Below are 144179 nucleotides of genomic sequence, written 5' to 3' on the forward strand. Positions count from 1 at the left end.
GTGTGTTATATCATATATTGTTTAAGCCGCCAAGAGTTGCTTCGAAGTAGAGGAACAACCAAATGAAGGTGTTAAAATTGTCTGATCAGAGTAATTAAGGGAAGAAGCAGATATCAAAGAAGATGTAAAGGGAAAGAAACAGGAAGAGCAACCGGAATGAGAAAGTTCAAAATTTTCATCTCAGAATGAAGATGAAGGAGTTCCACAGTAGTCCTGTATCAGGAAATTTTGTGTTAGTGCAGAGCAGGGGGAAATGCTTTAAAAGGGAATATGCTGCCAAGGCAGGTGGATCAACTGGCTGCAGAAACAGGGGCCTTCCCAGGTATCAAGCCATGCATTGGTCCTTTCTCCCTCCCACAGGGGACAAAAGAACAACTTCCAAAGGGCACAAGTAACCACGGGATTTCTCAGGGGCTTGAAAGAAAAAGAGTTTGTGAGGCGTGTGCATCCTGAGGCTGAAGAATCGCAGGGCATCACTCAGTGAGTGGACACTCCTCAGCGCACCCTTAGCAGGTCCAGGTGGTGGCTGTCAGGGCTTTGTTTCCAGCCCATGCTCTCTCTCAGGAAACAGCCCTGGACTGAAAAGCAGCCAGGTGAAGAGGTGAGTGGGATGAAACTATTTTATGTATAGACATGCAAAATGAATGGCTTCTGTAGTCATGTACTGGACAGAAAATTCAGTGATACGTCCTGAATACACTGTTTAGAAGTTCTCTCAGAAAATCCTTCATCTCTTCAATAAACCTCTTTTCTATGCCCAGATACACAGAGGAAAAAGATGGACAGACTTCCTCAATTTGAGCAGAGGATGATTTTCAAATCCAGGAGTGGCCATGGAGATTGGAAAAGGCAGTTTAGTGTGAGAATGAGGAAGAAGGCAGGGAAGGTGAACGTGGGAAAAGCGAGAACTTTTAGGAAGTTTAAGACATTTATTTCATTTTTTGGACCAAAAGAGTAAGTTTTAGTGCATGTGTGTTTGTGGATTATGCGCGTTATATTTGCTATATAGTATCCCCCTGGGAGGGGGGAAGGAGACAAATGCACGGCCTTTCCTACCTGCTGTGGAGCACCTGTCGTGTCCCTTTTGACACAGGTTATTTATATAGTAGGGACAAGGGTGTGATCAGATTCACTGGAGCTGCTGGCCATTGACTTGTGTGGACTCTTAAGATATTTAAGAGGTTTGCCTTCCCTGACAAGTGCTTGTTGTGTTGCTTATACCCGTGTTAAGTCTGGATTGCTTTTGTGTTGATGAGCCTTGCAGTGTGGTTCGTCTTAGTGCTGCGTGGTTTGATAAATGTGACCCAGAGGATTGTCTGCTGTCTGTGATGAGCTGTTACAATCAGCATCGTGATACTCAGCAGCTGAGCCTGTGGCTGGGGGCTACACCACATGGCATCTGAATGCTGCACTTAATTCAACTCCTGTTGGCTTGAATTTCCAAAGTTGGCAGGAGGGAAGATGTTTTCTATCCCTGTTTTCCCCTGGTGTGTCCTCTCTAGCAGAAAGCTCGAGGAGTGAATGATGAAGCTGAGCTATCAGTAACTGGTCCTGGCACAGCTGTAAGTTCCTTTTTTTTTTCTCCTTTCTTTGCATTTATGTGCTAGGGACATCTTACCAATTTTTACTTCCAGAAAGCTGCTTTTTACCTTATTTTTACTATAATTACCATTACTTCTCTGAATGGGACTTTTGATCCTCAGCTTTAATAACCCAAAGCTAATTTCTGCTACTGATGATGAATAGTGATAGAAGGAGTTTTAACTTCATTACAGACAATACTTTGTTTTGGTCCTTGTTATCAGTCAAGACAGGAACTGTAATCTGTATCCTGGCATGTAGCCTGAAGCTAATAGATATCTTCTTAATATGTAAAATATTTTGGGACTTGGTACAGGTTTTTTTTCTAAAAGTGATTGTGATGGCACTCACAATTTATGATAAAAATTGTCAGGCTTTAATGCTGAGACAAAATGTGAACATAATATTCGGATTTTTCTAAAAATTGTCCACCTTGGGTGTTAAATCTCTTGGCTTTTAGTGATAACAGTCCTGCAGGATAGGGCAATTCATAATTCTGAGCTGTCATTTTGGGCTTCTGCTTCCTGTGGACTCCAAAAGGGTTGATTAAAATTCATATTTTTTTTTAAGATTTCCCTAAGAAAAATGGGGAGCATGCTTAGTTTAAGTAAAATGTTCAATGCTCAAGCAAAAATCTGATGCAAGAGAAGTTCTGGGTGTGTGCTGCAGACGTTTATCTTCTGCCATAAGTCCATAATTATAATTTAATTCAGCCTTGCATGTTTTGAAAATACAGAGTAAAACCTTTTGTTTCTTGTAGCAGTGTCACAGATGAAAGTATTGACAGGGTAATGGTTTAGTGAAAAATCTAGGTTTATTAATAGCTAACAGCAATTTATTATTACAAAATAATTCAGAAATACTGAAAGAAAGAAAAGCAACTTATTCACAGATTCTAAAATGACAAGATTCACACTAACTTACTTAAGGGTACCTTAATTTATATATATATGTGTGTGCATACACAAAGGGGACAAACACACGGCAACAGAGGTGTTTGGATTCAGTAGAATAAACACACAAGAGTTTCAATTGCAAAAGGAATTTTATGCTGTCTCAGGGAAACAATGTTGACAAAGACTGAATATTAAAGAACTCGAGCTACTTGTGGTGGGGCAATTCTTACCCCCCCGCCCCTCCTTGTTGTGCTGCTGGGTGCTCCGTGTGATTCCACCCACAGCCCCGAGCTCCACCCCAGTCTGTGGAGATAAGGACTGATAACGGTAAGGAGCCGGCTCCTGCCCTCCCTTGTTCCAGCCTTATCTCTCTGTGCTCTGAATTGATGCCTTTCTGTAGCATTGAAAATAAAAATGTCAGCCCCCCTGTTCCAGCCCCGCACAAAGCCACCAGTGGTGTGATTGCTCCTGTGGCACTTTGCTGGAGGCACCAATGGCATGTAGCATTGTGGGGGAGAGGTGACTGCACTCTGCGACAGGCCGGAGGAGCGGAGGGAGCTGTAACCCAGCGGGGACAGGGCTGGTGTTCAGAAGCTGTCTGGGCACAGTCCTGGGCAGGAGCTCGAGGGAGCCCTTCTTGAGCAGGGGGTTGGCCAAGATGATTTCCTGAGGTCCCTTCCAACCTCGACCATTCTGTGTTTCTGTGGCGTGCCAGAATCTTCCATGTGTACGGGGGCCTCTGAAAACAGAGGAGAGGGAGAGCTCAGGGAGCATTTCAGGAGAAAGTACCAGCTTCTCAGGATTTCTCTTGCAGACCAGGAATGCCTGTGCTGCAAAGTGACAGTGATGTGGCCGTGCAGCCCTCGCACCAGCTCATCCAAGCAGGCCGTCCGTGGCTCCATTCTTTGGTGCGAGCTGTTCCCAGGACTGCGCAGGCTTGGAGAAGTTCTGAAGCACCAACTGCTCGGGCATCTGCCATGGGGCACAGGTAGGACCAGGCTGGCGTTGAGCTCTGCCTCATAGGAAGGCTTTGCAGTTAAGAATGCACAACAAGAGTGAGACCCTTTGCACTCAGATCTGTGGGGTGGTTCCTGTTGCACTGTGGTGTCTCCCGAGCCCCAAGGACTCTGTAACACAATGGAACTGCAGCGATTTGGTGGTTTCTGTTACCACCTCCTTTTGCATTCCAGCGCACAGAGTACATGACCTGCTTTACTTTGTGCAGCAAAGTTTAAACAGTAATAGTGTGTGGTACATCTTCACTAATCAGCGGGACTGATGTTTGAGAGAGAGTCTGGCTCCTGTGATGACAGCGGAGAACCTGCTGTGCTGAGGTTCCCTGAGGTGATTCCCCTGTGAGATCCGTACGGGAGCAGGATGCATTGTGTGTTGTATGTGTGTGTGTCTGTATCTGTGTGTGTATTTGCAGGCTCTAGCTGTGGACAGCCCTTAACGCTACCAAGATTTTTCTGGTAGGAAGATGTTATGTTCACTGAAATCAACAGGAAAATGTTCTTGAACATCACTGAGATTTTAAAATTAACACTCGCAGCTTAAGATCTTATGCAGGTTTTCTAAGTTCTGTGGCATCAGTGAACAGGAAAAGGCTTCTTAGCTGTGTGTTTAGATGCCCACGGAGAGGTGAATGAGGAGATGAAATTAGCAAATATCCTTTTAGTCTTCATTAATTGTTATCCTGATTCTTCATGTTGTGTACAAGCTGATCCTGGTTTTAAGATGTGGCAGAGATAATGTAGCCCCTGTGGTACCATGAGGCACAGTTTTCTTAGTTGTAAAATTTGTGCATGGAGGAAAAAACCATGGCACAGCTAGCACCCAGGGCACAAATGGGGCCAACCTAGTGTGGTGCACGGCACTGCCTGCAGAGCATGGCTGGCTTGCTGCCTTTGGGGAGTTGAAGGATGGCACTGACTTTTTTTCCCAGTGTGCTTTTTCTTCAGCTACTTCAAGTGCAGTAATGATTATGTAGCATGTTTTTAATGCCCTTGTGGAGAAAAGCAGACATAATTGCATGGCCCAAAAGAGCTTAGCATGTACGTACTGATGAGTAATAATATCTCTTGGCTCAGAACTGATTTTTTGGGGGGGGGCATTGTCAAGAGGAAGAGGGCAATATGTGCTTCATGCCACACTCGAACACAGTGGCTTCTGAAATATGACATAGAAGGATCTGGTCCCTAGTTACCTCCCCTCTTTCTTGGGATAAAATTATGTACTTTAAATCCTTTTCTCTTGTACTCCAAAACTGGCCTAAATGAAGGAACTGAGGCAGAGGTCTTCCTATTCCTTCCTCATGCTTGGAGTCCCATGGAAGTGACTCTAACCAGATGGAGAAATAGCGGTTCCCCCTACACCTCTGCTGCCACACGTAGACAAATGTTCATGCCTGGACCTGTATAAAGAATTCTGACAACTTTGCAAAACAGGCTTGGGATGGTGATGGACTTTTCCCTCTGAGCAGTGAAGTATCACATGGATTCACTATAGATTCCTGGTGCTGTTCAGTCTTTCTTGTAGTGCAGGCGATAGTGTCTTCACAATTGCAGAATTTAAGAACTGTACTTTCTTCCTTTGCTTAGCTGATTAGAAAAATTGAAAAGCGGCCGATGGCTGCAGAAGGCAGACAGCCTGTCAGCCACCAGACGCTTACTCTATTATCGAGCTGTGGCTATGTAGCAAGGGATGAAGCATTCGAATGTACAGACAATGTTTTCTCACTAACAAGGTGCAGAAGAGATCTTAATTCTGTTTAGGCATTTGATTTTCTGTCTTGTCTTCCTGATGCAGTCTCCCAGAAAATGGATCCTGAGAAGAGATGCAAATGGCTCTGAACTCAGGTGTTGAGGCTGAGATGACGAATCTCATTTACTGATGTTATTTCAAGTCCAGTCCTGATGCATTTGGCTATTTCAGTTCATGTTTTCATACTAGTGGAGCTGTGGGATTCTGAGTGCCCTGAAAGGGCTTTTCACTTACAAGAATGTCCGGGAACTTGCATGTCACTTTGAAGGCCAGCTTGCTTGATGTCAGTGAGCATTGCCATTTGCAATTGCCTGCTGAGCCAAGGATACATCTTTATTACTTACTCTAGTAGAGGCACTAGGAGAAGCCCTGATTGCTTTCCAACGGCTTTTACTTGGATTTCTCTAAATGATTTCTTTTGAGCCTGCTTTTGGTATAGCTGTGTTAAAAGGGCTGAGACCCATCCCACCTCCCTGAGGCATTTCAGTTGGGACTAGAGCTGCCCCAGATACAGTGCGCTCCTGTGTTAATGCCAGAGGGCTGAACTGAGAAATGGAGACTCTGTTACACTGGGCAATGTCAGAGGAATGGTTTCACTAGGAGAAGGAACTTGTTACCTAGGTAAATGCAGCAATATTATTTAGCTGCTTAAGCTTTCCTGATCTTGGACAGCTTGCATGCATTTAGCACAGCTCCGCTGCCTCTGCCTGCTTGTCAGAACAGCTTGGAAAGCTGCCCTAGCAACATTTTGTACCTATGGCAGACATGTAATCCACTTGTACAGACTGGGTGAACGCTGAGTATATTGTTCTTCAATCAAAGAAAGCTTAACAGAATTTTGGATGAAGCTACGGCAGTGGTGGGGTATATGCACGTATCAGCTGATCTAATTAGTGCTAATATTTTGTCAGACATGTCAAAGTCACTTTCCTTCTCAAAGCATTACTAAAAAATAGAAATCCACTTCTGTTGCATTCATTTCGTTTGCTGGATTTGCATCATCTGTAAGCTAAATCTGATGCCTCAGCTGTGCCATTTTAATCTTTGAGGAAAAGCACTGTTCAGCCGTGTGCACACCAAAGCAAGAGGGACATCCATTTGGAACTGATACAGCTGAGGCACTGCTGAAGAATTCTGTATTAATGCTTAGCCTGTCTTAGCCACAGCGTGTCTGGAGGCTGTAAAGCAATGGCCTAGTCGGTCAAGCAGTGGTCTGTTTGAAAATAATGTCCTAAAAGCAGGTACTGCTAAAAAGCAGTTCTGTAACGTTCCAGAATCAGACAGTTGAAGGAGGGACACAAGCTGAATAGGGAGCTCTTCTCCCTCGACCCCTGCTGATGTGATTGTTCAGACTGATCTGTGAGTGAGAGAGACTGTATTGAGAACAAGGTGGAGCTGCTGTTAGACAAAATTCAACTTCCATTGCAGCAAAAATAGCACAGTTGGAATTGAACTTTCCTACCAGCAAAAACCATATTGATCATTGTCTTGAATATAATTGTAAATACCTTGAAGCAGCTGTGAAGGCTCAGTGAAGCAATGGGTACTTGTTTTGCTCTAATGGGAAAATGCAGAAAGTGATATTTGATGTCCCTTGAGACTTAAAATGCAACATGAAACTGCAAATAAAGTAATTCCCTCGGAATAGTTACAGTACAGGATTGTCTTTAATTTACAATTAGCAAAAGTGTTCTTTAGTAAAGGCAGTTTTCTGGAGCAGTCTGGTATTCAGTTGAGTTTGCCAGTGTATCCCTACCGTGTGGTGTTACCAAGGTAAAAGCCAGCACTGCAGTGCTGTGCTAGGGCCCCTGGACAAGGCACAGTCACTTGTTTGAACGCTGCTAAAATGAACACAGCTTAGGGAGGCGTGTAAAGCGATGGCCACGCTGGGGCCACAACTGCATCGGTTGTAAATGCCTGGAGCTGGGCTGCCTTGTGATTGTGTTTTGATGACTGTCGTGTGAGTAAGTGATGAAAAGAGTGGTGGACCAGATAGGTTAAGTTTTCAGTCAGTACTTTCACATGAAGGGGCGTTCCCAAAGCTTTCTTCCTGCAGGAGGAGTTGGGTTGGAATGACCTACTCCTCTCTGAATTTCCTGTCCTTTGTATTTATCATACTCAAATATAATTTGCCAAACAGTAACCCGAGGTCTCGGTATCGGTGTGATACTGTGCTCCAGACTGTTTAAACTTCACTTTTCCATTTTTAGCTGCCCATCTCTTCTCTCTACGGTTCTTTACAACTGATGCCAAGTGACGCCCTATGAGCCATTAGGCAATTTTGAAATAGAAATTTATTGTTGGGATTGATAAGGGACTGTTCTTGCTGCTTTGAATTTTTTTCGACTTCTGATAATGTCAAGAATCAATTCAGCTTGGAACCTGGAAATAGCTTGTATGACTGTGGGTAACCTGTTTTAGCTGGCTTTTTGCTTCTGCTTTCTATCTTGTCCCTTTGGGGCAGCTGATGATGGGAACCACAACTGGAAACTGGGAATCACAGTAATATCCATCATCCAGTGACATTCATCTTGCAGAAAGTACCAGGAAGAGTAATGTCAGAAATAAATTCCGTTCCATTTCACCTTAAGGACAGCTGGAAGCTTCATTATGATTTAAAATGACATCTTTTTTTACTGGAATCTTTTTGCACTCTGTTCTTTTGTAGTCAGTGGTGGTTTCTTTTGATACAGTCAGTAGTGGTTTCTTCTGATAGTATCGTACCTTATTCTCTGGGATGGGAATGCATTAGGGGATGTGGTATCCCATGGCCGTCAGCTCCAGGTAATAGGCACACTAACTTCGGAAGTCCTTGTTAATTAACAGAGTCTTGCTGCGGAAGCTGAGGAAAGCTGTTCCTGTGGATTGTACTGCAGTGCACAGCAGGCCTCTTGCTGGCCCTTACTGCAGTGTGCTGGTGACAGCTGCTGCTGGAGTTGCTTTTCCAAGTTTAGCTTCATGTTCGGGAATGTCATGCATGTGCGTGACATTAAAGCAGCCTGTAGGAGTGACTGCTGAAGGCTACATGCATCACACCGTTATTCACACTAGAGGTGAGACCTCATGTGAAAGCTGTTTCGGTCAGAGTTAGCCAGGTGAGAGCTGGTGGACTTTTTAACCCTTGCTGGCAGTTTTTGGGCAGAACTGGGAGTTAACAGTTCATGGGACATGGAAAAATTATAAACCAAGTCTCTCCTATGAACTTGGTAATATCAGTTGTGCTGGTGTTGTAGGAGTTACTAGGAGACTATGAAAACACTCAAATGCCTGCACTACGCTGTCGTTCCTTTGCTTGCAGCATCAGCTTGTCTTGCTCAGCTGCCGTTCACCAACTTCAGCTGCTGAATTCCACTACACCTCGAGCTAAGTGCTTGGCTGCCTGTTTTATTTTTCTTGTGTTTGGGTCAACTATAGAAGAGATGTCTGAAGACATGACATATGCAGGAAAGAGCGGCACAGATGAATGATGTAAGTTGCATATAAAATCTGAGAGCTGAACCTTTAGCAGGTCACATCATCACAGGGTGCTCGAGGTCCGCTGCAGCCATTTGTATGGCCGTTAGGAAATACCATGGAGTGGGTCTAGAACGTTGGAGACTTGGTGTGATTTGCCTCAAGGTTGCATTTTCTAGTATCTTTTCCTTTCCTGCACCTTCCTGACATAATGCATTGTGCCAGGGCTGCAGTGTCTGCTTTGTAGTGCTGCTCTTAGGAGTGCACTGAATTGCTTTTAATTTGTGTCCTGATGAAAGGTGCCAGACAGGTAGTTCTGGAAGGAGAAGTTACTTTTTAAGTAGGGGAAATTCCCTGTCTATCCCAAAGGCACCCTAGACAGAGAGCTACCCCCAAGTTGTTCTACACGTGTCCTCATTTTCTTGCTTTCTTTCCTGCCTTTCCTTTGTCTGCAGTTGCTTGGGTCTTGTACACTGAACTGACACTCATGAGGTTCTGGGTTTTGTGTGTATAAATTTTTCTTAATACCTGTTCCTCTTTTCCACAATAGTCGTTGTCTCTCTGTCTGCCTCTTTACGGTGGAGTTTCATGTTGCCAAGGCACGTGGCCTATTTGACTACTCTGCACTGGAGACTTCATCCAGCCTCACAGTGTGCTGGACACTGGAGACCAGCGGTGGATTTATATGCCTGACGGTGTGACCTCTCTGCTCCTGCCAGGCTGATGCTCAGCTCTGTCTGGTGAGAGGTAGGTGCCATCTGCTGCAGCTGCTTAAGTGGGGTTTGGAAGTGATGGGGAAGACTTCTGACACGTACTGGATTGTCTCCAGTTAATGCTAGTGTCTTTGGGAATACTTGTCTTCTGGGATCTGGCCTAGGATTCCAAAGCTCACTCTGCACAGCATGCTAGAGAGACAGCAGATGGTGATGCCTTCTGTGCCATTCTAATCTGCTGTGAGCTTGGGCCAGTGACCTAGAAGGGATGGGCTCTGGGATGGTTTGCCTGGTGTCTGTGGCAATCTACCCACAGTTGCCCTTCTATTGCTGTGGAGAAAGTCTCATTGAAGAGATTACATGGATTTCACAATGGGTGCTACCTGATACAGTGTTACTGGCCTAAGAGGGAGAGGGTTTAGACTGCTTTGAAACGAGCAGGCTTTGAAGGCAAACCATCTGTGTGTCTGCATAGCTCTAACCTTCCCAACTGCAGCTTAGTTTCTAGTATATACACGAGCTTTCAAAAGCATCTTTGATTAATACATTAAACATCCTGGGGACCTGTCCAAATTCAAACTATTTAATGGCAACTGTCATCACAGGGCTTCTTCCTCCTTTTTTTCCTTCCAGTTTACCCCTCAACTTTCCCCTGGGGCATAAAGCAGAGCTGGCAAGCTTTGGAGAGGCTGGAACAGTGGCAGGTTCTCCTTGCAGCACAACCTGCTGCTGTTGGCATGAAACCTGGAAGTAGACGTCGCTCTGATATGGCTGCAGGATCACGTTACTGCTTGGGTTCATTTGTAGTGTATCAGCCCTTGGCTGCTTATCAGCTTCATGCTTTAAAATGTTGGAGACACAGAGGGAAGGAAGAACAAATACTGCAAAGTGTGTTGCAATAACTGTGTAAAGAACAGCTGGTCACACACAGGAAATAAAACAAGTTGTCTGATCCAGTTAAGCCTCTGGTTGGTTGCCACATCTGCAGTGACTTATAGTGCTAAGGGACATGATTAGGTGTTTAGAAATACTCACTTGAAAGTCACTAGAGCAGAAGATAAAAGGATTTTGCTAGAATTGCACAGATTCGTGCACCTTGTCCCTCTAGATTCTTTTTAGCTGCCCAGGCTCAGGAGTAATGCCTTGTAAGGATGCAAAGCAGCATTGCCCAGAGGCCGCCTCTGTGACTACCCGGAGGTTTAGTTCTGCTTGCTGCAATTGTGCGGGCAGGTTGGGGAGTTGCTGCGTGATGCCTCGGTCTGCGTTATCCCCACAGGGGGTGGTGCAGGCTGGTTTGTGCCAAAGAACAGCCATGAGTCCAGGCCTAGGAACAGGGTTCCACTTAGCAGTGAAGCCAAGTGGGTACATTTGAATGTCTGTCTGAAACAAGCAGGCTTACAGGTTTGTATGCACATATTAGTGGGTTTCCTCCTTCCATTGAACTCTTTGAACGATTGGGTGGCGGAAAGGAAAAGTGGAGAAGGCACTGCACCTTGGATGGGAGGGGAAAAAAAATCCAAGGCATCCTTGTTTTCTGATGCTCAATCAGTATAAATCATGATCTGCCAATGCTCTGGCCTATGTACATTAGTTTCGATCTCAACTCACCTCCAAGGTTAAGCACGAAGATGAACACACGGAAAAGATAGATAGCATGCTGAGTAACAAACATGCTTCTGGTAGGGGTATTCAGATCATGCTATCGGACAAAATGTTATTGTCAGTGTTTCTCAGCATATGAATGCTGCTCAGTATAAAGAGCAGCTCGTACTGTTACTGGTGTTGTGATACGGGAACGACTGGTGCAAGTTCTGGTAAACAGCAGCAGAATTGGTGTTAAAGACTAAGGCAAGGAACGAGACTTTGGTTAGGCGTGCAAGATACAGATACTGTAAAACTACATGCTTTTTGTGATTGCCTGTGTCTTCTGACTCAGAAATAGGAAGCTGGATAGTAGCAGTGAAAGAGTTCTGCAGTGGATCTCTCTTGTGGGGTCAATAGGCTGTAAGGTCTGTGTTCCACTGCTTGGCAAGGCAGCGACACGGAATGCTGAGAAAGCAGGAGGGAGCTGAGCACTGCAGAGCTGAGCTTCAGGGACTTCTCTGCTGGCATACAAGGCGTAGGGCTGGCAGGTTTGTCTGGGTGGTAACAGGAAGGTTGGGATCCGAGAGCAGCAGTGGCTGTGCTGGCTGTTAGATGGCATTTGCCTCTGTTACAGCAGTATCCCAGGTTTGAAGGGATGGATGCCTTCCTGACAGACCTTGTTCTCCCTGCTTTAACAGGGCTGCATCAAAAGCGAGTTGCCTGCATCTTTCTGGCTATAAAAGATATTGGGGCTGCTGTTTGTACCTACTCAAAGTTTATCTTGTGCTTTTAGTCTCATCACATTAGTAAGTTGTTAGAGCAAGGCACAGAAGAAAAGAGGGGGAGGGGGAGGACTGTGGAAAGAGAAGTAAGTAGGAAACAGCCAGACTTCCATTTCAGCTCTTTAGCTAAAAGTTTTGTGGGCCTGGTAGTTTGGAATGAGCTTCTGATCCATGTGGAGCAGTAGCTGTGTGAGTCGTAGTGCCAGAGGGCTGAGCAGTGCTTCCTGCTGCTGAGGCCTGGACAAACAGACCGGTGGAACTCCTGCCAGCCAGTGGCTTGGAGCGCTTTGTGCTTGCTGCAGGACCTCAGCCAGGTCAGAGCTCACCTGTGCTTTAAGTGGGGACACTGGGAAACTGAATACTATCATGTTGTTTTTCTGTGTTGGGATGTCTAAAACAAATTCAGATCTGGGGGGAAAAAAGTCTCCATGGGCTACTTGAAACATCATCCTCTCTTTTTGGATAAAGCATTTTCACCTGAAAGCATTCACCTTTTCAGTGAAACCCTGTCCCACCAGCCATGGGAACATGACATTTCTGCAGTGACTTAGCTCTCACCGCTGTGCTGATCTCTTGCCAAGCAAATCACCTGCAATTGGAATTGCCTGGGGTTGGCATCTACCAGGTACAGAGAGAAGGTTTTTCTGTGCTGGCTTTTTTTCTGTTTGACTTTGGGCAAGTGTTAATACTTACTTTTGTGCTTTTTGTAGAGCATACAAACTTATCCCTAGCATTAAAGTATTTCTTGAAGGTCCATATTCAATAATACTTAAGTTTGTATGTTCTACACAAAGCACAAAAGTATCCCTAGAATTTAAAGCATTTCTTGAAGGTCCGTACTCAGTGTTTATGGTGAAATAATCTTTTGGCTACCCTGTTTGACAGGGAAAAGTATAAACATTCTTTAGGATGCCTGCTGTCATCAAACACTCAGCACGCTTCTAACAAGTTATTCAAGTACATCTTTTCCTAAGAAGTTTTAAGAACAGAAGATGCATTAAGAAAATAAAGGAGGTGAAGAGGTAAGGGATTAGTTTATCAAGGAGACTTGGGAGAGAGGTGTTGCTATTAATTGTCATTATTGCTTGTATTGCTGAAGCAAACTCAGAAATCGAATGAGTCCTGTGTGTTAAACTCTTTTTGATGATGAGGCTTGTTTTACTTGCTGTGTTCAAAAAGAAGTTCTGAAGGAATTAAAGCCTAGGAAAATGCTGATGTCTGTCAGTTGTAAATCCTGTTCTTAGGGCTGTTTGCTTGCTGTGTAAGAGTTGTGTGGTTTGAGTCATGCTGCAGGCAAGCATGCTAGAAAGCTAGGTATTTATAGATAATTTGCCAACATGCAAAGTGTCTCCTGTTCAGTCTGTTGTGTGACCATGAAGATCAGGATGAGAGGGCCTGTGGAGTTTCCTAGTGCAAGGATGGGAAGAAGAGAAATCTGCACATGACAGTGGTGCAGGAAGTGCTAATGGAGAACTCAGTTCAGCAAAGTCCTCCCCAAAGTAGGCAGGACATGTGCCAAGAAGGGAGGGAATAGGGGTAGAAAGTGACTCTACCTAGAAGGTCATTACAGGAGCAGGTGAAGATAATAGTTGTGTACTGAAGAGTTTTGAAGAGAGGAATCTAAGAAGATTTACTTCACTTTCAGCAGTGAAACGAGTTCTTCATGCACTATAAAACTGGAAAGGCTGTAACCTAGTCTGTAGAGTGTGTGGGCCAAAAGATACCTGGAAATTAATTTGTTTTTACAGTAGCATTTTTAGTTTAGAAAGCCCTCTAATCTTCGTCATATCTTTTGCCTGTGATGGGAGTTCACGTTATTTGACTTGTTTGCAAGTTTATCATACCTTAGTCCTATGCTTCCTTGGGATTTTTTGGTGTTTGGAAACTGTAGGCCCAGACCTGATTTCTGTGGAACCCCTGCTACGGAATTAAATGCATCTAGTGATTCTTTACTGTTTGTAATTGTGTTCTGAGAACGCTCTCTTAGCTAGTGTTTAAGACACTGCGTGGGATGCAGGTTGTAGCTTAAGGCACGTAAACTTAGGTGTTCATGTGTAGGCATGTAAGCTACAGCCCAGCATTTTGGCTCTGTTTATAGTCAGTGGAGATCTGTAACGGACAATGAAGCTTATTCCTAAGTATAGAAGCGGAGACAAGGTAGCCTGGAAGCTGAATCCCACCCTTACTGCACATTTTATGTTCTAATTTAATCAAACATCTTGTCATACCAAATCATATGCCTTCCTGGGGTAGGAAGGGCTGTTGAAGAAAGGAGGGAACAGTAAAAATGTGGAAAGTCGTAGCTTTATAAGAAGTGGGAAAAGGTGTGTCAGAAGGGAGAAGGAACATTCCTCTATGTATGACTGAAATTAAGGGGAAAGTGCTGAGATGTATAGAAGAGAAGTCAGGGTTAGAAAAAGGGACTTGAGGGATACACACAGGAGAAACAAACCATAAGAGCCTCAGGGTTGAAGGTGAAGGTACCTTTTGGGGGCAGGTAAGTACTACAATAGCTCTTGATAGCTGTCTTGCAAGTAATCAATTACATTGGGGGTAGAAGCATGGGAGAGCAGAGCAAGAGAAGAGAGGAGACTGCTGGTTATGGGTCTAGGGCTGGTTTAGGGTTTGGAATAGTAATGAGGAAGCTCTGAAGGAGGGGGAATGAACTGCAGCAAGTCATCTGTCATCACACGGTGTGGTTGTGATGAGGGTGGCTTTGTGGTGGGAACACGGAAGTGACAGTCAAGAAGATAACCTGAATTCAATTGCCATCACTGCTTTACATTTACACGGTGACTTAGCTCTCAGCACTGTCCTGCTGCTGTCTCCATGGATAAAAGCAAGCTGACAGGATATTATTTGCTTCTTTGGCAAGAGTGTGATAACTTAGGCCAAGTTGCTTGGACTGCTGTTTCTAGTTGTTACCTATCATTTTGAAGCAGTGATAGAGAATTTGTTAAGTTGCTCAGAACTCCCAAATTAAATTTTAGTCTCAAAACCAAGCCTTGATGGACCTTCACAGCCTCACTGGTTTAACTGGCTTCTTGACTCTTTTCAATGGGCTTGGAAGCTTTCACACAGAGTTCTGGCACTGACAACTGACACTGGCTTTGAAACTGCTAATTCAGTTGAGGCAACTTGAGAGTGTGGCCTTGGAAACGCAAGATGGCTGTGTGCAGGAAGGCAGTGAGAAGGGTGGCAGTGTCTTACGCATATACGCTTTCTTGAAGTCACACTTCCAGATACACAATGCTATCAGGCCAATCAAATCGAACATAGCCTTTTGTCTTCCCACCTTCATGCCTGTAAAAGCAGTATCCTTCCATCCCTTCATGACCTGCAGGGTTTGCATTGTTAGTCTGGGCAGTGTTCTTACAGAGCAAACATGAGGATTCAAGTTCAGGCCTAAATATGTTATTAGCCCTTTATTATAATACACCACTGTTCTACCCCAGCCTGGAAACCCAGGTTTTAGTCTCTTACTAATGGGCACCTGGTGGTCTGTTGGCTTCTCGGTGGTTTGTTAAAATGAGCAAGCAAATGCTGCCCATCCCACCTGAATGACACTGTTCACAGGTTTCTTGACTCTCCAAAAGATTTTAAAGGGCGCCCAGAAGTTTAAAAGAGGTTGAAGAAAACCACTTGGTTAAAAAGAGGAGAGGAAGTTTTGGTTCCGTGTTGTGGTCAAGTATCAGAGACACTCAGAGGGCTTGCTTATTTGACACAGCTTGCCCTGTTCTGAAAAGAGTAGGGCTTCATCCTGGGCAGACAGAGTCCCTAAGGAATGTCTGTGTCGCACTGAACTCATAGGCAGCTGCTATCCAGAAATGTCCGTGCTTGCTTGATCCCGAGTGGGTAACTAAAATTCCAAATGTCAGGTCAGAGAAAGAGCATCAGGAGTCAACCTGGTCACAGCACTGCTTATGTTCATTAGAAAATGGTTTCCTTTGGGGCATTGCTTGCAGATGTGGTTTCTTTACACACTTACCCAGAGAGGTGTTTTTCAACAGCTTTTCAGTACAAAGGGTAGAATGCAGCTCCTTCCCAGCTGTGCAATACTCCTCTGTAATACTCACTGCATATGCACCCTTCAGACAAGCTGCAGTGCTGTGCATGGTTTGAAATACCATTTATATGCTCGACTGTCTAGGAGGGAAGGGAAGAAGCGTGGTCCCTTTCAGTCTATAATCCTACTTGCAAATAAGAGGGTTAAATCTCACCAGGTCTTTGGCTCCACCTGTGGCTTTCTCTCCTTCTCCATCAGTCTCACAGCAAGCAGCACTGAAATCCCAGTCACAGATTGCTTTTCCTCAACCGCGGGGCCAAGGGCACTGTCCAGATTAGATACAGACAATAACAGTGAATGGGCCTCAGGGCAAGTTTCAGTTCTTTCAATTTTGCCTATGACTTTTCAGTGTGTTCTCAACTTTACCTCTTGTGATTGTATGGCTTGCAAAGGGTGTTGAGCAGACATTCTCATTGTAGCAATTTCATGTCAAGCATTTGTCTCTTGAGCTGAGAATGTCAGGTTCAGGAATTGCTTTGGTAACATTTTCCTGAGTGATTTTATAGCGAGATATATTTGGATGGTTTTATCTCTCTATTTTTGTTTCTAGTAGACAGCAAGAGACACTCTCTCAATTTTCAGCTTTATGCCAGAGCAAGATCAGTTATGGGCACTGAGTCAGTCGTAGCTCAAAAAAACCTCTCAGGCTGTATAGATAACTAGAATGAAACCCAGAAATAGTTTTCTAGGAAAAAACTGTCACAGCTGCTTCTGTGAAACTTAATACATAGAAATGAAGACTGAGGATTCAATGTTTTGATTACTTGATTGCAGCACTATCAAATGGATGAGACAGAGCAAACCAGATATAAGAAATTAAGAATGCAGGCAAAAGTTATATTACCTTCAGCTAAATGTTGTGTGCATTGAAATGACAGCCTGCCTCTTGATTAATTTTTTTTAACTATCCTTAGGTCATATAACCTTTAAAGAAAGTAAGTTTTAAAAGCTCTTTCAGTGAGCACTCTTCATTCTCTTCTAGATGAACGAAAGCTTCCAATCTAGTTTAGTAATTCTCAGAAATAGAAAAATGGGAAAAAATCGTAGGATGCTTTGGCTCAGCTTCTTGTGAAGGTCAGGAGAAGCTTGAGTAGGGTTCATATTCCTGTCATAAGCCCTGGTAGAGGTGGAGCTGGTGCTTGCCCATGGTGCAGCCATGACAGTGGATGTGTCCCTCGGGTGAGGGTGGGAGCTCCCCTCTGTCCTTACAGGTGTCACTGTGTGGAGTAGTTCCTGCCGGTGTCTGTTCTGGCTGGAGGACTCCTTTGGAAAAATACACTCAACCCACTTCCCACTGCCTCAGCATTTGGCTCTGGGGAGCCAGGCTGAGCAGCCCGCAGCCAGCAGCCACATCTGGCCCTTTGGTGCATTCAAAAGTCAGTCTTTGGATGTAGGTTTGCAGGTGCCTCGGGCTTTGCCATGTGGTTACGTTGCTAATGGCTTTCTCGCGTCTGTGGTTGTGATTGCAGGGAATTAATGCAGTTCTCCACTTGGGAACAATTGATTTGTAGATGAAAATGCATCATGCCGATCTTAAGTGTCCTCTTTCAGAGATGAAAGAGGACCCTTTTGTAAATGGTCATTTCTGTAGCGCTTCAGGATCCTGCTTGGGTTGTGCTTGGCAGCAAAGCTGGTTTTGTGTTGGAGGCAAAGGAGTGACAGCCATGTCTGCTGTGGTGGTCATTGCTAAATGGTCCTGCTATTTAATTTCCTGTTGCAGGGACCTTTATTTAAAGCTAATTACAGGTCTACCTGTAATTTCAGCTCTCAAACTAGTCCTGACGGTTTCAAAGCAGAAAGGCTGTTTGTCTGGAGCTGGTGAATTATCATCGCACAAGCTCACATGACATGCAAGCTTAAGAAATTAAGTGAAAAAATGGAGCTTGGAGGAGAGGAGCTTGCCTGATTCTAAGACATGTCTCTCTGACTGGAGGGTGGGATGTGTGTTATCTGGTCACGTGGACAAGAGATGGAAAGTCTGACCAAAAGGCATGATGAAACTACAGTCACAAAGACCTTAGCATGAGACACAAGACCCTATTCCTACCTTGCAGAAGATCAGCCTAAAGGTGTTAGGAGATAAAGCGATCTTTTCCCTGGATGGCCATCAGTTCAGGACAGATCAGAGCATACCATGAGCATGCATATGCCAGGAGCTTCAATAATTTACATCACAAGATCATCAAAATACTTGTAGATGAATGAGAATATTTTCTTTGTACTTCATACTCAATGTGTTCTCCAGGCTCGTAAGAATTAGCTGTTACGGTGTCACCTTGGTGTGTTCCCAGAGTGTTGGCAGTGATGTCCTTTCTATGGCTTGAGAGCAAACGTTCTTGATGATGGGTGGGACTTGTTCTTCTGTGCAGAAGGCGGAGGTTGAACTGCACAAGTACAGACAACATGAAACGTTCCATCGGTGAGACCCTGTTCCAGCATCTCTAGTCACAGTGGTATTCTGTGGTTATAGGTGTGTGTGCAGAGCACTACAGGAAACAACAAACATTCAGTTCTTCACTGTTAGAAATCATTAAAGTAATGGTGGGCAGCCCTCAGCTGATTCTCGTTCAAGCTAATTTTCTTGAGTTTTAAGTTGTGCTGCTGAAAACCCAGTGAAATCTAGACCCAGGGCATTTGTATGTCTTAGTTCCAAAGTCCATCAAGGAAATTCATGGTGACAAAACTTGGGCACAGGTAGATTGGGCAAAATTAGATGGATCTTTGGTCTCCTGGCCAAAGGTATGAGACTTTGAGCACTTGGACCTACGAACAGAAGCAAATGTAGTTCTGTTCTTACTGACGGCTTTGTTGTTATTGCTGTGTTTGTGATAAACCAGTGGCTTCTTTTGCCAGAAGGGTGGTGGTGATGTGATTTCTGTGGTGGGCAACTGATGTTGCAGGGCTGCACAGGGAAATATGTTCAGTGTTTGTGTGCAGTTTGCCTCTAGGCAATGGTGTGGGGTTTTCTTCTTGAACTGCTTTAAGAACTGTGAACATCTGTTATACTGTGAAAATGCATATAGGAAGTAAACCTGAAATCCTTGTGACCTTCACTTTTTTCCTTGTGTCTGGAAAATTTGTTGCTCATATGGACGTGGTGGTTAAATACCACTTACATCCTACCGTGACAGTAACATAAGTATCATGGCAACAAAATGTGCTCTGGGCATATTAAGGGAACGGTATAAAGGTGGCAAACTTTAAAAAATAACGGATCTCCTGTGCACTATTTCTGCTTGCTATTGAACTGTTGCAAGGCAATCCATAGCTTTGGAGTCATCGCTTTGGTCGATAGTCGAGAGCCATGCGAGGGCCTGGTGGTAAAAAAAACCCAAAAAAACAGAAAAAAAACAACCCAACAAAACAATTCTGTTGGCTCAGCCAGCTCCTCATGAGCACTTTGTGCCCTGCTTTCCACTCGCTCTTCGTGACTGTATTGCTACTGGGGAGAAGGGGTATGTGAAAGATGTCTTTGAAAAACAACCCACAAACTTAGTGAAGCTGCAGCTTCTTCCCAGCAGTGAAGTGGGGCAGGTTGTTGGGAGCAGAAGAGGGTTCACTTTGGTTCTCTGCTCTTTTTTTGTTCTTTCAGCAGTCTGGTTTCAATGCATCACTTAGATTATTTCACTCCTGTTGTGACCAGGAACTGGTGCTTCAGTGGCAATCACAAATACTGGATCTTTTCGATCTGTTTGCAGAATAAATTGTGCCTGGTTGAATAAGCAGTGTTAGAATTGGTGCTTGGGAGAATCAACTTGAAAATTAAGTTGATTGCATGTGTGAGTATCTGAACAGTCAATTCTTGCTCAGTTTGGACAAAAGCGTATTTTGTTTTCTACTTGGAAGTTCAAAGCATGGAGCCTTGAAGTTCAGCACTAGAGTCACTGAAGCTGCTTCCCCTGCCCCAAGCCCCTGTATGTGTTTTTACCTGGATCTTTTATCCCTGCTTGGAAGCTTGTGGGCTTACAAGTGAGAAATCTAGCCTTATGCTCTGACAGCCCTCTGGGTTTTGAACGGAGCTGAACAAGTCCAGATGCAGAGCATTTTCTTACAGCAGAGGGAGTAGATTGCCAATTAATGCCAAACTTGCCTGGTGTGGTCAGTAGTCTCTATTATGCAAAACATAGTTCTGCTTGGGGGCATCCCTTTGTTTTAATGAATGTTGTTTGAGTAACCCAAGAGGTAAGGGATGGTATATGCTAAAGGGGATTTATGAGATTGCAAGACTCAGGAATGAGTTCAGGTGCTGAATTTGGACAGCCATACATTGGGAGGTAGCCAGGGTGCAGTTTTACTTGCCCTCTCTTAGGTGAGATGGTGGTGCTGCACCCTTAAACCCACTGTAGTGTTGTGCTATGGAGTGTGTTTTGTAGATAAGATTTTCCTGATGGAACCAGTTAGGAAAGGTGGAAGGAAAAAAGCTTCTGCATGATTCTTTTCTGTTCCATCTGCTTTTTCACTGTGTATATGGCCAAAATGGTTTGTATTGATGTTAGAGACTTGTCTCGTGAGCCATTGGTGATAGAGGATGGGTCAGCGAACCAAGCTAACAGCTGGTCCTGCAGCTGGTACTGCAGCATCACTATTACTGGCTTTATAATTCTTATTACTATTTTTTATTTGGTAATATAATGGGCATGTATGAACCCTGACTGAGATCAGGCATGTTCTCCAAACGGACGGTGGAGAATTAGCCCTCAGTTTAGATAAGACAACAGCTTTCAGCAGAGGCTGGCTTTAGTTGCTTTTGAACTTGGCAAATTGGAAGGCTGAAATTTTTCTTGCTAAATGTCCAGATTATCTTCATATTTATATTTTCTAACTCTGGGAGTTTAACTTTGTGTCTTTGTTCTTATTTATTGTAGCTTCTAAGTATCGTTTCTGTGTAGTGCTTGAGTGGTATCTGAGGGCCTGTGTCAGGTACTGTCATATTCTATGCAGTGCTGTAGGTCAAGGCTCACAGGTGCTTCTTTGGAGAAGTAGTGGCGGAATGAACAGTGATTTATAAAAATAAGGGAGATGAAATTGTTCACTAAGTTGGGTGATCTGAACAGCTCGCAAATGTTAAACTCTTTTGCGGCAGTTTAAAAATCAGTACGTTAATTAACACAATGCTGTTTGTCTAATTTTTAAGAATCTCTAGATTCATTCTGAATGCCCAGAGATGATTTCCTATGCAGCCACTTGGAGCTTTCCATTTTGTAACTGCTGTTCAAAGGGAAACTAATTGAAGAGGTGACTGAAATTGCTCCCATTCCTCTTTACACAAATGAGATTTATAAAGTATGTGCTACTTATTAAATTGTCTCAGCATGAAGACATTAGAGAGACATTTCCTCCCTGGATAAGAAGGTCCGTTATATAAACCTCACTCACTACCTGAAATGTAGAAGGGTTTACGTTTTTAATAGAAAAGTTATTGAACCTTTGTCCCAAATGACAAGACAGACTCTGCTTGGTTACTTATTTGTTTACAGCAGGTGTTGCAGAGTGTTCCCAGAAGTCATCTGTTGAAAAATCGCTGCCATACCGCAGGGAAATCTGGCCTGATTTCTGTGCTCTTGGCTGCTCTCCTCGGACTTCTGTGTCCTTCCTGCCAAAGCACTTACCCCAGGGTACAGTGAATTAGATTTGGATATTGCTTATTTTTACTTTTGGGACGTCCTGGATTGTGACCGGCTTTTGCGTTGAACCATCGGTGTGCAGTCTGCTTCCGAGATGAGCACACAGCACACGCTTGATTGCATTGTGAGGTGCCTGTTGTCTTAAAAGTGCTTGTTTTCAAGTGCTCCGTGAAAATACTGATAGAAAGGTCTGATGCCTCTGAAGAACCCAACTGCAAATACTGCTGGTTCCAGTGTATTGGGAGCACCCACGGAGGGAGTTGCTGCTCTGGTTAAGGTGAGGTGCAGCAGCCTGACTGAGAAGGGCTGGGGCAGGCAAGTAGTCAGGTGCTAATGAAGGTCCATTTCTTCCTTTGATTCAACCCTTTATGCCATCTCTCCCTTCTCCTGAGCAATGCTGTTGAACCACAGATAAGCAGGAACGGGGCAGGTACTTTGTTTTGTAAGCAGCTTGTATGGTTTTGTCCTCTGCTCCTGGTTGTCCCGTGTGTTTGGTTTTTCCTCAGTTGTGATTTATCTCTCTGACACTCCCCCACCTCCCTGCCTTCCCCCCGAGTGGCAAATAGCAGTGTCACTGGTTGGATCACCTAGGCAGCATTTCAGGGAGCAGAACTCATGTACCTGAATACTCCATTCAGGTAAGCACCAAGGGCTGATCCCAGGTACAGTTTATGAGGCATCTAAAGGAGGAGCCTGCTCAGGCTCCTTGTTAAAAGGAGACTGTGATTCAGCTCAGAGCTACAGCCTCTCTCTGACCTCCGGGTGTGTCATCTTGTTACAGTTCAACATATAACTGAGTTTCTGAAACAACACTTGTGAATGCTGGGAAGTGAGTTCTCTCTTTAGTCTTCTGAGCTTTCTGTTACAGGGCTGCATCCTGGTTTTAGTGCTGAGGAGCGCTCTGGCTCATGGGACAGGCTGTTTCCCTACACGTGTGCATTTCTGACTTCATACATTCTTCAGTGGTTGACACTGATTCTTACCAGTGGTCTCTCGGACAGCTTTTTGATGCCAGCAGTAAATGATGGAAAAGCCCAAGTATTTTTGCTCCCATGTGATATTCCTTTAAAAGACCACTTACAGCGGGAGTCCTCTTCACCCCATTCTTGGCTAAAGCCCTGCTTTTATTTTTGCTCATCAGGGCATTGAAAGCAGGGCAGGAGTTGCTGTCTTGAGCAGTGTTTCTCACTGAAGAGGTTAACCTGAGCAGCTTTTTTTTTTTGAAAAGGAGCTTAAAGCTGAGGGGTCCTACATACAACAGCAGCCTCCTGAATGGTGTTGACAAAATCGGGCTATTAAGTATGGTTCTGAAAACTTCAGCTTCTCCTGTGATTATTGCTTGGAATAATCCTGAAATAATAATCTCGCTTGGAAATCCTGCAGGTTCAACAGTGAAAAGAGAATGGGACAGGGATCCTGTACTTGTACACATATTCCAAATCCATACAGTTCTAAAGATCACTGTACAAATTTTGTGGAGGCAGTAACTTGTTAGGATGAGTGAGATCAGGTTTGGAAATACTGTTTTATTTGTCAGAGCCTTTTTAGTATGCCCTGTAGATCCACAGAGGTTTCTCTGATGTAAATGGACAGGGTAAGGGGCTGGTGGCATACAGTGCTAGGAAAGAGCACTGAAGTTCATGGGCTAATGCTTCTCTAAAAAACCATTAGAAAGCATTTATAGTTGGCTTGATGTAGGTTGTGGACGAGTTGCTGATGCTGGCACTAGGGCATTAGTTTCCTGCTTTTTTTCTTTAAGGAAGTGGGGCTGCTCTCTGGGTGTTAGAATATCATATAAACACAAGGAGAGAAGATGTGAAATGGCACAAGATGTGGGAAAACCCTGGACAAGTAATAAACTTTGCAATTTCCTGGGCAAGCCTGTATCTGCTTTTTGGCTCCAATTCAGAAGGAAGGGATCTGGAGTCTGGGAGCTTCGTAATATTATATAATGCTCAAGAGTAAAATGCTGAGGCTCAGATTTCTGTCTCTCTTGTGGTTAAAATGGTTTAGGAGGCTTTGGCCCTGATTCAGCAAAGCACTTAAGTCTGTATGCTGCCTTATCTTATTACTCTCAGTGGAACTATTCATGTGAATCGGACTCAGCCAGAGCTTGCTGACCTCTCTGGACCAGAGGCTTTATGGTAGGTGTGGAGATGAAATGGTCAATCCTAAAACAGCTGTTGATGTAATAGTTGTACAGAAATTGAAGTATAAGCAGCGCTGAAAGCCTGGAGAGAGGATATGGTTTGATCTGTCTTGTGTGTCACCCTAGGCTAGCTTTAGAAACTTCTGACAAATGTATTTCTTGAGTTCTTAATGCTCTCTATAGAGGGAAGACAGCATAGACTCCTCCTCCAAAGTGGTGAGAAGTCAGTGCTCTAGCACTGAATCTGTCTCTAAGCACATGAAGTGACACTGTGTAGAGGAAGATCAAGTTCTCAGCTGGAGATACCGTGTGGGCTGCTGCATCTCTGGCAATGGTGTTGCCAACTTTGCTACCAGGAGTTGCCCAGTGTTAGACAACTGAATGCACTGTTGGTACCTGACCAAGAGTTTGGCTGTACTGGGTGGTCGCGTGTCTGCAGACAGCACTATTTCATACTGAGGAACTGAATGTGCATCTCCTGGTTGTCCTGGACAGTCTGCATTGAGGCTAGTGTGTTACTCAGGAGCTCCACCAAGCTCAGGGTGAATAAACTCCTGTGCTAGGTGCTAAGGGCAGCAAAACCAGCCCGCATTGTCTCCTTGAGGAAATGGGTAACTGAATTCAATAATTTGGTAACTGCTTGTCATCTTTTACATGTATTTCTGCTGATGGACTCTCTGGGAAAATCATAAAAAGACCTATTTAAAATGGCAAGTCACAAAACTCATGCTTTTTTCCTAATTTGTGCTACTGATGGTATCAGAGCAATGAATGAAGAGCATCTTAGCAGTTCATGAAATGAGTGCTTTCACCTACAGAAAGAGTATGGTTTCTCAAAGCAGTTACTTAACTATCAGCTTGCAGCCTGACAACAGAAGTATCTTGGTTGAGCTTTCCAACCTGTCACATGGAAACTTTCAACTGCTGTTGCTTTCCAGCTCGCTTCCCGGGGTGCTCTGGGCAAGCATTTTCTGCCGCAGGTTCCGCATGGTCAGTGTCTGCCCTCATGGATAGCAACGTGTCTGAGGGCAGAAATGCTGCCTGCCTTCAACCCTTTCACTCAAAATCCTGTGCCTTGGATTCCTCCCTTTGAAGGTGCAGCCCTGCTTAATCTGTTTATTTAAGAGGTAGGGCATTTAGCTCTGAATTCAGATTCAGAATGGGAAAAGATGTGCTGTTCTGCCTTTTCCAGATGTATCAGGAAACTAAGGAAAGGAGAAGAGGTGCAACTCTGTATTCTTGTGTATTCCAGCATCCTTTTCTTGTGTTTATAGCTGATGAGTAACAATTACTGCCCTCTTTCTCAAACTACCACATCTGTCTCCAAATGCTGTTCTTTATTTCAAGGTGTCTGACAGCACTGGCAATGCAGTTGAAAACTTCATTATGCAGAAGAGCAAAGCAGGTGTTAGACTTGACTTGCCCAAAGAAGTGTTTTGAACCAAAGAGAGTCAAATATTCCCAGTGAACAATTAGTCTTATTTATTGTGTATTCAAGAATAGGGCAAAAATTACTTCACTGATGTCTGCCAGCAAGTAAATGGCTGGTATGGAATTGACTGTATAAAAGGGGATAACCATTTTGGAGAGGGAAGTAGCAGCATATGATACTACAGCAGTTACTTGTTTTGTTGTCATTCTGCTGATGTCTGGCTTGGACTGGCAGCTTTACAGCAGCCTAGCTCATTGCCGGATGCCATTATACTGCTGTGATAGTGAGGTGCAGCAGTGGTGAGGTAAGACTTCCGTGTTTCTTTAATGGCCATGGCAAGGGTGTTTTAGTGCATTGGAGTTGGAAAATGACCCATTTTGAAACTGTCTTGTCTTATCATCCCTTCTTTCCTTCTGAGATCCTTATTTATGGCTTGCTTTGACACATGCTCATTGTAGACATAATCTGATTTTTATAAATAAATTTTAAATCGGAAGTCCTGATTGGATTGTCTCTGCTTGGAAACCCTGTGGGATTAAGCATTCACCTACCTGAACTGCTTCTTAGGTTCTTGGTTGTGTGGCACAGCTCCAAAGTTAGGTTTGGGAAACGTGTCTCTGATTGTAGCACATGTCATCAGAGCTTTACCTACCTCACGGTAACGCTGAGGCCTAGAGCACAGTAACAATTTACAGGTTCTGTCTGGATTCTCCTTGTGTCCTGGGGTTACTCACCTGTTCCAAGACCTGGACTAGTTCACATGTTCCCCTGGACAAGGAAGAAAGGGAAAGAGGAAGGAGTCTGCCCATGCTGTTTGAGTGCCAGAAGTGTGGTGTCAAGTGTGTCACTAATCCTGATCTGGGAACATGAAAGAAGTAGGTTGTACTCTTCTTCCAAGATCAGATTGAATTTGCAGTCCTTGAGTACTGAACTGCCATTAGACTGAGGAACCGTGTCAAGCTGATGTGAAAACTGAAGAGATTAATAAGGAACTCCAGGAGACGTGTGTTCCATTTCTCTGGATGGGAAGGCACTATGCTTTCTGAGTGCCAAAGGCGATATAAATCAGACCCAGTGGGCTTTTAAATGGTGGAGGCATGGTACAGCAGAAGAACATAACAAGTTAAACCAGCTTCCTCTTCCCTCCACCCATTAATGCTGTTCCTTGTATCTACATACGATGCCATCTACAGCACTCAGCTTTGTTTCTGTAAATCAGCATAACTTCTGTGCATTTTATAAATGGATTGAAAAGGTGTGCCTCTTGACAGGGTGTTTATATATCCAAAGTGAAGGACCAGTGTTACCCCTGTCCTTTTTTTGAGTAAGGTACTGTAGCTTTCCTGGTAACTTGGCTTGTGTACTGCCCTCTGCATCTGGAAGGCCTGAAAGGAACGTGCACTAAAAGCGTAGCTGGGCTTACAGCTGTTTGAGAGCTAGGAAGACCATATTGACTGATTTAGATCTATAGAGTGATATGAAGTACATGTGTTAGGTACTGGACTCTAAGGAAGTAGTCAATACAGCAAAATCTTCTGTGTAAAATAATAAAGTAAACCTTTACTCAGACATATCTTCCCAGTGTTATTCATAATTTATCAGGTCTTAAGTCATAGAATCATAGAATGGTTTGGGCTGGGACCTTAAAGACCATCCAGTTCCAACCCCCCTGCCCCAGGCAGGGACACCTTCCACTAGCCCAGGTTGCCCAAAGCCCCGTCCAACCTGGCCTTGAACCCTTCCAGGGAGGGGGCAGCCACAGCTTCTCTGGGCAACCTGTGCCAGGGCCTCACCGCCCTCACAGGGAAGGATTTCTTCCTTAGATCTAATCTAAATCTGCCCTCTTTCAGTTTAAATATGATACCCCTCATCCTATCACTTACACTCCCTGACAAAGTCCTTCCCCATCTTTCCTGTAGCCCCTTTAAGTACTGGAAGGCCACTATCAGGTGTCCCTGAGCCTTCTCTTCTCCAGCTGAACCCCCCCAAGTCTCTCAGCCTGTCCTCATATGGGAGGTGCTCCAGCTCTCTGATCATCTTCATGGCCTCCTCTGGCCCCACTCGAGCAGGTCCGTGTCCTTCTGATGTGGAGGCCCCAGAGCTGGACCCAGCACTGCAGGGGTGGGGTCTCACAAGAGTGCATCACCTCGCCTGACCTGATGGTCATGCTTCTTTTCATGCAGCCCAGGATACAGTTGGCTTTCTGGACTGCAAGCACATTTAGAATGCACTTTGATTTCAGACGTCTCATGTAAGATTTTTTTGACCGTCTCTGCTGCTTGAAAGTAACTTTTCTTTATGCTTGTTTCTTGGGCTTTAACAGGCCTTAACAGCTACCACTGCTTATCCCAGGATTTAGTAATAGTATGTGGGAAATGAGGGTAACCCTGTCAAACAGAGATACTGTTGTCACGTCCGGGGTGAGGTGGGAGGGTGTTTATTCTTTAGAATGGTGTTCAGTCAGGTACCTTCCTGTGAATGTCACTTCTGAAAACACCACCACACCAGTTTCATAAAGATCCTCCTTGGGCTGAGCTTTTCTTCAGTTTTAACCATTAAGATAATCCTCTAAAGCCCATTCCCTTCTAAATTACTGTCTTCCTGGCTAACAAGAAATGCAGAAAGCTGCTACAGTCTAGGGGAAGCTGATGCCATTCTTTCTGCACGGTCTGTGGGGTCTGTGTACATGGCACTGATACCACAAAACTGAAGAACTCAAATTACCTTTTTTTGTACTAGTTTATGCTGAGGCTTGGTAACTACCATTTTTAAATGATGTATTTTAGAGAATGGTTATTGGGTGAGTAATAAGGAAAAACAAGACCACAGGGTTCTGACTGCTCACCTTAAGAAAGTAATGGGAAAGCCTTGCTCTGAAAACGCTGCTGCAATTTTGCTTCTAGGTTATACTCTGCAGTACTGCGTGTTACCTACGGGAATTACCTGAGATCCCTAGTTTAGGTTTGACAAGGTCAGTGTCACCCACACAAAAGACAGGATTTGAGCTTTCCTTCAATGTAAGATAAGCAGAGAACAGTACTAAAGCTACAAAAGTAATAAAGCTACTCGAAAATAAACCACTAATTTTTCTTGATTAGTCTGGCATGTTCTTGAGTAAAGGTCGTTGCCTGCTCTTTTTTTTTAACCAGAGAAGACAGTTCTGAGTAGTTATTGGCTTCTTGCCTATAAGCAGTGCCTTTTGCATGTCTGGTTTGTCTTCCCACATGTCACAGATTTCCTGTTTATCTTGTGTTCTGCTGTTGCAGTGGGAAGGAAATCCAAATTCTAAAGATTTTTTTCTTTGACATGAGCTATCAAAGTTAGGACTAGAAGTCAAAACAATGAACAGCTCTTCATCTGCTAGTGTATTGCTAAACAGAAGAGGTCAACTGCAAAGGGGCAGAATTTGCAAGTGACATGCCATTATATGTTAGCAAAAACTAGAAAAGAGTTTGCAGTGCATTGGCAGGACCTTGTGGAGCTGCAAAGATTTGAAGAATCAGAGCAGATGAGATTAAATTCAAACCAGTATCAGACAGCACATGTTGGAAGTAAGAATTATAGCACTGGTGTGGTTGACTTTATTGTGAGCAGCCAGGAAGAAGAGCAAGGTTTTAATGTTAACAGCTCAATGAAAACAGATGTTCATTGCATAGCAGGAGTTAGAAAATTGCATATTTATACAGTTCAAAAGATGGTCCCCAGTTCCAAAGCATGAGGTACTCTAGGAATGTGTAAAGGAGTTGTGCACTTAGGTTTCTGGCAGTAGAGATCCTTCTAGGGACCCAGTTGTGCTTTCTTAACTTGGGCAGATTATTCCTCTGACACACGACAAGAGTACAAGGTCATCAGACTGGGAGCATCACCATCTGACCCAGAGTTGGCAAATCCTGTGTCTTCGTCTGAAATCGTACGAGGTGCTACCTGCAGTGGTTAGGACAGAATCGTGGCAAGAAAAGATTTGGTTTCTGAATAGAGGAGCAAAGAGTTTAGTGTTAACATCTTCCTTGAAGTTTAGAGCAGCAACATGCAAACAAGCTGAGGTCTGGACATGGCTGAGGTGAAAGGAAGAGAGGAGGGAATCCTAAACTTTGCAGTTGACCTGGTTGGTTTGTTTTAAACTCTTTCTCCTAGTATTGACAGTATAGCGCCACCTATGTATCAGGCACTTGGGTCACTGGACTAAATTGTGCAATGCTTGCTTTCTCTTTTGGTGCACAGTACTGTGTGTGCAGGATGAGATAGTGGCTAAGGCCTATTTCTGGAGGATCAGCGTGTATAATTTCTGTAGTGGATGATGTTGTTATCCTTCTGCTGGCAAACCAGTAGAAAAGCATTATGTAGGCAATAAATACCTGTTTGACTTGATGTCTTGCTTCACTGATTGGTGATTTCCAGCTAATTCTTAAGTATAAGATCAGTTTTCATCCTCCTGCTTCCTTGGATTCATAATAACTCTTCTAAAACTTCTGCATCTTGTCTTGGAAGTTTTCTGTGTTAGGTGAGATTGTTGTTGAACTTGCTGAGAGGAGGGGGCCTTGGAATGTAGGACTGAGCTTCAGAGAACTGAGTTTGTAGTGTTTTGTAGCATGAGCTACTGTTTTTGTAAACAGTGAAACTGCTCCTTGCTCCCAAAGAGTAACTACCCATCCTCTGCCATGTGTGTGGTTCAGCAGCATGTGTTTAAAGGCATAAAATCCCAGTTTTTCCGTTCAGCCTATTAACAAGGGAGATGGGGAAGAGGGGAGAGGTCTGATGGAGCTCTGAGCGTTGTTTGTGTTCAAAGTATATCAGACTAGGACACGGGGGGAGAAGGGGAGACAGGAAGAGAGGCAGCTGAATTAGAACAGAAAGGGAGAATGTACAGGAGCAGCATATAAGGAATGTGAAATGCAAAATAATTAGAAATGTGGCAAATACTTGACATGAGTTTATATTCTTACTAGAGAGTATTTATTGCTGTGACCCTCTTCAGGTCACCTCTCTTCAGGAGAGACACAAAGGTCATTCCCACCTGCAGGGAGGGCTGGTGGGAGGTAGGACCTGTCCAGCCAAGACAGTAGCTCCTTGTCCAGTCACATTCCTTACCCTGAACCCCCTTGCTTCCACCGCTGCCTTCCTCTGCCCTGCTCTCGCAGTAGCCCAGCTCCAGGCTATGGGCACGTAGGAGGTGGTGACTAGTACAATCCAAGACAAGGCACGTTAATGATGGCTGAGCGAGACAGGAGATGCATTCATTACATGAAAAAGAAGAATCCCCTCAGTACAGCTCTTAGGTTGCCCTTACTAAGCATCACACTTTCAGTTAAACTTTCGTGGTGTCCTGAGCTGCCATTCATCTCCGGGTTTTATTAACTGGCAGATTCCCAAAGAGCCAGACAACCCTGGTGACTGAAACAGGCTTTCTGACCTCCCACACTGACGTGGCAGGTGTTTGCTGATTTATCTTGCTGTTCTGATATATATTCCCCACCCAGAGGGCAGGTTGTTTGAAGAAAAGTCCCAGCTTGCTTGGGAATCCTCTTTTTTGCTGTGTTACCAGTGCCGTGTGTGTTTAGAATGGTGTTCAGTCAGGTACCTTCCTGTGAATGTCACTTCTGAAAACACCACCACACCAGTTTCATAAAGATCCTCCTTGGGCTGAGCTTTTCTTCAGTTTTAACCATTAAGATAATCCTCTAAAGCCCATTCCCTTCTAAATTACTGTCTTCCTGGCTAACAAGAAATGCAGAAAGCTGCTACAGTCTAGGGGAAGCTGATGCCATTCTTTCTGCACTGCTGGGCTTCTCTTGAACAGCTGCAGATTGCTGTGGCACAGCTCTGCTTGGCCTCCGACTGCCCCAGAGCTCGGGCAGCTTCTGCGAGGGTGAAGGGCTAAGGGGCTGTTGAGGGGAAATTTGATTGTTTGGGGTTTTTTTGGCCCCTCCTCCAACTCTTTTCAAACATGGACTTTCAAGCCCAAGTCCAGGCCAGGTTTCCACACTCTCTGGCAGATTTAGCGGAGCTCTTAGAAACCATTGTCTGCTTCTGAGGAGTTGGCAGTTCTGTGCACGTAGCATAAAGCTCTGAAGTCATGATTATTTTTTTTATTGTAAAAAAAATCTGGTGTTTCAATTGAAAAGAGATATACCTAGTAATGGAAACTGGCAAAACATTAGTACAGTAGCCCAGGGTCCAGGTCCACTCATTTAACCCAAAATGCTGCACACTTCCACTTCAGCTGCTTTTTATCACATACCATAGTTTTATGCCTAGAGCTCTTACTGTAATTGATATTTATTCCTGCTAAGTTAATTTCAGCTGATACATTGATTAATGCTAGAATTGGTTTTCAACTGTTAAGTTTCAAAGGAAAATATTCAGGTTTTACATTCAGTTTTATAGGGGTACAGTACAGGTTTCTAGTTTCACCCTTCGCATTCTGAGTAAACATATGAGCTCCCTCCTGGCAGGTGGCCTGGATCAGCTGGAGCTGCAGAAGCTGTTGGTCTGATTGCCACCTTAGATGTTATCTCTGTAGCAGTTGGAGTGCCTAGGCAGAGGGAGGGAATATAGCTTAAACATTCAGCTCATAACCTTTTGTGGCAGTACTGAGGCTACAATTCTTCTTTTGTAACATCCGATTGACTTTGTAGATCCATGTGAACACCGCTGATGGGTAAAGGTAGGGTTTGAGTGTGGTGGCTCCTCATATTCAATGTCCTTCACGCTTTCATGCATGGAATTTACATTCCCCAATTGGTCTGACATCCCTCCCCACCCTCTTTCCCTTCTAGATGTCCTGAGGGTATATTATAGAGAGAGTTTTGGTGATTATATTAAATGTGATATGAAGCTGTTAAAGTCAAGGCAAACCACTTCCAAGTTGTTGATGTTCTGATTCTATGGCAGTGAGGCCTGGAGATTTCTCCTTGCTCTGTGTGCACTGTGAGAAGAAGTGGAATCATTTCTTTCACTAGTTACTTTCTGAATGGTTTTTGGTAGCAAAGCTATTGCACACCTACACACTTTGCACGGGAGCAAAATGACAGCTGTCCTGATTGTGGGGCTGCTGAAGCCAACCCAACAGGGAATGCATGAACCATGAAAATTGCCTTTCCAGATTATATCTCTGTGTTCTCAGGAACACCGGGAAAATGTGCATTGAAGTCTGACTTTATTCTGTTTGCATAATCCATTATTTAGCAACATGCAGATGTGGCCTTTGTCTTATTTCAAGTTCCCCCGTGTTTGTGTGGTGACACAGGCAGCCTTGCCCCTTTCTTCTATGAGTAATTTGGGATGTTTGCATATGTCCAGAACAGTCACTTGTTTTACATGAATCTTCATTGCTTGTAGGGAAGCCTAGGAAAGAATTGTACGTGCAGACAAGAGCAGCTGTGATGGACATAGCACATGGTATGGGTGTAGAGTCTGGATCAGTACAAAAAATTGTATCTGATCAGGATGGTCTTTCTCCATACAGGGGCAGACCCAAGATGGCTGTAGTCCACAACCTGTCCACTAACCATTTAGTGGCCAACGTATACACACATAGAGAGTGATAAAAATGGGGCATGCTTAGGCGAGACTTGCCCCAACTGCTTTCTGCTCTTTGAAGTATATTCAGTATGTGGCTTTTTCTCAGCTAGATGTGGATTTCTCTTCCATGAAATTGTTCACTCTCCTTTTGAACTTAGGTCAGCTTTTAGGACCCACAGTCATCTTCTGCAGTGAATTCCTCACGTGTCATGTTCTCCTGTTGATTTTCAACCTGGCTCCTGGTAGTTTGATTAACAGCCCACTAGTTCTTGTTTGTGAACAGTCTAACCAGCCAGATCTGCTGGTTGGATCTGCTGTCTCACATAGCTGTAATCCTTGAGGTTCCTGCACAGAAAACCTGTACAGGCAGTCTCTTGAGGACAAACCTAGTGACTTAGAGGGAGCATGCAGTTTTGGAAGGGTCCATTCAGCTGGGTGGATTTGTAGGAGGAGCCTTTAAATACACTCTGGCTCTTCGGCTCATTTCAAACTTCTCTTTCTTACTCCATAATCAGCAATTCTGATTTTTTTTCTCCTAAAAATCTGATTCGAATACATTTTTTCCTGCTCTCCAAATGTGATAATGATAAGTTTCAGTGTAAATGTACATCTCTTTTCTGAAAATATCTCTGTGAAGTTGCATCTTTTTAGTCCTCTGATAACTTTATTGTATGTTCAGGTGTAGTACTCAGTGTTGGCTTGGCAGAACGTGGAGAGCATGACCTGACCTTTCTACTTTCTGATGGCTGTTAAGTAAAAGCCTGATTCAAACCCACTGAAATAAACGTGTTGCCTTTGGATCCAATCCATGGTTCCCAACTTCATGCATAACCTCTTTATGGTACCCAAGAGATGATCCCCAGTCTCATGAATCTTAGTGTGACCTCAGTCACAGAAACCTCCCACTTAACAAAGAGGAGGGAGGAAAGAGGTGGGACAGCACTGAGTTTGTGTGATGGACTTGAAGAAATAACCTCAGTTCTTGTAACCCCTCATTATGACCAACATCATGAAATGCACAATTATGTGGTGAACACAGAAGTACCTCTGTTGTTCAGATACCAAGTCATCCGCTACGGTACTGCAGTAGTATTGTGTCTCTTAGTCTCAGTAATACCTGACAAATCAGTTTGGGTTTTTTGTTCATGGCCAATAGTCTTGTAATGTGAGAGCTCATACTAAAAATCTGAGCAGTCACTCAGCTGTGGAACCCCCTTTCTGCAATAACAATTTTTAATCAAACAGGCCACTTGAGAAGGTTACCAGAGGTCAAAGCATCACAGTGGTTTGTTTTCAGAAGGGCCGTGCATCTGGCAGCTGCCGCCGACATCAGAGGAAGCTTCCTGGTGCTCAGATCTCTTGAATACATTGTGTAAGTGTCACCCTGTCAGGAGAGTAACTTCTTAATGTTGTTTCAAATGCCTGGTATCTCTCAGGTCCCAGAGACAGCTGCAGCTGTCAAGAGGCTGTATTTGCTTTCTTAATTTCTGTGCAGTTATCGCTAGTTTTTAATAACTGCGTGTGCCTTGAATTTCATTTGAACATCTCAAGACCTCTAAAATAAGATATTAATGAAGATAAAGTTGGAGATTTTCCTACAGGGTCAGTGAATGAATGATGGTTTTGAATGGACTGCAGCAGGATTCTGTCCTTTATGGAGTTGAAGACTGATGGGGATATTTAGCTCAGGAAGTTTCCTGGAAACTGAATACTCTGGAATACAGACGAATAGGTTGTTACCCAAACACACAAATACGGACGCGTGATTTTTGGAGACGTAGGGTTATGTTTGTTGGGTTCAACTAAGAATTATCAGGATGTTGCTGGGGTCGTGTGGGAAGGGGAGAAAATGATTTATCAGGCCAGGAACAAGGAGGGGTCGATAGACTTAGGACAGCTGAAAAATGCGTAGGAATTGTTGTCAACTAAATGTCCTTTGGGATGTTCAGTAAGCAGAGTGAAAAGGCACCTGTTTGGGGATGGTGTGGTTTCCTCTGTTCTGAGTTTTCCCACAGACATGTAGGCCTGAGGCAGCACAGTCAAGGTTCAGATTGCCCCAGACCTTTTAAATGTGGAGTATGCAGAGAAGGAATTTCATATCTTGCATTCACGTCTGCAGCTTGGAATGGCTCCTGTGAAGACAAAAAAGGTGAAGTTGTTCTTGGACACGTAATCAGTTTCACGGAGGACGAGAAGTTGTGGCCTCTCCAGAAGTTGTCAGAATGGGCTGTGTGTGTTTCTCAAATGGCATTTCACATTTTCTCTGCTTTATTGATCAGAAGCCCCGTTTTCCCTCTCTGCATAATACCCCAGGCTCTTAGGGCAAACAACGCTGTATCTTTGCTCTACCTTCCTTTCTGTTTTAGCCTCATTCTGCAGTGATTGGAAAGGAGACCAAAACTCTCATCCTCTTCCTCTGTTGGTCTGTTTTTCCCCTCCCTGCTGTATTCCTGACTCCTGAATACAGGATGCTAGCAGTCTTACTCAAGTAGGTCGTAGGCACAGGAGTAACCATATATATTTTTTTTTTTTTTTTTTTTGGGGGGGTGGGTTGTGTCCTGGTTTCAGCTGGGATAGAGCTATTTTTTTTTTTTCCTTCTGAGTAGCTAGAATAGTGCTGTGTTTTGGATTCAGTATGGGATCTGATATGAGAAGAATGTTAATGTACTGATGTTTTCAGTTGTAGCTAAGAAATCAAGGACTTTTCAACTTCCCATGTCCTGCTAATGCACAGATACACAAGAAGCTGGGAGAGAGCATAGCAAAGTGACAGACCCAAGCTGGCCAATGGAATATTCCATGTCATATAACGTCACGGTCAGTGTATAGATAAGGGTTAATCAGGAAGCTCACTCTGGCTTCTGGGGTTGTGCTTTCAGGATTCACTCTTCTCTGGGATCGCTAGCCAGGAAAGGGCTGGGCATGGGTCAGTGGGTGGTGAGCAGTCACATGGTGCATTACTCGTTTGTATTTCCTAGTATTACTATTATTATTATCATTATTATTTTAATTTCAATTATTAAATTGTTTTTATCTCAATCTACAACTCTCCTTACTCTTACCCCTCCAATTCTAGTTCCAATCCCCCTGCCATGGGCAGGGACACCTTCCACTAGCCCAGGTTGCTCAAAGGCCCGTCCAGCCTGGCCTTGAACCCTTCCAGGGAGGGAACAACTTCTCTGGGCAGGTTGTTCTAGTGTCTCACATTACCTTCACATTAAAGAATTTCTTCCTTATATCTAATCTAAATCTTCCCTCTTTCAGTTTAAAACCATTATCCCTCATCCTATCCCTACCCCCCAGATCAAGTGTCCCTCCCCACCTTTCCTGTAGCCCCTTTCAGTCCTGGGAGGCCGCTCTAAGGTCTCCCTGGAGCCTTCTCTTCTCCAGCTGAACACCCCCAACTCTCTCAGCCTGTCCTCACAGGGGAGCTGCTCCAGCCCCCTGAGCATCTTCGTGGCTTCCTCTGGACCTGCTTGAACAGGTCCGTGTCCTTCTGATGTTGGTGCCCCCAGAGCTGGACCCAGCACTTGCAGGGGGGTCTCAGGAGGGCAGAGTAGAGGGGGAGAATCCCCTCCCTCACCCTGCTGCCCACACTGCTCTGGATGCAGCCCAGGACACGGTTGGCTTTTTGGGCTGCAAGCACACATTGCTGGCTCACAGTCAGTTTTCCATTCACCATCACCCCCCAAGTCCTTCTCCTTGGGGCTGCTCTCCATCCACTCCTCGCCCAGCCTGTATTTGTGCTTGGGATTGCCCCGACCCATGTGCAGGACCTTGCACTTGGCCTTGTTGAACTCCATGAGGTTTGCCCAGCCCCACCTCTCCAGCCTGTCCAGGTCCCTCTGGATGGCACATCCCTTCCCTCCAGTGTGTGACCACACCACACAGCTCGATGTTGTTGGCAAACTTGCTGAGAGTGCACTCAATCCCAGTGTCCATGTCACTGACAAAGATGTTAAACAGCACCAGTCCCAGTACGGACCCCTGAGTAATGCCACTCATCACTTCTCTCTGCTTGGACATCAAGCCCTGAACACACACTTTGTGACACATTCCATGTTAGTGTCACATTGCTAAACTGTGTCATGGAATAAAAGTGAAATTTTACAAGGAGTACCATGAAGCCACATAAATGTACTTAGAGCTCTTAGATGCTCCGAGCTGAACAGTTTTTTCTCAAACTCCTCCATTGTGGTGGTGCAATTCTTACCCCGCCCCGCCGCCCCTCTTTGTTGGGCTGCTTGGTGCTAGGTGTGATTCCACCCACATCCCCGGAGCTATACACCAGTCTGTGGAGATAAGGACTGACAATGTTAACGAGCCTGGCTCCTGCCCCTCCCGATTGCTCGGAAACAGCTATAACAGCCCATCAACTCCTAAGGGCCTGGCACACCTGTGCCTGGGATGTGGTCAAATGGGAACAATAACAGAGTCGCACATTAATCAAATTCTTGTGTAACTGCTGGAAGGCACCAGAAGGTATTTGACAAAAGTCAATTATCTTGGACCCTATAAATGGCGACCACCAGGGAGACCCTTTGAGCTCTCCTGGATCGCAGCGGCCTGTGACTAGTACCTCCCCTGAGCTGGGAGCCTCTCAGGTACCAAACCCTTAAGGTGTCGTCTGCTCCAGATGGAAGGCCAGGGCGAAGTCCCCCACTCGAGTCTCAATTATTGCCCGTTGAGGAATGCCAAGGCATTGGGAGTATTTGCTCTAAACTCGAGAGGGGAATTTTCTTTGAGCTAGCTTCTCTTTACTCTTGGGGGGGGGGGGTGGGTATGTACCCTTGTTTCTGTGTGTGTATCTCTGTTCTGTGTTCATTCTACTGAATCCAAACTCCTTTGTTTCTCTATGTTTGTCCGTTTTGTGTATGCACATGTATATATAAAGGTACCGTGAAGTAAGTTAGTGTGAATCTTGTCATTTTAGATCTGAATAAGTCGCTTTTCTTTCTTTTAGTATTTCTGGATTATTTTATAATAATAAATTGCTGTTAGTTATTAATATACCTAGATTTCTTACTAAATATCACCGTGTCAATACTTTCATCTGCGACATCCATATAAGCTCAATTTACTAGAAAGTTTCCTGCTGGCTCTCTAGTTGGTGAAACTACTTACGTGTCTACATGATTTTTTTTTTCTGAATGTGTTAAGAGACCACAGGCAGGCATTAAGTAGGAAAGTGTGAACGATGGAAGATCTGCTGAATTTTCATGTCCTTCATTGAGTACTTGCCTTAATTCCCAATTCTAGCTCCATCTTCCTCTGGCGATGCTCATACTTGTATTTTCTGCAAAGTTTTTGGAGCTCTATGAATATGATCTATCTTCTCCATGTTAGGCTTTAACTTCTGTGCTTCCCAGAAATTTTGGGAACTGAATTCACAACCAGAAGTTTCTAATCTGATTTTAGGTTGCTGTCTTCCGAACAATGCCAGAGGTTTTCTTTACCTTCTTATTTTGAATGGTCATTCAGCTAATTTGTTCAGTTTGATCTGAACAGAGCCTTTCAGACAAATTTCCACACTTTCAGTACTTCAAACCAAGGTGAAAGTCTGAAATCTTTCATGTCAAAGAGCCTTTGACAGAGCATTGCCTGTCAAGCATGTATTTCTGAGGCCTAACTCAAGCATTATTTTCAAGCCTGCAGTAGTTTTTACCAGGTGAGAACTTGCTTCTGATCTGTGTTTCTGCTTTAAACTGCGACTTGAAGTGTAAGACTTGCAAAAGACATCTTTTAATTGGGGGATTTTGTCTGTCTTTCTTCATATATGCCCTCATCCATCAGAATTTTGCATAGTATTAAAGATGGTTATCCTCCGAAGGTCACTTGGAAATGGTTTCAGTTAAACCATGCTGACACATCCTATGGACATAGGCCAACATTGAGATGCCTTAATGAAACCAGTTAAACAATCTCACACCCTTCATATTTGGATTGGGTTTGGTGTGCAGAATGTCCCTTCGTGGATCCTTTTTAACCTCTAATGAGGAAAACAATAGGTTTATAACCAACAATGTGATAGAAGTTTGTGAATATAACTTGAAATGTAAAATGGAACTGTATTTCTGTGTACAATAAATACAGTGAATATTGAAAACATTCTTTTATTAGGCTCAAGAGTGAACAAGAGTTCAGCAGACAATTTAATTTTGTAATTTTTCACTTAAGAAAGATGATGCAGAAGTTTCCCAGGTGACTGTGCCACATGCCTGTCCTCACCACACCCTGATGACTTCTGTATGGCAGAGCTCAGCCTCCTGGCCACTCCAGGCAGGAAAGTGGCCCTTTGGTCAGAGAGGGCATTGAAGATCCAACCCAGCCCAAGTTTCCTCTGTTGTTTCTGTCTCTCTCAGCTTTATAGGCCGGACTGCTTCTCAGTGTTTAATAACCAACTAACCCACCCTGGCAGTTAATTTATGCTGTAATTGATACGCTGCTGCTTAAATGAGAGTGAGTGGGAGGATTGGGCCATCAGGCAGCAGGCTCAGGTCCCCTCTGTCACATCTGGCTGCTGCTGCTGGAGCTTTTTTTCTTTTTCCCTGAGGTTCTTAAATAAACTAAATGACAGTTCCCAGACTTCTGGGCTGTGGGACATATGTCACTGTGTGTTGTAGAGTAGTGAAGGGTGGTGGTTGAGTTGGTTTGTTGAAACCTCCCTTGTTGGGTAAGGCAGAAGACAAGAAGAGTTGGTCTGTTTTCTCAAGCGTGCTGCCTGGTCATGTTTTCCTGTTCACGGGGGCCCTCAGGAGAGAGGTCAAGTCCTGTGTACATCTGCAGTCAAAAAGAGGGATGGGTCTGAAGGAGATTTGTGGAACAACAGGGTCTAAGAGAATATTCTGTCTTTGATGACCCCGAGGTTGTAATTGGGGTGGAAAGACGTGCATTTTAAGTGCCAAAAGGGCAAAACACAGAGCTTGTCGTCAGTAGGTGACACGTGCAATCTTAGCCAGGCAGCGTAATATTTGTGTTTATGTAAGAGGAGGAGAGTTTGTGTTACTTGATTTTAGCTGGTTTCTGCCATTTTCCAGATCCATATGGGATCTCTCTGGTCATCCAAATCACATGGCATAGAGTGGAAAGCTTCCTGCTGACTATGGCAGAGCAGCAATCTGACCATGAACTCTCACCTTGTTAGCCCAGGTCATAGCTGAAGCCCGTTCAGTGCTGTTTCAGCATGGCAACTAAGCTATAGCAGCCACAAATGCTCCCAAGGATAGGGACAGGAGCCTGACAGTTTGTGACAGCTGTTACATAAAGCTGTTTGTATTATCTTTGATCTATGGAATTGCTCTCACAGGGCAAAAATGCCTAGAGGGATGACATAAACCTGCATGCTTTACTCTTCAGCAGCAGCTGCACAGAACATACTAATTCCCTCTTGAGTCTCATCCTGAAATCAAGTTATTGATTGTAAAGGACTTAGAACAGTCCATCTATCATGTAGCACCTACTCTACTCTTCAGTGATACTCCACAGCAGTTCAGCTGAGAGACACTGTTGAGTTACACATATTCCATGCAGGGAATGGGCCCTGCAAGAGAAAACATGAGCTTGGGGAGAGCAACACTGCAGTGGCTGACTCTGGTACAGTGGTGCTGAGCTTTGCCAGCTGAAAAACTTGTGTGATTTTCCAGATGATTAAGTCCACTTGAATAGATCATTTCCCTCAGAAAAGGTCACTTCTGACACAACTCCATTTTCTAACAGGAGTAATGTTTTGACAGAAATTACAAAAAAGAAAAAATAGCCTTTTCTTCTAAATCAGCCAGCATTAGCATCTCTAGGCTTATCCTTGTGAAAAGCATTGCTGGCATGAAAGATAGAAAGTTCCCGTGCTAATGAGGATTCAAAACTAGAGTTTAGCTTGGAGCTAAATCCTGAAAGCTGACAAGCATGTGAGTCTTGTGCTAAACTGAACAGAAGGTGCTCAGCAGGTCTCAGTATCTGGCCTTTAATGAACAGCAGGAGACAGGCCTGACTGGCGTAAGGTGGGCTGAGGGTGCTCCAAAGGGCTTTGTGCACCACTTGATGGGCTTGTAAAGCTCTGACATTGGCCACTGGCAGCGCTATTCAGAGACCATTCCTGTAAACAGTGAAGTGAAGCTGTGCAGATATTGAAAGGTAATGGCTGGGCAGTAGTGAAAAGGACTTTCCTGCAGCCACTGCCCCAGAAAAGTACTGATTGATGCTTTCTTTATAATTACAGAGTAAGCTGCCTTGGGTGGTATGCATTCAGTCACTGCTTTTACCCAGACTTCATACCTACGTGTCAGTTCTGATCCCATACCAGGACTACAGAGCAGTGTGTTCATTATTGCATGGATGCTCCCTTGCTCCAGAACTATAAAACACAACCTCTTGGGACAGTTGCTCACAGATGATGAGAACTTGTCAACTTCCTTTGAAGTCAGGGTGGTGGTTGTGTACTGCACTGTCTGAGCATTTGGCCTAATAAAACTGAATTTATAGTGGAATCGAGCCTCTCTTGGTACTGAGCCCCTTTAAGAGTTCACAGGCTGACCTGGCCAACAGCCTCAGGAGCTCTTCTTTTACTGGTTAAGATCTCTTCCACCTAGACTGCTCCACATTAAGCCCAGCGCCTGGGAGAACAAAGACCATTTCAGGAATGCTAGTTGCAACACTGCAGACACGTTTTTGTATCAGGACAATCTCTACTGAGAGGACATAGACTTTCTCAGTCCACACACGTCTACAACTGCTTTTCAGTTTTCTTGTTACATTCCCTATACTAGTTAAAATTAGTGTCTAATCTACAACTGTTGACTCATAGCTCTGACCCTGCAGTTCTAGTACTAGTTCACCTCTTTGGAGGAAAGAATATGGTCTAGGTTAGTGCAGATGAAGTTCCCTTTTTCTGTCAGATCTTCTCTCTAGGCATAAAATGGCAGGGAGTATATGCAGTATTATTACTTCCTCTGCCTGTGATTGTTTTTCCTGTTGTTACACCCACACTCTGTGCTGTACTGGCTTTGGAAAGTCCACAAGTTGTTACAGGAAATACTGTGTGTGGGCTGTTACAGGATTAACTGTGGCAATAATAGGGTTTGATGGCAAGGCTCTCCAAGCAAGAATGAGAAAAAGGGTTTTTCAAAGATGGTCTGGAAATGGTTGTTCTTACAGAATCAGTCTTGGCATTGGCCTCACTGGTGACATTGATTACTCCCTTGGACTTGGATGTTAGGTGACAGCTGCCTGTTTCCAAAGCACCAGCTCTGTTCACAGGGGATGTGTTAGTGTGGAGATACCTGAATGGTGCAGGTTGTCCTCCAGCTTGTCAGACGAGTGGGCAGGCATCTTAGAGTTGCTGTTCTCTGACATTACTGACTGTGTCTAATTCACATGTGGTTGGTTTTGGCACAGTGGTGGGGGCGGTGTCTTATAAAAGCTCAGATTAAAATTTAATTTCAGTCACACAGGCACAAGAGACAGCAGTTGGCAGGTTCTGGTGCCTGCCCCCGCCAGGACATCCAGTTGTGTACACCTGAATGATGTCCTGCAGTTCTACCCATCAGACAGCTGTGAAATGGTTGGTGGGGTAAACGTGTTCACTGTGTATCTAGGGAGTAGTGATCTTTCAAGATATGGATGCTACCTACAGTACTCAGTATTTTTGAAGGACTTTGCCCTGATTACTCAAATAAATTTCCCTAATGTTTGCTGTATGCTCTGGTTGTTAAGGGTGATTTCTTTCAGGATTTCAGGTTGGTCTCTTTATTAAGGAAAAGTCTTTCAAAGACTTGCTGGATTTGGCTGCAACTTTTATGCAAACTTGAACATGTTTTATGTAACAGCTGTACTGGTGGTGTCTCCTTTCAGCCTGTTTTTCTAGGGAAATGAGATTTCTTTTTGCTTTTTTCATGCTTATAACATGTTTGTGATTTTTCTCCCCACCCTGTTGCCACTGTTGACATTACAAATTTGTAGAACACAGGGTTGAAGGAAATTCAGCTTCTGCATGAGTAAAGCAGCTGAAGAGAAGAGAATCCACAAGGAAAGGCTGTGGTATGATAGCTCCTTTTATTAGACATCAAAGGATCCCCATGGGAACACAGCCTCTTGAAATTAATTCAGGTAACTTGTTCTCTGCTCAGAGAATTACTTAAGATTATTGCATGGCAGGACAGCTTCTTGCAAGGGACAGTTCTCTTCTGCAAAGACATAGCTGAGAAGACCATTCAGTTCTGAGTTTCCGTTTTGGTTTTGTGTTTTCTACACTAGCAGAAATGGCATGTAGGACATGTGGGTTTAGCTTCTGATTATGCCCCAAACTCATTCTGGGCCTAGGGCCAGTCACCAAATGCCTCTGGGACTTGAGACATTACTTCTCATCAAAGCTAGGGATAAAGTTGTGCTCTTTGTATATCTCTTGCCTCATCAGAACTTGGTTTTCTCTTGAATTTCATAGCACACCTTGGCCTGCAGGAGTAAAGTGTTTGCGTTGTAATGTAGCAGGTCAATAACAAACACATCTCAGCAACAGCAGAGTCAGATGAATTAAAACGCTTGTTTTCCAGCACATGCAGGCTGTCAGCCAGTTCTGGGATTCAAGATGTCTTTGAAGTGCTTTGGCTGTCATTTGTCTGTTTGGATTAATTTGTTAAATAGTGCATGTGACACAGACTTGAGTGCAGAGGGAGACACAGTGAGTGTCCGTAAGAGGGAAGACACCAGGGCAGTAACAGGCAGTGCAAGAAAAAACTGGCAGTGCATAGGTAGGGTGCTGTGAGGTTTGGAGAGAGGATTACCAGAAAGCTCCCATGTGGTGGTTGTGGTCATTTATCCATTGCCAGTTTTCTGAGGGGACTCATGCTCGTAATGGGGTATGACTGGCAGAGCCCTGTTTGCCCTGGATAGACAAACATGATAATAGAAGAGTCCTAAGAGGGAATTATTTTCAAAGATCAGCTTAATTGTGTTTGGCCTTCCTTTATAAACAGAAGTACTGTTTTCTTGTGGAAATCAGGAGGAATACGGGTTGGATGGAAGATGTAGCTCTACGGTTTCTGCAATTGCTTGCTACGCTAGACAGGGTTAGTAAAGAGGCTGAAGTTCCTCAAACCTCCTTTTATACGATCAAGTTCATACCTGATAGTACATTAGTAACCCTGGGACTTCCATCTGGCCCTGCTATAAATGGAGTTTCTCAAAATCAGAGATCAGGCCAAGCAGACTCTGTTGCCTTATTCCATTTCAAGAGATACATTGAGAGATCCAAAATGGTGATAGTGCAAATTAAGACCTTTTTTTGCTCTTTTTGCTTTAACTTTCAAAAATGAGCTAAATTTAGTTCACTCTTTTGAATTACATAGAGTACTTATCAGGGCAGGCTCAAGAACAAAGTCAGTGATGGTTCTGCCCCAGAGACATGAAAGCAGAAGCCCAGCTGCAGTGCAGTGAACACGTTAGCTCATTGCCTGCCCAAATAACATAGCGCCTGCACCATAAAACAGCTTAAAGTGAAATTGGTCCTTCACAGTGGTGAAAAATCTCAGTCTAGTTTAATGAGGTCAGGAAAATAAAAAGGAAAGGGGAAGCTGAAGCAATGACAGCAAGAGAAGGAAGGGGAGAAACCAAAGGGGTTTTTGTGTTGCAGTATAACGTGTACTTACAGCTGCAGAACTCGGTACGTTTCCGTAAGAAATTTTATGGGTAAGCTGGATGCAATTTACTTCTGAGAGTCCCAAACACTACTGACCACAGGGATATTATTAATTTCTTTTGAACTCTACTGTTGTAAGGGAGTTGAGTTGTTGGGTTTTCTGCAAGGGCTACGGAAAACCAAAGGAATTGCTGAATCCAGCACAAGAAACATTCAAGCAGCTATAAAACAACAGAAAAACCTGTACAGAGAGTTATAGCCACAGTGTATTTATAGTGGTCTACTGTGCTACTTGAAGGGTTTTAACAGACCGGAATAAGAGATTGTGTTAAAGGTGGTGGTTTTAAGCAAGTAGGTAGTGTGTTCTGCAGAGAAATAGCATGACTGGGATTGCCATGCGTGAGTGTGTTCTTACACCTTGTGTGGGGTGGGAGAGGTCATACAAGCAGCTATATAGTGCAAGTGTCTCTGTCCAGAAAAGCTGATCACTCCACGTGGCAGTGGAAAGAACAACATGTCTATTGACAGCTGGGTGATTCAGGGCTGTGCTACTCTCCCATCTTGCTTTCTTTGCCTACGGATTCCCCCTTTTCCTCTCCTTCCCTCTGCCTGGCTTGTAGAGTTGCAAACTCTACCAGAGAGGCCAAGATGGAAGCACCAACATCAGCACAAACCCTGGCACACACAGGCAGCTATAGAGAGTGTCTGTTGCCCCCTCTGTCCCTTTTGCCTTTCCTTTTAGTATTTCTTGCCCTGTAGTAAGGAGTTCTTATCACGCTGGGCTCGTTTCTTTCGGAGTCTGTCCCCCCATAGAAGATTTTCCAGCAGCTCCCTGATCACCCTGCCAGCCTTGCCTTTCTGTTCCAGCCCCTCTTGGTACTTGGCTCTTTTCCTCTCCAGGGCTGGTAGGGAGATGAAGCTTCTCTCTTACCTGTGGTTAACTCCTTGCAGCATTTGCCTATGTCGGACGGGCTCCCTTTCACCGTTTATAGTTGTTAAGCCCCTGCTGTTTGTTTGTTCCAAGCAGTACCAGTCCCCACACCTCCCCATCGTGCTTACAGAGTGCCAGGGCTCTGTTTCAGTGTCCCTGTGGCAAGAGTGCTTTGTGGCAGCGAGGAGAAACCAATTGGTGTGTTTTTTCAGCAACTCTGACACGCAAAAAAAAATTCTGCTTCTGTCGCTTCGACACCTCTTCCCCGTGAAACGTGCCAGAAGATGGTGCTAACCTAGAGAGTATGGAGTCGTGCCTAGCTGTGGTTGCTGAAAAGCTGGTTTGTGGTGTAGACTGGCTTGGTCTTTCAGTAGGTTTTAGTAGTAATGCAGGATGTTGCTACACTAAGAAAAGAACTGAGCCATCAGTTTGAGATGCATTAGATTCACACGGAACTGTTTTTCACCAAGTATTTCAGGCCTTGTGGTTAAAAAAAAAAAAAAAGAGAGAGAGAAATCCAAATAAAAATGGTAGAATTGGATCCAGGCTCAGACTAGTGTTGGTAGTTTGCACTTGATCTTCTGTTTTTCAAAATATATGAACAGCCTGAGATTCAGGAGAGTGTGCCTCTGCAAACATTCCGGTAATGCAGAGAAGTTACACTTGGGTTCCTTCAAGAGGCTTTTGAAATGAGTGTAGGACCTAGACCTCTAGCATAATCAGTTAAAGCTTTGAGACCCAGCATCAGCTGGTTTATGCTTGATTCTGGTTCCAGTTGTTATTTACGGGGCAGCAGAATCATCCCAAGGGAAGACAACATCCCTGACTGCAGGGCCTTACTGGTTCAGTGTGTAAGTAGCAAGTTTGAGGAAATCTTATGGTCTTGACTGTTGTTCAGGGTTAGGAGTTCAAACCCAGCTGAGGTTTGTTTAGTCACTGATTTTTGTTGTACATATTTTGCTTAGTTCAGATGTCAGCAGACAATCTTGGCTCTGAAGGAAGAGCCCTTTTGACTCATGAATATTTTGAGTGCTACCAACTTCAAAGCCTAACATGAATTTCTGCTCTGCCTGGCCAAGTTACAGTTTTAACCATATAAAAGCATATTTTGCTTGGTGACCAGCCTCTGGCAAGCATGTTCTCTTCCCTTGAGAGAACTTGCCATGTTCCTTAAACCGTCCATCACATGGCTTTTCATCAGCCGTCACAGTCTAAAGACTTTACTCTCTTTTTCGTAAATATAATTATTTCAAATTCCCAAGCGAACACGAGTGTCCATGTAGGATGAGCGCGGTGCACCCCAGGTGTACACAAGTAGCCGCCCTGGGTGAGGCTCAAGGTGCAGCAGTCCCTGTCTCTGTGTTCCTGGCAGGGGTTGGTACCATTCTGAGGGGAGGCTGCGAGGAGCAGGGCGATGACCCGGTGACGCGTCCGGCCCCGGGCACCCTCTCAGCGCTTTGAGACCGCGTGGAACGGTTTGTGGGTAAAGTCAGTGATGGACTGGGGGTTTTCAAGGAACGTCTGCTGTGAGATAAATAGGCTGAGGCTGGGGATATGTGTGAAATTAGCCTGAGCAAATTACCCTCGCTCATAATCTGGAATTCTTTTATGTCAAAATGGTCATATTTTGCACTGAGGCTGCAGAGCATTCCTCGAAGCAGTGAAGGTGGCCCCTCCCGAGGCTGCTTTGTGACAGCAGGGTCACTCACCTTGGGTGTTAGCAAACTAAACACTAATGTCCAGGTCTGAGCACGCTGCCTCCCCTGCACTCCTGCCTTCAGGTTCCCCAGGGCCCCCTTTGAACGCGTCCTGCATGTTTACCTGCATTTAGATGCCCTTTGCTTTAAGCGTGAGTTTATTCTGTAAGATAATCGCCCCGTTCTTACCTGTACCCTCAGCACGGTGCTTTTAGTTTCTTCAGAGAATGTTCTCTCTAAGGGTCACCTTCTACCCTCTGATTTGAAGGGAGAGTTACTTCATTCAATGGGAGCCTCGCTACAGATTTATAATTATATTTCACCACCCCCACCACGAAATGCAGTTAGAAATGCAATCTGGTCTCGAGCAGTGGTGTGGGTCCAAAGTTAGTGTCTTGTCATCTACTTTACATTTCACTTCATGAAGTATTTTTCAGAGCATGTTTCAAGCAACAAGATACTTGCAGTATGGAAATACTACATTCCTCTGCTGATGAAAGTAAGTATGAATTCCAACTAAACGTGTAGTTAAAATAATTAAGCCTGGGTGCTAAGAGCTGGAGTACAGTGGCAAAAGAAAGAAAAAAAAAAAGACTGACTTTACAGTGATTCTAAGCTTGTATAGTTTTCCATATTGTCTAAGGAGAGCTAACTCTGCTCAACGTATTGAGGGGAAAAAAGCAGAACGCTTTTAGTTACATGCCTCTTTAAATCAGAAACAATTAGTTTCATGGTAGTGCTTCATGATTTTTAATCCACACTAGAAAGACTTTGTGGCATCTTTCCAGAAACAGCTCAAGTCATATGTATTTCCTTTAGATTTCTGCTTGCTCGATTGCTCCTGTTGTGTTGTTTCCTGACATGGATGCCGTCAGTCTCCTGTCTTTCAAGGCTATTTGCAGGCTTGTTATGTCTATTGGCTATAGTCATCTCTTGGTGCTGCTTGCTAAAATGCCCAGAAAGCTTTGGGCAAGACTGAGGTTTTCCTATTTTTAAGAAGCAGCTTTGAATTTTTGTTTGTGTGCCCGGTGTGACCCTCTCAGCCTCTTGTTAACCAACTGATAGAGGAAATAATTTTTTTTCCTGCATGTGAACAGTTTGGAACAAAAAACCAAACTTTCTTAAATGGGTGCTTTATTTAGTTTTAATTTACCCAAGGACTTCAAGTGTGTTTAGTTTAAAAAAACATTCTGCAATGCATCATCCTATCAGAAGATGTTGTTTAATGAAAGTCACAGGAGGAGTTTGTTTATCCTTCTTCTCCTCCCAAACCCGTGCCCAAGGTTCTGCTTTGCCAACATTCACCGTAGTTGCAAGGAACAGGGCTGTGGAGAATATACACAAGCCCTCAAGGAATAAAGTACCTCATGCAGCTGATACTCTGTTTCTTTTGGGATGGGATGGACAAAGCCTTTTCTCTTTTAGAGATTAATTAAACACTTCATTAATTAAAACCTTCACAGGTTTATTTTAGGCCCTCATTCAAGGAAGGTTTAACTGCTTTTATGAAACAAGTTGAAAGAAATAAGCTAGCACAATCCCTTCCTCAGCCCAAAGTGTGGGTTTTTGGGGTGTTATTGTCATTTAGGGATGGCTCAGGAGGTTTGTGAGGAAGATGGAGCTTTTCAGCTTCAGGTCAGTACTGTGGTGTTCCGAGGTCCTAGAGAGTCTGAAGCTGTAAACCCACTTTAATCTTACTGATAACTATCTAGCTAGGTTTATATCTGCTATTTAGATCCAAAGCAGCATGCCTTGCTGGGGCTGTTTGTAGATTAATTGATTTGCTGGATCAGAGCTCTAAGGGACTAATTTCTGTATCAGTGAAAAGCCAAGAACTGGTAACACCTCTTCCACCTTCTTCATTTGAGCAAAAACATGCCAATGGAAAGGTCCCCATTTATTTGATTTTCAGTATCCTAATTCTAAAATACCAGTTACTCTTACAATCAACTGTAAAACACTCCAAAATGACCAGAGGACTTTGTGAGCCTGAGGCAACCCTGTTGTGGCAGACACTGCTTGTCACAGCTCCGCAGCCTCCTGTGCCCTCTCGTGTGGGGGACACACAGCAGCTGCAGAGCAAGCTTGGGGAAGGGGACTTGGCAGCCTGCAGCTGACCTGAATGGAGAATCCATCTGTTTTAAGGGTATTTTTTAGGCTTCTATGATTACTCACTTTGAGTACATATTCTGACCAAGGATTTAAATATTGATTCTGAAAATCCTGGAATCTCTGGAAAGGCTCAAATCCAAAATGGCTTACACTTTTGCTCTATCCCTCTTGAGGTTTCTATGTTTTTCTCCAGACCTGCAAGATCAACATGTGAAGAGCTATTTTTAATCATGGTTGGGGTTTTACTTATATTTTCGCTAAAATTAGCAAGGCCAAAAAATGTGGTCATTTGTCGTCTTTAGGGACGATGTTTGTTGCAGCAGCAGGAATTGCTGCTTACAGTACACCTCGTAAAGACCAGAGCTAATGAGCACTTCTTAGCTGCTATTGAAGACCCTTCTTGCTTTTTTGGCTCACTGTCAGGTGCACTGCCTGAGCCGGGATTTCACAGGAGGAGTGTGTGTGTAGGTGAATGCATGTGTCCATGGGAGAGAGAAATCTCAGGCCCTCTCCTGTCAAGGCTGTCGACACTTTGCACGTGTAATGGCAAAGCTGCCTTGGCACTGGTTTTTGTGCTCTGAGCAGTGAGTGTCTGCACTTTGGGGTATTCACTTAGAGCGCTGTTGAAGAGCAGATCATCTGGAGTTGATATAAATAACAAACCAAGCCCTTCCAAGGGCACAAAATGTGCTGGCAGCCTCTTCAGCAAGGAAATAATTCTCCCCATCTGTGGTTTTGTTTACAAGAGGATTCTAAATATATCTCTCATCTCCTGATGATGATTAGGAATAAGCCTACTCCTGCACCACAGGGTTAGAAGACAATGGACTCCTGAAACTGGTTTTTCTTAGAGTACACTGGGTGCAGTGTTGCTCCCTGACTTTAGTTACGTGCTTAATAATAATGAATGCTATTACTGAAATCATGTGAAGAAGAGTTGTATCTGTAGAGGTCCCTGCTATAGTTGTCCCCTTCTGTGGTAGGATATACATCTGGCTGCTGGGAGGAAATGTGAGACGATTGTTATGGATTAGAGTTATCCTGAAAGCCCTGTGTTTACTCTTCTCTGCCACAGGTTCAGCAGCATTACGACAAGAGAACCCTGTGAGAAATTACGTAGTCTTTTTCCAGGTCTTTCTGCAGATTTCATTGGAATAGATTTTTGGAAATTTGGAGGTAGGAGCAACAAAAACCACATTTCTCGCCATCAGGAAGAGGTAAAGCAAATACTTCCCAGACATTTGATTTGTTACCAGAATTGTAGTCCTGCTTTTGATGTGCGTTTTCAGGAAGAGAAGTTGCCCTTGGGGGTGTTGGTCTCAAGCCTACCTGTTGAAGTTGTTTGATTTGCAGATGTCATTTGCTTGTGGACTGGATGAATAAAGCAGCATACAAACAAAAGCTTTTCAGGCAAAGAGGCTGTGCAGGTAGTGCACACTTACTCCGTGTATATTTAAGGTCTGCGTTGTAATTGTAGACTAAAAATAACGACCATTTCTCCCCCAGCAGTACTGCTGCTTGGTCAGTAATAGTGCAGACCTGTGCCTTTTCCCTGGCTCAGATACAAACGTCACTTAGTGGCATGTTCAGCAGGGACTGGCGCCAGGATCTCTCCCAGCACATAAAACATGCAGACAGATCCCAGGGCTTGATGACGTCTCTGTTAGGACGCAGTGATCACAGGGTTTGTGTCAGCTCACTGTACGTGTTCTGCATGAGTGGTGTTCCACGTGCTTCCTCAGTGGGTTGTCATCTCTGACAGTGGGAAATCCAGAGCAGGTGAGATTTAGCTCTACTCTCTGAAGCACAGGATGGAGAAGAGGAAGGCCCTAGAGACTAGAAAAAGTTTCTTTGGAAACTACTGTTCCAATGCTGCAACTCATGCAAGAGAGAGTGCAAGTATTTGAGGAGAAATACCCAAATAAGCAAGGAGGAAGAAAGAGAATGCAAGCACCTGGCACAGAATAAATTAGAGATAGAATTTGGAAAAGAAAAGGCAAGCATGTTTGAAAAACTCCAGTTCTGTTTTAACCCCTAACTAAAGTAAGTATTTGAAATTTTCTTTAATAAAAGGAATTGGTTTCTGAAATACAGCTTTAGGGAACTGGATAGGAAACTGTTTTTCCCTTTCTTGATCTAAATTGCATGATTATCAGAGATTAACTTCTCAAAGCAGTGTCAGATTTGAATGCACTCTTCTATTTGTGAGCCACTTCACAGCAATTACTCTTGATGTGTGCTGGTGCCACTTGGCAGGAAAGCAGACTTCACTCCCTTTACCTGTGTTCTGTGGCTATAACGCAGCAATCCATACCTTAGCTAGTGTCTAGACCACCCCTGCGTTTGGTGAAGGGGCACTTTCAAGGTGCCATTTGTCTCATCTATTTTAGAAGTCTGCCTTCAAAGGCAGTTGCTCACACCTGAGGAGTGCATGTCTCTCCATGGACGACCAGGGGAGTCTCAAAGATGAGCTCCAGCATTCATATGGAACATGTTTATGTTTAGGTGAGAGGAATCCTACTTCATTTCAGCAGTGAGGCGCAGTCTTGGGAATCTCCCTGTTCTGTCGCTTGAACTGAGTTGTTCTTTCCTCATTTCTAAAGCTCTTACTTTTTGATTTTTTTTCTTCTGTTTCAAAACCCTGGCTTGCAAGTCGTGATGCTCAGCCAGGGCCAAAAGCATGACAGTGAGTGAGGAAGCTGTGTACCTAAAAAACCCTCTGCTTCATTTGTGGCTCGGTCCTTTGAGATTGCTTTGTAGACCTCAAACACAGCTGCTGAGAGTGGAAGTTCATATGAACCATAAATTTCTGAGCAGAGCCCTTTTTAAACTTTTAAAAGGCTATTTTATGCTCTTGGCATGTAAATTTGCCTAAAATTGACATATACAGGACATACAACTCAGGAAACCCTTTGTTTTCCATAGGGAATAAACATGTGTAGTGACTAGTTAAGGAGCAGTTTTCTCAAGGAGTTATTTCTTTAGGATGCTGATAATATGTCAGTCAAGTTAGCTTGGATGAAAAAAGCCTTTTTTGTGAATTCAGCATGCCCTTTGGGGCCAAATGTAAGCTTCAAGTGTGGCTGTTCTGAGCTTGAGACAACTGTGTGTGTTGTCGGAAATGAACACGGTCTGTGTGCAAGTCCGTTCAAAAGGAACTGAAGTCTGATAGATGTGGTGCTGGCAGTTAGTTTTTCAGAGTGCTTTCTGATTCAAACACCTGATTTTCTTCTTGCTTTGCCCAGTTTTTCTCTATGCAAATTATGTATATTTGTAAACCATTTCAGAGTCTCTGTGCTCAGGTGCAAACAGCTATGCTGAGGCCAGGGGGAGAGCAATCTCTCTTGGAAGCTCCTTCCTTCAGTGCACTGCTTTTAAACCTCAAGGACCTTCACGCACCAGAAGGACAGACCTGGAACAAAATGGCCAAGCTAGGAATGTCACGGTCTTTTCACTATTTCAGGTGTTGAGCTCTCACCTTGTACATCACAAAGGGGGTTAGATTTAAGGAGGTTACAGTGCAATGCTTTCTGGACATCTCTTGGAAGGTACCACGTAGTGACTATCAAAAGCTAAAGAGCACAAGAACATCAGTCTCTCAAGAAAACCTTTGCCAGGATTGCTGTGAATGGGCAAGACAGATGGAATTTCATACTCTAGGAACCAGATCATTCCGAGTAGAAGAGGATAGGAGGAGTACTGCATGTGGTAGTGGAGTTTGAGAAGTAATTTTGTACTACTTTCAAGTGATTTTAATCATCAGGTTTTGTCACTTACTACTATTCTGTTCTGCCATTTGGAGTGGAAGAACAGAGGCATTATGCTATCTTAATACAAAAAGACTCAGCATTAAACCCTAGAAAAATCAGTATGTTGCTACCGTGCATTTCAAAGGTTGGAGTGCTGAAAGAGAAAAGACTTTCCTCATAGCAGAGGAAGAGGAGTAAGCTGGATCTGTAGATTCTTTAGAGAGAGAAAGAGAAGCAAACTAGTGGTATTGAAACAGATCATTTTTGGCTTACATAAATTTATTTTGTTGTATAATGGATCAAATAAAAGGTGACCCAGCTGAAAAAGCAGCAGCAACTAGAATTGGTATTGAATGAAAGGAGCTTTCAAACGAGAAGCCTTGTAAAGGAAGGTTCTGTGCTAACGGCTAAAGTGGACTCCTGATAGAGAAAACAATTGACCTTTGCTTTGTTTGCCTGCAACAGAGGCTGAGAGAGTGTGGCTGATGCTGTGTGAGTGTGTCTGTGCCCACACCTGCATGACAGCACATCGCCGTGTGGGTGAGGGGGGGGTGCCTACGTAGTGCCTGCACACGTGGAATTGTACAGCAGATTTCAATGGAGGCGTTTTCAAATGGCAGTACAAATGTTTCAGGTATGAAAAAAGATAAATCAGTTCAGCCAAATAGAAGTGTATTCAGTTTTCAAATGCTGTGGTTTGACTTTGTTTTTTAAATGACCTTTCTTCACGTATTGTTCTTCAAAACATTTTATTGAAATAATAGGTAAAGTGCTGTATAGGTGTTTTTCTCTTGTGTTTACAAAGGGACAGATGTGGTCATTGCTATTATTTATTTGTATATTACTGAGGTGTGCTGAAGGTTTTGAACCAAAGTATAATTAAAGCTGCAGAAGATGCTGAAGTGGCTATAGTGGGGTAGCCAGAAGCCATTTATGTCCTTATCGATTTTTTTCTTTCAGTTTTGAATTGTAGCAAGTTGAGGGGTTTGTTATGGTGTTATGTAAACTGAATGTGTCACTTTTTTATTTTTTTTTTTTTCATTCTGCATGCAGTGCGAGTTATTTTTAGGACTGTTCTTAAACGTAATTATCCAAGTGCTGGCTAATCCTTGCAGTAGTTCTGTAGAGCAGGAAAGATGTCCCTTGTCCAAATCCCAGTGCCTTCCATAAGGTGAATAGTCTTCCTTTCCCAGTTTCTGGTCTAGACTTTAAATTACATGTCTGCCCCCAGGATGCTTTCCCAGATGCTTATGTCAAAAAACTAACCAGAGGTTCTCCATCATGTGAGTGCATGTACAGTGCTGTGGACGTGCACAGGTGCCTCGCAGCCTCCCTTGTCTGAATTGTTTCTCAGTATTACCATCCCAACAGCCTGCCTTGAGATTTTCAGAATGCATGTTACAATTACTTTCAATCAGTTCTAGCAGTCTCAAGTGATTGAGTCAAAATGAAAGTGGAAGGGACCTGCACACGCTTAAGCTACATAAATTGATGTGAAAGATGAGGCTACTGTGCGAGCAGTGGTGGTAATAAAGTTAGTGGTCAAACGTATTTTTTCTGGCTGCTCTTGCCTGGAGCTCCGAGGCCTCCTCACACCCTCTAAGAAGTGACTGTGTGCTTGTTAAAGCTAATCCCTGAGGTACTGTAGGTTGGACTTGAGAGGCACTGGCAGAGCTTTGTGTAAAGCATCTCACCTACTCTTTCCACGGTGTGTGCTGTTGTTTCCAGAGAGCCATCCTCAGAGCAGAGTACAGACACTACACATGATATTTCAGTGTGTTGCTCTTCGTTGCATGTCAAGGACAAAGAGCCCTCCTTGGCTGTCAGGCCTTCCTTTACTTTCCCTTTGTCTCTGGTGTCTTGGTGTAGCCCTTCAGGACTTGGGTCTGAGAGGAGGTGGTGAGGATCTGTGTGTGACCGGTGCTGTGCCAGTATCTGCTGCCACAGATGAGCACTGGGAAGTAAGGGTATTTGGTATGACGAGCCCATTTCAGAATCTGCCTGATCGTCAGAGGCTGTAAGGATGATTTGTTTTTCATAATCAAGCAAATTAAAACTCAGCTTTTATGTAAAATGAGTAATGCTTTTGATTTCTCTGAACTGATGTGGACACAAGTGCACCGATGTGTGTCTTGGCCTTCTTGTGTTCTCACCTATTAGCTGGTTATAGGAAAGATAATTAAGGTGGTAAGATAAGTGTGACTGAGGTTTTGTACTTGGAAGAGAGCCGTTTCTGCCAAGGACCAGCCATACTCCGTGAGCTGTGGGTGTGTGTCTGGTGTGCAGGGGCTGATCCCCTTGTTCTTCAGTGGGAATGGAAGTGTTGAGCACCTGTGCAGGCTGCTCCCCAGAGGAGAGGGGCTGGCGTCCTCAAGATGAGCAGTTTGGGATTTTTCCTTCAGACAGGCAAGTTCAGAGGAGAGAGGGGTGAGACCCTGCTTTCTAATGCATTACAGACACTACAGCCTCATCCTTCTGTGACTGTCAGTTAGGATGAATTCCGGTGCAGACTGGTGGAAGAAAGAGAAAGGACTTGGCTTTTCCAAGCCCAGTAGTTCCATGGCTTTGCAGAAATCCACATATCATTGCTGCCTCTGAAAACCCTACCTGGATTTTCATCCTCCTTCGTCCACAGGGGTCCATATTGAGATAAGCTTTGTTCCTAGACCATAATAATACATGTGGTATCCAGGATGCACAGACCCTGCATTGTCCAGTGCAGCAGAAAGCAGGTAATTGCCTCTCTCAGCAAGCTGGGTGCGGCAGCCCTTGCTGTGAACTGCTGGCGCTGCATCTGCCACTGCTGAAGTTGTACCTCAGCACACTTCTGTTCTGGATGGAGCGGTCAGAATTCATCACGTATTTAGTCCCTGTTCTCCAGAGAAACTCTTTAATGTACTTGTAAGACACCGTGTTTCATGGGATAGTGTCTGAGTATCACTTTGGGTTGAAAAAGCTCTTCTCTGGAAAGCTGTTGTTTTCTCCTGGAGGAAGCTGAAGAAGGTTTTTTGGGAACATTTATTCTTCTGAATGGGTTCTTCACTTTCCATACACTGCCTTTCTTAATTACATAAAGAAGAGACACATTAACTGAAAGGCAGCATGTGTATTTAGCTCTACTCAGCATAGATCTCTGCTATTTTAACTTAGGGAAGCGCATCTACTTATGTAACAGATTATTTTGGGCCAGTTTCACATACTTCATATGAAAAAAATGAAGCAACAACCAACCTTATGAAGTTTGTATCTGTATTGGATAACCCAATACGATGGTTCAGAGAAGACAGCCTCTGCTTTTGTCACTACAGCTGCATGTTTTGCTTTCTTCCCTCTTTCTCTCTCCCCGTCAAAGTTCTTGGCAGGAAAACCTGCTCCCCTGCCACTGAGGAAGGCTCTTGAAATGCAAATAGAAAAAGCTAGCAAGAAACCACTGGAGAGAAGAATGGGCAGCAGGCACTGGGCACACGCACAGCTGGGCACGTGACTGCTAATCCCGCGGTGATAGAAAGGAAAGGTGTGTACCGGAGCTGCTGCTTCTCCTTCAGAGCATCAGTTGAGTTCCCTTCCCAACAGGAATGGGTGTCCTGTTGGAAAGAGATAACTCGCAAAGATCTGAGTCACTGCTGTTAAACAAAAAGAAATGGCCCAGGTGAAATCCTGTTTTCCCTGGTGGTTAGTCTCCTGCCTGGAGGACTGGGAGGTGTGGGCTTGTGTAACACAAGTTACAAAGGCCACAGCCCTGTTAGCGCAGCCTGCGTGTGGTTGTGTCTGCGATGTCTGGGAATGGCTGCAGAGCAGAGCATTTGAAAGATGCTGTGACAGCATCTTATGCTCGGGTAGCATGAGTGGGAGACCCATCAGATCGAGTGTAATGGAGGGGACATCATTAATTCTTCATCCTGTATGATCTTTCCTAAAGCTTGTGATGCCTTAGCCAAAAGATGAAATGCTATTGTTTGCTAATCTAACTGTTCCCATCAGATATAACCAAGAAATCTGGGTTAATGCCCCTTATTAGATAAACAGCAATCTTTCCAGACAGCAGGGTGCCTACTTTGGAAATTGTAAGCAGATTTACTTTCCCCATAACTTCTCTGGGGGTATAATTATTTCTGATTTCCCCATCCCTGCTGCTGTTTCCATTAGCTTTTCGAGAATGGCTTTAGGCAGAATGATATGGATGTATCTTATATTGCCATAAGTTTCTTCTCCTAAAATCCAAGTGAAAAAGCTCTGTGGTTTAATTGGGTTTGTGCTATCAGGTAGCGGTGCTGCTTTATCTTTGTATATGGTTAAGCTTGTACTGCTGAAGCTATACGAAGGATGCATATTGTCTGTCAGAGTATGAAGGAACTTAGTTTTACAAAATAGCATACCCTGAGAATCCCTCTGGGTTGTGGACAGCTTTAGCAGAGGTGATGGTTTTATGAGAGGATTGTGCTGCCAAGTCAGAGGAGAGCAAATTAGGACTTTGAAGTGAATCCTTACTGAAGTTGCAGGCCCACAGTGGAAGTAAGGGAGTCTTTAAATGTCAGGCTGTGTTTCAGCTGTTGTTCTTCAAACAAAAATCTGGTGAAAACATTTTCCTGTACATATTAGTAATACATTCTTACTGATGCTAGTGGGGTCACTTTCACTTTATTTATTTTAGTGACAACCTGAAAAACTAGTGACAAGCAGGAGGGGGTTTATTCTCTGCTACACAGCATAAGGTAACCTTCTGTTGGAGTGGGTTGCTTGCCACAAAAGCATATTGCTGGGAGGCAAGTCCCTCGACCTGATGGCTCTGCAGCCTGAAAAATGGAACAAGCTCTGGGATTCTGTAAGTGCAGTTAGAGAGTGTAAAGGAGCTTGCGTGGTAACAGATTCATCACAGTTTATTGTGATAGACAAAGACATGGTAAAAGAGGGCACCATTGACAGAATACAGATGAGGAGCTTCAGCTGTTCATGTCAGGGATGCTGAACAGTGGGCTTGGAGGGGAGTGTAAATGGAAACAAACAGGGAAGATGGATTTCATTCAGCGTGACAGGCTGTATTTTATCTATCAGATTTGTAATGATGCTGTTGCTGCTCTTCCACATAAGAAAGCTGGCCTGAAAAGCCAGGGATACCTAGCGACCTGCTATCTGCAGGCTAGATGTTTTCAGAAAGCAAAAGGTCTTGAATCAAACCTGCAAATGGAGGATTTAAATCAAGTAAGCAAATAGATTGTTAGGCAGAATCACTTGCAGAGGAATACTTTGTGAGAAATTAGCCATTGCTGAAAATGAATGAGTGTAACTGGCTAGTTTGTATGTGACTGTTAGAGAAAATAACACAGCTTTTGGTTCTAAGGGGATGAGAGAATTCTGTGTCTGCCCTGAGAATTTAATAGCATAGATCCTAAAAGGAGGAGGTAGTAATCTGTAAGACAGAGGCATACTAGTGTCGTAGTTTAAGCCCAGAGGGCAACTGAGCACCAACCACACAGCCACTCACTCACTCCTTCCCCCTCAGGGATGGGGAGAAGAAAATAAAAAAAAAGGCTTGGGAATCGAGACAAGAACAGGGACGGATGACTCCCCCATTATGGTCATGTGCAAAAGACAGACTTGTTAGGGGGAGAAAAAGAACAACAATTTGATTTAAACACCACACCAACAACACTTAATCTAACAGTCAAACAGAGTAGGACAGTGAGAAGTATAACCACATCTTAAAAACACCTTCCCCCCACCTCTTCCTAATTCCCAGGCTCAGCTTTGCTCACGATTTCTCTACCTTCTGCCCCACAGTGGCGCAGGGGGCAGGAAATGGGGGTTGTGGTCAGTTCATCACCCCTTGTTTCTGCCACTCCTTCCTCCTCAGGGGGAGGACTCCTCACGCTCTTGCCCTGCTCCAGCGTGGGCTCTCTCTCACGAGGAACAGTCCTCCACAAAGTTTCTTCAACATGAGTCCTTCCCACGGGCTGCAGCTCTTCCCAAACTGCTCCAGCGTGGGTCCCCGCCATGGCCTGCAGCCCTCCCAGCAACTGACTGCCCCAGCGTGGGCTGCCCTCAGAGTCCTGCCCTTCTCCGGGCGCAGCCCCCTGCTCCCGCGTGGGGTCCTCCACGGGCTGCAGGTGGCATCTGCTCCCCCGGTGACCTCCATGGGCGCAGGGCACAGCCTGCCCTCTCACCATGGGCTGCAGGGGTCTCTGCTCCGGCACACCTCCCCGTCCTCCTCCTTTCTTCCACTGACCTTGGTGTTTGCAGAGGTATTTCCCTCACAATTCCTTCTCCTCTCCGGTTCCCCTTCTTAAACACGTTATGGCAGAGGTGCAGCCACCATCGCTAATTGGCTCAGCCTTGGCCAGAGGTGAGTCTGACTGGGAGCTGGGGGAGCTGCGAGAAGCTCCTCACCAGGGCCACCATTGTAACCCCCTCCCCTGCTACCAAAACCCCACCACACAAACCCTACACAACTAGCATAGTCTAATGCTAAACTGAACAGAGCGGTGGGTTCTACCTAAGCAAGAAAGGCACAAGTGTGTTGTTACACTACTGCAGCAGTAGCAGGACAAAAGTGAACTTGAGTCGCAGCCACCATTTCTCCTTTGCTTACCCTTTGTCCGCACGTAGAAGTAACTTCCCCATCATTGCACAATCACTGCCCAGGGTACCTGGGGCAACAAGGAGTTGGGGGGGGACACACACCTGCCTTCACTCATTGCAGTAAGATATAGGGAAGTGCTCCCTGCTGTAGATGCTCACGGTGGGACCAAGCAGAGGGAGGTAAGCAGGCTCCTCTGTCTGTGCTGCTCAGCCAAGAACAGCCTAACCCTGAGAGAAGTGAAATATCACTGCAGTGTCAAAGCTACCATGACATTTGACCTTGAGCCTCAACTGTGGTGCAAAAGAAATGTGACTGGAGTGGCTTGGGAGCAGTAGTTGGCTGTCACCAATGCAGGTGTACTGGCCCGCTTGAGAGCTGCAGCCTGAAAGAACTGCGAATTTGGAAAGTATTATGGGAAGTTCTCACATGCTGGAACTGAAGCTGCAAGTTTTGACCAAGCATGCTTAAAGAAAGAAGATGATCAGACAAACTCCCGTGTGCCTCATGATTGATGAGATGAACTGGTGAACAGAAAGGCCATTCAGCAGGAAAAAAACCACATGGAGAGCTATTTTTCCTTTGTTTCTCCATAAAAAAGGCCATCTGCATGTAGCAGAAGGTCACTTACACAATGTTTTGCTGATTAGGGATATCAATTAAACTCAGACACCAGAGTGAAAAGAGCAGGTGTATTTTACTAGAAATAACTAAATAATATAACAGAATAATACAGAAAACATACAGTAAGAAAAGACAGAATAGTGCACTTAAACAAACAGGCAAATCCAGGGTAATGCATCACATCATTGCTACCTGAGAGAGAGAGAACAGTGATTAAGAGAGATCCATCACCACTTGCACACTTTACCATCATCCAGATCCGCAGTCGCTGGGCAGCCCCGGTTACAGCGAGGATTTGGAGAACCTTTCCCTGCAAGTGGGAAATCCTACGCGGTGCGTCCACCCGTAGGTGAGGCTTCCAAAGTCGCTGTGAGCGGGCCCAGCCTTATATACCTAAAAATCAGTAAGCCAGAATAGCTGACACCTTTGTTTTAAGCGGAAACGTCTGGTTTTCATCTCACGTTAGGTTCCCCCAGAGCCTGGCCAGGGCTTAAGGGAGAAGCTCAGGGAGTTTCCCTGCTTATCTAGTTAATTTATGAGCAAGGTCACAAGGCCAGACAACTGTTTCTGTGGCTCCGTTATCTTGCTCACACATAAAGAAAGATAAAGATACATTCAACATAGACATGTTTTATGATGTTTAAGCTACATCTTCTATGCATATTTCACTAATGACTACGTACAGAGTTAGCAGTTTCAGTTCAGGGCCTGTTGCTCAGGCTTCAGTATTCCCACCTTTTACATCAGAACAGTTGGTTTGCTATAACTTAGTATAATACCTGTTAGCACAATGGTTATCAGTTATAAAATGTACAGGATTCATCTATAGGTCAACTCTGGCTTGGGCCTATTGTCCAAGCCTTAGCACTTCAGACAGCTAAACAGAGTGAGAAGAAATTTGCCTCCATCCATAGGAAACTGGAGAAATAATAGGAAAAAATTGTGAAGCAGAACTATGTCACTCCAGAGGCTGATACAGAAGAGCACTGTCTGCCCACTGCCACAGAAACAGGGTGGCTCTCGACTTACCAGGAGGTTGTCCAGCCCTATTTTCCTGTGATACCTCTTACTTCCCATGGCTGATTAATCTCAAAAGGAAAAATAGTTATTAGTAATTTTCAGAGATTCCATTTCCTTTTCTCAGTTTTGTGTGGCTCCCCGTCTGTCATTATCCTCAGTAGTAGCCTTAGACTTTTCTAGAGATGCTTTTTCTTCACTTCTGTGTCCTGCAGCCTGGGCAGGGGGAGATGGCATTGGTCAGAATTTCTGTTGTAGACCACCTCGTCCATGGTCAAAGCTCTTCAAGGACAGAGGAGAAGATGGTGTGCCACAACAAAATACTATTTTTGGTAGACAAGATGAGACAAAGGATGGGAAATCTGTGTGTTATTCTTCCTGTTTTGTTGATCAGGAGCTATTGTTAGTGGGGTTAAATTTGCTGAGAATTGACTGCAGGTGCTCTCATTTCACATGCAGATTGGTGACTGCAGGGACATTCTTCCTAGGTTCCCCTCAGATCTGCCTTAGCCAGAAAAAGAAAGCCCCCAAAACGATCACATTCTTCAGAGAAGTATCTTCATTTTGTCACCAAAACAGGGAATAAACCTCTTAACAGCAATGTAGCATTACGAAGCAGGCCTTCTCTTTATTACAGCACTGGATGCACGGGGATTGCTCCACCTAACGTGTTTACAATAAAATAAAAGTTCATCCTTTAATACTTTAAAGACATGAATATTCATACATTTTCCAAGAAGTCTCCACCTTTGTGCCTATCTACTACATTTACATAATGTTGGCATTGCAAAGCTACACCACGCGTGCGCGGGGGTCTCACGTGGTCCTCGATGGTCGGTTGGGGAGTTACCCCCATGCTCCTTTTTCCCTTTTACGGTCATGAGTCTTTTGAGGACAATTTCTTCTCCTCGGATATGTCCCAACTCTGTTGTCTGGCCAAGTTGTTCTTATCCACCTTGTTTGAGCAGTTCTGCCAGGATGTGTCTCTTCTCAAGGTTAGGATTTCTTCTCTGTGCACTTTAATCACTCAGGCCTCGTTAACTACAAAGTTAAACATTGTTTGGTAAAAGAATTTCTCAACAATTTCACCCCACCAGCAGGAAGCTTTGTCACTGTAGGATGGGGAAGAACATGATGGGATATCATAAAATTAGCTGCCTCAAAAAAGAAAAAAACAAACCCCAAACTGAAAAACAAGATGTGGAAAATATGGTACAAAGTTCTCAGGGTGCTTCCCACATGGACTGTTAGCACTAGGTTCATTCTGAGCCCCAATTTCTTTATTTTGAATTTACTGTGAGCAAGCTAACAGCAGAGGTGCAGTTCCTGCATGGTTTGCACATAGATCCCGTTTGACTTCACTTACGATTAACTTGCTTTAAATTCTCTGTGAGAGAGAACAGAAAAACTTCATCTTTCCTGATGGCAGAAGTGGCTGTTGGTGGTGCTGCCTTTGAGTATTAATCTCTCAGTCTTCATTATCATCTTGTTGTTCTATGCTATGAAGTATAAAGCCAGTGAGTGCACTTCTCATATTTTTTTGAGGTAATTCAGATGTTGAGTGGGATATTTATGGGCTGAAGGACTTGATGTTACTCTTGTGAGACTTCACAGCGGTGAGCTGTAACAGAAGCACTCCTCCAGCTCTCCTCACCCGGCTTCTGAAAGTATTCATACTAGGTGAAAACAAGCTGTTTCCTTTCTCACTGATGTAGAAATACAGAGAAATGCTTGCACTCTCTCAAATCAGAGCATATCCCTAACAATATTACTTGCATTAATGGTATTATACATACCCTGAAGTGGATAGTACCCAGCAGAAATGGAGCTGCTTGAGAAGTAGACACAAGAAGTCCTGAGCAACCACCTGGAAAAAGCCGTGTCAGTCCCTTTGGAAGGACATAAAGGGCTGGACTTTCCTGCACCAGGATTGTCTGTAGGTGGGATTTGGCAGTTAGCTGAGGAGCTGGCACAGTTGGCAGATCTTGTGCTCTGACCAGTCTGGTGCTACTCTGAAAAGGGTCTTTAGCATTACTGGTCATTGATAGGGAGCAAATGTTGTCCTTTGGAGCACTGGCAAATATCAAAACACAGCCCTAATGTAGGAGTAAAACAAGAAAAAAGAATTTGGACTGCTGCTAGCTCAGCTGGTTAGGGAAACTTTTGGCTAGCTTACACAAATTCTTGGTCTGTGTGTGTGTGTCTTTAGGTAAAGATTGTGTCAAAGTTTCCCTGACACCAGGAATGTGAAGCGCCCCAGCCCAGAAGGCTTAGGTTTGGTTAGGTGGTTTTGTTTTCTGGATTAAGGAGGGCACGGCTACTCAGTTGATTAAGCTGGTGAGCTATACTGTATTTACAGTGTGTCTACTGGAGCAGAATGAAGTTTCTGGGATTTTCTTTCCCCCCCTGTTTGTAGGCATTTCTGGAGAAAAGGTACTACTCTCATTTCCTCTGTGGTAATCCCCCTCCCATAATTTTTACAAGATTAATCCTGTGGTTTTCGGGGAATTTCGAGAGAACCCAGTTTGGATTCTACTGAAGTGAGTGGCAGAGCTCCAGCCTGCTCTATGAGAGAGCTGAGACAGATCCTTTAGCTTCTGTAGAAATTCCCATTCAAACACACAATTCTTTTTATCACTTGTACTTTCTTGCTTAACAATTTAAAATGAGTTAACTCGTGGTGCGAAGTAGGCTCTTAGCACTGTGGTAGCCTTACTGGCAAATTGCAAGATGTTCTGCAACCATAGTCCCCCCAGAACTGAGTGAATCTGATGTTCACCTCTTACCACTGATAACAACTCCGAAGCCTCAGTTTGGTGTGAGAAGTTTTCATGTGAACAGGGCCGTGCACCAGCAGACCATGTACATGACTGGCTCAGGCAAAACCACACCTGGTTTGATGCCAAACACTCACCTGCTGCTGGTTTTTTTCATCCCTTTGCTGTATTTTCCTGTTGTATGTCTGCCAAGCACCCGGGCCATAATGACCCCGAGGTCTCCCCTCACAGCAGTGAACCTTTCTGCTGTCGGCTGCAGCCCTGGCCTGGGGAGTGGTGCTTCGCTGGCCTGGGGAAAGCCCCCCCTCCAGAGCCCCCGTGGGATGTGCCTTGGTGGCCTGGCAGGGTCCTTCCAGCCCTGGAAGTGTCTTGTCACACTAATTTGGGGCCAGATCCTCTGGGAGTTGTTGGGGGGCTGATGTAGCCCTTTATGGCCTTGCAGTTTTTGTTCACAGAATCACAGAATCGTCTCGGTTGGAAAAGACCTTGAAGATCATCCAGTCCAACCACCAACCATATTGTGAGTTTATTGACCTGGCTGGGAGCTTCCTAGTGAGGAGAGCTAATGTACAGTAAATAACCAGCAAACGGACCAAAGCTAAAACTCTGAAGGACAGAGCTTCCTGAATTCGTTGCTAGTTCAGAAATGATGGTATTTAATGACACAGTCAGAAGGAGCTGCAGTCTCTTGAGTGCTTTAAAAATTATTCAATGTCAGGATGGGCTTTTAACTCCTCGGATTTTGGTTAACACCATTTAAATTGATTTCTAGCATACGTCATTCTGTCTGAAAGGTCTCTGCAAATTTTGACTTGGAGACCTGGAGCATAATGGGTCTCTAAAGAATTCCTTAAGGGATAAAAGGAGCACGGGGTCTTTCTGACAAGTTGTATTTATAATCCCCCCTGGGTGACTGCTGAGTAAGAGATACTGTGTGGCAGCAAGCGGCTCTGAAGTGGAAGTACTGGCATAGCTGGTGCCTGGCTTCTGGTTTTCCACAGCATCAGACTGTTCCAGCCTCTTGTCAGTAAACTTGAGTGTACCGACTGTATCGGTCAGTTTTATCATTAGCCGAGGGTTAGTCTTGGGCACTGGATATTTACAGAGCCAAGTAAATACGTCACAAAAGGAGACATCAAGCATAACTCCTAATGGGTGTGCATTTGAAATGTGCTTTTTCACTAAACCTCGTTCTAACAGGATTTCGGAGCACGCTGCATTCAGCACATGGAAGTGACTGAGAAGATGCACGAAGTGGAGTGGTCGTGTTTGAGGAGAAGGTGGCATTTTGAGTGCTGGTTTGTTCCGATACAGGAAAAGGTCCCAGGGGACCTCTGAGTCTCAGCCTGGATCTCTGTAGGAACTTGTAAGACCCCAAGGCACTCTTGGCATCTAAGTTTTAAGATGATCTCCGCTATAGATAGCGCCATCACGTGATGTTGAGGAAACATTTGAAATGCTGCAAAAGGCAGGGACAGCCCAGTTTGTGTTGGAATCGCAGCCAAGGAGATGTTTAGCTCCCGAGTCACTCTCCATGCAGTAGATTGTATTCTGTCAAAAATTCCTTTGGGCCTCAGGATTTCAGCATATCCCCGAAGACTTGGTACATGCCAGAGATCTCTGGCCTCTATGGAAGCATTTCTTCTCGGCCCATCTCCAGCAATACTAGCTACCCACCAGGGCTGTGCAGTTGGCACCATGCCACGTCCTATTACTCCTTGGCTGTTTGGAAGTGCAGCATTGCAGGAGCTTTCAGCCAGCCTCGCTCACAGATGTAGTTCAAGGCCTTCCCTTGAGTAATGTTTTGATATTACCAATGACCTTGCCGTGATCTTAATTCAAACTAGACCAAATACAGATTAAAAGTATTTAATTAAAGTGTAGAAAGCCTACTGGAAAAAAAAAGCAAAGAAATAAAAGGCAAGTTTTATCTGCTGATACCAAGATAACACCTAAAAACTGTCCCTCCTGTATTTGGCTGTTGTGTTGCAGGTGCTTTCTGGTCCGACATCCCTGGAAGCCGATGGCCTGGCGGTAGCCTAGTTAGATTTCTCAGAGAAGACTGTTTCCTGGTGCAGCATATTTGCTTTGTAGTCCTTCTGCCTTTCAGAAGTTTTCCAGAGGTTCCATTCACATTCAGTCCTTTTTCAGCAGACCTTGTTCACTCCTGGCAGCTGATGACTGTGATACCTCCTGGGAAATCTAGATAGTTCACTGGAATGTCATCTATCACTTTCTGTATGTATTAAGAACTTTCTGGCTCCACAAGGGGTTAAACTCTCTGTTTTACCCCCCACACCTACTCTCAGGAATATACAAACAGTGCGTGTATCCCTTGAACTGATCATCATGTCTCTATCAATATTTATATCATCTGTAAGACTAAATGCCAGAAACAAGAATGAATTAATGCAGCTCATTTCTGAGACTTGGATGTGATCAAACATGATCAAGCTTCCACCTGATTGATAGCTTGGGCAAGGCACCCCCTTGCAGTCTGGCTTGGATGGCCGTTCTTTTAAATGCAGGAGTCTCTGCCCCCTCTACATGTGGCACGTTGCCGTGTCCCGGGGTAGGACACACAGCGCTGGGTCCATGTTGGTTGGCTTGTGTTGCAGATTCTGGGTACGAGCGGTGGGAACTACGTAACTGTTTTCTGTCTGTACTTACGATCAGGAGTATTGGTTATGGTAACATTGGCTTGGTGAGTCCCTGTATTCAGTTTTTAACTTAAAATTGCCAAAAACAAGCACTTGATTGCAAAATAAACCCTCTAGTGTTTTTTACATAAAAAAAAAAATCAAACAACAGACCCAAGCAAGAAATAGATAAATCCAAACCAATGCTTATTCACCATCATCTCTCAGCAGAGGGGTAGATGTTTGAGGGAGAGCTGAGTTTTCATGTATAAACTTGGAAAAAGAAGCATAGAAAACAGAGTTCACAGGACTATAATTTCCACTTAGAAACACGTAAAGGGAAGTAGGAACGCTGTGTAAAATACTGCTGTTACATTTCTTAGGAACTTTGTGTAGGCTTTATTTCTGGTTTTGAATCATGTGAACTCCCAGTAGTTGAGCTTTGTTTTGCGTTTGGATGAAACCAAACCTTTCGAAACAAAACTCAGATTAAACTGCTCATTTTCATCCTTTTTGTGGTTTGATCACATGAAGTTAACATATTTCCCATGGTTTCTAGTCAAAAACATTAATCTAAGGTTTATCTGAAACTCAGTAAAAATTCATGTGGAATTGGGCTCAGGTTTTGAGGTGATTTCATTGAATCTGGACTGAATATCAGGGTTACAGCAGAACCACAGCACGTAGTGGAAAACACCTGTTTGGTTAAGTTCCCTGTCTGCCTCCTCGATATTTAACTTGACAATTTAACTAACATTTCTGTGCTTGGAAATAATAGTGAAATATTATTATGGCACCATCTGTTATCACCCTTTGAGCAAAGAGAAGCAAAGGGCAAACCAAAATCTTGTTCCACAAGAACATAAAGCAGTTGCTGGGTTTTTTTCCTTCCCTGTGTTCTCTGGTGCTATGCTGTTTTCTGACTATAGGGGAAAGTTTCTGCAACCTAAAATGCACTTTGGTTCTACATTTTGAATATTAGGTGTTCAATACTATTCAGCTTTGAGTGTTGGATACTACTGGGCTGGAATGAATGGGATAGGCCGTCTTTGCTGTGAGTCGTCTCAAGGAAGCTTGGCATTGCAGGATCTGACCAGGCAAAAGGAGCCATTGCCCAGGAACGATTGTGTCAGGATCAGTCCTGCTAGGTGCTGGATGTTCTGGCCTCCATCCATCAAAGCATTCCAGGAATACACAAAATACCCAAGAGATCTCATTACAGACAGAAACTGTACTTCTAGGTTAGAAGGATATCCTTGGCTGGATTGAAGCTTGAATGCTGAATGACTTGGAGGACAAAACATTGATTCATTTTATTTACATGCACAGAGAAAAGGCAGAAGAACAACTGCAAGTCCAGTTGAATAAGGGTGGAATAAGGACTTTTTTAAATGGAATTTTTAGAGGCACTTGGATACTTAATGCTGCAGCTCAGTGCCAAAAAGGCCCTTGAGCAGTGAGCTGAAGTGTTGAAGACTCATTTTTCCCTGCTCAGAGAGGAAGAATGAGTCAATCGAAGCACTCATCCCCACCGTGCTCCTTCTCTGCCTGATTCCATTGCTTTGGCTCTGGTGCTCATCTGATCCTCTTGTGAGCTGGTTCACCCTGGTTGGTCTATCTGCTTTTCCTTTAAAAAAAAATTTTTAAAAAATGGACAGAGGAGTGCTAGATACAGAGTGAAAAGGAGGAGGGAGAACCTTCTGGGTGAGTAAATACTGTCAGCATGCATTTTAACATACTTGATGTAAAGGTCTGAATTAAATTAAATACTTATAGGTCAATGCTGTCTCTTGGCTGAAACCAAATGAAATTGGAATTAATTGCTTTAGGATGAGAAAAGGTTTGAGGAGACTGACCTGCCTATAGCAGTCTTCTCAGGATCTTTACCTTTAATCCAAGGATGCTTACTGTGGTCATGTTACTTTTCACTTCACGTGAAACCCCTGAGAGCAAAATTTGCCTTTAGTTCACTGTCAGTTGCGTGTTTCTGCTAAGGTATTACTGCTGGGGAAAAAGAGTTTCTGGGGTCATACATACAGTTGAAAGTTTCCCCTGAGTGCAAATAAACAGAACATATCTGTCACCTACCTGTTGGTAACAGCTTTGCATCCTCCAGAATGACAGCGTGTGCAGTGGAGTTGCGTGTAGAGACTTTTTGGCTGTGTGTTTCTTCCTCAGAATAAACTGATGATATGAAAGGCTTCTCAAATCACAGTTGCTTCCCAGTGGGATTGAACTGAGCAGTTTCTTGTGCCAGAGCTTATGGTTTTGAGGGGAAAATCCTGCTCCTGCTGGAGTTATGTGCCCTGTATGCAGTGGGAATTTAACAAAAGTGCTTTAACTAGACTGGTACGCTCAGAGAAAAGTAAACCTGTGCTTTGAACCAATTCCATTCACTCCATCCTCTGCCAGTGCAGTCTGTGCTGCTAAAACTTCTCTTCTGACAGTATAACTGTGCCTAAATAGGGGTTTCTCTCTACTGAGTGGGGGTGTCACCACCACACAGCTTGGGTAATTTAGCTGTACTGGCAGAGATGTGTAGAGTAGCCAGCTGTACCAGGATGCTGGTCAGACATTGGGGAGATGTAAATGGCAGTTTGCAGCTTACTGGATATCAGGGAGAACATGCCCAGAACAAATTGTCCCCACGTCCGTGCCACCGTTTTAAGTACAAATGTGCTTTCATGGCTGCCTTAAATTAGTCTGGATGTAGTTCTGGAGCTCTCAGTGGCTCTGCCAGCTTAAGTGGCTTCAGGCTGGTTGTTCATCCTCAGCTGTGGCAGTACAACTGTTCGTGAGACAAAAGGGTGAAAAGGCTTGGGCGGCTGACCCAGAAGTTTTCCTCTCAGTTCTCTTCCATGTCCGAGCCGTGTTCCCACAGCAGCTTCCCAGACAAGCTGTACTGGTACAACTGCAGCCCAGGGATGAGCGGGGAGTGAGCTGTTGGGGGCAGAAAGTCTTCAAGCTGGTGCTTACACTGAGAGAAGTGGCCACAGCAGCAAGGCTTTTGGCTCTTTTCATGAGCTTCAAGACATTTTCTCTGTACCTGCTGCACGTGCATAAATACAAGGCTGCTTGTTATATTGTTTACAGCATTTCTGTGCTGACTACTACCGAGCTCATCTGAATGAGTGCAGATTCACTGTCATTTGTGAGAGTGCATGATCAAACAGCCACAGTAAATGTGATACCAACTGTCAAGAAGATTTAATCATCATATGAAGTGAAACATCTCCCACTAATGACACAGCCTAATCACAGGATGCTCTTTTGCATGCATCACTGTCAAATGCTTTAATAGTTTTAGTCTGAAGGTATTTCAGAGATTACAAGATGCTTGTGATTAAAATTAGTACAATTACACTGAAGGAATGGGATTTGTGTAGTTGCCCAAAGACACTTTTTGAAAAATAAAACTAAATTCCTGTATAAAGGATGAAACAACACTAAGACAGGTTCATTTGAAAGCGTATGTCAGTACTGGTCCTAGTGACCCATGTGTTTTCTCTGTCAGTTTGCTTCTCTTGTATGTTGTCAAAGAAAATCCTTCCCTTTGAAATACAGACTTCAAAACATAAAAATAGGATGCCTGCCAAGAAGAAAGAGAATTTTTATTGGGGAAAATAACCAGAGAAGGATATGGAGCAGAGATGTGCATTTTTTTCCCCACTCTAGTATTAAGAATGTGTTTATATGTTTGTAGACTGAGTAAAACCATCTGTTTGGGTTAATGCCTAAGCTCAAGTGACACTTTAATTTAGGATCGAATGTATTGCACTGATCTTCTAAGGAGGACCACTAAGCATTGGCTCTGTTGTGTAAGCCTGATACTTGGTATAAATGATGCAGGCCTTGTTAACGACTGTACCCTTGAAGAGGAGCTAAAAGATTGGTAAGAGGGGAACATCCTGTCCCAGAAGGCATCAGAGGCTGGATTGTCTCTGAGAAACGCTTTTATTTGCCAGATGCCTCATAGCAAAGAATTACTCTCCATTTATGAAATGTGACTGTTTTCCACGCTCTGAAGATACATATCAGAGCACACCTATGCAAATGGATTCCCTTCAGAAACTTGATCCTGAGCTCTCTGAAACAAGTATAAATAAAAAAGGAGGGTCTCTCAGATTCAGGATTTGAGCAGCAAGACCCGCTCATGGTTAGCATTCCTGCGCTCAGTTCAGCTTTTGGTACTCCAAGGAGTTTTCAAACCTGTTTTTCCACAAACGCCGCATACAGCTAGACTTGACTGTTATTTCTAAGTTCTGGTCTCCAGAATCTCCTGATCATGGGGGCTGATGTAAAGCTCCTTACCTTTTGTCCACAAGCATTATTGTGGAATAACAAGTGGAGAACTCTGCAGGCTGTCTTACTTGGTGGTACAGTTCCCTCCCACATGCATGGGTGTGTATGTACTGCAAGGACACTGCTCTGAGCAATCTAAAGATTGCTTGAGAGCATTTCTTTATTTGTCGCAACACAGTTCTAGATGTCATCAAATTCAAAACGTATTTGAACTTTCTGATAAGCATTTAGCTTCTCTTTGAAATGCAAAAGGACATATCATGGCCCCATTCCATAAAAGCTAGCAACAGTGTCTTTAGAGGCTCGGGGCTAAATTCATGTGGAAACACTGATACCTTTGGAACAGTCTCCTTCATTTCAGCTATTGCAAAAGGGCCATGCCAAATTCTATATTTGGAGAGGACAATTAATAAAATCTTATTAAAGAAAATTAGTAATGGATATTCCAATAGTCATGTGAAGAGTTACAGATAAGGTGGTGCTCTGAAAGGTGAAGGCAGTCATATTAAACCAGCTGGGTGACTTCTGTTTGCATTTATCCTCTTGGTAGAGGAGACCGCATGACATAGAATCATAGAATAGTTTGGGTTGGAAGGGACCTTTAAACCTCATCTAGTCCAACACGATCTTCACCTAGATCAGGTTGCTCAGAGCCCCATCCAACCTGAACTTGAATGTTTCCAGGGAGGGGGCATCTACCACCTCTCTGGGCAACCTATTCCAGTATTTTACCACCTTCATCATAAAAAATTTATTCCTTATATCTAGTCTAAATCTACACTCTTTTAGTTTGAAACCATTACCTCTTGTCTTATTGCAACAGGCCCTACTAAAAAGTCTGTTCCCATCTTTCTTATAAGCTCCCTTTAAGTACTGGAAGGCTGCAATAAGATCTCCCCGGAGCCTTCTCTTCTCCAGGCTGAACAACCCCAACTCTCTCAGCCTGTCCTCAAAGGAGAGGTGTTCCATCCCTCTGATCATTTTGTGGCCCTCCTCTGGACCTGCTCCAACAGGTACATGTCTTTCCTTTACTGAGGACTCCAGAGTTGGACACAGGTGGGGTCTCACGAGGGTGAAGCAGAGGGGCAGAATCACTTCTCTCGACCTGCTGGCCACACTTGCTCTTATGCAGCTCAGGATACAGTTGGCTTTCTGGGCTGTGAGTGCACACTACCGGCTTATGTCCAGCTTTTCATCCACGAGTACCCCCAAATCCTTCTCCGCAGGGCTGCTCTCAATCCCTTCATCCTCCAGCCTTTATTGATACCGAGGGTTGCCCTGACCCATGTGCAGGACCTTGCACTTGGCCTTGTTGAACCTCATGAGGTTCACATGGGCCCACTTCTCAAGTTTGTCCAGGTCCCTCTGGATGGCATCCCATCTCTCAGGTGTGTCAATGGCACCACTCAGCTTGGTTTGGTCTGCAGAATTGCTGAGGGTGCACTCAATCCCACTGTCTATGTCACTGATGAAGACATTAAACAGTAGTGGTCCCAAAACAGACCCCTGCGGGTCACCACTCATCTCTGATCTCTGTCTGGACATTGAGCCGTTGACCACTGCCCTCTGGATGCAACCATCCAGCCAGTTCCTCATCTACTGAGCCATCCATCCATCAAATCCATCTCTCTCAAATTTAGAGAGAAGGATATTTATTGTGGGGGACTATGTCAAAGGCATTACAGAAGCCCAGACAGATGATATCCGTAGCTCTTCCCTTGTCAACTGATGCAGTCATTCCATCACAGAAGGCCACTAGGTTGGTCAGGCAAGACTTACCCTTGGTGAAGCCACGCTGACTGTCTTGAATCACCTCCCTGTCCTCCATGTGCCTTAGCATAGCTTCTAGGAGGATCTGTTCCATGATCTTCCCAGGCACAGAGGTGAGGCTGACAGGTCAGTAGTTCTCAGGGTCCTTCTTTCTACTCTTTTTAAAAATGGGTGCAGTGTTTCCCTTTATCCAGTCACTGGGGACTTCACCTGACTGCCATGACTTTTCAAATATCGTGAAGAGTGTTTTGGCAATTATGTCAACCAGTTCCCTCAGGACTCTGGGATACATCTCGTCAGGTCCCGTAGACTTATGTATGTTCAGGTTCCTCAGGTGGTCATGAACCACCTTCTCTGAAATTGGAAGGACTTTGCTCCCCCAGTCCCTGTCTTGTGGTCCATCCACTCAAGAGGTGTAGAAAGAGAGGTTGTCAGTGAAGACTGAAGCAAAAATGTTGTTGAGTACCTCAGCCTTCTCCTCATCCGTTGTTATCAGTTTGCCAGTTATATTCATCAGGGGAGGTACACTTTATTTGACCTTCCTTTTCTGGCTGACATACCTATAGAAGCCCTTCTTATCATTCTTTGCGTCCCTTGCCAAGTTCAGCTCCAGCCTCACCTTGGCCTTCCTGACCCCATTCCTACACAACCGGGCAACATGCCTATACTCTTCCTGGGACACCTGTCCCTGCCTCCACTGCCTGTGCATTTTCTTCTTGCTCTTCAGTTTGACCAGCAGGTCTCGACTCATCCATGCCAGTCTCTTGCCTTCTTCTCCTGATTTCTTACACCTGGGGATTGAGAGCTCTTGCACCCTATGGAAAGCATCCTTAAAGATCTACCAGCTCTGTTCTGTTTCCTTGTCCCTGAGGGCAGTTTCCCAGGGGGTCCTGTAGACTAACTCCTTGAACAACTCGAAGTTGTATTTCCTAAAATTCAGGGTCCTGACCTTACTCTTCATCTGACCCATATCCCTCAGGACTATGAAATCCACCAGTGCATGATCACTGCAGCCCAGACTACCTCCAATCTTGACGTCATGGATTAGCTCACCTGCATTGGTGACCGTCAGGTCCAGTATTGCATCCCCTCTGGTAGGGCTGTCTCTTACCTGGCTTAAGAAGTTGTCCTCAATGCACCCTAGGAGTCTCCTGGATTGCCTACAGCTTGCTGTGCTACTTTTCCACCAGATGTTGGGGTGGTTCAAGTCCCCCAGCAGTATGAGTGCCTGCAAGCGCAATGCCTCCTGTAGCTGGAGTAAGAATGCTTTGTCAATAGGCTCCCCTTGCTTGGGCAGCCTGTAGTAAACACCAACCACAAGGTTCCCTTTGTTGCCTTGGTCTCTAATTCTTACCCGTTATCTTTCAACCTGCTTGTGGCTATTCTTCAGAGACAGTTCTTCACAATCTATCCCTTTCTTGACATAGAGGGCAACCCCTCTGCCCCTCCTTCCTTGCCTGTCCCTTCTGGACAACCTGTAGCCATCAATAGCCACACTTCATTCATGGGATTTGTCCAACCAGGTTTCAGTAATGGCAACTAGGTTGTAGCATTCTAACAGCATGCTGTCTTCCAACTCCTCCTATTTGTTGCCCATGCTGCATGCGTTGGTGTAGAGGCACTTCAGCTGAGCTGTTGGCCGTGTCACCTTCTTAGAGGAACACACCTTAATTCATTTGAGGTACTTCACCAGTGTTTCCCTGTTGGGTCCTATTACCTAAGGAGCCCCTGGCTCATCTCTGTAAGACTTCAGGTGTGCTCCAGTGTACCCAGCACATCTCAGACCAACAGGCTGAGGGTCCTCTAACCTTGGTGTGTCATCCCACAGCTTGTCATGAACAGGCCTGATATTATCCTCTTCCCACTTCAAGTCTAGTTTAAAGCTCTGTCAATGAGCCCCACTAGCTCATGAGCAAAGAATCTCTTCCCCCTTTGAGAAAGGTGAATCCCATTTGCTGCCAGCAGGCCTGGTGCCATGTAGACCATCCCATTATCAAAAAACCCAAAATTGTGGCAATGGCACCAGCCACAGAGCCATGTATTAATAGACCAGGTCCATCTGTTTCTTCCTGTATCACTGCCTGTAACTGGAAGAATAGAGGGGAAAAAATGAATTGTGCTCCAGATTCCCTTACCAACCATCTCAAGGCCTGAAGTCTCTTCTGATTGCCCTTCAACTACTCTTTGCGGCTTCATTGCCACCCACATGGAAGAGCAATAATAGGTGGTAGTCTGAGGGCCATACCAGTCTAAGAAGTTTCCTAGTGATGTCCTTAACCTGGGCTGCAGCGAGGCAGCAGACTTCCCTAAGGGGAGGGTCTGTCCAGCATATCAGACCCTCTGTTTCCCTCAGAAGGGAGCCGCCTACAACTATAAGCCGTCTTTTCTTCCTCGTGGAGGTGGTCTTGATACATGGGGTAGGCCTTTCTGACCTTGGCAACACCTCTGGTGTAGATGGACCATCATCCACATCATCTGTTGACTGGCCTTCCACATCCAAAGCCTCGTACCTGTAGTACAGAGGCACCTAGGAAGGCAAGATAGGTAAGGAGGAGGTTCACCTGCTGCCCGTAACATGTGAGCACAGGCCCACAGTGGCTCTGTTTGCCAGCAGTTCTTTTCTTGGGAGGTTCTTCTTGTGACTTACAGTTCATTTACCACCATGAGTAAGGTGATGAAACACTGGTACAGGTTGCCCACAGAGGTGGTAGATGCCCCATCCCTGGAAGTGTTCATGGTCAGGTTGGACGGGGCTTTGAGCAACCTGATCTAGTTGAAGATCTGCTGGACTAGATGACCTTTCATCCCAATTTGTAATTGGTGAGAAGACCTACAGAGATAAAGGTCTTTCAGTACTGTCTCTTATGTGGTTGTTCAATATAGAGCAGATGACACAAAACGAAGAATGATTTCCTGGTGAGGAGACTCATCCAGGACTTTTGCCCATGAAATTATTGGAGCGAACTCATTCCGATGATCTTGTTGATCGCTGGACTGACCTGGGTCTACTCAAGAAAGAAAATATGGACAGCAAAGAACTGTATAGATAGAGAAGCTCTCTGATGATAGTTGTAATGCAATGAATGTCAGCATGCAAGTGATGGGAAAGAGATAAAAACGTCCCTGTGGTAAGGATGCAGAATGTAATTTTTTGAGTTATATAGCTTAGTTTATTTGGGAGTTTAGACCACTCACGTTTGATTAAATTTAATTTTCTGATAAACTTTGCATTATTTACAATATGTTTAGTGGTCTCTGCTTGGAGGGAAGAAAATCAAACCTCTTGTCTCTTTTCCTTCCAAAGGCAGGAATAATATGTAGGTGAAAAATACATAGATGAGAAAGACTACCTGCCCAGCAGATGTGCTAGGAGAGAGCCTAGGAACCACTCAGTACAGAAGGAATGAGAACTGAAGAATACTCTTTGCAGAGTGGTTATTTTTCATTTGATCACTGGATTTATATGCCTGTAAGCCAGCTGGATCTGACAGGATCAGATAGGCTGTAGGTCCGAGTTTCATTCATCAGGTTGCGCTTTCCCAGTTTGAAACCCTTCCTTGGGAGGTGGGGATCCATAATCCAGCTGCCATCAGCTCACACATCATGCAGAGGTTTATGAAGCATCCTCAGACACTTATGTGCACAAATCCAGTTAGCTGTCGTAGTTGAACTCTGCAAAATAAGGTGAGGAGTGAAGAGTGTGAGAATGTGTTGTTGCACTTCAATCCCAAACAGCATTGGAGAGTTTTGGATGTATGCAAAGCAGTTAATTCCCAAATTCACTCTTTAACTTTCTGGATGCCTTACTACATTTCAAGAGTCCTGTGGATAGATGGAGCCTACATGAACTTCAAAACAGGAGCTCTAGTCTGCACTGTGGTAGTTACTGTCACAACGATAGTACAGAACAAAGGGAACCTGGGAGTTGGCACAGATGGGTTTCCCTATAGTGTCTGACTGGACAGAGCTACAAGAGTGAGGTCTGCAAGCTGCTGAATTTTCTTTGAAGCCCATATGTTAGTTGAAGGTGTTCCTAGCTGGTGAAGCACTTTAAGCCTACCTGTGACGATCTGTATCCAGCCCATATGTTGGCAGATACAGCTTTAAGCTCACAGGGGGAAATGAGGTCATTGCGTGCGGGGGGGAGGGTGTTCTTTGCCCGGTAAAATTTTGGAAGTTGCCTTTGTGCTGTCTAGCAAATTTTTCTATGAGTAAGTGTCTTTTGTAACCAGTGTGCTGGTTCACCAGTTCCTCCTTCTGCTGTGAATAGCAGCGGCAGTCACTTGTGGCGCAGGCAGCTGGCACGGGACTTGCCGGGGTTATTGGGAGGCAATCGCGGAGTGAAGGCTGGAGAGAAACTGAGCTGGTACTTTGGGACAAAGCACAGTTCACCTGGGTGCTGACATACGTGCCCTGTCACTAACAGAGCAGCTTTCCATGTCCACCCCTAAGCAGGACTCAAAGGTGTTGAGACTGAGCAGAGCAGAACCCCTCAGAGCTTACAGCTCTGGGCGTGACTCCTACAGCAGCAGGTTCATCTCCAGGTGTTGTTCCATTTCTTGCACGTCCAGACTGGCCCTTGGCATTGCTGAAGTAACCAGCCGCAGCTAAAGGACAGTGTTCATGCCTGAAGCTGAGTGTAAAATCTATAAAGTGTTAACGCCAGGACTTGGAGCCGTTAAGCCCCACCGTATCTCACATCCTGGGAACCGACTGATGTTGCAGCATCGCAGTGACAGAGTGTGTTGTCTGTTCAGTCTGGATCTGGGTTGCAGGAATAAAACTTTCCCTTTGTGCCCAGAGCGCAGCCAGAGTTTGGGAACTATTAAACTGCAGGAAGTGAGCGATGGAGAGGGAGGCAGGCTTTCAAAGGAAGTGTGTGGTGGGACGGTAGAACTCCAGCAAAGCAAGTATGTGATATCCAGAAGGGATCAGGACACTGATTGGACCCACATGTCACAACAAAGAGTGAGAGAAAGAAATCTGCTTAAATGTGGGCAGATTGAGCTGCAGCGTTAGGGAGACCCAGCATGTCTTCCACACAGATCCTCATCCCTCAGAAGCAGGAGTTCAGCTCCATCTCTCTAGGAGCTCCCTGTAACTGCTCTGAAGCCTTCATAGAATCCCTTCGCCAGAAGCCTTCCCCAGGGTGTTCTGCAGATTACAGGCCCTTTGAGTTGGGGAGAAATAGCTGATTGCCACAGACTGTAAACACCTCACTTCTAGTCAGGGTTCAGCTCCTTCCTGTTGTGGCTTTTCCTTGCTTTTTCTCTCTCATTACTTCTTCAGGGCTACACATGGTCTCCGAAAGTGGCTGGAGAGCATGAGCCCATTAGAAGCAGAGAAATCCCCTTTCCTGCTCCGTGGAACACTTTTAGCCAGGAATCAGAGAGTTCCCTTCCTGCACATCAGAGATAGATTTTGTGAATGACTCAGCGTTCTGTTGCGCCGTACCCTACAGATTTATAAGGAGATGTAACGTTTGGTGGCAGCTTCTGAAGTGCTAAGGCTTGGACAATAAGCCCAAGCCAGAGCTGACCTATAGATGAATCCTGTACATTTTATAACTGATAACCATTGTGCTAATAGGTATTATACTAAGTTATAGCAAACCAACTGTTCTGATGTAAAAGGTGGGAATACTGAAGCCTGAGCAACAGGCCCTGAACTGAAACTGCTAACTCTGTATGTAGTCATTAGTGAAATATGCATAGAAGATGTAGCTTAAACATCATAAAACATGTCTATGTTGAATGTATCTTTATCTTTCTTTATGTGTGAGCAAGATAACGGAGCCACAGAAACAGTTGTCTGGCCTTGTGACCTTGCTCATAAATTAACTAGATAAGCAGGGAAACTCCCTTAGCTTCTCCCTTAAGCCCTGGCCAGGCTCTGGGGGGAACCTAACGTGAGATGAAAACCAGACGTTTCCGCTTAAAACAAAGGTGTCAGCTATTCTGGCTTACTGATTTTTAGGTATATAAGGTTGGACCCACTCACAGTGACTTTGGAAGCCTCACCTACGGGTGGACGCACCGCGTAGGATTTCCCACTTGCAGGGAAAGGTTCTCCAAATCCTCGCTGTAACTGGGGCTGCCCAGCGACTGCGGATCTGGGTGATGGTAAAGTGTGCAAGTGGTGATGGATCTTTCTTAATCACTGTTCTCTCTCAGGTAGTAATGATTTGATGCATTACCCTGTATTTTCCTATTTGTTTAAGTGCACTGTTCTGTCTTTTCTTACTGTATGTTTTCTGTATTATTCTGTTACATTATTTAGTTATTTCTAGTAAAATACGCCTGCTCTTTTCACTCTGGTGTCTGAGTTTAATTGATATCCCTGATCAACAAAACAGCTTCAGAATCTCATCCACACTTTTTTGTGCTTAAGGAGCGGTTTGTCTGTCTGCTTTGCAAAGGCAGCAATGACTTTGTAAGGCATGAGGCAGAAGGGGGTTGGGACTTTGGTTTCATTGTGGAGCTTTCTCAGAAAAATGCTACTTAATTCACTTTGCTGATACTTGGTGGAGTAGAGGCCAACTTTTACGTTGTTAGTGTATATTAATGAAAAATACACCCCAAAGAATGTTGCATTTCACAAGCCCCTGCACCTCTCTCTGCCTAGTTGCGTGTATCACAGAAAACCAGTTAGCTCCATTTAGAGTTACTGAAAAGTACCACAGAGGAAAATATTGCAGGTTTGGAAGTTGCTTCTATTATTCTTGAACAATTTGAATAGCATTATTTGTTCATGTGCTGCACGATTTTTAAACTCAGAACATCTGTGTAACTTGAAATTTCATTGTCCTTATTACCATTTTCTCCAAAAAAAACCCCTGGAAATGAAAATGTTTATAAGTACAGTCAGTTAAAGAAAGCTTTGAAAAATCCTAGCCAGCAGAGTATTTTAAAAAAATTGCTTTTGAATAGGCTATTGTGTTTCAATGAAAATAACTCCATATGAAGTCCACCACATGTAGTTGTGTATATTTTCTGCAGAATTTTTTTCTGAAGATTTTTCTTGTTTCTGAAACAGAAGCTGAATGACCACAAAGGTCCTAAAAATCAGAAACACTGACATCAGTAAAATAATAATCATTAATATTATGCTGAATCTCTCATCAGTATAGCTATTCTGGACTTAACAAGTGGTGAAATATCAATTAAAAGGATGATTTCTTCTCCTGTGTTGTTTTCTAAATCCCAGCATGGTAAATTCTTCAAATTAGTACTTTTCGTCTGTTGAAAGCACTTTGAGAGATGGAAAATTTACACATTTACTGTTCAGTATCTCTGTATTAAAAGTAATAGTCATTGTTACAGCAATGCCACAAACCAGAGGGGAAGAAAGTGATCTTGTAATTATAGCAAGCCTTCCCTGAAAGTGTCCTCTTGAACTTTAATGCTGGCATGAACAGGAGTCAATTGTTCTCCATGGGTTACAGATCTCTCCTATTAAAGCGGCACACAAGAACCACAGAGGAAAAGGCAGTTTGGGACGGCAAAACAAAACTATTCTGGGCTTCCAGACCTTCTGTACTCAGCAACACAGCTTCCAGGCAGGAGCCAGTTCTCAGCTAGGAAAGCCCTACTGCTCTCAGCAACTTTTTTGGCCTGCCAGCTACTGAACTGAAAATGAAGAGTTGTCGTGTGGTGTTGCATCATTTTTCTTTCTGCTTCAGTTGTACTTTCCAATGAAACAATGAAATGGCCGGAAAGTGATTTTCAGAAATGCACTGGTAGCTCTTCCAAAGATGTACATTGATAACCCACGGTGGTTAGGGAAGGAGGGGTGGGGAAGGGTAGCACGTTATCCAAGGCAGGGTTGTAAACTCACATACTGGATGCAAGCCAGATTTGGAAATGAGGCAGAAGGAAAACTCCCACGCATTTGGCCTGCCTTCTGTGAGCACTAAGTTACCCGTTATCAGGTGGTGATGTAGAAACCAATGCTTCTTGTCTTGAGCTAGGCTCTCCTGTTCAGCACTTTGTGGTCTGTGACCCCAAGGGAAGATGACCTTGTCATTAGCAAGTCAGCCTTAGCGTTAGGAGACCAGAGCTTAAAAGTGCTTAAATGAGTCACGGGAAGGTGTTTTCCTGATACAGATACCCAGCTCTGAGAGCTCCAGCTAGGAGAGTGTCTTACCTGAGCAATGATCTCTTGAGCAGGGTGTTTCTGAAGAAGCAGCTGGGACCCTCAGTGACTGCTGCTGCCAGGACCAAACCAACCACCCCTGGAGGAGAAGGGTGTGGGAGCCGTGGGCTTCATTCCCCCTGTGGATTATTAGTTTCTGACTGTGTCAACAGTGAGTTGTAATCTCTAGAGTGTTTGGAGAGTTGGGCTGGTTAATGTGCTGGATTAAACTTTAATTAAACTTTATCACCTATTTCTCATTGTTTGAGTAGGGCAATCTGGGAAGTTATGTCCCTCTGCTTCACCTGGGTATTTTTATCTCCTCTTTAAAGCAGATCAATCGGATAATTTCAGGGGGGTATAAAAAGAAATGTTTGTAAGGCCTTGACCAGAAAGGAACTGTTTGCATACCATGATATGACATGATTTTTATATTCCCCAGTAAAGATTTGTGATTACTGTTGAGTAAAAATTTTGAATCATTTTAAAGACATCAATATGAGTAGCAGTGCCCCTTTGAGGGTTTTATTCCTTTGGCTGAAGCAAAACCCCTAAAGCTTTCTGGGTTGCTTCTGCTGGGTCTGATCATAATGTTTAGAGCCCATTGCTGCCTGATCCTACGGAGAGTAGAGCAGATCGGAGTGATGCTCCTGAGCCACAGGTGATGGAAAAGCCACCTCTGTAACGGGTGATGATGGGAGCCTTTCCGTGTTCAATTTAGTTAAAACCAGGCACAGCTCTTTAGATGAGACGTGGAGTATGGGTTTGGTTTTTCTGCCTTCCATAGAAGAACACACAAGGAGTCTCATGGCAGCTAGGACCAGCTGCTAGAGTCATGAATTTTTATGAAGAGCTTTCTGGCAACCACATTAAATCGTCCACATACTGGCTCTCTGAAGTAATTTTTATATCAACCCTGCAGATGGGTGATTTGTTGCAGCACTGGCCACTATTCCTACAACAAAAGGCTCTTCTGCTTGTCAAGATTTTCAAGTTTGCAGTTTCTCTTCCACTCAGGGTGATACTAGTGCTAGAAGAATTATGGAAGGGAAAGAAGAATGAAACATTATTTCACCCCCAAGACTCAGTTATAATATCAATTTTAACACCAGTTGAATTTCTTTACATCTTACTACTGATCCTACCTTCCAGGTTATTGGAAATCTTCACACCTCTGACTTCTTTGAAATGGCCTCTAAAAATGAGTGTCACCAGGAGTTCACCCTTCAACGACTGATACCTCAGTCCAAATGGGCCCATATTGTGTCATGCAGCAATACAGAAGGACAAGTGCTGTTCACCTTTATGTGCATCACCTGCATGCCTTCAAGACTCACGATGGGAAAGCAGTAAGTGTTGTAGCAGAGGTTGTGTGCAGGTAAATGAAAGCAGAATCTATTCTGCAGAGTGCAGGGCAGGTCTATTGGTAAACACTTCTGGAAGGAAATCCCATAGGGCTCAAGCCAGTAGGTTCATTTTGTTATGGTCATGCTATATTCTTCTCCATGATGTTTACTGAAATATGAGTTCCGTGGTTTTCACCTCAAAATCCACGGCATTGTAGAATACCAGAATCCAGAGTAAGTTCCTTCTCTAATCAAGTTAAATAATTAAAACCATTGGGGTGTCATTCACTGATGATATAACCACCACCCTGCTTTGCTAGCACTGTTTTTATTTCAAGAGGCAGCGTCCTACTGGTGCTCTGCAGCTGCTCTTGATTCCGTGAAATCTGGTGGTTGCAGTTGTAAAGGATGCTCGTAAACATTCTCCTAATTGTTAGAAACTGGTTTAGGAAGTGCTTTTCATTTCTCATTCTTCTTTTTGAAAGCACACCAAACTCTGTGTGCATGGTGATGCTCTTACTCTGGAGCTGTGGACTGTCTGACAGCTCCATGGAAATGACCCAGTTTTGCACTGAAGGTCTCATCCTGTAGGAAACAGAAAAAGAGAAACAGGGGCATAGAAGGGAAGTGATGCACGTACAGCTACAGAAATCATCGGTGACAGAACCCAGAGAATAACTTTGCTCTTTGCTCTCTAGTTCATTGGAGCCATCAATGCCCATTGGCAACATTATCTCCAAGGTTTCATGAAACATCTTTTCCTTTGGCTGTTTCCTGACACCTATTCAGTTGTGGTTTTCTGCCGTTCTGATTTATACCCTCTGCAGGCTGGACAAGGCCCGTGACGTTTATGAAACTAGAGTCCACTAATCTGTCATATGCTCCAGGAAAGCAGCATGCAATCACCTATTGCCTTTGCTTTTGAAGATGCTTGGTACAGGCTTGGGGTTTCTCTGTGTGGACAACCAAGACACCTTTAGCAGGCTTTCCTGCACATCGATGTCACACTGTTCCTTGCTGCTGTTCTTCCTGTTTGATTACAGCACGGCTGCACAGATCTTAAACTGCAACAAAATGGTTTAGTGAAAACTGCACATAACAACCTCTGATTTCCTCTTAGGAACCACAATCCCCCTTAATTACCTTCTGCAGCACGGAGTTTTGTTATTGCTTTTGTGGTTGGACTTCTTTTTTAGCCAGTCCACCTTTGTTTATCCAAATGTGCCCCCTCTTTCCCTTCTCCAAAGCATAGCATTTGAGGGAATTTCTTAAGAGGTGGGAACCTTCTTAGAGCTTTGTGCTGCCCTAGTCAGAATACTTGTCAGGATAACCTCTGATCTGTGTGAGCAAGTGGCATGAAACAAGGCCCATATGTCCTTGGCCAGACACAGAGAGGGGAGGAAAGGGAAGGAGACCTTGGAATTGGGAGCCAGTGTTGACTCTTACGCAAAAGCAAAAACCCTTTTGGCTTTGATCACATCAAACATTTGTGTTTGCCAAGAGAGTCAGAATTGTGCATGACCATGTGGAATGCCACCTGCTCATTTGGCATTACGAATTGCGTCTAAGCCTACTTAAAATTAATCCTGTCCTCAAAGAATGCTTGTTAAATTTGCAGGAGGAGGTACTCTCTTACCCAGATTATCCTCAGCAGTCTGTACGTATTTCTTAATCTGAACTTAGGTACATTCTCCCCTGTGCTGGAAAAAGGAAGGGATAGGCCAGGCTCTTGATCAAGACGATAATTCATGTTTATTCTTCAGAAATAGAGAGCTATGCTGGGATATAGTTGACTGTTTGACTCATGGGTAAAAATCAATGTTGTATTGAAATTCTCCAGCTGGAAGCAAATGGAAATAATTTTGTGAAAATATTTTATTTACTTCAAAATATGAAATAGAAATCACTTTTAAAGAAATCACTCAATCTTTTTCCTACATGTTCCAGACCAAACCAGAGTAGATGTGTTTTGCTGGCTGTGCTTTCCCATGCCCAAACCGAGGCCTACTACAGAGGTTGTGAGAGGTGTGAGGGTGCCATGGATAATACCTAGAACCTCCCCCTCTGCCTTTGCTTTCTCCCAGACAATTGACAGATGAGCTGGAATACCTTGAGGTAAAAACAGGGTTATTTTTACATGGCTTTTTGAGCCTTAAAAATACATTTGGGTCATATATGCATGCTTCTTCCCATGGCCATGAAACTTAGGTAAAACCAAACAAAGGAAACAGATTTTTTGCTTTATAAAAATTTCTTTCAATGCAAGGAAGAAAATATCTTCATGCCATAACATTTCTGATAAAATATTTGGAGCTGGCCAATTGAACTGAATTGCTGAAAAATGGCAGGACAATTCTGGCTTTTGTTGCAATATGAAAAATGAGCACAGTGTTACTCCAGTAACCCAGAAGGCTGAAACTGTGGCACTGCTGATTTCCAGAGACTTGTTTTCAGATACGTTCATAATCACTTCTGCATTTTACTACTGTTGTGTTTCTGAATTCTGACACTGTGGCTGTATCATTGTTTAGACACAAGAAAGAGGCAGGAGTTTATGTAAAAAAACCCCAAACTAGACTCAAAGCCTCTTTTTTTTTCTTTTTTTAAATTAGTCTTCTGATTAATTTCTCCTAATTGCCTGTTGTGGTGTTCATCCCAGTGTTAGAGGTGATGAGAAATATCTTACTTGACTGAGGTGATGCTCTCACAAAGTAGTACTGATGACAATAAAACAATCATATTTAAACACTGCTGTAAATCTGAGGAGGAAATTGCACTCTTTAGTGTAAACATCCTTCCTCTCAGCCTGTCTCCTACATACCTGCACTCATGTGCTCTGTCTGAAGTACTGTGTGAATGTTTAATGAGACTCTCTCTCTCTCGGGTCAGCTCCTCTTAATGTTGAGCATGTGCATAAGGGTTTGCAGAATCTGAACCTTGGTTTCTGGCAGAGTGCCTTTCCTTTCCATTGTGTTGTAGGAAGGTGAAGAAGCCAACTGCCATTGAGAGCTGGTGAACTGGCACAGCAGACAAGAGTTTCAGCCTATCATGGGTGTAAAACTCTGCCTGCTAAACCATATTTAGACAAGAATTGAGGTGTTCACTATTTATTCCATTTCAGGAATGGCTGTTTTGAAGTAACATTTAAACAGTTTTCAAATGTCTGTTACTTGCTTAATAGAATGAAACACTGGAGAGTCACATGGTGACAGGACAAGCTGCTAAACCTGCCTTGTTTCCCTTGAGACTTTTGTGTGTTCGCTTTCTGCCCATCAGAAGCATTGACTCGATGGCAAGTCTTTGCAGTGACAGAGAGTAACGGCAGAAAAAACATCAGTAGTAACCGTTCCTATCCTCTATCCCACCACTATTTTTTCAGGAAAGAAAAGCCTTAGCATATTTCTGCAAAGAGATGCCCATCCCAATAGGGAGATACACAGCCAGGGCTTCTACCCTGCAGCTGGAGAAGGTTTTGGGTTGTTTTCTGCCTTGCATGTCCTGCCAGGAGGACAGTACCTCTGGCGGTCTATGAGCTCAGGAACTGTTGTTCCAGGACTTTTGGGAGACATACACCATGCTAAAAAAGGGGTGAAGGATGAGCACCAGCTGGTTTTCTTGCTTTGGGTGTAGTAGCTGCTCCATTATATGTGTGTGTGTGTGTGGAGTGGAGGGCTCCAGGCAGGTTTTATTCTGCAGACCTTTGTAATCCTCTGCACTGGAAGCTGGAAGGGGCAGCTGGGGACACACAGGCGACCTTTCAACTAAGTGGAGAGAGTATGAAATTTCCCAGGGACACTTTTTTCCCCTCGTGACCAGACAAATTTTCAAAACTGAAAACCATCAGGAAAAAGGGTAGTTTTTGAAAAAACAATCTGATAACCTTCTCACAGGGGGAGAATTGAAAAAGCTTTGAGATTTTCTACTTGGTTATTTCTGAATTTCAAAAATTGGGGGGTTTTATTCAAGCCATCCTTTGTTTTCACACATTGGTTAATTTATTAAATAAGGTTTTAAATAATACAAAATTTTGAATTTGAAATTTAATCTTTTAAAAAATATATAAATAAAATTTTCAGTCTGAACTACGTTTGAGATTGTTGGTTCATGAACATGCATTTTTTGGGGCGATTTCAACATCTTTTGGGAGGGATTTTCAACATCTCACACATACTTGCATAGGAAGGCTATTCCTCATGCAGCTGCTGGGTGCTGTGGTGACAGTTTTGAAAATGTGGATCATTCCCTGGAACTTGAGAGAGGTCGCACACCAGATTCCTTTCACGTAGACTGTCAAACTGCTTTCATTCATAACAAATCTTCCTTTTTCTTCACTGACCTGCAACTGAACTAACACCTTAAAAGTAATAAAGGCATTATTTTCTTCATTTTCAGGACATCTTTTCATTTCCCTTGCCTTTTCTGTTGACCTATAAGCCTATTTTGCACCACATAACAGTGGAAAGAATGCCAGATCCCTTCACAAAATAGCAAGCATAGAGAAATGTGTGTGCATACTCTATCCATACTGCAAAACAACATTTGTTGGTTTTGAAGTCATTTAATCCTTTGTGTACTGGTTGTGGGTAGAGATGTCTGAACTCTAGCCAAAGATTTTGAGAGATCACTGCCAAGTTTATTAAACATCTGGGAGGCGTACCAAGTTTCCTGCAAGTCATCTGGTACAGAAGCTTCTTACTATAACCAGTGCTTTGAGGTTTGTCTAAGAGCCATCACTGCTGCAGGTTAAAAGGATGAATTTCCTCCATGACATCGCCTGACGGGGTTGGTATGGTTAGAAGTGACAGAAGGGAATGTCTGTCAAGCTAATGGATCATCCGTTACACCAGAGCGCCAGACTGGCTACATGCTAGGCATACACACAAGAGAAATAAACCAAGGACTAATATAAACTTTAAGCAAACATAGTAGGATCATTTTCTCATTTTAATAATCCATTCAAATGGGGACTGTTGTGCCCTCGTGATACTTGTGGTACAAGACTCTGCGCTCCAAAGGCAGTTCAGAGCTCTCGAATTCCAGTTCAGCAGTTCAGGGAGGGTTTATGAACATTAGAAAATTCAGAAGAAGGGTTGGGTTTGGCTCTGGGAGGAGGTGGTTTGTTTGTTTTCATTTGGAGCTTTGTTTTGTTTGTTGCATTTTTTGGTTTTGGTGGTTTTGGTTTTTTTTTTCCTGAAGACTCCCTTTGTTTCTGTCTACTCTTTCCTGTTATTTCCCCAAACCAGTGAGTCTGTTTCTGGTAGCCCAGATCCCAATATACAATTGCAGTACAGCGAAAGACCTTCAAAGCCTCACTGGCCAGAGCTCAGGCCTTGTTGTCTGGAACAGCAAAAGGTGGCATTCACCCCCACAGCTAATCTGTCGCTGCAGTCTTGCCCAGCCCCAGGCATGGCAAAATTCAGTGCACAAGGGTTTTTTTGGCTGCCTGTGTGGGTGTAGTGAGTCCACAGAACATTATTAACTTTATTAATTATTAAATTATTAATTATTAAACCTTAAACCTGTGCCAGACTGTTAATGTCTTAATGCTTATTCAACTGCCATCAAGTGCTGGCAGATGGCAGAGTACAGGGCGGCTGTCAGTAAGGACATCAGCTGCCATTCCCAGGGGGATTGCTGCAGGCTGTCAGGGAGCTTTGAGAGGCTGGCAGGCTGAAAGGAGAACAGGGATGCAGGAGAAGTTGTAAATGTTTCCTTGTCTTGAGGGGGTGAGGAAGAAGCCTCCAGCAATAGCAACTGTAAATCAATAACTAAACAGAAATAAAGATCCCGACAGCCAGCTCTGGAATGGTGCTACTAAAGGAGGAGTTCAGGGCTGTTAGAGCTTAAGGCACGGGGCCCTGACACAGTCTAAAGCATTTGCAGTTCCCCACCAGCTGCAGAAGCCAGATCACGTTCATCAGTTCTCCTGTAGTTGTACGTCACATGCACATCATCAGTCGAGGTCCCAAATGAGAGCTTTTACCCGTAGTTAAAGCCAGTAATTGTGCAGGGCTGTTATTTCTTCTGGACAGTCTGGTTTGCAGTGAGGCTACTTCCCATCGCCAGCGCTCTGACCTCCCAGGGCACAGAGGGCTTGGGAATCAGGGTTCAGCTCTGTTCTTGGGGCTGGCTGCTCATGTGCTACATCATCTGCCTTTGAAAATGCCTCATCTTTGTCTTTAAGACAATGTGGAATATTTTTCAAATTTGCAGGTAGCTGTAAAGATTTATTAGTTTGAATACTTTGGGGAAGTTTTATGTAAATAAACAGGAAACTTAATTATTGTGCTCTGGACAGTTTATTCCTTTGGGGACAGTTAAACAGAGGCCATCAATAATGCAAGTGATTGCAATGAATCAACAACATCTCTTAGAGATAAAAGTCAGGATTAAGCCATACTGAGTTGGGTTCAGCTTTACTGTATCTCCCAGCTTGTAAGGGACGTCAGGAGCCAGTGAAACATCACGCATGGAGCTGCACTTCTTTTGATGGTTTTGAACTTGTAAAGTGCCCCAATAGTACTGGCAGAGTTATATTTACTCAAAAGGACACAGCCATTTGCTCCTTACAAAAATACATTTTTAAGGTAGGCCAAATGCTGACACGTTTCATCATGGCTAGTGGTTCCACAATGACATTGAAGGATTCAGTGGGACTCTCAAGTAAGCAGCAGCCTATAAACTGTCGTAAATGAAAGAGTTGCTGCTTGTCCTTGAGAGCTTAAAGATGCTTTTCCAACATAACTTCAGCCTTATCTGGCTTGATTTATGCAACTTCACTCTCATGCTGGCCAGACCTGGGAAAGGGTCAAGATAATCCCCAATTAGATGAGATGAAAGAGAAACTGAAGCTGGTGTCCTCCTTAGGCCAGCCTGTGCTAAGCCATTGGTATGTGCTTGCCTCACACAGGGGCTTCACAGGAGAGAAGGCAGGGCTGTGTGACAGCTTACAGAGGACAGCCTCAGGACACGTGAGCAATGGCTCAGACTGGCTTGCTTTGTCATTTGGGAGAGAAAATAACACTATTCCAGGATGGCTGTCTTTCCCCTCTGTTCCCCACCCACACCAGCGCTTGGCCTTGTCGTTCTCCGATGTCAGTGGCTTTAAAGATTCAGTGTCTATTTTTACACATTGGTTGTCACCCACGTAAACGATGCCCTGTGGAGCTCAGGTGTGTGGAATGACTCAATGGAGTCCGTCCTCCTGTCAGCGTTCTCTGTCTCTGAAGCACTGGTGTATGGGCGGGGATTCAGAAGTTGCATGTTCCTCTTGCTGGCCTGCCAGATGACACAGAATTTGATACTTCTGTGCTTTGCTTTGCTCATCTGGGCAGTGCTTACCTCCTTGGCAAGTGGTCTTGAGCTCCAGTGGAGATACCTCCATGTGAGAGATGTCTCCTACAGTTTTAATTTCTTCTGTGAGGTTCCTCCTTAACTATATATTATCACAATACACAATTTCCTTATCCCACCTTGTTTCTCCCCAACATATAGTATTTGATCCTTCCACAGTTTTGTCAATTTTTCCCTCCTTTTCCCACTGTCTTGGTGTTAACACGGAGGGCCCTGAGAATATAGAAGACTCTCTCCATCTTCTCAGCTCTGGAGCCCGCTGCGCAGAGGGGCATCACTTCGGTGCAAGTCCAGCTCAGCTCCTGCCCGAGGCTGGCAGTCATGAGAAGGTCTGTGAGAGTTTTGCTAATTCTCACATGTGCTTGTAAGGCAAACAGCTTTCAGAAATTAAGAGCTTGTCTGAATTGGGGCATTAAAGGTAAATTACAGGGAGCATATTCTTTCAATTTTCAAGCCCCTGTCCAGGGCTTTGTCACAGAATGTTTTCCTTCAATAGGTGACAGTAACAAATTAAAAAGATGTAGTCAACACAGGAACATGAGCAATAACAGTAGGTTTTTGTCCACCCCCTTTTCAGAAGAGTATAAATAGTTTTATCTGAATTTTGCCCTAGCCTGAAGCAGACACCTGCCATCAACACTTTCAGCTCTGATTGCTTGAATTCTGACAAAGCTGTAAACAGCTAAAATCAAAGTCTCGTTACAAAAAATCTATTACAGGAAGTGCTGTCTGCTTACCAGTCGAGTGCCCTGAGTGCTTGTACATCCCTTCATCTCCACACAGAATCATTCCCTGTCATAGCCCTCCATCGAAACACTGAAGACTGCTTGCATCCTCTGCCAAATCACTGAAGTACGCTCTTAATTTCCAACTTGAAGCTAAGGCGAGGTTTAAGCGATCTGCTGGACTGATCCCTCTAATCTAAATGTTTACAGTGTAAATTGAATTTGAAGCAGTTTTTTGAAAATTCAAAGATGCTCAAGGGTTTTGGTATCTGGTTCTGCAAATAATTGCCCCTGTGCAGGTGTCTCAATGATTTCAGCAGTCCTGTGCAGAGGTTTAAATGTGCTAATATTGCCAGACCAATGCTTATTTCTGAATTTCAGAGAATTAACTTCAAACTCTAAATCCTTCCTTTCCATCTGTTTGTATCGAGTGCTCTTTGTGTGTGGGATTCTGCTGGGTACTTTTTGAAGCGCCAGATACGTTGTGTGCTTTTTGTGTAACGGGACTTCTCCGCAGTGAAATGCTACTTTTCATTTAGTCTGACTTTGCTGTTATGTAAAACCACAGCTTAGTTTTGGCAAACATTAATAGCTCTTAAATGATTTGTAATCTATTTTTAATACGATCCTAGTTCAAGTTCAAAATGAATAAACATAGGTCTTAAAGGAAACCTCATGTCTTTCTGTTTTATGCAGGGAAGTGCTACAAACCACAGGGTAAGGCTTGATTTATTTGCACAGCAACGAGTATTAGAATGAAAAAAGAATGGGTATTGGCTATTTGCTCTTAATTACTCTTCTTTGATGATTCTTTGGAGTTACAGGAGGCAGAGAGCAACCAGTTTAGGCAATTGTTTCACATTGCTCTGATGGAGAACTGTCCAGTTACTTGCTGAAACAAGTGTGTTCTCTCTTTATGCTTAACATCCAGCATCACTTAACTGTTGTACAGACCCTGCTTGCATGATCTGACAAGTAAAGATTACTGGGTAAACCGAGGGAAGTGTTTTCTGGTTTATCTCTTGGAAATGATGAGTATTTGGCTGGGGCACATAGCACAAGCAATGCTGCATGGGATCAGTATAAACCCAGAGCCTGGGGGCAGGGGGGAGGTTGTTTTATCAGTAGACAGATTGTTCAACCACGCAAGGGAAGTTAATCCACAACGGAAGCTGCATAGAGTTAACAGCTCTATTCTCAGTATTCCCAGGCTTGGTGATTTTTCTAAAGCTTAATTTCCTCGAGTCATCTGATGCCATTAAATATGCTTCTCACCCCCATTTTTTATAACTTCTGATTCTTATGTCTTGCAGAAACACTGGATAGTATGAATATGTTGATTTGAAGCTTATCAGCTCAGCTACCAGTCACCAGAAAAGTAAACAGAAATATCTTGAAAAAATACATTTTCCTTCTATGTAAATATTGAAATTTTGGGAGTTAAACTCCTGCTTCTTCAGCGGTTAATACTGGCATTGGTGTTTCAACCCACCTTTTCTGGAGTGGGCCTGGAAGCCCAGGAGCCTGGTTACAATTAGCCAGAACTGTAGTTTGGTTGCACACGTGGGCCCACAGATTTCCTGTGTCTATAGATACAAAAATCTCTTCTCTCCTAAAATCCAGTTTGTTTTGAAGTAACACATTCAGTTTTCATATTTGGATGAAAAAAATCTTTTACAGTAATAATGGAGATAACATGGGGCTGTGGATGAAGTTTCCCACAGCTCAAACCCGCAGGCAAAGTGGAGGGCTGGTTTGCAGCCCAAGGTTGGGGTCTGTGTTTCTGCCACAGGAGAGGGTCCCGTGTTAAAGCCCAACCTAGATGCTGGGTTTCATGCCAGCAGACCCAGCCATGGGGCCCGGGCCTGGATTTTAGAACACTGCCCGCAAAGAACTTGTTTAGTGAACATCAGTCTAATTGGTTTAATCAGCCCCCATCTAGTTTTTTAGTTTTAGTTTGGGCTTAATTCCCTTAATCTGCATTGCTGTTGTGAGCACTACCGTATCAGAAATGGGGAGGGTAAATAAGCAAAGCACCTGAGCAATGCAGACTGGGCACGTTCTGCGTTTGGAACGTTAGCTCACAACTATACCTCTGACCTCCTTACAATTCTTGATCTCCTCTCAACTCTTGCCAAGTTATTCATAACCGCTTGCACTGTTGCAAGCGAGGCCTGAGCAATGCCAAGCACACAGACAAATTACCTCGCTTGCTTAGCATGATCCTTGACTTACAGCCCTGAGCTGCAGCATGTGCCAGTCCTGCCGCAGTGCAGCGCTGCTGATTCACGCCCCGCGTGCTGTTCGCTGCACGCCTGGCACTGCTCTGCCAGGAGAACACAGGCTGCCCTCCCTCTTGTCAGCCTGCACCAGGACAAACCAGGATAACAGGCACTTACTGTAGGAAAATATTTCTGCTTTAAACAAAGGTTGTGTCTGAGAATACGGGAGACACGGGGAGGGAAAAACATGTTTATCCTCGAATCTGAGAGAGGCGAAAGGAAAAGGTGGAAACACTTTATCTGGATGAAGTCTAAATCTTTTTTCTAGTAGATTTCTTGTAGGTATGGTGGCAAGAGTTGTCTGGTGAAGAGAATTGTAGGGGTAAACAGGAATCAATAGAGTGAAATAGTTTATTGCATTGGGAAACCTGTCACAGAGAGGAGACATTGCAGAGCAGAGCCTGGGGAAGATATGTCGCACCATCCTCTGACATACCCACCACAGTGGGAAAGGCCCAGGGTACGTGTGTAAGGGCTGTGGCTTCTGGCTCGGCATTGTGTCATCTTCGTCCAGAAATAACACTGCAATGTCATTTGGTTATACTGCACATTATATGTGACACTGTGCAGACGGACAGAACGAGCTTTTGTGCAAATCCAGATCTTGAAGCCTTGCAAGTAATTTCTAAAATTCACAGTGAGATCACATGAGCCTTTAAGTCCCAGTTCCAGAAAGGGAATTGTGTGGGCAAAGGCCCTTTGTGCTGGGGTCCCTTTACCTATTTGTTATCTTGCCAGCTCAATTATTTTGAAAGTAAATTTTTAAAGCATTTCTTTCTAGAAACTGAATTTAAAGAAATGCAGGTAGGTAGGGTTGTGTGCCTGCCTCCAAAATAATCCTGGCCAAAGGAGCTCAGCTTTACATGCTCCTTGTATGCTTGTGTGCAGAAGTAGTAGCCAGAGGCTCCTGTCTTTCAAGCATCCCAACGCCCAACAACCCCTTCTGTGAATAATATCCTAAGAGCCAGTCTGACCCTGCCCTGGCGCAGCTTGAGGCCGTTCCCTCTTGTCCTGGCGCTGGTTCCTTGGCTCAAGAGACTCATCCCCCCTCTCTGCACCCTCCTTTCAGGGAGTTGTAGAGGGCGAAATGGATCATATTCCCCAAGGTTAGTGGGAGTCTAATACGATATTGAAACCAGTGGTACTGTTACGATGATAGCGTAGGGGAAACTGCTCCTTTCTCTGTTGACAGCATCAATTTTCTATCTCTTCAGTCTGAAGTACACAGGAGGCACAAAGCATGCTGCAGAAATGACAGAGTGTCAGGGTTCTGACTCACTGGTGGGGATGGCATAGCGTGGATGACATCGCAGGTCCACCCCGTTCCTGGACAGCTGAGCCACCGTGCATCAGCTGCTGAATCACCTGGTTTACAGCGTGGTGTTTTGAAGTAAATCATCACTGTTGTTCCCTTGCCTTAAAACTCCTGACTGCAAACCGCAGCAGTTCATCAGCTGATTGATGAGCAGCACTCAGCTGGCTGCTCAGCAGCGCGGGAGGCCGGGATGGAAACCTGCTTGGGTCTGCAGAGCTCTGTGCCTTCCTGGGGGATGGGAGCCCTGACGAGACTGAACAGAGAGGTGGCATTTTAGGGTTTTATGACTATAATATTTAAAAGACCTCTGTTCCCAACAGAACAGTTGGCAAAACTCTTCAGTATTTCACTCAGTGCAGTTAGGGGAATGCTGTGTCCTTCTAAAAACCCCATCCTGCTTCAGTGAGTTAAAAAAGCATAAGGCTTCAGTCGCGTGCCTGTGTTTTCTTTGCATTTAATACACTTGTACTCCTATTTCAAAGCTCTCGATTTTTGCCATCAGGAGTTCCAGCCAATTTCTTAACACTTTGTGCTGGCCAGGCAGTAGCTGTCTGTCTTTCCTGATGGTGTCTAATTTTGAATGAAATCTAATGTGTAGGACCGAGGAGATCATACTCAGCTTGTGCATTTGTTTGGTTTTAAACAAAGTGCTTGGAGGACGGACCATTTATGAATTCTTTAACGAAAATAGATCCAGGAAGGGGGTGGGGGGAAGTTGTTTCTTATTATGATCCCAGTATTAGTTGTCTATCAAAACTTCTTTTGCTTTCAGTCCAGCTGCCCGCTCATAAATTTTGGTAGAAAAGAGTCGCTACATGTGTTGTCTGTTGTTTAAGGTGGATGGTACTTCACTGCAGGCTTTGGCTGGTCTGAGGCCTTTCTGCACCCTTTCCCATTCCATCCATTCTGTAAATCACTCGAGCTTTACAGGAGTTGCTATGGAGTGTGCAATGAACTGAACTTTTCTAGAATCTCTGGTGGCTTGTGACATCTGTGCTAATCCATTATGTCACTTAGATACTTAGCCTGTATGGCTCCTTTTAAACTTCTCCTCTGAAACCAGAAAAAAAAAAAAAAAAGTGGGATTATTGAAGAAATTTACAAGGTTAAAAAACCCCATGGGAGAACAGCCTTATTTTGAACTGAAAATGTAATTAAAATGTTAAAAGGACATCATCCAGATGAAGAAATTGCCCATAAATTAAAAAATAACTTACAAATGAACTTAATAAAAAGATTAATCAGTCAGTGGTGGAGCACACTTCGTATAGTATCTTTTTTAATAATTGTGGCCGCCTCAGTTTTAACCTACAGATAAAAATCTCCGCTGCGTTGTGATCAAGGTAAGGTACAAGTGTGTGGAGAAAGCGAATATATTACACACGTGGTCTTCTTTCCATGTTCTGTGTGTCCAGGCAGCTGCTTTTGTGTGTCCAGCAATACAGATTGTTCCGTGTGTTTTGGTTGGGAGGAACATACGCCCTGCCCTCTCCCTTGGCCCAGGTCATTTCCCCGCAGTTGGGATTTTTGCAGTGGTGCAGTCTGCCCGTGTACTTGCGTGGCACTGCAGCATCGTGGTGGCACAGCCACCCTCAGCATCATCAGACCTGCGCCACTCTTCTGCCCCCCAGAAGAAGAGCACGGGGAAAGGGCAGAAGGGAGGTTGGTTCTTGGGGCTTAAGCAGGGGACATGGATTTACAGCACATCAGCATCAAGAGGAACTTGTTTGTTTTCCTCCCTTTTTCCACCCTGACATGTTTTGAGAAATTCAAGGCATTCTCACACCCCCTGCACTTTTCCTAAGGCTCCCAAGCATACACACAAATGCATTCATATCCATCACGCTTTTGCAGTTCAGTAGCCAAGGTCTTTAGTTTCGGGTGATTCAGGATCTGCTTAATTACTGCGTCGGAGTTCTCCTGTGTGAGTGATCAGTCAGCAGTGCTGCATCTGACCTTCCCGCATCATCAGCGAGATCTATCTATAGATCCAAGAAAGAGTTCCTTTGCACGTTCAGGAGGAAGATGCCTTTCATTGAAATTCAGTCCCTAGTCTGTTCTTTGCTTACTGGGGTTTTCCTTCTTCCTTTGCAGACTATTGTTGCCTGGGTACTTTTTTGAGAACTTTACAAAATTGTAAACTTTACAAAATTGTTCCTCTGCTGGTTTAGTGAAAATGAAGAAGTCTCTCAAGGCTCAGTGGGGTTTGTTCTGCCTGCCTCAGATCTTTGCCTTCCCTGCCAGGGACTGCACTTCACTGGTCTCTGCTGTGTGCAAGATGTGTTTCTGTTGCTATGTCGCTGTCTAGCAGTATCACCTGTGGATAGTTTTAGTGCTCCTGTTGCTCTGGGGTGGATTCCTTCTGAGTTGCTCTTAGTCTTGCTCTCGATTTCAGCCAGGAAAAAGCCCATATCGCTCCTCTTTCAATCTCCTGTGTGAGTATGAAATACTATTCTGTGCTCTGCCTCTTACAAGGTGCAGTTATGAAGAAGTATTTCTAGGAAGGACAATATATAGGAAGGAACTGTGAGTCCAAGTTGTGCTGAAGTCACACTGCTGGAATTGTGTGGCAAATTCTGCATGGAAGAATGGGAGCAGGAGGACTTGAGCTGGGATAGTTATAAGATCTAAGTTTCTACAAGTAAGGCATATGAAACACCAACCTGGGGGTATTTCAGGTTTTTATCTTCTCAATAGCTTGAGCTGTAGAATTTCACTTTACCTTTCAGTGCAGAAACAAATGCTTTTGTAAGCAAAGCAAACACACCCAGCTGTATGGAATGCAACCAGTGGTGGCCCCTGTGTCTGCTATGCTTTTGTTTTGGGTAGCCTGTGCCCTTGTCTAAAACACTCCACACTTTTCAGAAACACTCAAGAGAAAGCTGGGTGTTGCTGGCAAGCACCTAGTCCTTACTGCCTTTCTATCTGTGAAAGCCGAGGCTCATTCTGACTTGCTCAGACTTTCCCAGGTTGGTGCAAGGCGTTAAGATTTATAGTCCCTTCCCCATCAGACTTTTGTTTTGCCATACCTCAATTTTGTAATGGCATCCTTAAGAACAAGGCAGGATGGTAATCGCCTACTAAATGTGGTTTGGGGTCTCTGATTCGGTGGTGAAGCAGCTCTGAGGGGATGTAACTGCACACATGAGGTTTGTATCTTCTATGAGGAGGTGTGACTTGGGACGCGTAACAAATTCAGTCACCGTTCCTCTGGCTGAGGGATGTAGGATGGGAGGTACCTGCACATAACCAAGGAGCTGAAAATGTTTGGCAGTGTCTTTAAAGGCACCTTCCGTGGCTACTACTGAACCCCTCAGTGGGTGCTTCTGTAAAGGATACGAGCTGTCCATATTGCTGGCTCTGTTTTATACACCCGACGGGCAGACTGAGCTCTCTAATATAAATGAAAACGAACCAATGCAACCTTCCTCCATTGCTAGTAGAAAACAGATTTTTCTTCTGTTGCTGAACACAGAGGTTTGGACAAGACCTTGGCGGCCTGGAAGCTACGTCTGATTCTTTTAGTTTTGCCAAACTGGAACTCATCTCCTGCAGGAACCGGTGGGGTTTTGAGCACATTGTCTTTGGCTCTGGCTTTCCATTTACACTGCTGTTACTGGGAAGGTTGGGACTTCTTTCTTGTCAGAGGCTACTCAAAGCCAGAATCTGGACCTTAATGCCCAAGATCTCACGTTCTCCATAATGACACTAAATGCAGAAAAAATGTTTATTCCTCTTTGCACAAGGCAGGGAGTTACCGACTTCACTCTGTCATAGGAGAACATCACTGGTAGAGCAAGGAAATTATCTAATTGCTCTTTCCTTCAAGTCGGGTCTTTAACAAAAAAAAAAAAAAAAAAAAAAAGCCACTCTTTTCCTTCTTAAAAAAAAGAAAAAAGAGAGGAGAGAGAAACGTTTTTCATGTTAGTGACAGCCAAATGTTTTCAAAGCCCAGTTAAAAAGTTGCAGTTTTAACTCTCAGCATGTTTTTCACTAAAATCAGATTTCCTGTCTTTTTTTCTAATTCCTGCTTGTCAGATATTGTATTGCTGTGGTTTATCAATATTTTTAGGTCCCAAGATACCTCTGCTCTATATGCTAAGGCTTTGTGGTCCAGATTCTGCTCAATGACCAAATTTCAGTTCCACTCAAGTCGTTCTGAAGACACGGTTTAGTGTTCTGTATTTAGCTCCTGAGCTAGTTAGAACGGAGCATGCTGCTTTGTTTCTCCACCTCCATATAAAATACAACAGAAGAGTCAAGGTCGAGGTAATAAAGGAGTCCTGCTGGAAAAGCACGTGTGTTGGATGAATCATCCTGTTGGCTATGCTGTATTTATCTCTGTCACACTTTGGTATCATCCCTTTTCATTGCATCGAGAACATGTCCTGTGCCTTGTTCACAGTGTTTGAACGTGGAGCGTACAGAACATCTCTTAGCTTGATGTCTCACTGAGCAGAACTGAACCATCTCTGTCAAGCAGCATCCAGAAATAGAGAGCAAACAAGTGAGCCAATATGTACCTTTCGCAGCCAGACTTTTGGGAATTTTATTTTATTGTTATGAATCAGTGTATCTATTAATGACCTGATGATTTTATTCCTTTCCTCTTGAGGCTAGGAGGCTCTCTGTGTCTCAAATTTAGTTTTTTCTGAAGAAGGATCCACGTGGTTGTGGGAGTAAGTGTTGTGCTGAGCGTTAGGGGACTGCAACTTCAAATTGAAAAGGAAAAATCCAGCCCAGTGTCTTCCAGCTTCAGATTCTCTTAATACTTAAGGAAAAATACTCATCAGTCTGCACCTCAGTGCCCGTGGAATAACCAATTTCCTTGGTCTTACCAAGGAAAAGATCAGCCGGAGCTGCAAACCCAAATTCCCTTTGGGAATTAGTTATTAGAATTTAAGCACTGCCTGCAGACCTTCTGACAAGTTGTGCTTTAACAGGCAGTAATACGTAGTATGCATGTGTCAAATAGGTGGGAGGAAAACCCTGCTGTGATTCACACCTGTTTCAGTTCTTACCGTGACAGAAGTTAGTGGTATGGTGGAAGTGGAGGTTTTTCCCCAAACAATGTATCACCCATGAAATGAGATACTGCCCGAGTCAGCTTTGTATTAACCAAAACAGCCCAATTCAGGGTGAAACTGGAATCTATAGACGTTTTAGCTAGCCGAGCCAGCAATTAGTTGTGATTTCACATAACTCTCACCACCCAAAGCAAAAATCTGGAGTGAAACCACTACTCGCCTTGGTGTTTTACAGTGACAATATTGATGTCAAGTTGCTTTGCAGATGCAGACTAGCCTTTCTCACTTTCCTTGTAGAGTATTATTCCCTTGTAGAGTATAAGGTTTGGTGGGTGGCAAGTGTTTACACACTGTCCACTGCCACTTGCCTCATGGCTGAGTAAACTTTGCTACAGTAGCTGAAAGCTTCTGAATTTGTGTGCAGACAGGACATCTTTCAGCGCCGTGGGCTGCAGAATATTTTGGATTTGTTCAAGTCTCTGTGATTAAAACACGGTGAGCTTTGAACAGTATGAAAACCTAGAAATTGCTGCAGAACGTTCCTGTCAGCTCCTTGGTAATGCTTTGTTTCTCAAACTTTGCCAGCCTTGCAAAGAGCCTGAAAGCCCAAGAGACTTTATGCATCAGGATGCTTTATCATCGCAGAGTGTGGCTGTGGTTGGATTGCTCCTCACTTGCCCAGTGATTTGAACTCTCTTGTACAGGAACCTTGTTTTGTTCAGTCCTGCCCCTCATGCTCTTACGCTGTGGCACAAGTGTTGACTTTGTTGTTCTCTTCTCCCAAATCGTTGGGCTGGATGGAATTCAGTCACTGGTGAACAGCTGCATAGAGTGACTCATGTCACTTTTCAGACACAGAGACTCCTCACTCTTTCCCGTTTGGATGCAGATATCTTTTGGCATCTCGCAAGGTGGGGTCAGCACCCATCACACAGGCTGAGAGGCTCTTTTCACTGTCCCTCTCTGTCTTTGCAACTGGTTTTGGCTTTCTCTTGCTGTTTATTTACTGAATCCCTCAGTCTTGTGCTGGTTTGAATGCCTCCATTGTCTGGACATGCTGCCAGCAGCATCAAGTCTGTGGTGTGTGTGGTGCTTCAGGTCCCCAGGAATCTAGCTAATAACTTAATAGCTTGTCATCCCCACTGAGCTCACTCTGAGCAGATCTTTGTCGTGGGTTGCGGAGCACCAGATGGCAGCATGCTGTTTATCTCCAGGCTGTCACGTTGCTAGTTGTTCTCAAAACGGGGTGCCTTCACAGGCTGGTGTTTGCTGAAGTCTGTGGCTTTATGGAGCCTTTTCCCAAATAGGATTTGATACAATGGAGAGAAAAGCAACAGCATCTGCACTGACAATGATGGCTCGGGGGCATTAATGCTTTTCTCAGGCACATGCACACGCTCTGTCAGCACACAGGCAGGGCAGCCTGGGGATACTATCTTCTCAATTTGATCTCCCTTGCCTCCCAAGGCGAGGGGAGGGGGGAAGCAGTGTGCAATACCTTTCTGCATTTGATCTGTCCACTCCCCGAATGTGCCTGGCCCATTAGTACTCACGGTCCAGTAACTGCTGTAGTAGAGTTAAAACCAGCACATATTTGTGGTTAAAATTGAGCACAAACTTGGCTTGCAGTCAAGGCTGTAAAACCCAGGTTCCTTAAACTGACAAGAACTGCTACTCCCAAAAGGAAGGAGAGAGGCGAGGGGAGGGAAGGAGGGTAGAACTCAGCTCTCAGATAATCAGATTTTATCTTTTGGCCTTTGTCACCTAAAGAGCTCTTGGGTGCTCACAGCCCCCTTGCTGCCCACCCACTACTCTGGATGACTGAACAGCCTGCAGCACTGGCTGATCTTTTCCTTGGTAAGACCAAGGAAATTGGTTATTCCACAGGCACTGAGATGCAGACTGATGAGTAATTGCTTTATTTTTCCTTAAGTATTAAGAAAATCTGAAGCTGGAAGACACAGGGCTGGATTTTTCATATTGTCACAGAATTTGGAGAGAGCGTTTAACAGATGTCTGACTTTGCTCACATCTTTGATATCATTGGTGAATTTGGACAATATTGATAAGCAACTACACACAGGCATATTTTTCCAAATTTCTGTGAAGCCACTCAGAGAGTAGGTGGAGACAGATGCCCTGAAGTGTCGGTCTTTAGCTTGGGTCACACCTGTCACGGTAGAATTGGAAAAACCCAGCACTGATTTACCAGGGCAGAGTTGGGAAATTGGAGCTTTTGATTGTAGTTACAAGGTTGTCGTGTTGCATAAGGAGACTGTCCTCACACGTGGCCTCTTCAGGGCTGGGCTTCGCTTCAGTCTCTCTCCCTCTGCGCTGACGGGGGCTGTGGCAGCCCATGACAGCCTGAACACGCTTCCCCATCAGAGCGCTGCTCTTAGGTAGCTGCTGTGAGGATTTGCCCAAAGATGTCAATGAACGTTATGCCACGTCCCCAAAAGCTTTACAGAAAGTTTGAGTTCCCAAAACCTGTCAGGATTCTTGTACGCTCCTTCTAACTCTTAACCTTGACCTCTTATCTGTCATTTAATGAAGAAACAGCAAGATACAAAATAAAGCACGTGGCAATTGCAGTAGACAGGCAGTGATGAGAGCCTGTGTGGGCCCTTCCCTGAGAAATCTGCACGGGCTGGAAGATGGTACAATCTTTACTGCTGTGTGCAGGCAACCCAGGGTATGACACTGGGATTTCTTCCTAGTGCTCTGCTGCTTCCTATCTCTGTGGTGTAGAAAGCCTCTTACGTTGTTGTGCCTTGTGGTAATTACCCCGTATCATTTTTGTGTGTCTCCTCAGGAAAGGATGCCACAGACACCTCCCTTTGCAGCTGTGTTTGACAGCAGTGGCTACAACAGGAACCTGCATCAGTCAGAAGAAGACAACTGTGGAGGGCTCTGTTACCATGACAACAACCTCCTGTCGGGGTCTCTGGGAGCTCTGATCCAGCACTTGGTACCCAGTGTAGACTGCTACCCTGATGTAAGTCTGTACCCCCAGTTAGCTGTATGGCTGGGCCTCACGCGTCTCGTAAAGAGGAACTTCACATGTACAGCCAAAGCAGAACGTGTCACATCAGATTGCCAAGGAAGGGGTTCAAGTGACTGATGTAGCAATGACAGGATAACTATTGCTTCATGTGAGTGCAGCGTGCAGTAGCTCACCTGACCTAGGAAGTCTAATTCTTTATTACTCCTGTTGTGAGGTGCACAGCCCTGGTCTCATGTATAAAGTAAGTACTAGTGTGGCTTACTGTTTGGTGGGTTGTATGTACCATTGACCCTTTAAAGTCTGTCAGGCAAGCTGAGGAGAAAGACGTGACCACCAGCGTGACAGTATGAATGTCTTCAGTTTAAAAACAAACAGTTTTTAATGGTTATTTCCCATTGCTCGTGTGAGGTCCCCACCTATCTTGCAATTAGCAGCTGGTTGAACTAGTGCCACCCTGTTTGGAATCAACAGATGCTGGACGTGAGAGTGGAACATTTGTCATCTGAGAATTTTTGGCCTGTCTAGATGCATCTGTGCATTGAGACATTTTATATAATTCTTAGAGAAGAAGAATGATATCAAAAGTGGGGGGGGGGGGGGGCAGTTGAGGATGACTGAAGGATGATGAAACTGCATCTGTGCTTGTTGAAAGGCTCTTGCTGAAGACATAACTCTGCCTATATTCACTTTCTGTTGTTGTCGTAGATCTATTCATGTTTCCAAGACAGGATCTTTTTTAACTTGGGTCAGAGTTAGTAGCAGCACAGGACTGTGCTTGAGCTAGTGCTTATCCATTAATGCTTAAAATTCAAACATGCAGCAATTTAGACATCAGTTGGTCAAACATGATGTTTATTCCAAGTTCCTAGGACTGGAACATTGTAGAATCTTTCTTGTGGGTGCCACAGATACTTAACTACTGGCAGTGTGGAGAGTGGAGTGGCTATTTTGTATATCCATCTCACAATGAGTTCAAAGCATGATATATGGAAAATTAAAGCAAAATAAGGAGCCTCTTCTTGTAACCTCAGAATGAGTTACTAATTTTTGTTCTGTAAAATTAAGCTATGCAGTTCCCTCTGCTTTCACCCAGGAGACAAGCAATACTGTGGGAAATGAACAGTATTTGGAGATTCTTAAAGGAAGTACAAGGTCATAGTGTGCAGTTTACTGAGGTCAGACAGGCAAACACAGCATGGTAAAGATGGTGTACGTGGCAAAATTGAGTCAGCTCAGCGATCTGGCCAACTGGCATCTTTTTTTATTCTTTTTCTGAAGACTGTTTACTTTCACTATCAGTGTGGAAGCAGACAGGATTTCTCTGTTGGTATTCTAAGTATCTTGGACTTGCAGCATGAATTTTATTCCATTGTCAGCCTACAAAGAGTTATGTAATATGGTAATGGCTCTCACAAAGATTTACTGTAGAGCAAGAGAAGATGAGTTGAAATTTTATTCTGAGTAATTTTAGGTACTGAGCTTGCAATGAGGCTGTGTGCAATAGGAGAGCTAAACCAGCCCTACTCTACCTTGTTCTGGTTAAATCTTGCATAGCTTGGCTCAAGCACGAATTTATAACACTGATTCTGGGGCAATGACAAGTGTTAAATTAAATGCTTATTGCTGTAGTAATAGCTCTTGTCACAGTCACATGCAGAGTTTTCTTCTGCAGACAGTAAAGTTTTAGGAATGGATTTGTCAGGAACACAGTTGGAGAAAATATAAAGCTGGTGGTAATTTATCCTCATCCCTTTCTCTGTCTTCCTCTTGTTTGCAGAGGACGTACATCTTCACCTTCCTTCTCAGTTCACACCTGTTCATGCACCCGCATGAGCTCATGGCCAGAGTCTGCCATCTGTGCCTTGAGCAGCAGAGACTGAGTGAGCCTGGCCTGGACAAGGTAAGGTCCCTCGTTCTCAGGGACTCCTGTTACTTCCACTCAAATGTCTCCACCCTGCCCGCGGAAAAATGTTCCTACTCAACAGAGTCCTCAGTAGGATTAAACAGATTGAAAACCTGATACGAGCACCTAGAATGTGACCCTTTCTTTGCTGACATTCATGTGGAATTTCCACACTGCTCAGCCTGTCTCTGTGAAGACTGTTGCTGCTGCTGCACTGTTTTACCAATATATGGCCCAGAAATGAAAGTGCTGCTGTTAATGACATATCCCACACTGGCCCTGCAGTGGTTGCTTTTGTTTCAGGGCTCTGAATGTCTTGACATGTAATGCCACAATGTTGGAAAGACGTAATGATGAATTGAGCATGTCAGTGGGGATTACACTGACCTGTCTCACATGTTTAAGCTGCGCTCTTGCTACAGTCTTTGCAGAGTGGCTTAGATCGCTGGCCCCTTTGCATGTCATGGCTGGAGCTGAAAGGGGATGGGATGTGGATGTTTGGAGAGAACCTCCACGCCAGTAGAAAATGACACAAATTAAATTCAGATACTTGAATAATTCCATTGCTTTCTCCCTATAAGGTATAGTGTGTGCGTAAGTCCTGGCAGAACTGGAGCTTATCACTTCTGTTGTTGACAGTTAGCCATAAGTTATAGAAACACTAATAAATGTCTTGCACTGAGACACTCCTGATAATGGGGGGAATCATTCTAAGATTTCCACCTACCTGGGGCCTAATTTCCACATCAGATAAGCCAATGAGAATCTGTTCATTGGGTATTGGCTCTGGCCTTTATTCCAATGCTGAATTAAGTTAAGCTTAAAAATTTAAGTGACCTTCATACCCTTATGCTCCACAGTATCCTGTAGAAGGGAATTCTATTTCCTTTGGGTTAGGTATGTGCTGTACTGCTGTTACTTGTATCATTCCTCCTTACTGTTTTCCAATAGAATCAGATATGAAAAATTGCACCCAAAATCCTACAGTTGTTGACTGAATGGACAGAGACATTTCCTTATGATTTCCGAGATGAAAGAATGATGAGGAACTTAAAAGAGTTGGCACAAAGAATAGCCAGTGGTGATGAGGTAAGTTGTCTGTGTACAAAGTCAATTGATAAAAAGGCATTCCTTTAACGCTCTGATATTGTAGGTTTGTTGTTGGTATGGCTCTGGGTGGCTAAGCTAGCTTAGTATGAAGGTGCTGGTAGGCAAGAAGTTCTGCCTGGTACCTAGGCCTAGGAGGAAACCACGCAGCATAAGCAGATCCTTTTCAAAGCACAGTAAGGTTCACTCCATCCCTAAACCCATCTTGTGCAGATAGACACAGCTTGCTGGCTGGTAGTATTTTTCATTTTAGTGATTCTGCTTGGAAGCCTTGCATATCTGAGAAATCCCTACTGATGTTGATAATTTCTTCGATTTGTGTGAGTAAAGTGTGCTGGCATTGGGCCTGGGTTTTCCAGCTACAGAAGCAGGTCAGTGGAAGAGTTATAGCAGGTTTGAAAGAAAGTTTCTAAAAAAAAAAAACTGGACCAGGAAGAATTGTCTTGAACTTAAAGCATCAGATATGGGCTGAGAGGGAGTCTGTCATATTCATTCCTCTGGGTGGAGCACACAAGGAAATCACCTGACCTTTTTCTAAGTCCCAGTTCTCAGGTGGAAGTAAAGTTTCACAGAGGTATTATGAAATATTTTGATGCTTAACTGATGGTTGTCTTGTAAGTACTGAAATAAACTCAGCCCAAAGCCAAAAGTTAATATTCACTTAGTGGCAAGGCAATTAACAAGGTTTCAATAAGCAGATCATGCGTAGCTGCCATAATACTCACATTACAAAAGGCACTGGAGTGGCATTTGGAAGAACTATAAACACAAAGAGCAGTTGCTAAATGGCATCGTGTTTGAGGCATTCCTCAAGGGCTGGTATTCCTTAGTACCTTATGCCAAGGGCATGTTAACAAGCATTTAGGTGAGCTTTACTGGGAGGGGTTGCAAGTGCTACCAAAGGCCTGGAAAGGTCTTGAGAGACTGTAAACAAGGCTGGAAAAGAACAAACCTAAACCAAGTTTGGAAGCTAAAATACATTGTGGTGTTGTGAAAATGGGGAGGGACAAAAGAAGATGGGACAAGAGCGTGAGATGCAGTATGGAATAGAAATGAAAATGATACCAAATTTGATGAGCAAGCTTAGAACTGCTGCGAGATAGCTACAGGGGGCTCTGGACTGTGGAGGTTTGCCTTCACTGTGGGGTGCCAGGAGGAACTTTTCCCTGTACAGCGCTCCTGCACCGTTGCTTTGTGTCTGGGTACTCTTAATAGGAAGACAGGGAACTGCAGTTCAGTTCAAGGAAAAGGAATAAGATTGAGGACTCACACCTGTTTGAAAAATACCCACTGGCACAAAAAGAGAGAGCGAGCTGTTTAGCCTGGGCCAGTTGGGTTGGTGGATACAAGGGTGAAATGGCAACAGGGAAGGGTTGTCTACAGTGAAGTTTCTGGCACTGCAGACAGTTTAAACAGTGAAATCATCTATTGAGGGGAAAGGCAAACGTACAAATTGCTAGAAGATGAGCGCTAGGGAGCAGTCTTACTCTGGCAGCAAGCTGTAGATCTTTTCTAGCTCTAGCTTTGAGCTTTTTTGGACTTTGAGGTTTCCTTCAGAAAGACAAAGGGAAAGCAAGCACTGCAGTGAATTGACTTGTGTTACTGTGAACTGCTTGGAACAGTAAATGGCAACTTCCTTGACCTTGCTTTTCTACAGATTGCTTGGATTTGTGTGAGTCATTACCTTGAAGGACACAAAAGAGGCAGTGTTTCCTACTCCTGTCCACTACAGCTCTTCTACTTGTAGCTTCTTAATCCACTTCCCAAATTATCGTGCTCCACTGCTATTAAGAGCTGTCAGTAGGAGTACAACTAAAACCCTTCACCATGCTAACATCAGAAAGTCATCTTGGGAAAAACCTTGGTGGGGTTATTTTTGTCCCTCTTCTCCCTCAATTTAATTCCATTCCTTCCACTTTTTCCCTCTGTGTCCTGAGAGGTCATCATGCTCACGAGATATTTCTAGATTGTTCTGGTCCCTTTTACCACTTAACTGACCTTTGTTTCAAGGTATATCTGAAACCTTTCCCATCAGCCATTGCCTCCCATTTCCTGATTAGTTCTATATAAACGTTTAGCAGTGGCTTTTTCTGTGAAATACTTGATGGCTGTGTGCAGTCAGACCAAAGCCACATCCTGTAGCCTGATCTCTTTTTCATGTGCAGCCCAACATTGCACTGACCTCTCTTTTTTTTTTCCCCACCATGATATCATATAGTGAGATTGACTGTGGAAACTCATTTAACGTGTGGTATTCCAGATCTAGCAGGTAGTAATGGTACTTCCAATCACTATCCATGTGGGACAGACACAAAGGAGTGACCTTGAGGTGAAGTGTCCCATCACTTTCTCCCATGCTGTCCAATCCTCAGAGATTTTTAAATATAAATAAATATCAGCATTGTCAGTGTGAAAATAGAATAAAAAATAAGACTGTGGGACAAATAAGTGGAAAGGGTCAACCTAATTTAGAGGAAGACTGTATGTTTAGGCTGACTGGGAGCCATACTACAGTCAAATTAGTATCTAAGAGACATATTCAGTGAGTTCATTGGTGTGTTGTTAAATATATATATCTATATATATATATGGAATTAAAGAAATGCCTGAGATGAAGTAATGGCCCAGCAGCAAATACCTGTTATGTGTGCAAAGTGCAGTACGTACTTATCCTCACACACAGTGCTTCGAGGTCACTGCCCCTTTGCTCAAGAGGAGGCTGAAGCTCAAAAGAGCAGAGGGGTGTTGGTTTTGTGGGCTCAGCTACATCTATGAGGTGTGAGAGGAAACTGGCATTTCCTTCTGCCTTTGTGCCAAGAGGGTTTTGCCTCATCACTGGACAGAGGGGATGTTTGTTATGCTGAACTGCTGTTAGACCAGATGTGGGTAACTACCCTGATTTCTTGTTCTGGTTTGGAGGGTATCTGCCAGTTTGCCTTTTCTCCCTGATTTTGTCAGTTCTGGGTTGACATGAACCACAAATTAAGGCGAGGTTTGGGTTTTTTTGCTTTGAAGCTTAACCCACTGGTTATTACGTGATTTCCATCAGTAGCCAGAACTCATCCTGAGTATTTTAGATTTTTTTTTTCATTCTCAGGTGAGTACCAGCTGGGCAAGAAAATGCTTCATAAAGTTCTCTTACATGAAATTTCAAAGAATTTGGAAGGGAGTGGGTCAGTGAAGCAGGTCTCTGTGTGTCACCTAACACCTGTTGATGGAAGTGCAGCACTTGAAGTAATACTTCTGTGTCTTCCTGAGGAAAATGTAGATCCCCTTGTGCTCTTCCCACCCACCCTGGTGAAAAATTATGCCGTGTGTGTTTGTCTAGAAAATCAAAATACATCTAAGCAGAAAGCAATTATTTACCAAGTAACAAGACAAATCCAGCCTTGGTTGAACATAACTGATTTCAAGAATGAATCTGACCCAAGATAGTGCTGTTGTATTTGAGTAAATTTGGAAATCCATGTAAATGGCAGCTTTGGAGGGAATGAGAATTTCATTAGAATATGGGAAACATTCCTGCCTTGGACCGATCACACTGTGCTGTGCTGCCAGTAGGTTTTGGACACTCCTTTTTTCATCCACTTAGGTTTTGCTTTAACGGCTTTAGGATGGTATCTGGAATTTGGAATGGTAACCACCTTAGGGTCAGTTACACAGATCTATCTACTTAGGAGTCAAGTCCTGCTCCTACTTAAATTTGTCCCTCCTGTTAACTTAAACCACCACAGGGAAAGGCCTGCAAGGTGAAAGAGAGATGTTTGTATTATCTTCTCCTTTTTCGCATATTTACTGCAAGTTTTAATTCTGACTTCAATGAAATTGGTCTTGATTTACTCCAGAGAGAAGCAGGCCCTTTTTTCATCATTGAATGACCATATATTGGTTTTCCTGTGGTCTTAAGCAGGAGAAGATGGGAGTATTTTCATTTCTTGTGTTTTGTCTGGTGATTGTTGGTACTTTTCTTGCAGTAGGTTGTGCATGTCTTTTCTGCTTTTCCTTGAGCTAACCAGGTCACTGTTGAATCTGTGAGACAATCAGTGTTTAAATTCTTGGCTGGATTCCTTTTGGTCTGATGAAATGTTAATATTAGAAACTCACATAGTGGAACGTATCTTAAGTTGGCAACAAATACAGGTATCAGCATCAATCTGTTTTGGTGTTATGCAGACTTTAATACTATCTTTGCACATTTCAAAAATGTCTCCGGATTGTTTCTTGTCGTGACAGATGTATCGGAAGAACGTACAGCAGCTCCTCCAGAACCTGATTCAGAAGCTCACCACTGTTGGCCGGTATGAGGAAGTACTTGCAAAAATTAATGCCACGTCCACAGATCGCCTCACAGTTCTAAAGACCAAGCCCCAGTCCATGCAGAGGGACATAATCACAGTCTGCAATGACCCCTACGTGTTAGCTCAGCAGCTGACACACATAGAGCTTGTAAGTTGTCATACTTCAACCACGATTGCATCCTTCCCCTCTTTCTGAAATGCAGGTTAACATAGTGTATGACTTGGCTGCTTGTGTGCTTTGTTTAGGAGAGACTCAATTATATTGGACCAGAAGAATTTGTCCAGGTGTTTGTGCAAAAGGATCCTTTGGATAATGACAAGGTAATTGGAGCAGATCTGGAGCAGCTCTGAAATGTGGTATTTAACATCCTGGAGCTCAGGTGCCCCATGACCTGGAAGCGAGGTCCGGCAGTAAATGAGAACCAACAGAAATGAGCTTTATAGTGAAAGTGCTTTAGGATTCCTCTTAAAAATTTGGTTGATGCTTTTTCTTCCTGGAGGACAACTCCTGGTGCTCTAGAACTCAGCCAACAGGTTGACTTGAATTAACACATTTGCTTTTTTTCTGATTTAAGCTAAGTGAGAACTTAATCCTGTGAATGGTTTCTGCAGACCACCTACGTGGTCGACAGCTGGAAAAAGCTGAGTTTAACTTTGGCTTTTGCGTTACTCATTCTCAACATCTGTTCTTCCTTTTAGTAAACTGCACTCTTGCAGCAAACTGGCAAGTGAGTCAATTTGCAGGTGAGCATGCATCACAAGAAGGGGGGCTGTGAGCTCTAGATCTATGTGAGATGAAGGGCAAGGACGCAGGGTTTTTAGCTAACCGTGCTAGAGCTGTCATCTCCTTGAGTGCAGCTTTCAAGATGACTTATGCTCTGTAAATAAACTGTGCCAAAGCCAGGCAGTTAAAACTTGAATTACTGTCCTCCCTAAAACTGACAAACGTAATAGAATGACTCAAGTTTACAATTTGATATTCAGTCAGACAGTCTCTGAAAATGATTTTGTATGTCGATCACTAAAACTGCAGTCTACCCCTTTTTAGGCAATCCTGAGATGTGGTGTGGGAATCAAGACACTACAGAACAAATAACACTGACTAGGAAAGGGAGAATCTGAACATAATGTGCCAGTGGAGTGGGCTGGCCTCTGTTTTCCTTCTGCACTTGCAGAGAGCATAATGTTGTCTCCACTGTATTAATGGGACAGGAGTGAGGACAGACACAGTGCTCATAGTCAAGGAAGCTTTAGCAGATACTTAGCTTTGATTGTTTGCATAAGTCTATCATAAGTCCTGGTAGGATTTACAGCAGGTGATGAATTCTGCACGCCTGCTGGAGTGCTTTACTGCGCCAACGGCTCAGGAAGGAGTTACACGTGCTCGAATACTGTCACTGCTGCTTTCCCTCTCAGGCTTTTTGTCACTTTGGGTAATTGGGTTATTCCTGGTTACTTGATGGTGTTTGGGGATGACAAGGTGGGAAGCCAAAAGGTCTCTCTCAGGAAAAAGATGAAGATTACACTAGAAGTTGCTATTTTTCTTCTGTCTGCAGAGCTGCTACAGAGATCAAAAGACAGACTGGGAATCTGGAAGCCTGTGTGGAATGGTTTAACAGGCTCAGTTACTTGGTTACAACAGAAATCTGTATGGTGAGCAAAGACTTTTTCTGCTAAAAGGTTTAGTCTAATCTAGTTGTCTAAACCTCTGAAGCCTTTTCAGGTGTGGTGCCCTTTCAGTGTGCCCTTTGACTTTTCATTCTCTCAGCTCTTTTTCCCATGTGGATGCAGTCAGTGCAGGGCTGAAGAGGAAATAAGTTCCGTGTTTTCGGCATCAAACTCATGCCTCAGCCTTGTTCATCTGACAAAGTGGTGACGTTGTGCTAGGTTAGCCCTTCTTAGCACAGGAGCGTGTCTGGCCTGCTCTTCTCTCCTGTGAATACCCCTTGTGAGTGGAGGCATCTTTTCACTCCTCTGTGCTGACCCCCTCCTCTGCTCTACTGTTCTTCATACCCTTCTTCTTGGCAGAGTTCTTTGCCTGTTGTCCTTGCTCTCTATCTGCCTGGTATCTGGGTTGTCTTTGTTGTCCTGAAGGCTTCTGGACACAACAGTGTGGTGTCCTCTGCATGTTAAGCACAGTGTGAAGTTGTGGTGTATGTGGAAAAGAGGAACAAGGGTGTTGTTTCTTTTGGGGAGGGGTCAGAGTGCTCTGTTTCCTGCAGAGCGTAACGCTCCAATGGCATGTCCTGCAGCCTGTGAAGAAGCAGAGAGCAAGAGTGATAGAATATTTCATTGATGTGGCACAGGAATGTTTTAACATTGGCAACTTCAACTCCTTAATGGCTATTATTTGTCAGTACGTGTCCTGAGGTGTTTCGTCCTTGTTTGAATCCAGATAAAGGAAGCGCGGTGCTTTACACAAAAGTCTGCCCCTTAGCATGCTCGGCTGTGTGAAGTGGGGAGGGGAAGTGGTGGAGAACTGCTCAACAGTATTGTAGTGTGATGTGTGTCAGAAAGTATTTACTGCCATCGTGTAAATTACAGAAAAACAAAGTTTTCATTGCAGCTGTTCAGAGATCTAAATTCACACTTTTTGAAACCAACTTTAGTGCTCAATTGGAATAGAAACTCTTCCTGTGAGATGGAGGGTTGATATCTTCCATCCTTTCTATCACACCATATATATCATAGTGGTTTAAAAATTCCACACCTTTTTATATCTAATAGGAAAATATTGGGAATATTTTTTTAATGTGAAATGCGAAAACTTTGTAGATGTGTGTAGTTTTCAATGAAAGACATGAGAGATGGTGTTGAGAACTCACTTGTGCTTTTCTACTGTATATTCATGTTTTATCAAACCCACATTAAATAATGTCAGAGCATTTTATTAGAGCTTTCATTGTGTAAGAGATGTTGATTTTGTTTCCAAAGTTGTTTTTAACGTTGAAATTTCAAGAAAATGATGAGTTTGATTTCTGAGTAGCTGTGTTGAAAATAATTATTATTGTTAATAGCTCCTTTACTTCAGAAATACTTACTGCCCTAAGCTACTTGAAAGATTTTTTTTTCTTTAAATATTCCTACAAGTTCTTTCTCTTATCTTAAGCTGGCATGAACATGAGTCCTGGGTCTCGGTTAAAGAAAACTTGGGCAAAAGTAAAGACAGCCAAATCTGATATTCTTGAGGTAAGTCTGGCCAATATTTGGACACGGGGCTGTTAATACCATTTTACTTTTAACTGCTCTAAAATGCAAGTTTGACTTCATTATGACATGTGTCATTAGTATGTTTGTGTTCTTAACGGAAATTCTAGAAGATATAATAAGAATTGTTCAGCTGAGTTGTGCTCTTTTGATTTGGAAGAAGGAAATTGAAGTAATTAATTCCCAAACCCACCTCCTAAGAATTATTTTTCAAAAAATAATAAAAATGTAGGTAACCTCTTGAAAGGGAGATGTATTTGAGGGGGATGGTGTGGGTGCCTTTGAAAATCGAGGTGAGCTGTAAGGCGGCTGCCTTGCCCTGTCAGCGAAATTTGTCGTGAAGTCATTGATTGCCAGTTACCTTCAGGTAGTAAAGACCTTTGTCAAAGATCGGACAGGTGCAGCAGTGGAGGAGTCTGTGATTTACCCAACAGGTTATTTACCAAGAAGTTAATTATCCTGCTGTAAATGGTGATTTGTTAATTCAGGTTATTTATTAGTAAGATAAAGGAAATGTAACGTTTTGTGCTTGACACAAGCATGAAATGTTTATTAATATCGTCAGGAGATTTGACTTGTCTTTTGACAACAGATTAAAACTGGGTGGCTGTAGCCACCTCACACTTCCTTCCCCCGCCCTTGGGTGGGAAGCAGCCTTCCTTGTGCCAAGGGTAGCTGCACAGCTCGGGAAGTTGCTCTTAAGATTACAGCCCTGTTTCATTCAACCTTATCACACAGGCTGGGCTTTGCTGGTTAAGGACATGCTTTGCGAGCCGTGCGGTCATCCCAGTCACTGAGGTGCAGCAGTCAGTCGTGGAGCAATGAGGCCACTAACAGCTTTAGGTCTCTGATCTTACTTTGACATTACAATTGAATCAGCTCTGAGAAACCTGCATACTAGGAAGAGCAGAATATTAGTGCCAAGACCCATTGTTGTCTTAGTTTCGTGATTTTGGCTTTTGAATTAAAGCTGAGCTACCTTCTTTGTGGAGAGAGAAAGAAGGTCCATGAAGCCTTGCCTTTGCTTTCCTGCCCCTGACTTGGATTGGATCCCTTGTTGTGCTGAGTGAACATTTGTTAAAACAAGGTTCCCTTCTGATCGAGTGAGCAGATGAAAAGATACTGCAGTCCTCTAAAGGGCTGTATTTGTGGTGCTCTTCAGCAGACCTCTTGCTTTTAAAAATAGTTGCTCAAGTGAAAAAGAATTGTGTGTGGTGATGACACTGGCTCATTATTTACATTTTTTCATGCCTTGTAGCATCAGATGGACCCTTCTAGCAATTTCTATAATTACCGAACTCCCTGCGTGGAGCCGCTCAAAGGTCCCTGACAGCTCATAGCAATAGAGAGAAGGTATGTTTGCAAATGATTTGGCAGTGGGCAAAAATGAAATGTGCTTGTGTCCTGGTTCAGCCAGGATAGGGTTAAGTTTCCCCAGCAGTGGGGGGAAGTTCAATACCATGCTGACATCTGCCACATCCCCTACCACGCACCAGCCTCCGGGAAGATCGAGCGCTACAATGGACTGTTAAAAACTACACTGAGAGCAATGGGGGGTGGAACCTTCAAACACTGGGACACACATCTGACAAAGGCCACTTGGTTAGTCAACACGAGAGGATCTGCCAATCGAGCTGGCCCGGCTCAGTCAAAACTTCCACGTGTTGTAGACGGGGATAAAGTCCCTGTGGTGCGCATGAGGGACCTGCTGGGAAAAATGGTCTGGGTTAGTCCTGCGCCGGGCAAAGGCAAACCCATCCACGGGATTGCTTTTGCTCAGGGACCTGGGTGCACCTGGTGGGTGATGCAGAAGGATGGAGAGGTCCGATGGGTACCACAAGGGGACTTGATTGTGGGTGAAAACACACCGTGAGTTATACTGAGCTTTTGTTAATTTTTCTTTGTCAATGCTAATTGCTAAGTGGCAGCTGGATGTGACGCACATGGTATAGAATAAAGGGGTGGATTATGTCCTGGTTTAGCCAGGATAGGGTTGAGTTTCCCCAGCAGTGGGAGGGAGCTCTAGCCGGGTTATTCATTACCATGCTGACATCAGGTCCGGGTGCCCAAGCACGGGAAGGTTGGCAGTCGCCCTTTTTGTGCGGTCGCCTCTCTCACTGCTGTATCGGTACATCTCCTGCTCTGTTCATTGTTATCACTGTTATTGTTATTGTTGTTGTTTGTTTTGTTGTTGTTACACTGTTGTATTAAACCTCTCCTTATCTCAGCCCCAGGCTTTGTATTTCACTCCCTGCCCCGTCCGGTCAGAGGGTGGGGGAGAGGCAGTGGCAGCATGGTCTCAGGTCCCAGCAGGGCCTAAACCACCACACTGGGACATAGTGGGGGCACTGGGAGGGCTACTGGGATGTACTGCAGGGCACTGGGACATACTGGGATATATTGGGAGCCCTAGGAGAGTCACTGGCACATAGTGGGGGGCACTGGGAGGGTCCCTGAGATGTACTGGGGGGCACTGGGACATACTGGGGCACACTGAGGGGGTTACTGGGATGCATTGCAGGGCACTGGGACATACTGGGATAATTGAGGAGTGCTAGGAGAGTTATTGGGATATACTAGGGGCCACTGGGATGGTTACTGGGACGTAGTACAGGGCACTGGCACATACTGGGATATATTGGGGAGTGGTAGGATAGTCACTGGGACATACTGGGGGCATTGGGAGTGTTACTGGAATGTATTGTAGGGCACTGGGACATACTGGCGTGCACTGGGGTGGATACTGGGACATACTGTAGGTTACTGGGACGTACTGGGATATATTAGGGAGTGCTAAGAGGGTCACTGGGACATACTGGGGGGCACTGGGTGTCGCGGTTGATAGTATTGACACGGTGATGGTTTAGCAGGAAATCTGGATTTATTAATAACTAACAGCAATTTATCATTACAAAATAATTCCGAGATGCTGAAAGAAAGAAAAGTGACTGATTCACAGACTCTGAACTGCCCAGATTCACACTCCCTCCCTCACCGGTGCCTTCACTGGCCCATCGATCCCTGCGCATCCACCAACGGACAGACACCCGGAAACGAGGGTCCGTCCCCCCATGAGCAGAGACCGAGCGGGTGACAGAGCAGCGAGCTCAGAGAACATTTCCCTCCTCTCGAGGGCAGAGCCAATCCTCCCGAGGCCTCGGCATTCCCCCGCGGGCCATCCCTGAGCCCCGAGCGGGGGCACCTCGCCCCGGCCTGCCCTCAGCTCTGGCAGCAGACGACACCTCCAGGGTTTGGTCCCTGCGAGGCTCCAGCTCGGGGCAGATGCTGGTCACAGGCCGCTGGGATCCAGGGGAGCTCCAAGGGTCTCCCTGGGGGGCGCAGTTTAGAGGGTCCAAGATCATTGACTTTTGCCAGGTCCCTTCTGGTGCCGCCCAGCAGCTGCACGAGAACTTGATGAATGTGCAGCTCTGTTCTTGTTCCCATCTGGCTCCACCCCAGCCCAGGTGTGCCCGGCCCTGAGGAGATGAGGGGCCATTAGAGCCGATCCCCAGCAGGCGGGAGGGCAGGAGCCAGGCTCGGTGACATTCTCAGTCCTTATCTCCACAGACGGGGCACAGCTGGGGGAGGTGGGGGGAATCACACCCAGCACCAAGCACCTGACCAGGAGGGGCAGGGAGGGGTGAGAATTGCACCCCCACACCCAGTTATCCCAGTTGTTGAGACAGGAGACAGCAACAATCAGTCACAAACGAGCTGCCGGAGCGTCACAGGAGCTCATGGCACTGGCACCAAGTCCAAGTGCGCTCTCTGCCAGCCCCATGCCCTGTCCCTGCGCCAGCCCCCCGCTGCAGAGGATTCCCTAGGACCAACGGGATCGAGCAGCTCCCCACCCCTGCCCCTTCCCTGCTCCCAATGAACACCGCCCCAGCACACCCGCTCCTCTGAGCTCCTCACCCAGCGCAGAGCCCAGCCAGTGCCCCAGGAACAGCACTGCGATGGTTCCAGCAGCGTCACCGCCGTCCCTCTGCAGGACGGGCCATGGCCTTGGGTGAGCCCCGTCTGATGGCACCGAGGGACTCCTGGTGTGGGGCTCTGCCTGGCTTTTGGAAGGACAGAGGGCAAGAGGCTGATCCAGGGTAATTCAGGTGGTGTAACAGAAGGAAAATAGCCCCCTTCGAACCACATTAACACTTCATATTTAAAGTCACGTGGGTTGTTTGGTTTTAAATTATCCTACTCAGGTTTGAACGCTCAGGCCAGCAAAACCCCTCTGCACCCCACAGCTTGTTCCCCTCAGACAGCACCAGAGCACCTTTCACAGCAATAACTGATTGCCGCGGTTCTCCAGAAGCACTTTTGCTCTGAGGCTCACGACATCACCCTAGAGAGTCACTATAGCTGATAACAAAGGGGTCCCACCGCCCCGCGGACCCGGGGGGGCGGGCAGGGCCGGGCAGCGATCCCTGCTCCAACCATCCGCTGCCCTCCCCGCTCTCTCCTGCAGCGGGGCAAGAAAACCCAACCCCAGCGCCGGGAAAGCGCTGCCCGGAGCGGGAGCAGCAGTTCAGTTCCCCCCGGCCCCGAACTCACAGACACGCCCGCAACGAACTTTGTACTTCTACCCGCCCCCCCGCGGCACCTCCACTCGCGGCCGTCACCGAGGGCACGGACGGGGCGTGTGGCGGCACCGGCACCGGCTGCCCGAGCGACGGCGGGGCGGAAGGGCCGTGCCGGGGGCGGGGAACAAGCTTCCCCGAGCGCGCTGAGCCTGGCTCCGAGAGCCTCGGCTGGCGCCTCGACGGCCCCAGCCGTCCCAGCGGGCTGCCCCCGACCTCCCCGTGCAGGACGGGCTGCGGCACCGGGGACCGATCCCGGGACAGGCAGCGCCGTCGGCCTTCGATCCCGGGGCGGGCAGCGCCGTCGGGGTCCGGTCCCGGGAACGCCAGGGAGGCACCGGGTTCTGTCCCGGGGCAGGCAGCGCCGTCGAGGGCCGGTCCCGGCAGCGCGGCACTGGAACCGGTGCCGGGGCGGCAAGTGCGGCACCGATGTCCGGTCCCGGGGCGGGCAGCGCCGTCGGGGTCCGGTCCCTGGGCGAGCTGGGAAGCACCGGGGACCGGTGCCGGGGCTGGTAGCGCGGCACCGGGTTTCGGTCCCGGGAGGGGCAGCGAGGAACCGGGGGCGGTCCCGGCACAGGCAGCGCCGTCGGGCTTCGATCCTGGGGCGGGCAGCGCCGTCGAGGTCCGGTCCCGGCAGCGCAGTACCGGGGGCCGGTCCCGGGGCGGGTAGCGCGGCACCGGGGTCCGGTCTCGGGGCGGGCAGAGAGGCACCGGTGGCGGTGCCGGTGCCAGCAGCGAGGCACCGGGGGCGGTCCTAGGGCGGGCTGGGAGGCACCGGGGGCCGGTGCCGGGACGGGCAGCGGCGTCGGGTTCCGGTCCCGGAGCGGGAAGCGAGGCAAAAGGGTTCGGTCCCGAGGCGGGCAACAAGGCACTGGAGGCTTGTCCCGGGGCGGGCAGGGCCGTCGGGGTCCGGTCTCGGGGCGGGCTGGGAGGCATCGGGGGCGGTCCCGGGCCGGGTAGCGCGGCACCGGGGGCCGGTCCAGGGGAGGGCAGCGAGGTACCGGCGGCCGGTCCTGGGGCGGGCAGCGCGGCACCGGGAGCCGGTCCCGGGGCGGGCTGGGAGGCACCGGGGGCTGGTCGCGGGCGGGCTGGGAGGCACCGGGAGCGGTCCCGGGGCGGGCTGGGAGGCACCGCGGCCGGTACCTGGGCGGGCAGCGCCGTCGAGGTACAGTCCCGGCAGCGAGGTACCGGCGGCCGGTCCTGGGTCGCGCAGAGAGGCACCGGGGGCGGTGCCGGGGTGGGCTTGGAGGCACCGGGGTCCAGAACCGGGGCGAGCAGAGAGGCACCGGAGGCTGGTCCCGGGACGGGCAGCGAAGCACCGGGTTTCGGTCCCGAGGCGGGCATGGAGGCACCGGAGGCTTGTCCCGGGGCGGGCAGCGCCGTGGGAGCCCGATGCCAGGGCGGGCAGCGCGGCACCGGGGGCCGGTCCCGGGGCGGGCAGCGAGGTACCGGCGGTCGGTCCCGGGGCGGGCTGCGCGGCACCGGGAGCCGGTCCCGGGGCGGGCATGGAGGCAGCGGGGTCAGTTCCTGGGCGGGCAGCGCCGTCGAGGTACGGTCCCGGCAGCGCAGCTCCGGGGACCGGTCGCGGGGCGGGCTGGGAGGCACCAGGGACCGGTGCCGGGGCGGGTAGCGCGGCACCGGGGTCCAGAATGGGGGCGGGCAGAGAGGCACCGGCGGCCGGTCCCGGGGCGGGCTGGGAGGCATCGGGGGCGGTCCCCGAGCCGGTAGCGCGGTACCGGGGGCCGGTTCCGGGGCGGGCAGGGAGGTACCGGCGGCCGGTTCCGGCGCGCGCAGAGAGGCACCGGGGGCGGTGCCGGGGCGGGCTGGGAGGCACCGGGGGACCGGTCCCGGGGCGGGCAGCGAGGCACCGGGGCCGGTTCCTGGACAGGCAGCGCCGTCAAGGTCCGGTCCCGGCAGCGCGGGACCGGGGACTGGTCCCGGGGCGGGCAGCGAGGTACCGTCGGTCGGTCCCGGGGCGGGCTGGGAGGCACCGGGGACCGGTGCCGGGGCGGGCAGCACCGTCGGAGCCCGGTGCCTGGGCGGGCAGGGCCGTCGAGGTTCAGTGCCGGGGCGGGCAGGGAGGCACCGGGGCCGGTTCCTGGGCGGGCAGCGCCGTCGAGGTACGGTCCGGGGAGCGCGGCACCAGGGGCGGTCCAGGGGCGGGTAGCGCGGCACCGGTGTCCGGTCCCGGGGCGGGCAGCGTGGTACCGGGGGCCAGAACCGGGGCGGGCTGGGAGGCACCGGGGACCGGTGCCGGGGCGGGCATGGAGACACCGGGGTCGGTTCCTGGGCGGGCAGCGCCGTCGAGGTACGGTCCTGGCAGCGCGGCACCGGGGGCCGGTCCCGGGGTGGGCAGCGAGGTACCGGCGGCCGGTTCCAGGGCACGCAGAGAGGCACCGGGGGCGGTGCCGGGGCGGGCTGGGATGCACCGGGAGCGGTCCCAGGCCGGGCACGAGGCACCGGGGGCCGGTCCCGGGGCGGGCAGCAAGGTACTGGCAGCCGGTCCTGGGATGGGTAGCGCGGCACTGGGGTCCAGAACCGGGGCGAGAAGAGAGGCACCGGGGGCTGGTCCCGGGGCGGGCAGCGAGGCACCTGAAGTGCTAAGGCTTGGACAATAAGCCCAAGCCAGAGTCCTATAGATGAATCCTGTACATTTTATAACTGATAACCATTGTGCTAACATGTGTTATACTAAGTTATAGCAAACCAACTGTTCTGATGTAAAAGGTGGGAATACTGAAGCCTGAGCAACAGGCCCTGAACTGAAACTGCTAACCCAGTGTGTAGTCATTAGTGAAATATGCACAGAAGATGTAGCTTAAACTTCATAAAACATGTCTATGTTGAATGTATCCTTATATTTCTTTATGTGTGAGCAAGATAACAAGGCCACAGAAACAGTTGTCTGGCCTTGTGACCTTGCTCATAAATTAACTAGATAAACAGGGAAACTCCCTGAGCTTCTCCCTTAAGCCCTGGCCAGGCTCTGGGGGAACCTAACGTGAGATGAAAACCAGACGTTTCCGCTTAAAACAAAGGTGTCAGCTATTCTGGCTTACTGATTTTTAGGTATATAAGGCTGGGCCCGCTCACAGCGACTTTGGAAGCCTCACCTACGGGTGGACGCACCGCGTAGGATTTCCCACTTGCCGGGACAGGCTCTCCAAATCCTCGCTGTAACCGGGGCTGCCCAGCGACTGCGGATCTGGATGATGGTAAAGTGTGCAAGTGGTGATGGATCTTTCTTAATCACTGTTCTCTCTCTCTCAGGTAGTAATGATTTGATGCATTACCCTGTATTTTCCTATTTGTTTAAGTGCACTGTTCTGTCTTTTCTTACTGTATGTTTTCTGTATTATTCTGTTATATTATTTAGTTATTTCTAGTAAATACGCCTGCTCTTTTCACTCTGGTGTCTGAGTTTAATTGATATCCCTGATCAGCAAAACATAAATTGGTGTCAGAAGTGGGATCTGACAAAAATGCCATTATTTAAAGTAACCATTGGATGTTTTAAATTGTATGAAAAAGTACCTATTGAAAAAGGAAAAGAAACTACATATCCAAGTAAACAAGGGTGGATTTTGTTAACTGCATGTAGAAAACAACACCAGAGTAAAGAGAGGCTGTTGTTAGAGCGCTCCCAGATGGAGCAACAGATATGTGATTTGCAGAGTCAAATAGTGATGTTGCAATGCCAGAATAAGTTGCTTGCTGATATATAAGCTGGATACTTATCAGACAGTGGTGGAGAAAGTTGCGGTGCGAGTAGCACAATATAAGTATAGGAAAAGGAGAAACTGTAAGAAAGCGCATGCGGTGATTGCAGAAGCGGGTGTGCAGTGGGATCCTGGTAGAGATCCTAATAGTGGGCAAGCTGTGAGGAAGGATATGATAGAGGATCATACACAGTATGAAGTAAATGATATAACTGAAAGATTTAAGCAGAGACCGGGGGAATCCTTGCTCTCTTGGATGGTGCGTTTGCAGGATCAGGGAGTGGCAGGGGTAACCCTAGACGCAGGAGATTCTAAAAGGTTTTTGATTTTAAGTTCAAATTCTTTTGTGCAGGATGCATTTCAAAACAACACTCAGGATATTAATTTGTTAACACTGGCTGCTCTGGGATGTAATACCAAATATCCTCCAGAGAATGATTGGCTGGCATCTGACCGGCAGTGGTATACTTTGCGAGATTGTATACAGCGGATGAAAGAGGAAGGGATGAAAGCAGCTATTTTTGTAGGAGACGCTGACTTTATGATGTGGCATCCTTTGTCGGTCACTATGAGAAACAGAGTGATTCAAACCGTTCCACTGGCATATAAAAATGTAATTATGCCCCTTTGCATTAATGAAATGGGGGATCCCCTCGATGAAGGAATTGAAAAAGTGCAACAGTTACGTGACCTTGAAGAGTGGGGCCCCCGAGGGAGTGCAGGGAATCGAGATACTCGAGACAGCCCTAAAGGCAGCGAAAACAGGATTTCTCGTACGGAAATGTTTACGGCTTTGTTAAAAGACAGCATGTCTCATGAAAAAATTTATGGTGTTCCAACTAACGAGCCGTGGCGAATATATACACAGAGAGGGCTGAATAAACCTAGCAAGAGAGTGCAGAGTGCTAAAACTAAGAATCCAGGGACAACTCAGCCTACAGCACCCCTTCTCGAACCTCAACGGGACCCTCCATCTGCCCACGAGGGGCCCCCCGTGAGTGGATCACTGGTTCCGGGGGTGAAAGAGGATTGGGCAGCATTTTCTGACTTCCCTTTGCAGGAGGCAAGTGAGGTGAATCAATATTATAATATAATATAATATTATAATCAGCACATATGAATTAATGGCCAAGCTCCAGGGCAGTGGGTGCAGAAGGACCGATGGCCCCATGTAGAACTTAAAGTTGTTTGGGTTTTTTTGTTTTTGTTTTATTTTTTTTCTCCTTTTGTTGTTGTTTGTTTTTTATTGAGGACAACCAGTCCCCACAAACTATAAATACCCCAATTGAGACTGGAGCAGAGGCCTCCTTAATATATGGGAATGCCAGGAAATTTAAAAGACAACCTGTAATTATTACAGGTTTGGGAGGAAAATAAATTAAACCTGTACAAACACAAATGGAAATGAAAACAGGAAACCTCCAAAAATTATTATATTCAGTCACGATTGTCCCCATTCCTGAATATAAAATCATTATAGACATTCTAAAAAGACTAACTTTAAATCTTTTTGATAGTCAGTATCAATTTGGAGTTAAACCCTGTATTAGTACCAGACCTGTGACGGTCAGCAAAGTAAAAAAAATGCCTCCTGAGCAGATCCTGGCTGCAACTAAGTTAGTTACAATGAGGCAATATAGAATTCTGGGAGGACATGAAGAGATATCACAGACAATTAGAGATTTATTAGATGTAGAAGTTTTGAGGTGGCAGTCCAGTGTGGCCTGTCAAGAAAAGTGATGGATCCTAGAGAATGACAGTGGATTTTAGAGAAGTAAACAAACATACTGCACCGCTTGCAGCAGCTGTGCCAGACACTGTCACTTTAATAGAAGAAGTTCAGAATCATCCAGGAACTGGATACGCTGTAATAGATTTAACTAGTGCATTTTTTACTATCCCAATTGCAGAAAAGCATTTGCTTTCCCAAGGATGGTTGCATAGCCCCACTATCTGTTATAGAATTGTAGCTGAACACTTAGATGAAATACAGCTGCCTCCCCACACACAATTAAGCCACTATATAGATGATATTTTGATTCAAGGAAATGATGAGGAGGAAATACAACAAGTTCTTGAATTAGTGGTAGATCATATGAAACAGAAGGGTTGGGAAATTAACTCTGCAAAAATCCAAGGACCGTCTGAGACAGTGAAGTTTCTGGGAATTCAGTGGCATTGCGGGCATCAAGCCAGCCCCACATGGCCCTGACCACTCCAGAAATCCATCTTATTTTCCAGGACAACCTGTCTTAGTCGAACTCCCCACGGTGGGAGCAGTACCATTGGTATTGGATACCCCAATAAACAAGTACACCTGGAAAGCCAAAGATGCTCATGGAAAGGAGCACAAAATTAATACAAGGTGGATTATCCCATCTTTCTAATTATAACCCACTTCCGGTTCTCAAAATGAACCGAGAAGCTTTTCTTTCCTTTTTCTTGCAGGTAAACCCCCCGGAGAAAGATATCCTGAGTCACGACGGGGGATTCTTATGTGAATTTAAATTTTTGTATAGTGTTGATGTTCATTGTCTTATTAATATTTCTAAGATGTATTGTCTATCATTGCAAAAATTGCTTTGGGTGACTGTTCCCCTCTCCCTTGGTTCTGGGGGAAGCACCGGCTTCCTAAGTGTTAACCAAGAATGGGAGGAAAATGAATTTGTGGATTTAAGTCATTCTGTTACCAGTATTATGAGCAAACAACAGACACCAAATCAGGGGAAGGGCCCTTTGCTAATGGGGCCTGGGCTTTAAAAGGTCATTACTGGGCCCATGAAGGCAAGATGGAAATACCAAGACCTAAACCACACATGCACTCTGGGCTGGGGGCATGGAAATTCATTTTCCTGCTGCAAAGGCAGACCCCAGCTCCAGCGAGCCAGACCATCTTCAGCTCCACAATTGACAGCAACCACCAGAATATTTTCCCTTGTGATATGTATGTGTTGGTCTTATAAGTGTCCATGTAAAACATCCTGTAATTGTACTTGTTCATGTAGACAACCACCTTCTTCCCCCAGTCCCCAAGGACCGGGAGTACATCCTTAGGCCCAGCGTGGGACACATTTTAGTTAAACATGTTTGGTTAAAATATTGTTAATTGACATTGTTATTGTCACTGTTACCTTTATTATATGTTTGGTTAGGATGTTGTTAACCATTGTCAGTGTTAATGTTGTTTTATTTGTTATTTGTAGTGTTATCGCTCATTTACCTTTGTTTAAATCTGGGATAGAAGTTTCTAGGCCCAGATGACACATGCGCTTTAGGATAAAGGGGCGTGGAAAGAGATTTTCCTGCTGCGTATGCTGACCCCAACTTCGGCAGAGCAGGGCAACAGACTGCGTGGGCTACCAGAGCCACAAACACTCAGTGATATATTACCAGAATCACGGAAAAACAATGGATAATATGTTAGTAATAATTTCAATTCACTTTATAGCCTTAGCCTTGATAATAATTTTCTTATTTGTTCTTATAATACAACTTTTTTGTCCCTGTGAATGTCAATCATGTAAACTGCCGTTGTGTTCTTCTACTGATTCCTTGCAACCTTAAAATCGGTTTGTAGAATGTTTTGGTTTTGTAGAGTTAGTTAATTTTGAGCATGACATGTTTGTTAGAGATGTTGTTAGCTATGTGCTTGTTAACTGAAGATATTCGTATTTGTTAAAGATATTGTTAGTTACATGTTTATTAACGGAAAATTTATATATCTGTTAAAGATGTTATTAGTTATATGTTAGTCAGAAATATCGTTAGTTGTCATGTTGCACGCTATTTCTGTCCTTTCTTTCTCTCTCTCTTTATATCTCTATCCTCTGTGCCACCACGAGGACAGCAATGTCAAGCCATGGGGCAGTGTGAGAGACTGTGTTGTCTCGACATTGCTGCTGCACCACTACCACTACCTGACCTCAACATCCTGTCGCCATGAAGGAGTACGCTCTGAAGGAGATGAATTGTCCCCGAAGAAACCACTATATCTGCCTGAAGCCAGAACAACATCATCCTTGGCAGTGTCTGCCAAGCTGCGCTTGCGCACGAGCCAGGTGGAGAAGAAATCAGGGTGAGGAAGGCGTGCGGAAGCTGAAGACGCCACAGGCCGACACCCCTTCTCCAACACGACCACTGTGAACACCTGGACATGCGCACCTGGAGGAACACGGGGCGGCACGTATGACAATGAGCTCCGTGGAAATGGGTGGACTCTTTGGAGAAATTGTGGGGACTTGGACAATAAAAAGACTGCGTACTCCTCTCTCAGGGCTCAGAGATGAGATTTCAGGAGAGACTGAACCAACAGGACATCACTGGATTCGTGGTGGTAACTGATTTTGCTGCATCTTTTCTGTTTGCTTGCTTAGGTATTCTGACTTTTTCTTTCTTCTTCCCTCTGTCCTATCGCTATTATTGCTTGTTACAGGAAATAGAGTTTACAAGGCTGCATGGTATCTAACCTCGTTTGTGTCTTAAGATCACTACTAAGATCATTTAAGAACCCTCCCTGATATAGGATCGGGACATGCCTGACAAAACATCATCAACTGATGAACGAAAACTAATGTCACTAACCATAGAGATGGTTTGAGAGCCATGATTCACCTGTAGGTCAAAGGACCAAATGAAGTGCTAAGGCTTGGACAATAGGCCCAAGCCAGAGCTGACCTATAGATGAATCCTGTACATTTCATAACTGATAACCATTGTGCTAACAGGTATTATACTAAGTTATAGCAAACCAACTGTTCTGATGTAAAAGGTGGGAATACTGAAGCCTGAGCAACAGGCCCTGAGCCGAAACTGCTAACCCAGTGTGTAGTCGTTAGTGAAATATGCACAGAAGATGTAGCTTAAACATCATAAAACATGTCTATCCTGAATGTATCCTTATATTTCTTTATGTGTGAGCAAGATAACAAGGCCACAGAAACAGTTGTCTGGCCTTGTGACCTTGCTCATAAATTAACTAGATAAGCAGGGAAACTCCCTTAAGCCCTGGCCAGGCTCTGGGGGAACCTAATGTGAAATTTAAACCAGGTATTTCCGCTTAAAACAAAGGTGTCAGCTATTCTGGCTTACTGATTTTTAGGTATATAAGGCTGGGCCCGCTCACAGCGACTTTGGAAGCCTCACCTACGGGTGGACGCACCGCGTAGGATTTCCCACTTGCAGGGAAAGGTTCTCCAAATCCTCGCTGTAACCGGGGCTGCCCAGCGACTGCGGATCTGGATGATGGTAAAGTGTGCAAGTGGTGATGGATCTTTCTTAATCACTGTTCTCTCTCTCTCAGGTAGCAATGATGTGATGCATTACCCTGGATTTGCCTGTTTGTTTAAGTGCACTATTCTGTCTTTTCTTACTGTATGTTTTCTGTATTATTCTGTTACATTATTTAGTTATTTCTAGTAAAATACGCCTGCTCTTTTCACTCTGGTGTCTGAGTTTAATTGATATCCCTGATCAGCAAAACAGCACCGGAGGCCTGTCCCGGGGCGGGCAGCGCCGTCGGAGCCCGGTGCCGGGGCGGGCAGGGCCTTCGATGTCCGGTGTCGGGGCGGGCAGCGCGGCACCGGTGTCCGGTCCCGGGGCGGGTAATGAGGTACCGGTGGCCGGTCCCGGGGCGGGCTGGGAGGCACCGGGAATGGTGCCGGGGTGGGTAGCGCGGCACCGGGGTCCAGAACCGGGGCGGGCAGAGAGGCAGCGGGGGCTGGTCCCGGGATGGGCAGCGAGGCACCGGGTTTCGGTCCCGAGGCGGGCAACAAGGCACCGGAGGCTTGTCCCGGGGCGGGCAGCGCCGTCGGAGCCCGATGCCGGGGCGGGAAGCACGGCACCGGTGTCCGGTGCCGGGGCGGGCAGAGTCGTCGGGTTCCGGTCCCGGAGCGGGCAGCGAGGCACCGGGGTCCAGAAGCGGGGTGGGCAGAGAGGCACCCGGGGGCCGGTCCCGGGACGGGCTGGGAGGCACCGGGAGCGGTGCCGGGGCGGGCATGGAGGCACCGGGGTCGGTTCCTGGGCGGGCAGCGCCGTCGAGGTACGGTCCCGGCAGCGCGGCACCGGTGTCCGGTCCCGGGGCGGGCAGCGAGGTACCGGCGGCCGGTCCTGGGGCGCGCAGAGAGGCACTGGGGGCGGTGCCGGGGCGGGCTGGAATGCACCGGGAGCGGTCCCGGGCCGGGCAGCGAGGCACCGGGGTCCGGAAGCGGGGCGGGCAGCGAGGTACCGGCGGCCGGTCCCGGGGCGGGCTGGGAGGCACCGGGGTCCAGAACCGGGGCGAGCAGAGAGGCACCGGGGGCTGGTCCCGGGACGGGCAGCAAAGCACCGGGTTTCGGTCCCGGGGCGGGCAGCGAGGTACCGGCAGCCGGTCCTGGGACACGCAGAGAAGCACCGGGGGCGGTGCCGGGGCGGGCAGCGCCGTCGAGGTACGGTCCCGGCAGCGCGGCACCGGGAGCCGGTCCCGGGGCGGGCTGGGAGGCACCGGGGGCCGGTCGCGGGGCGGGCTGGGAGGCACCGGGGTCCAGAACCGGGACGGGCAGCGAGGCACCGGGGGCGGTCCCAGGGCGGGCTGGGAGGCACTGGGGTCTGGTCCCGGGGCGGGCATGGAGGCACCGGGGGCCGGTGCCGGGACGGGCAGCGTCGTCGGGTTCCGGTCCCGGGGCGGGTAGCGCGGCACCGGTGTCCGGTCCCGGGGCGGGCAGGGAGGCACCGGGGCCGGTGCCGGGGCGGGCAGCGCCGTCGGAGTTCGGTGCCGGGGCGGGCTGGGAGGTACCGGGGGCGGTCCCGGGGCGAGCTGGGAAGCACCGGGGACCGGTGCCGGGGCGGGTAGCGCGGCACCGGGGGCGGTCCCGGGGCAGGCAACAAGGCTGCGGGGGTCTGTCACAGGGCGGGCTGGGAGGCACCGAGGTTCGGTCTCGGGGCGCTCAGCGCCTTACCGGGGGCGGTCCCGGGGCGGGCAGCGCGGCACCGGGGGCCGGTCCCGGGGCGGGCAGCGAGGTACCGGCGGCCGGTTCCGGGGCGCGCAGAGGGGCACCGGGGGCGGTGCTGGGGCGGGCTGGGATGCACCGGGAGCGGTCCCAGGCCGGGCAGCGAGGCACCGGGGGCCCGGTCCCGGGGCGGGCAGAGAGGCACCGGGGCCGGTTCCTGGACAGGCAGCGCCGTCGAGGTCCGGTCCCGGCAGCGCGGCACCGGGGACTGGTCCCGGGGAGGGCAGCGAGGTACCGGCGGTCGGTCCCGGGGCGGGCTGGGAGGCAGCGGGAGCGGTCCCGGGTCGGGCTGGGAGGTACAGAGGACCGGTGCCCGGGCGGGCAGCGCGGCACCGGGGTCCAGAACCGGGGCGGGCAGCGAGGCAACGGGGGCGGTCCCGGGGCGGGCAACAAGGCTGCGGGGGCCTGTCACAGGGCGGGCTGGGAGGCACCGGGGGCCGGTGCCGGGGCAGGTAGCGCGGCGCTGGGGTCCAGAACCGGGGCGGGTAGAGAGGCACCGGGGCCCGGTCCCGGGGCGGGCTGGGATGCACCGGAGCGGTCCCGGTGCGGGGAGCGAGGCACCGGGGGCGGTCCCAGGGCGGGCTGTGAGTCACCGGGGACCGGTGCCGGGACGGGTAGCGCGGCACCGGGGTCCAGAATTGGGGCGGGCCGCGAGGTACCGGGAGCGGTCCCGGGGCGGGCTGGGAGGCACCGGAGACAGGTCCCAGAGCGGGCAGCGCCGTCGGGGTCCTGTCCCGGGGCCAGCTGGAAAGCACCTGGCACCGGTGCCGGGGCGGGTAGCGCAGCACCGGGGTCCAGAACCGGGGCGGGCAGAGAGGCACCGGCGTCCGGTCCCGGGGCGGGCTGGGAGGCAGCGGGAGCGGTGCCGGGGCGGGCATGGAGGCACCGGGGTCGGTTCCTGGGCGGGCAGCGCCGTCGAGGTACGGTCCCGGCAGCGCGGCACCAGGGACCGGTCGCGGGGCGGGCAGCGAGGCACCGGGGGCGGTCCCGGGGTGGGCTGGGAGGCACCGGGGACCGGTGCCGGGGCGGGTAGCGCGCCACCGGGGTCCAGAACCGGGGCGAGCAGAGAGGCACCGGGGGCTGGTCCCGGGACGGGCAGCGAAGCACCGGGTTTCGGTCCAGGGACAGGCAGCGCGGCACCGGGGGCCGGTCCCGGGGCGGGCAGGGAGGCACCGGGGCCGGTTCCTGGGCGGGCAGCGCCGTCGTGGTCCGGTCCCGGCAGCGCGGCACCGAGGGCTGGTCCCGGGTCGGGCAGCGCGGCACCGGGGGCCGGTCCCGGGGCGGGCAGCGAGGTACCGGCGGCCGGTCCCGGGGCGGGCATGGGGGCACCGGGGGCGGTCCCGGGGCGGGCAGCGCCGTCGTGGTCCGGTCCCGGCAGCGCGGCACCGGGGGCTGGTCCCGGGACGGGCAGCCAAGCACCGGGTTTCGGTGCCGGGACAGGCAGCGCGGCACCGGGGGCCGGTTCCTGGGCGGGGAGCGCGGCACCGGGGTCCGGTCCGGGGGCGGGCAGCGTGGAACCGGTGCCGGTCCCGGGGAGGCCTGGGAGGCACCGGGGACCGGTGCCGGGGCGGGTAGCGCGGCGCCGGTGTCCAGAACCGGGGCGGGCAGACAGGCACCGGGGGCCGGTCCCGGGGCGGGCTGGGAGGCACCGGGGGCGGTTCCTTGGCGGGCAGCGCCGTCGAGGTCCGGTCCGGCAGCGCGGCACCGGGGACCGGTCCCGGGGCGGGCTGGGAGGCACCGGGGGCCGGTCGCCGGGCGGGCTGGGAGGCACCGCGCCCGGTTCCTGGGCGGGCAGCGCCGTCGAGGTACGGTCACGGCAGCGCGAGCACCGGGGGCCGGTCCCGGGGCGGGCAGCGAGGTACCGGCGTCCGGTCCTGGGGCGCGCAGAGAGGCACCGGGGGCGGTGCCGGGCCAGGCTGGGATGCACCATAATTATTAGTAATATCAATATCGGGTGAGTCAGTATATTTAAGATTTTGGTAGCTGGTGGGGAATAGCCTGTAAATACATCCCACCAATGGTGTTCTCCATCTGATTTCACTTGTTTCATGATTTGGTGTATTCTCTCTGTGTCATGCTGGACAGGAATTAAAGTCTTTTGTCCACTTTTTTGGACCTGTTTCATCAATCTTTTTAAATTTTCGTGGTGCATAAGTTTTCTTACTAGGGTCAGATCCAAAATTTAATACAGGAGAAACACAAATGAGGCAATAGAGGAAACAAAACCGAAACCGGGGGGGGGGGGGGTATTGTTATTTTGGCTTCCAGAGTGAAGAAAAAGAACTGATCAGCCAGCAAGATGCTGGCAGTGTTAGCAGGCAGGAAGAAACGGGGTCTTGGTACACTGCTCATGACATTTCAAGAGCAGATCTCAGTTTCATGCCAGAACTACAGAACTCTTGGGTTTTGTAAGAGCAGTAGTGGTCAGTCACAAGACAAACTTACATTTAATTGTGCATGCTTACAGACAGATGGAGGCAGGGTGCCAGGACTTCTGTCTCTGCAGAAAATTTTCTGGGAGGTACCTGTGTACTTTCCACCCATCATTCGCCATGGACTCACAATGTTGTTTTCTGTCTCACATAATTTTTAGGGAGCTAATGGACAGATTGAGGCAGGACAATAATTTCAGCTTTTACTACTGGACAATGAAATATTTTTTCTTGAGCACAACCACAGCATGAAAGGTAGAAGGAGAAAGGATATGAACTTCCTGCTTCCATGTGCTCCATCCGAGTGCCCAGCTGTACTGCCGGCAGGAGGTCACCTCTGTCTGTGTTTCTCAGCTATAAAAGCATTGCCTGCTTTTGTCATTTGCTTTTGTGCTGGATGTAGTTTCCAGAGCTGTTCTGGAAACATAAACCTGAATAAAAGGACCGGAAAGGTTTGAAATCACATTCCTGTTCTCTGCAAACTGGTGCTGTGGTGGCTCAGGGGCAGACAGCCTCATGCAGAGTGGGGGGCAGCTCGCTGCACCTACAGGACTGCTCGGACTCTGCCACTGAGCAGTCAGAGCCTGGCCGCCTAGGACTTGAGGAGCTAGGTAGCAATGGGGTTTATTTTGTTTTTGGTAGCCTTCTCTCTCAGAATCATGTTCATTTAATCCCTTAAAGCAAGCTTTTAAAATGCTGTGCTGGTATACATCTAGAACAGTGCCATTAAAATGTCCAGGTTCTCTGTGTTTAGAGGAGTAACTGAGAATGGTGTTTAGTCCTCTCCTCATTTACCCTTTTGTTACTACAGAAAGAGCTTCGTTCCCCCAAGTTTGATGGCAATTAGACTTTTATTTCAGTGTGCACCTAAGGTACCATGCAGTTGTAAGCACCAGTTTGGGATTATGGTTATAGAGACTGCAAAAGGAAGGGACAGGGGAGACAAAAGAGGGTTTGCTAATACTGAATGGTAACTGGGAAGGGCTGTCAGGCTGCAATGTAACATTTTCCCATGACATTTACAGGCAAGAGGAGGAAATGTCCAAGATGGAATAGCCTTCATCATAGGAACAATACCACAGTCTTTTAAGAAAAGGAATTAGCAGCCTTTAGGTGCAAATAGTCGCCCAAAGAGCTTGTGGCTGAGGTGGAAACAGGACTGGCACATCTTGGAAATCAGCATGAAATTCAGCTCCTCCCAGCCCCAAAGTCTTGCAAATACCTCTGGGAGCAGTAACTTTATGCACAGGACAGTCCCTTCTTGCATGTGCAGAGGGTCACAGGCAGAGAAGTCCCCATGATCAGGGTTTTATGTTTTTTTAACTTTTTAACTTTACTCAAGCAGGCTGTGACTGAAGTTAATCAAATTTCTCCCAAGGTAGAAAAAAACCCCAAAACCAAACAAGCAATAGCAAGACATGGAGTACAAGAGCGATCTCATCTGCCCTGCATACTCTCCTTTAACCAGCACAAAGCAAGCACACAGCCACTATTCTTATGCTGAAACATTTTGCAGTTTGCTTTGCACCAGAGACAGCAACGACACAAAGTACATGGCCCAGGAGATTCGTACTGGAATGGAGCATCATCTATTTATGTAAGTGCCCCTATGGGAAGCAGGGTGTATTTGTAAGAGCACAGATGTTTCTTTGTATTTTGCTCAAGTATTTTCTTCTCCTGAAAGGCACTTACTCTGGGATGGTTAACAGGACAGATTAATTCATGTGGATCCTTGCAGCAGAGTAGGGCTGTCACTGGTGGGGAGAGAGGTTTGATTATATTATTCCCTATTGTCAACACAGGCACTTTATAATAGATTTATGGCTAATAAAATCTTTTAATAGTAGAGGGTTCCTGAGTTTCAATTTTGAACCTTTGGCCCTTGCTCAAGTCACCAGCAGATGCAAGCATTAAAACCAAATAGCACGTGGATACTAAAGAGGCATATGGCTGGGTACTCAATAAAGGCAGTAAAACACAGACAGGGATCTTTACACTCTGGTTTGACATAATGGAATCATTCTTCTAATAATAAAATTACTCTTTACTGACACATGATATAGAATACCTCAGATCAGTGAAGTAATTCCCAGAAAATTCAGGAGTTGAGGGTTGATGCTGCTCAACAAAATGTTTTCCTTTGAAAATCTGAGGTGATTTCACAAACATGGACTGATAAGGAGAAAACTGAACTATGGGTAAGGAAGCAAACAGGTGCAAAGTAAAGAAAACACAGGGCTTTGTGGAAAGCTTCCTTGATGAAATGATCTCTTTTCAGCCAGCAGCTCTGCCTGAGATGCAGACTCCAGGATAGTCTGCCAGAATGCGTTGGGGATGTATCAAACCTTTCCTTAAATTCAAGCCAGAGATGCATCAAATCATAGACCCTGGGTTCAATTTAACCTCATTTTGGGTTCTCTGCTGATCTATCTTCACCTACTGTGTTATCAGTAAGCTGTGATACCAGCAGGCAAACAATGAAAAAACTGACCATGTTCAGAAATCCAGACACTTTCCTCCAGTCCCAGGTACGCAGCCCATGTTTGCACGAAGGGAGTGGTAAGTCCAGGAATGGATGACAGCAGTTCTGGTCACCAGGCTTTGATGCTCTGCAGAGATAAATCCCTCCTTGCTCATACCCAGTGGATCTGCCATGGCATATACAACCTAGCAGAGGCTGGATTCACATCCAGCTGGATGTAATTCCCATCTGGGTCTGGATTCATATCCAGATTTTGCCAAGCAAAACTCTGCTAGCAGCAGCACAGACCACCATCAGCTTGCAGAGAACGCTCAACTTCTCCACACTGGTTTCTAAAAGCATGGCAAGTGCAGTGGGCATGTGCCTGGGACTTGCTCAGCAAACCCCCTGCCTACAGGAACGAGGGCAGGCACCATCTCTGCCATCCTGCCTGCACTGTGCCCAGGTAGTGAGTGGCTCAGGACCTGCACAGCCACTGCTGACAGCAGTGGGCACAGCATTGCCTCCAGATGTGAGCACACACCGCTGAGAGCTTTGCTCTCCTGTTGGCCTTGGGCTCTCAGGGGTTTGATGCTGCTCTGAGCAGCATCAACGTAGAGACCTACAAGACAGCCATCACACAGCACAGTGCTGGGGAGCGAAAAGCTCCCAAAATGCAACTTAGTCTTTCTGTCTTTATGGGCATGAGAAGAGATCATGCCAGTGACTGCCAGAATAAGGCAGAGCACGCCAGGCGGTTTCAGACTAGAGGCTGCCATAAGCATCCAATGTACTGCAAGTGAGTTTTGTTGCTAATTAAATCCTTTCTCCTGATTATTTATAGCCCTCTATTTACTGGCTCATTGATTTTAGAGGCCATGTTAGTTTTCTTTTTTACATGTCTCTCCGAATGGCTAGATTATAACTTATTACACAAAGAACAAGTGAATTGGTGTCAGAGTGATCTATTACACAGATGGTCTGTGAGCAAAGGGCCTCTGTCTTTGATGTTGGCATACCGAGAACACAGGGAAAGATGCTGAGCTCAGTTCATTTGGTGCAAAATAAGATTGTCATCCCTGTCAGTGGCTGTTGCAGGAAGTTTAGGACGTTGGCTCCATGCAGTTTCTTCTCGTGCTGGCTGAGGGTTAGAGGAGAGACAACTGGGGAAGTCATCTGTGAAAACACAAGAGGCATGGATGGTAAGGAGAAAAGGGTGTTTGCTGCCCATAATAAGAGAACTCTTGGATGTCAATTAAAATTAGCAGGCAGCAGGCTTGAAAACAAGAGGAAGCTCTTCATACATGTAACAACGATGTGCAGCTCTGCCACAGGTTTCTGTAGGAGAGTTGCATGATTTCAGAACTAGGGAAGACAGGCCCTGAAGAGATCCTAAACACAAAGCAGCTCAGGTTTAGGAAACCCTACGAGTCACTGTGGGAGCGCTCAGGGGAGTCAGCACGATGCACCTTCCATATTCTCATACTTTGCTCTTGGCAGCTGCTGGCCACCACTGTCAGAGGGAGTAAAAGCCTGAGCCAGGACAGCTGCTCCAAACTGACCTTAACTGAGTTAAAGCTAAAAATCAAAGAAGAAGCTGGGGAACACATTTAACCCGGCCACCTGAGGCAGCTCACTGAGCAGAAATGTCCCACAGAGGCAATGCTGAGGCAGTGGAGGCTGCCCCGCGCTGTGCGAGCGACCATGAAACCCTCAGCCTTACCCAAACCCACCGAGGGAGCGCAGAGCAAGTGCTCAGCATGCAAACACATTAACTCCATTGTGCAAGAGGAAGAAGGTTGGCTTTGCACCTACCACGGCGTTCAGTTTAAAGGATTCAAATCCATTTCCCAGGGTGAACAACCCTTTCACAGTGTGTTCACCTGGCCCTTCAGCATTAGTACCTTAAGATCAAGCACTTCCAGTTGTTGCACCACCACGTAGCTGGGAGGGAGCTACCAGCACTCTGGCAGGGAGCTGGAGCTGAGTCGCATGTCACAGAGCAGGGGTTACACCTGCCCACTGATAAAACAGCTGCTGCGGTGTCCCCAGAGAGCCAGCACATGCCTCGCAATCACAGGACATCAAGGGTTCAGAGACCACATCTGTCTTTACAGCACTGCAGCAGATACACTGGGAAAACCAGTTAGCATTTCCATTCCGGGCTGATCAGCACACTGATGTGTGTCAGTGCTCTCTCACCACTCTGAAGACAAAGACAGAGATGTAGTGGGAATTGGACTATGTATGAAATGAGGAGGGGGTGGATCTGGAGCCACATCTGTTGTGGGAAGATGCTAGGCTGCAGCACAAGCTTCACCCTTGGCTAGGTTTTGAGGCCGTCTGAGTGCCTGTACTCAAACTTTTAGTAAAACTTGGTACTCCAGCTGCAACGTGGCAGCAGGGCTCTTGCTGCACCTGCTGTGGGGTATCTGCACACATCCCTGCATGCACCAAAGCAGCGAAACCTCAGTCCAAACCAAAGCTCGACTCAGACTCTGTAAGGTCTTTATGACTCCAGATACAGACAGACAAAAAAAAAGTGTGCTGTTGTGAGGCTGCAAAGCTTTTTATTGCTATTCTGAGGAATTCTTCCAAGTGTTGACTTGCCCACTGGTATGTCAACTTGTACCTGACCTTTAAATTTACCGTATTTGCAAGAAAAGAAAACTGGCTCTTTCCCTCTACTCCCCGATTGTTTTGTTCTTAAAGGAAATAAACTTTTGTTTCAATAATCATAAACACAAAAGGTTCCCCAGAGGCTGTTTAAGACTCCAAGCTAGTTAAAAAGAACATTTGCATGAATTAAAGAGCAACAACAAGTCACCACTGAGCTAAGCTTCTTTCTAGTGCTTAACTAGTGTCCGTAGGTGGGGGAGAGCAAGACAGATCGGTAGGAGGCAAGAAATTCAAAAACTGGGATGTTTGTTCTGCTTTACAGTGCGTTTCCCAAGCAGCAGCCGGGGGAACAATACCTGTCCTCCACCGGCCGCGTGGTCACTTTATGCCTGTATCTGTAACAAGGAGTAAAGGACAACAAACCTTTCTACAGTGGCTCATAATTTTTGTCTTCCATAAGACACCATCGGGATTAAGCGGGGAATAAAGGGAGCTTTCATGAGCCTTCCCATTATTCAGATCTGCTGCAGCACAACCAAGGACGGTGACGCCAGCTGTGGTGCTGCGAGGGCCATGCTGGGCACCATCCCTCATCTCGCACAGGGAGCTTTGCCGTGGCTCTTCCACTGCAGACCCCAGATGAAACCCCTGGAGTGCTGAAGCCTGTCTGAATTACATGGCAGGAATAAAACCCACGAAGTGTGCACGTCTGTGGCTCTTAAATACACATCCATACACTATAATGCACACAAGTGCATTACTAGTGTTTCTTTTGTTCACATCAGATCTTATTTACAGATGTCTGACCCCAACAAGTGTGTACATCTACACTCGTGACCCGTCCATACCTCATGGTTCAGACTGCACAAGGAGCCACTTTGCCACGGGGACTTTCACAACACAGACTGTTGGCGAATGGTTTCATGTCAGATCTGTGGGCTGTTTTTTTCACAGCAGGTCCTGTTCTGTGTAAATCCTGTGTCTCTACTCATTGCCCAGCACTGGGAAGGTGATGGGCAGGTTGTGTTAACCTGCCTAAAAGCTTTGCTAAGGTGAATGCTAGTAGTCACTTAGGACACCTGCAGCCGCTCTCTCCCCCTCCCCATCTCCCCTGTCAGGGGTGAGACACATACACATGTATGAATACATACACCCACATACAACTCTATATTCACCTGTGTAATTTCCCCACACAGCACAGCTGGGAAGCTGGGAGGATGAGGATAAACTCCTACAAGGACTGACTAACATCCTCAGTGTGCTGTTTATAAAGCCTGCCACACAAAATGGACATGAAATCATGTCCTCTGTAGCTAGTGCTGGAACTACAGACCTCTGTCTTTCACTGCAGCTAAAGACCCAGGCCTTTCCTTAAATGATCATGTTCAGAGAATTCAACATCCTCTGAATCACCCAAAAGAACCCATTGGAAAGGGACTAAAACGTAAAGTCCTTTTTATAAGAGAAAAGCTCTTTTTGAATGCATTCACATTGCTGCAATACACAAACCATGGAAGATTTGGCAAGGATGATGCATAGTTTAAGAGCTCCAGCGAGATCAGATACCAAACACCCAGGTGCAGTGAGACTCAAATCTTCTCTAATTTTAAAGCATTGTGTGGCAATGAAACTTCTCAAGAAGTTATGCTCAAGTCTGTGAAGCCTGGATGGTTTTGATCAATTATTCAACCACAGCCCAAAGTCTCTGCTAAGCTACATAAAAACCAAAGGGACTTGCAATGGAAAGCAGTGGGCTGGGTGAGTAGTTTTGCAGGGTAAGCGCAAGCTTGGCCTCTGGGGCTCAGACACCACGACCTTTGCTTTCTGGCTGTAGCAAGGTTTAATCAGAAACTAGTTGTGAGGCCATACATACTTGTCCGCTAGACTGTGACCAGCAAGTCCTCGCTTACTGGATGTTACAGTAAGGAGTAAAATCTGTGCAATTAGAGGAGGCTGAAGGGCCAGGATGGTTTTAGGTTTTGCAGTGCTGAGATTGTTACAGAAACCATTCCAACAGCTAAAGAATTATTTTTTTAAATCCCCCAGTCTCGAGAGTTCAAGATTACATAGTGTGGGCACCTGTTGTTCTCAATAGCTGTGCAGCAATCACCCAGCCAGGGAAGGAACCCTGCCATGCCATTAGGTGACCAGCAAGGAGACCATTTCACGAGCATGAGCATCACTCAGCAGCGCCGTAGGAGAGGGCTGAGAACTGGGAATCCTTCACAACCTCTGGGAAGCGGCACAAGCCCAGAGGGGAGCTTGGGCTGGCACATGGCAGTCACCCCCAAACCAAAGTCTCAGGCAGGATGGCTGCAGGGTGGGGGCAGAGGCTCAGTGTTTGCTTAACTCCATAGAACAGGAGCTCTGGGAGCACTGGGACAGCCCTGTCCTCCCAGCACGGGAGCCCCTGTAAGGGCAAAGTCACAACCATGATTTTGCAGAAGGGGATGAAGGTCTTTATTTGAGGCAGGGGAAATTTATAAGTCACTACTGGGGAGGGGGAGTAGGATCTCCTCCAGTGCAAATTGATCAGTCTATGCTCTAATAAATGGCTCCAACAGCAGAAATGATGATTGCTGTCAGTGTCCTGGAATGAACTGGCTGTGACCCAGCGATCAGCCCCATGTCCCTGTCCAGCTCAGTCCCTGAGGTTGGGGTGGGAAGAGACAAGTGCCATGCATGTAAGGTGTAGTCACTAATTAATCCAGGGAATGCCACAAAGGAATGATTTCTCTTTGAGGTAAGCATCTGGGATTAGAAATTCTTTTTACCTAGAAAAAAATAACCATGCTGACAGTTTTTACATTTCCAAACTCTTCTTTGATCCTTTACAAGATACAGGAAAGCAGAAACCATTGTGGGCATCTGATCAATACACCTAAACTCCACTTTCACTTTGATCTCACACCAGGCCCTGGTTAGTTTTTGAAATGTAAATAGTGCTTTTGAGCACTTAATCTTCCCTTAAAGCCTGATTGAGGGGAGAGATTTGGCTGTTCAAAGAGTAGAGGGCAACTAAGCTGATCCCAGACCTGATGACAGCAAGGTCTGCACTGGAATGTTAACCTCCTCCCCTCTCCCATCACCCAACCCCTTCCAGGGAGTCTAGCTGCTGTCGTGGGCAGGCTAGAAAGGACAGACCCCAGAAAGCTGCATCTAATTCCAAAACACAGTCACTTGCTCTTTAGGCCGTCACCAGTGCCTGAGAGTCAGAGCACACATGGACTGAATGAAGCCAGCCAAGGACCTGGCACCCTGTACGTTACCCTGCAGCCACAGATCCCATCCCACCCAGGCTTAGGCATTTCTGACAACAGGAGGGACCAAAGACAGTCCTCTGGAAACACTGAGCTTCCAGCTGCAGACAGCAAATACAGGAATAATATCAACAGAGAACTTGAGATCAGTGTGGGAACTAATGACTCACACAGGACACCTGGGTGGGTAGGCACAGCTCAGGAACTGAGGGGTCTCTGCCCTCAGCTGTGGCCTGCCCCCCCTATACAGGCTGCTGTGCAGGCTGCAAAGCTCTTGCTTCCCCTGAACTGCCATGTACCAATGTAATTTTTTTCTGAAATAAGCAGTACCAACTTTGGAGAGTGCTGGGTATTCAACAGAGCTCCTAGGAAGAAATAGAAACCTTTAACTGTTCCAACGTTTGCTGCAAAGCTATTTAACCTCAGAGCAAAGTTCCTAATAGCCTTAACTAACCAGAGAAAGGACACAGCATTTGCCCTGTCTCTCGTGGCCAGACAGCACAAAAGAGCCTGGACTTGGCCAAAGCTACTGCACTAAAAGAGCACAGTTTGTTCAGACTCCTCCTAGCCCCAAGGCACAGGGTAAGAGCTACATCAGAGGGTAAGTGCTTACCTGTGCATGGCTGGTTTTCATCTGGCACTAATTTACCCCAATTTCAGTTTGTACATAGAACCTAGTCATCTAGGATTCTTTGGAGGTTGATGGATCGGAACACACAATAGACAAAAGCTGATCTCATCCTGAGGTCATCAACCTCTGGAAAAAAAACCCTCAATTATGGCTAAAAAGACCTACTCTTCATCATTAAGGAGAGTACCTAAGTCAGCTCACACTTTGACAACAGGCAATGATGCACGGTCTGAGTGGAGAATGGTGCCTGTTTTAGCACATTAGTCTTGCTACAGGTTCCCAAGCTCTGCAGCAGACTCTAGCTTCCCCTCATCTACCTCCCTCCACAGACAGAGGTCCTGTCTATCTACCTCCAGAAGTTCCTGATCAATATAATGAAACATCAGCTTTCGCTCCACTACTAAGAAGAAAAATTAGTTAGGAAATGGGAGGCTCCCAGACACTTTTGCAAGAAGGGCCTATATTAAATGAGCTGCTTAAATGAGATAGGCAAGTTATAATCAGCATTGCTAATCTTCTCTGGAGTCTGAGTTATACAGATTAACAATACAGTGTCTGAAAGCTACTGCTGTGAGATTCCTGTACACATAACTCTCAAGCAATTTGCACAAAGACCTTCCCAATCACTAGCTCCCAGCCAACACAGCAGCAGCAGCCACCCACCCACACGCAGACAGACAGCAAAGCTGGCACAGGATTTATAGAGCTTGGGAGGAGGAGGATGGCTCAGCGACCAGCAGAGGATTCAAGGACGGGATTGGTGGGTCCCAGTGACGCATGGCTGCATGGTATGGGTTAGTAATGCAAAGTGAAGCAAGAGGGTTTTCAACACTGAGGCCGAGAGCTTGCTGGTCTGTTCTCTGCTCTGAGCACGCTGGTGTCCCCGTGGCTGCAGGACAAGCAGCACAGCTCCGCACAGCTGTGCAAGGATCACAACTGCAGGACAATGTGCCCGTCTGCAGCTGGGGCTACTCCCGAGATGGGACGGAGCCTTCCTGCAGCCGTGGCTGGTGCTCGCCTGGGGCAGGGGAGATTCAGGAGCCAGGGGTTTGTTCAGCCCAGGCCAGGCCACTGCTGGCAGGGTATCTGCTTGCTGAGAAAGTCCAAAATGTCATCTGTTCATGTCAGGTAAAGACAGAAAGAATGATAAATGGAGATCAGATAAGGGGGAAAATCTCACCAAAGATTTTAACAGCTTCTGGTGACATTTTAAGCTACTTTTTCTGTTGGATCTGCAGACTCTCTGCCCTTTTATGAGCATTCAGCTATGTTTGGACTATATTCTCAAAACTGTGAGGTTTTGTTTGTTTTCCTTGCTGGAAACTAAGGACATGTCAGGTCTTGATGAAATCACCACTCTTCACTTAAAGGACTGAAGTTCTTTATCCAAGTACAATCGAAGGGCAAGGCACGGACTGCCCTGACCTCTTGTTTCAGAGATCTCCCAGAAACATCAGCATTTCAGGCTGTCTGTATTGCTTATCATATCAGGAAGGAACAGAGGCCTAGCAACAATATCTATTTATCAGTCCACCTGCCAGACAAATAAAGCAGTTATATTAATCATAATCATCCAAACTCTTATCTGAAGCACAATCTTGGACCGAGCAAATCTCCCCAGCACAATGCATGTCTTGGCTGGCCTGGTGGTAGGAAAGCAGAAGGAAATGAAAACTTCATTAGGTTGGAGGCTTGGGCCATCTCTTGGGGTTGGTGATAACAACAGGCAGTCCAGAGGAATTGCTCAGGAAAAGGAAACAAAGTTGTCCAGGTTTAATCACACTGAAGTTTTGGGAAGAAGGCTGCAATGTCGCCATAATCTCCACCACAACTAAATGCACAGCGTTGCCCGTGGGCTTGTGCCTTTTCCACAGAACACACCTGTGAGCAACAGTGAGGTGGTCATTTAACATTGGTCAAATCACTGGGTAGTATCTGTGACCTCCTCTTTTACCACCACTTGTTCCAGTGGGGACAACAGTGCCACAGGATGGGACACCACACTGCAGTCAGAGCTAAAGAGCAGAATACAGAGGAAGCACAAAGAGGAGGGGTTTGGAGGTACCAGGACCTGTGGCTCTAAGCCGAGCTGGAGGCCAGCCCAGGATGCTGTGCGAAGGATGGGCTGATGCTCCTCTGAGTGCCAGGTCTCCCCTCTCAGATGGAGATGACTGACAGCAGAGTGATGGTTTTAGTGTGCTTACAGTCAATGTTGCAGGAGATGCTACAGCTCATTTCTGTTCAGGCACCTTGTGTGGATCATAAATGTTCTTTAACAGCTGCAATATTTAGTGGTTAATGTAAAATCACTTGCTCCTAATGCTTTGCACTTGCAAGGTTATGAAGCTTGATTTACGCCTGACTGCAGAGTTGACAAATCCCCACTAGTCCTCAGCCCAGGTAGCTGCATGGCAAACATGTAAGTGAGGAAAGTCTTTTCCACCCCATCCCACCTTTTATATCTTTCCACCAAGATCTTTTCTCTAAACAGTCCCCAAAACAGCTGGAGTATATTAGTAATAGACTTCCTACACCTTTCCATAAACATTTTCTCACATGTGCTTCAGCATCAGGTGAAGGGAACACTCCCATCCAGAAAAATCACCCTGTGTGGCAAAAATCTCTCTGCTTCCGACTTCCCTTCTTTACCACAACCACGCTTTGTGCTTTCCCCATCCAGGCCTCAGAGGAGCTGACAGAGGGAGAGGACCATGAAGGGACGAAGGGGGCACCTGCCTAAATATCAAAATACTGTCGATGTCTGGGGAAACTAAAGAGAAAAGGACCCTCAGGGCTCCAGGTTGACAGCCCGGTGCCCCATGTGCTGGCCCAGGCTCTGTGCCAGTACATGGAGCTCTCTAATTGCAACAAGCACGGTGTAATGCAGCTCAGCTCTTGGAACAAGAACAAATATGATTACTTGGAGGGATGGTTGCTTAAAATCCAGAGACTAGCGTCAAGAGCACGGCAATCCACTCCCCTTACTGTCATTTATTTTGTGCTGCTGGTGGTTGCCTAGGGGGAAAAATAGGCAGAGATTTGAAAGACAGTGCTAATTTAATTTGCCAGTACGAATAAAGATAATACTGTAAAGCATGTTAAGAAGCTACAGTATCACATAATTCACATGCAAGGGAAACACTGCCTTTCTCAGATCATGACTGTCTTTTCTACATTTAAAACTGATTAAAACAGGATGAGGGCATTTCATTACACATCCTCCCATGAGAGGCAATGTTCTTCCAGGGACACTGGGGCACATTTAGAAAAAGCTGTAGGAGGAAAGATAGATGCCTATTGCCATGGTCGGTTAAATGTAGATTCAAGTGCACTCACCATGCAGTACATACCAGCATACTTTACCTGTTCACACCTGTTTATCTTAGTTTTACGCCTCTCTGGTATTCTTTCTCTCTCCCTGTCTCCTTTGTTTGTCAATTGACAAAAAGCAAATAGCCCAAATTATGTTTAAAAAAAAGTACTACAAACCCCAGGGAGCGAATTATGCCCCTAGAAGAAGGTGAAAGATTTTCTTCTCAGTTAGGCAAATTAGAATTTAGAAAAATCAAAATTCTTGACAGCAGATGAAAGCCCTTGCTGGCTCCCTGGAGCACCCATGAGGGTTCCCAGGCATGAGTTTTCATCAGGTTCTGGCTTCATAAAGCAGGTATGGTTCAATCTGTATCTGTAAAGAGAAGATGACTGCTCCTTACAGATATGAAGGCTTGTGCTTCTCACTGAGATTAGTAGGAAATCAGTTCCCAAATCTTTAAGAGAATAACAAGCTAACGTCTGTAACTCAGAAAGAAAAAAGCAAATTATTATTAAAATTAATTATCTATCAAGCCCCCTTAATCTTGATTTAACTGCATGAGAAAGATGGATTTGCTGGTCTAACCAACGGGTGGAGAATTTAAGGGGATTTTAGGAAAGGAATAAAAGCACTTTCATTGATATGTAGGAAAGGGTCACCATGACTTCCTGACTTGGAAGCCAGGGTGTGTGCCCTGTAGTGTTAAGTCAGGGTCCTGTGGGGCATGCAGTATGCTCAGTTTTATGACACTTTGCTGCTGTTGTGCAGTACTGCCAGCACAACGACTCAACCCCAGAGGGATGTTACTGCATGAGTAACACGCTCTGTGCTTCCTCGGGCATGGAGATGTCTGGTTTGTGCCTCTCTGAGGTTTTCCTTAATTGCCAAAATTGCCCAGATTGAAAGCACTCTTTGGGGTAGGAAATCACAGCACAAGCACCACATATCTGTGACCTTTCACTTTAAAAATGCAAAAATAGTAGCCTGCTTTCATCATGTGTCTGATCTGATCACAGGAAAAGCATTGGGAAGACATCTTAGCCCCACTGCTCAGCAGCACCGTGCTCTACCACCACCAGGACACAAGGACATTGCGTGTGGCACAGACAGAGTGCGTTTAGAAGAGACGGAGGCAAAAAATTGCCCAAGCTTTAATTTAGCCATCACTACGGCTATGGACCCCCAAAATCTTTTTTTTAAAAAAAATGGTTTTAGGGACTGCAGCAGTAGGTTCAACCCGTCAGTGGCCTCTATGGGACAGAGGGTCCATGAAGTGCTGCAGACAGTGTGCAAGGAGGTTGGCCATCCCTATAGCCCTGGGACAAGAGCCAGGTGCCACATCTATTGCCCTTACAAAGATCTTCTCCTTGGGCCACTGCAGTGAGGTCAGCATGGTTATGGCTGTTTGGGGCCCACCTGGAGTTGTCACCAACATCACGGTGGCTCCTGTCAGCTGCCTTGTTTCAGGCTGAGTGTGGCCAACATGTTGTGGTGGTACAATTCTTACCTCCCCCCGCCCCCCCCCCCCCACCGCCCCTCTTTGTTGGGCTGCTTGGTGCTAGGTGTGATTCCACCCACATCCCCGGATCTATACACCAGTCTGTGGAGATAAGGACTGACAATGTTAACGAGCCTGGCTCCTGCCCCTCCCGATTGCTCGGAAACAGCTATAACAGCCCATCAACTCCTAAGGGCCTGGCACACCTGTGCCTGGGATGTGGTCAAATGGGAACAATAACAGAGTCGCACATTAATCAAATTCTTGTGTAACTGCTGGAAGGCACCAGAAGGTTTTTGACAAAATTCAATTATCTTGGACCCTATAAATGGCAACCACCAGGGAGACCCTTTGAGCTCTCCTGGATCGCAGCGGCCTGTGACTAGTACCTCCCCTGAGCTGGGAGCCTCTCAGGTACCAAACCCTTAAGGTGTCGTCTGCTCCAGACGGAAGGCCAGGGCGAAGTCCCCCACTCGAGTCTCAGTTATCCCCCGTTGAGGAATGCCAAGGCATTGGGAGTATTTGCTCTAAACTCGAGAGGGGAATTTTCTTTGAGCTAGCTTCTCTTTACTCTGTGTGGGTGTGGGGGGGGGGGGGGGGG

General features: G+C 46.0%; 2 long non-coding RNA genes and 1 pseudogene across 2 annotated transcripts; all 3 read left to right on the forward strand.

The window, feature by feature from the left end:
* Positions 1 to 3001: 3001 nt before the first annotated feature.
* On the forward strand, positions 3002 to 10148 carry LOC141945689 (uncharacterized). The gene is made up of 4 exons (XR_012629582.1): positions 3002 to 3465; positions 8539 to 8708; positions 9244 to 9440; positions 10040 to 10148. It is a non-coding gene; the product is annotated as an uncharacterized LOC141945689 (long non-coding RNA).
* Positions 10149 to 21508: 11360 nt separating this feature from the next.
* LOC141946200 (ras-GEF domain-containing family member 1B-like) lies at positions 21509 to 109229 on the forward strand (annotated as a pseudogene).
* A 1231-nt stretch (positions 109230 to 110460) lies between these two features.
* LOC141945688 (uncharacterized) lies at positions 110461 to 113525 on the forward strand. The gene is made up of 3 exons (XR_012629581.1): positions 110461 to 110531; positions 111988 to 112067; positions 113344 to 113525. It is a non-coding gene; the product is annotated as an uncharacterized LOC141945688 (long non-coding RNA).
* Positions 113526 to 144179: the final 30654 nt, after the last annotated feature.

The sequence above is a fragment of the Strix uralensis genome, chromosome 7, assembly GCF_047716275.1.
Source record: "Strix uralensis isolate ZFMK-TIS-50842 chromosome 7, bStrUra1, whole genome shotgun sequence".
Lineage (NCBI taxonomy): Eukaryota > Metazoa > Chordata > Aves > Strigiformes > Strigidae > Strix > Strix uralensis.